The sequence below is a fragment of the Hyperoodon ampullatus genome (genome assembly GCF_949752795.1).
Source record: "Hyperoodon ampullatus genome assembly, chromosome: 14".
NCBI classification, from domain to species: domain Eukaryota; kingdom Metazoa; phylum Chordata; class Mammalia; order Artiodactyla; family Ziphiidae; genus Hyperoodon; species Hyperoodon ampullatus.
This window is the reverse complement of record NC_136927.1, coordinates 38,566,186-38,710,364: the sequence shown is the minus strand read 5'-3', so window position 1 is coordinate 38,710,364 and position 144,179 is coordinate 38,566,186. Positions and strand designations below refer to the sequence as shown.

Below are 144,179 nucleotides of genomic sequence, written 5' to 3'. Positions count from 1 at the left end.
GGTATCCTCCCCACGACTCCCAGGCCCTGCCATAGTGCCAGCTTCAGAGACAACCTCCAGGCACTGCTTTTGAGCAAAGCTCTCTGAAGACCCAGATAACTGAGATCTGACAGCCTAAGGAGCAATACTTCGGAGGTATCATGGGTTTGGTCCAGACTGCCACAATAAAGCAGATATCTCAATAAAGCGAGTCACACAATGTTTTTTGTTTCCCAGTGCATATAAAAGTTATGTTTATACTATACTGAAGTCCATTAAGTGTGCAATAGCATTAGTCTAAAGAAACAATGTACATACCTAAAGTTAAAATGCTTTATTGGCTCTAGACTCCCAGCTTTGGGAAATTTTCACATCGATGACCATTTTAAAATTAAATAAAACTATTTTACCGGTATAGCCTTAAAAAATGCTTTATTTCTAAAAATGCTAACCATCATCTGAGCCTTCTGCAAATTGGGGTCACTGATCATAGATTACCATGACAAACATAATAATAATGAAAAAGCTTCAAATTTTGAGGGAATTACCAAAATGTGACACAGAGACACAGAGTGAGCAAATGTGTTGGGAAGATGGTGTCAATAGACCTGCTCAACACAGGGTCGCCACAAACCTTCAATTTGCAAAAAATGCACTATCTGCAGAGTGCAATAAAGCGAAGCACAATAAAATGAGGTCTGCCTGTATAAACTTAAACTTTAAGGACACAAAGACCCACTTATCCTCCAGGGCAAGAGAAGAAAAAAAATCCCAACCTTTTCTGATGAACCCACAGGTGAGAAAAGAAGACACAATTCATTCTTGGATAGGCTATTCTGCCATATTAAATTCCTAATGAATTGCTCCGCTGCACCTACATCATCTCATTTAATCCTCACACCAGCTCCAGGGAGGTTTTTCTTTGGAGGTCTGAGTAGGCGCACACCACTTTACTACACTCCATCCAAGTGGGCTCCTCCTCAGGGTGGGAATCAGTGTGGGAAGGTCATCAGCTAGGGGCAGATACAACTTTAAGAGGAAAATACATACAAGAGAGAAGAAGGAAGGGGAGTCTTACCCCAGCACCATCCAGATCTGCCTAAACCCCCCAGGTTATCAGGGGTGGTGAGAGGCCTCACATCTTAGGTAGGAGCTATGGTCACTGTGAATATTTATTAAGCACCTATTATATCCAGGTAAATGTGCTAAACCCCTTAAGCACACTATTCCATTCCTTCTCACAACAACCAAGAAATAGAAGTCTTGTTATCCCACTTTTGCAAGTAAGAAAACTAAAGCTAACAGACATTGTGGGGGGTTTTTTCCCAAAAAATCAGAGCCAGCAAGTGCTAGGGGTAAGATTTGAACCCAGGCAATCAGATTCCAGAGACTGTACTAGCTCTCATAGCACCTTTACAACTAAATCCACGAGGCAGCTGTTATTACCCTCTTTTTACAGCTGAGCAAGCAAAGAGTTGAAAAGGTGAAATAATATCCTCAAATTAGTAGGCAACAGAAGCAGAATCTCACCCTTTACCAAGGTCAGCTTGCTAGAATCTCTGCCCACACCAAAGGAAAGTACTTGAAAAGCTAAAGAAAACATGCAAACCTAAACCTCATTTTTCTCCAAAATTTGAGTTTATCCTCACCCCTAGGGTAGGGTTAGTAAGTCTTTCCTTAGGCTGTTGTATCACGGGATCTGGAAAGAAAGAAAGGCTTGGGGTTCCTCAGAGGGCTCCACTCATACACCCTTTGATGTTTGCTAGAAAATTTTGTAAAAACCTATGAAAAAGTAATAGCAAAGTTTTATGTGGTGCTTACTATGTGCCAGGCCCTGTTCGAAGCAATTATAAACATATTAACTATTTAATCCTCCAAACAACTTGATTAGGTCAATACTAGTGGTGTGCTCTGAAAAGTTTAATAACCAGCTCCCGGGGGAACATTTGCCCACATCCTCGGTATAAACATTCCCACTATGGCCAGTTTCAGGATACCGGTGTGATGTCGTGGACCTCAGCGTTGGGAAGAGGTGCTCAGTAGCACATCCTATCATTGCCACCAATCAAATGAGACACACAGAAATAGCCTCAAGAGCATACATAACAGTAAAATGGAGTCAAATGATTAGGAATTGATGAGTTTTAAGGACTTATTACTTTGGTTTTAATATGTTGTTTTTTTTGTTTTGTTTTTTTTTTGCCGTACGCGGGCTTCTCACTGCTGTGGCCTCTCCCGCTGCGGAACACAGGCTCCGGACGCGCAGGCTCAGCGGCCATGGCTCACGGGCCCAGCCGCTCCGCGGCATGTGGGTCTTCCCAGACCGGGGCACGAACCCGTGTCCCCTGCATCGGCAGGCGGACTCTCAACCACTGCGCCACCAGGGAACCCCAATATAAGTTATTTAACTACAAGTTTATAAAATTTAATTTTTAACAGTGGCTGTTTTTAACAACCAGCTCACAACGTTCCTGATAATTAAACAGTTGGCTTTCATAAGATTGCTTTGGCTTCAGCATGTATCTGGTCAGTATTATTACCGCCATTTTGGAGGAAGAGGCACAGAAAGGCTGGGTAGTTTACAGAAGGGCGCACAGCTTGGAAATGCCAAAGCCAGAATTCAAACGCGGGCAGTCTGCCTTCAGTATCTGGGCCCTTCCCCTTCTCACCTACTGCTTCTCTTGCAAAACTGGGTGTCTTTCTGTCCAGACCATCAGCCCACAGGCCTTCTTTTCTGCTTCTCAGTACAAACGTCCACTGCATTTAGCCGGCGACTCACAGAAGGGTTCTGGGTTGAAGTGCAGCTTCCTCCCAGCACCTCGGAAAAGAGCTAAGGCCTCCCTCTGCCTCCGCGGCGAAGGGTTTCGGGCGCGGCGATTGGCTGCGCAGGACCACACCTGGCTGTGCTCGGCGTCCCGCCGGGTGAGGCCCTGCCCTCGAGGCCCGACCGCGCCTGCGTCCAACCGCACATCCATTAAGGAAAGGAGGGTCTCTTAACGTAGCGCAAATTATAGCTGGAACACAAGCAAATTGCCGGCTTTTACAAGCGCATAAACTGAGCGGAACCTTTGAGTCGGACCCGCATAACCCTAAACGGCATCCATAATTCATAGCTGCAGTAGAAATGCTTCCCAATCGGAGGGCCGGAGCCGATCTATTATTGATGGGCGCCTTAGAAGGCCGCAACAGAGCTTTTCTCCTGCCCCAGCCATCTTAACGGCGGGGTCAATTCCTCAGGCGGCGGCAGCACATTTATTCATCAGAATCAACTCCCAATTAGTTTCCTAGCAGGACCCCGGGGGAGGGGGCGGGGTTTATTTGAGGAATCAAAGTGAGTGTTTCTAGAACAGTACCCCCATTCCGACCCCTGCGACGCTGATCAATACATACACAACCAACGAGCAGCAGGCAAGCTTTCGTTTTCACTCAGAAATGCTGCTGCCTTTGGAAATCACGGGGAGCAACACTAAGAAGCAATATTCCTTCCTCCTCGCGGAGGGATTGGATGGCTATGGGCTTCTTGCCGTCTATAGGAAGGTCCCTAGATTGTCAGAGCGTAGATATCTGGGTGATTTTTCCGTCACTCGGGCTATGAAGTGCCAATTATATTCTAGCCTCTTTGTAAAAGGCCTTGTAACAACTCCATGAGATGGGTATTTATCCCCCCCTCCCATTTTATTATAGACGGGGAAATTGAGGTCAAATAACTCGCCCAAGGTAAAGCAGCTAGTAAGTGGCAGTGCCAGGATTTGAGTCCAGAAAATCTGATTCCAAAATCCATAGGTTTAACCACTACTCCATGCTGCCACCTAGAGGAAGAGGGAAGGGAGCCCACAAGCTGTTTCCTGTGGGTCACAAATCCCTAGTGAAACTTGGACATTTAGCTACAGTAACACTACAATAGGCTCACAGAAACCAATCAACCAGTTGAGTAAGTAAATGCTGGAGTTTTTTATGTTCCTGCTATTTCATGATGTGATTTATTGTTTTATTGAATGCCTGACTAATTTTTAAATGGCTAAATGAATTAATGGCTATTAATAAATAGATGGTTTAAAAAGACTAAATCTTTTAAGTGAGGATTGGGGAGGGGGTATGGAGGATGATCATGAAAGGGATACCCAGAATATAAAAGGTTGAGATCCACTGGACAAAGATAAAACCATCAGGGTTTAGAGCTGAAAGGAAATATTTATCGAATACTCAGATCCGTTAAACACCTGCCCAGGTACCAGGCTCTGTGTCTGGCTCTGGGGACACAAGAATCAATAAGATGTATATTCTAATGTCCCCAACAGACTAGTCAGATAGAGAGACAAGTAAATACCTGTAACATGTGGCAGAATAACACAGGGCTGGATATAAACAAGTCTCCCCACAACCGTGCCTTCTCCTTCCCTCCCCAGGGCAGGCTGAGCGTGGTGGAGGAAATCACACCACAGTGTGGACTGCTGAGACTCTATGTGCAAACCCTCCAACCTCTGCATGGCTCTCACCCTGCTAGGCTATCCTTTTAATTGTCCCTGATCAGCTCCCTCTTCTACATCTTCAAGGCCAGTTCCTAAAAACCCATGTCTTCCTTCTAGAAAATTGTGGCCAGCAGTAGGAAGAGCTTAAAGCATCTACCACTCCACCAGCAAACATCTCTACATCTGTATCTCCCAACCTTTATGTCTCATCTCCATCCCTCTCCAAGATGGGCAAAACCACAGAGACAGTCCAGTTGGCGTAAGGTCCATGATGGGCCCAAGGCCACAGAGCTGCCCCTGAATAGAAACCAAGATGGCGTGCAGAGCTGAGAGTGGAAAGGGGAGAATGTGGAGCCAATAGGAAGCTTTGCATAACTAAGGGAGATCAACTGCAAGGTCCAAATCAGTTGCCCAAATGACAAGGCCTCCCAGCATATGGAACCAGGGGGGAAAACCAAAGACAGGGGAGCAGGATGGTGGGTCAAGCAGGCTAGTGACTGATTAGAATACTTCAGTGCCCCTATCTCCCATGACCTATAGGAGAAAGCCCAAAATGGGAAAGAATGTTATGAAGGTGGGGACATAGAAAATGTTGGAAATATCCCAAGACCCCAAATATATATCCCTATATATTTCCCCACTGCTTTTTAACTGCTAGATAAATTATAAATAGCAGTGACTGCAGATGGTGAGAGGCAGTGAGAGTGAGGTGCTGCCATGTTGACTGTGTCTGGCCCAGCCTGCTCAGGAGGCCAGCACCCCATCATTCCCCAACAAATCCGTAGGTCATTTTTCACTGAGCTGAAGCTCAATACTCCCATCGTTTTCTCTCCTAACCAGCCCCAAGATTGCTCTGTGCTCTTTATTACCTTTCAATGACTTAAGCCCCTGAACTGAATAACTTCATCAAGGTGTCAACCTAAACAGATTTTCCCCATAATGGCCTAACTCTCACAGGTTCTTAATGAAAAATATTGATTCCCAAGGATTAGTTGCAGATTTATGTTTTGGGATGCTGATCTCTCTATCACCTGGCACCTTATCAGTAGATGAAAGGACCTAGTTTCCCTTCGTGGTTTTAAAAAAGCAATCACTGGCTATGTCAAGGGGCAGCTTAGGTCCAGAAAAACAAATAAAATTCTGTGTCTGGATCCCATGGAATACTTAACAGATAGTGAAGGGAGCGGGAGAGGGTGATGCCGACTCACCTGTCTGTTTTTCCTCATTTAGCATCTTCACTGGTTGGGTTCTGGGGAGACCAGGCACACAGAAGCTGGGAGCAACTGTGACAAGCAGCCCTCCTGGTCTGACCGATCTCTGGGGACACAGTCTGGAGAAAAGCATGCTGTGTACACCCTGTCTGGGTCTGGAGACACCAACTGGAAGGAATTCAGCAGCTGCTGGTGCTGACTGAAGTGGCATTCAATCAACACCAACCAGCCTAAGTTGGCTCTGCCAACTCACTCTGTTAAATACGGTTCTCGAGGGATGAAGTTGAGACTCTAGCACCTAAAACCTCAATGGGCTGCAGAGCAGAATCTCTCCCATCACCCAGAGGTGGCTGGGATGGAATAAGATTCATTCTTTATCTATCTGATAACTATGCATTGAGGATCTGCTATGTGCCAGGCATGCAAGGCACTGGGGACATTGGTCAGTGAGGTCAGATATGGGGTCCTCCTCTCGTGGAAAAGGCAGACCCCACCAAAAAAACCCTCACACAAATAGATGTAGAACTGCAGCTGTGACAGACAAGGTGCCACAGGGCGGTGGGGACAGGGCTGCAGGAGCCGGTTAATGAGGGGATCTACCTAGTGAGAGAGGTCAAGGGAGATTCTCCGAGGAAGTGATGGTCAAGGTAACACCAGAAGAATGGGGAGTGTTTTGGAAAAGTAGGGAGCACTTGGGCAGAGAAGTAGTGTCCGCAAAACCCGTGTTTTGGAGGGAGCACAGCTCCCCCTGTGTGGCCACAGTGCAGAGAGAGATGGGGAGCCGGGCTCCAGAGGGCTCCAGAGAGGCAGGCAGAGGCCAGACTGTGGATTTGGGTATTATCCTAAGAACGACAGGAAGCCATTGCAGGATTTTAAGCAGGAGGGTGACCTGATCGGATCTTCACTTTACAAAGATCGCTTTGGCTGCTCTGTGATGAACAGATGGAAGCAGCTTTGGAGCAAAAACAGGAAGAAGATGAAGGCTTAGGAGGGTGGTCCAGGCAAGAGATGAAGCAATGATGCTGCTGGAGATGGAGAGAGTGGACAGAATGGAGGAGAAGTCAACAGGCGTGATGCTGAATTGAATGTGGGGGGGGGGAGGGGGTAGGCTGAGGGGAAGGGGGGACAAGGATGATTCCCACACTTCCTGACTGAGCCGCTGCTTTTCTGAAGTGATGGCCTCTCACTGGGGGCACCACGGGGTTCCCTCACCACTGGGAAGCACTGCAGGGCAGCATGCTCATGACCTTTTCAGCTCCTAGATCAGGGCTGGCAAAAGTCTTCTGTAAAGAGCTAGATAGAAAATATGTGTGGCTTTGAAAGCAATCCTGTCTACTCAACTCCGCTGTTGTAAAGCAAAAGCAGCCACAGACAATATGTAACAAACGGGTGTGGCTATGTCCCAATACAAAAACAAATGACCAATAGGATTGGCCCTTCAGGCTGTAGTTTGCTGACCCCTGCCCAAGAGAACCTAGAGGAATGTGAAAACTAGACTGACCTCCTGGATTCCCCAGTCCCAGTGAGCTGGAGTATTCCGTTGAAACAAGATGTTCTGGTCAGGGGGAGACTCCCAGAGCTGAAGCTGGGCTGATAAAATAGACCTCCAGCTTCCCCAGGCCTCCTCAGGGCCCCGAACACCTTCCAGAAAGGAAACCTGGACAAGACCTTCCTATACATATTCATCTGTATTTGTAGCAGAATTTTTTAAAAAACACCAAAAAGGTACACAAGAAACTAGTAAGTGCTATCTATAGGCCTGGGAGTGGGAATGAGACTTTCACATGTATACATTTTTATATCACTTTGGGTTTTGAACCATAGGAATATATTACTCAAGTATTAGCTACTTGAAAAAATTAGTAAATATATTACTTCATAAAGCACCCTCTGTTTCTCTAGGGATAGAAATGTATCTAGTTGCCTTCCATTAGGATTTTTTTTTTTACTACTGAAAAGTACCGATATTTATCCTAAAATCACAACCTAAAATCAGGCATGGGAGAGATTTTAAGCACAGCTCCATTGCACAGAGAACTGCAGATTTATCTGGTGAAAAGTTCACAGAAGTACCCTTTCCTGGTTTGGTTCTCAGGCCTGCTCTCAGTCTGCTTCCAACTTCTCCTCTGGTGTTTTCAACAACTCCCCATCTTCAGGTAACAGCACCCACTTTTATTTGGGGACCCTCTCCTGGTGCATTGGAGACCGTCGACTGGGACTGTCAATCGAGAGGTCCCGTCCCACCATGTGTTTGTCATGTGACCCAGGCTAAGCCAATCAGATTACTCCTCTCCGGAATGCCGCAGGAGGGGGACCTGCAGACAAGGAAAAATAGTGAAGGTTCCTTGATCGGGTTTTCTGTTAGTACCTGTTGTCTAGCTCTTTGGGGCAATTCTTTCAAAGGTATGATTATTTGACCTCTGTTTCGATTTTTTTTTTTTTTTTTTTTTTTTGCGGTACGCGGGCCTCTCTCACTGTTGTGGCCTCTCCCGTTGCGGAGCACAGGCTCCGGACGCGCAGGCTCAGCGGCCATGGCTCACGGGCCCAGCCGCTCCGCGGCATGTGGGATCCTCCTGGACCGGGGCATAAACCCATGTCCCCTGCATCGGCAGGCAGACTCTCAACCACTGTGCCACCAGGTAAGCCCCTCTGTTTCGATTTTAATTGATTTTTTTTAGCCTAAGTTGTCCAGAATCCACTTTTGTGACTTGATACTGATGAAGGGATCCTGCTTAAAAATCTCCACTATCTCCCTGTGGCCTACAATACAAAGAGAAGACAGGACATATAAGTCCCAACAACCTCTAGGCCGGCACCCACTCACTCCCACCCTTCGTCCCCACCAGGCACCCTCTGCTTCAGCACCGCTAGAATTTCTGCTCTTTCTCCAAATGCATCCGTATACACCTCTGTGCTGTGTTCCCACTATGTCACCTGAAAAAGTCCCTACTGATCATTTGGGGCAGTAGATAGTGGCAGATCAGGGTGCCAGTCCTGGTAAAGACAGGCTTGTTACCCAGCAGTTGCTTTTTGATAAACCCTGCTCTCCAAGTGTGAGATTAGCCAGGCTGTCTTCCCTCGAGAAACACACCAGAATCTACCACAACTCTGGGATCCCCTGAGCCCATTTCAAAGATCCAAAATGATAGTGTTGTGGCTAGGACAGCACTGAATTAAAGCGTTTCTGCCAGCTGACCTCTATTCCTTCAAGGTCTTGATTTTCTCATCTGTAAAGTGAGGATATGAATTCTACCAACATCACAAGGAGGATTTATTCATATATTTAACAAACACTCTAGACTGGACACTGTTCTAAATGCTTTACATATATTAATTCATTTAATTCTCATAACAACACTATAAGGCAAGTACTATTATTATCATCCCCATTTTGCAGATGAAGAAACTGAGGCACAGAGAGGTTAAGTTAGTCATCCAAGGTTGAAATAGTATGGGGATGAAATGAAAGATTACATGGGAGTTACTTAGCACAGGGCCCAGGAGATAATACATGTTTCATAAAATGGTAGCTATTTGTTATGGACTGAATTGTGCCCCCCCACAAATTCATATGTTGAAATCTTAGCCCCCAATGTGATTGTATCAATATTTGGAGATAGGGCCTTAAAGAGGTAACTAAGGTTAACTGAGGTCATAAAGGAGGGGTCCTAATCCAATATGACTGGTATTCTTATAAGGAGAAAGAGAGACACCAGGGATGGGCACACTCAGAAAAAAGGCCAGGTGAGGGCACAGCAGGGTGGTCACCTGCAATCCAAGGAGAGAGACCTCAGGAGAAACCAAACCTGTCAACAACTTGATCTTGGACTTCCAGTCTCCAGAACTGTGAGAGGTATATTTCTGTTGTTTAAGCCACCTCATCTGTCGTATTTTGTTATGGGAGACCTAGTGGATGAATACACTATTGAAGAAGACCCCACCTTGTGGTGGAAATCATAGCTGATTTTTCAGTACTCATGTGACAACATCACCCCAGGATGTAATCTCCTTCAGGGAGTCCCTCTCCCATTAGGATAGAGCCAAACATCCTTTGCAAGGTATATTGGGCCCTCCAAAATAACACTCCAAATTCATCTTCTGTCACTCCATCCACTCTCACCCTCTGTCCAACCACAACAAACTTCACACTTCCCTAAACATGCCAGGCCTTTGTATATACTATTGCCACCTCTTATGTCCTCCTTCTGCCATGCTTTCACCCATCCCACTTTGCTGGTGAACTCCTCTGCATGCTGCAAGACCCAGCCTCGGTATTTCCTCTGAAGCTTTCATTGAACTGCCCAGGCAGAGTTGGATATTTCCTTCCCTGTGCCACTACCACACCTTGTACACAGTTCTGTTATATTACATTCTGATTGTTTGCCCTCATGTCTCTCTCATTAGAATTTCAAACTCCTTGAGGTCAGACTATGTGCCTAATTTACTTAGGGGTCTCTAGCATAGTACCTGACACAGGGTAGATGTTCAGTGGATGTTTAATGATGCAGTAAGTGAAAGAGCACGTGAATCCAGGTTAGTTTATCCTCCCTCCCATGAAAAACTGTAAAGCCAATTTTTTTTTTTTTTTTTCTGTACGCGGGCCTCTCACTGTTGTGGCCTCTCCCGTTGTGGAGCACAGGCTCCAGACGCGCAGGCTCAGTGGCCATGGCTCACGGGCCCAGCCGCTCCGCGGCATGTGGAATCTTCCCGGACTGGGGCACGAACCTGCATCTCCTGCATCGGCAGGCGGACTCTCAACCACTGCGCCACCAGGGAAGCCCTATAAAGCCAATCTTGATCCATCTCAAATAAGATTACTGCTGGGAAGGCTCTAAGAAATTCTGCCAGATTAAAGAGAGTAGACATCTCTCTAAGGAATTCTACTCAAACTAATTCTCAAGCTCTTTCTTTTGGCTTCCTTGGGTGGTACATTCTCACCTAACTCTGGTTCCCGCAAGGCTGTCACTATGGCATATACAGCCTCTAAGAGAGCCCGCAGTGTTCCCCCCTCCCAGTAGTCATGACCTCCTTTAATCCCTTCCCTTTGAGTGTGGGCTGTATTTACTGATTCACTTCTTACGAACAGAATTGCATAGGTGATGCCACGCTTCTGAGATTAAGTTATAGAAAGACTGAGGTTTCTATCTTGGGCACTCCCTCTTGCTCTCTCTTGGATCATTTGTCCTGGGGAAAGCCAGCTGCCATGTCACACAGCATTCTGTGGAAAAGCCCATGTGCCAAGGGCCTAAGGCTTGCCAACAGCCACATTAGTGAGTTTGGAAGCAGATCCATATTCCCTCCCAGTCTAGCCTTTAGATGAGACCAAAGCCCAAGTCAACAGTTTGACTTCAGGCTCATGAGAGACCTTGAGGCAGAGGCACCTACCCAAGCTGCACATGGATTCCTGACCCACAGATGCTGTGAGATAGATGTTTGTTCTGTTAAGTTGATAATTTGGGGGATAATTTGTTGTGCACCAATAGATAATGAATACAGCCACCAAATGGACCCTCCCACAAGGGCAAGTGCAAGTTAGACATCCTCTCTCTTGCTTTTCAGCCCTGGATTTGGATCCCTAGGCTTAGGGCTTGGTAAGACAGATTTCTATAGACATCATTTTCTCCATCATCATTGCCATCTTCATCATCATCATCTCTAAGATCTATTGATGTGCTATGTCCTAGGTACTGCACTTAGTGATTGACATGCATCATCTTCCTTAGATCCTCACAATGACCTTGTGAATTGAACTTATAAGGAAGGGTACTTTGGTTGCAAGAAACAAAAACTGACTGTAGGTAACTTAAGCCACAGGGAATTTCCTGGAAGTAAATGGGGACCAGACCCTCTAAGGTAGACTCCAGACTATAACTAGGGCTGGAATTAGGCAGGGACCAAGGTACCCCCACAGTCTAGGAAAGAAGAAGCACAACTAAGATAGTATATAGCCTGATGTTTAAAAGCATGGGCTCTGGAATCAGACTCACTGGGTTCAAATCATAGCCCTGCTGCTTACTAGTTTTGAGTTTGGGCAATTTACTTAGAGTCTGCATGCTTCGGTTTTCCTACCTGTAAAATGAGGATAATAATAGTATGTGTCTGATGGCTTTGTTGTATGTATTATATGAGTTTATATAATTAGTGTTTAGCACAGTGCTGGGCACTTAGTAAGTGCTACGTGGGTGTTAGTTCTTATTATTGAGAGTCTTGTGGAGTGAGTCTGGGTAGGAAACCACCGTTATAACTAAATCTAACTCCACCCATTATCAGTCACTTTGTCTTGCTGCTCAGGATTCAAATCCTAGGTAGAAGGCATCAGAAGACCCCAGCTTGTTTCCTGTGCCCACTCTATTACTGTCCCATGAATATGCATCAAATGAGAGAAAGGTTAGTCCTCAAAAGAAAACTAAGAGAGTCTAGAAATAAATCCACATATAAATAGTCAAATGATTTTCAACAAGGGGCCAAAGTAATTCAATGAGGATAGGATAATTTTCCAATAAATGGTGCAAGAACAACTGGATAGCCTCGTGTAAAAAAATGAACTTAGACCCTTACCTCACACCACACACAAACATTAACTCCAAATGGATCATGAGCTAAAATTTCTAGAAGAAAACATAAGAGATAGCTTTTGTGACCTTGGGTTAGGCAAACATTTCTTAGATATGACATTAAAAGTACAATCCATAAAAAAATTAACTAATTAGACTTCGTCAACATTTTAAACTTTTGCTCTTTAAAAGACACCACTATGAAAAATGAAAAGGTAAGCCACAGACTGGAAGAAAATATTTGCAAAACACATATCTGATAAAGGACCTGTATCCAGAATAATGAATGCCTATAACTCAGTAGGAAGAAGACAAGCCAATTTTTTTAATTGGCAAAAGATCTGAATAAACACTTCACAAAAAAAAGATATACCAATGGATAATCAGAGTATGAAAAGGTGCTCAACACCTTTAGCCATAACAGAGATGCAAATTTAAACCACAACATACCCTTTAGAATGGCTAAATTAAAAAGTCTGACAAATCAAGTGTTAGTAAGAATATAAAGCAATTGCAATCCACATGTTGATGGTGGGAATGTAAAATGGTACAACCACTTTGGAAAATGATTTGGCAATTTCTTAAAAAGTTACTTACCATACAACCCAGCAATTCCACTCCTAGATATCTATTCAAGAGAAATGAAAATATGTGTCCACACAAAGACATCCACACAATTGCTCACAGCAGTTCATAACAGCCCAAAACTAGACAATCCAAATTACTTATGAATCGGTAAACAAAATGTGCTATTTCCATACCAGCAATAAAAGGGAACAAACTATTGCTACATGCAACGACATAGATCTCAAAAAAGAGTATGCTAAGTGAAAGAAGTCAGACATGTAGACTACATACTATATGATTCTATTTACATGAAATTGCTAGAATAGGCAAACCATAGAGGTGGAAAACACGTCGGTGGTTGCTAGAGCTGTAGGTAGCAACTGGGATCGACTATAAATGGGAATGAGGAAACTTAGGGGAGTGATGGAAGTATTCTGAAACCAGCTTGTGGAGATAATAGTGCAGTTATATAAATTTGCTAAAAACTCATTGAACTGTACATTTAAATGGGTGAATTTTAATATACGTAAATCGTACCTCAATAAAGCCTTTAAAAAATTAGTGATAAACTCTGAAAAAAAGAAAGAAGATAAAACCAATGTGGGAAGAGAAGGACGCTTGGCTGGGAGAGAAAAACACACATGTATTATCCCATTAGGAAAATTAGGAACAGCAACTTGCCTGATGTCATACAGCTAGTAAGTGGCAGAACCAACATGCAAACCTCAACTCTTTGACCCCAAACCCATGCTCCTTACCCCTCCACTAAGCCAACCTTCTCGCCTTATCACACAACCTGTCTCCAGTCAGCACCCACTCACATCCCCACGTGACCAGAATATTCGTCCAACTAGTGTGTAAGCAAGAGGCACTCCAAGGTCTGATGTCCTCAGACAGTTCATTTAAGTTGCAGTTGTTACTTTTCCATGAGCTTGGAGTGCTAGGGTTGATTTGGTGCTTTTTGTATATTGCTCATCTGGCAGAGAATTACTACTCTGCTCTACAAGTTCCCACAGATGGCTTTATTTTCCATTGCTATTAAATTGGTTTTGAACAAGACATAATTCTTCAAGTGCCTAGTGAGCTCTCTGGGTTTGCTCAGGCAAGATTCCATAAAAATGTAAATAATCAGAACACTTCTGGGATTATTTATCACAACTGCCTCGTGGCTGTAAATTTATGTATTAATTTCAGCTGTGAGCTTCAGTGGGGAAAAGATGAAGAGCTGAAAATAGACTCTCCCACCTAACACCCTCTTTATGTCCCCATTTCCCTTTGGTTCCCAGGGAACATACTGTAGAATGGGCCACAGATCTGAGTCTGAAAGATATTGGACAGAACTGCAAAGAAACCAGGCGGGAAAGAATCATCCATAGGCCACAGGCTCGTCTCTTACCACTCTCCCCCTTGCTCTTGGAACTCTTGCCACACTAGACTTTTTTCAGTTCCTCCTGCTGATTCCTGCCTCAGGACCCTTGCACATGCTCCCTTGGCTTACAATATTCTTTCCTCCCTTTTTTGCCTGGTTCAATCTTATCATCCTTCAGCTCTTAGCTTAGCATAACTTGTTCAGACAAGCCTTCCATGCCCACCCATTCACCAGACTTAAAGTCTGTCTCACCTACTCGATGGTAAACTTCTATAAACTTCATGAGGGTTGGGACCATGTCTTTATCACCTGCATCCCCAGAGTCTGGCCCAGAGTGGAAGATGGATGAATATGTGTTGAATGAACTAATGGGTCCACTTGGAGTGGGGGAACATAGCAGTGCTCTCAGTGCCCTGCCCACATGCCCTCAGATCCCTTTGCCATTTCTGCACATAAGCACAAGTGTGCAGCCCCAGATCCCTTCACCACTGTCTGCACACAAGCACAGCTATGCAGCCCCAGGTGTGCTTTCACTCAGTCAGGACCTGCATCTCATTGTCAAGGACTGGTCTCACTTTGTTTGTGTGTGCCAAGAGCTTGCAGTGCCTAGGAATTTATGTTCCTTTTAGGGGAAAGCCCTTAACCAATTAGTGATGGGTACAGGCTTATAAACTTGCCTGCTCTCTTGTCTTAATGGGAAAACCATGAGGGGTAATCTTGCTGCCCCCAGGGCTCCCCTGTGGGACAGAGCCACACTGACCTTCCATGGGTCCTGGCTTGATGACACCACACTCTCCTGGCCTCTGCCTGTCCCCACCCCACTTACTCACTCTTACCAGTGTTCCCTGAGAACTCCTCCTAATAAATCACTTTTACACACAGCCTCATCTCAGGGTCTGCTTCTGGGAAACCCACCCTAAAACAGAGACCCTTCTGCTGGAAAAGGTTCTCGCTGAGCTGTGATTAATATCTTAAATTTTAGTGCATGAAGCACTCCAAGCAGCCAGACCATTTGCTGATTCACATGAGGATAGGTCTTGCCAATAACTCTCTAACTGGCGAGGGGGAGTCATGTCCATAGAGGGGGGAATGCTAACCCCCTTCACGTTTGAATCTTCACCCCCATAACCCAGTGCCCCATTGAAAAGGGATCAGGAAGCTGGACTCCTGCATCCCAACCAATCTGGGCATGGGAGCCTGTTGGCTAGACTGATTTGTGGGGAAGCAAGATCATCTCTACCCGCTCCTTCTCCAGGATTTCAGCTGAGGCCAAGGCAGGGGAAAACCAGGCTTATATATGGGGAGAAGGGGGGCCCCTCTGGCTAGAGGATCTTAGGGGGACACGGGTACAGGCTGTTAAGGTCTATGCAGTAAGAATGCCTTCAGCTTTAAGGAACAGAATATCCAATTAAACGAGGCTTCAAAAATAGGGGCATATTTATTGAGGAATTTGCTACAAAGAGAAGTAAGAGGGTGTTATGAGAGAGAAAATTTGAGGAAACCTATATAGATGGGGTGGGCATAAAGGCCTCTCTGAGGAGGTACATTAAATTCAAGGCCAGAGATGGAAAGGAATCATCTCCATCAGGAGGAGTAGCATGGTTGGCAAGATATAACAAAGATGTCCATGTCCTAATCCCCGGACCCTATAAATCTGTTACCTTGCATGGCAGAAGGCAGTTGTGATTAAGACCAGGACAGTGAAGTGGGGAGATTATCCCACACATTCACTGGACCCACTGTAACCACAGTCCTTATAAGGGAAAGTGGGAGGCAGGAGAACCAGAGAAGATGTGACAATGGAAGCAGACGTCAGAGTGATCAGACCATGAGCCAAGGAATGCAGGCAGCCTCTACTTCTGGAAAAGGCAAGGAAACAGATTCTCCCCTGGAGACTCCAGAAGGAATATACCTTGATTTTAGTCCCGTGAGACCTATTTTGGACTCATGGCCTCCAGAACTGTTAGATAAGAGATGTGTGTCGTTTTAAGCCACTAAGTTTGTATAATTTGTTACAGCAGCAAGAGGAAACTAATACAGACAGTGTCATAGAGGGAAGTTGTATACAAAATCCTGAGGCAGGAGAGATTTTAGTGTATTTGAGAAATATGAAGGTGACCAGTGTGGCTGGGCCCTGTGATAAGGTGAGAGAGGTGAGTGGAGCCTTGTAGACCACCAGAAGTTTAGATTTTATTCTAAGATTGATGGGAAGCCATTAAAAAGTTTTATTATAATCTACTCTCCATTTTTCCATGATCACTCTGGCTGATGAGTGTAGAAACAGATGGGGGTGCTGCGGTGAGGACTGGTAAGAGCAGAAGCATGGAGACCAGTCAGGAAGCGGTCCCGTAATCCAGGAGTGAGATGGTGATGGCCTCCACCATGGCAGTGGGGATGCAGACAGGAGCTGGCTACAAGATATATTTCAGACACTGATTTATTGGCTCTAAAAAAATCAAATAAAATAATTTGGACATCTTAATGCCAGAGGTCCTTTGATCAAATTAAAGCCAGCTTTTCAGAGACCACATGTTGCCTCCTGACAGTGACAAAACAATGTCGCCACAGAAGTAGTCCCCAGAGGAGGGACTCGGGGATGCTCTGATACAGCAGAGTGGGTAGAAAGAAAATGCATGTCTTCCTAAATGTCCAGAGCAACAAATGACTACCTACCAAGAAAGAAATTTAGCCAAAGTGCAGAAGGATGGTCTGGCCACATTATGGACACTTGCAAAGTCAGAATTCTATTCATGGGGACAACGACTTATTCTCCTAAACAATGAAAAAGTCCTGACCTGTCTGAGTTCCATGAAAACCTCCAGCTCACCTCCAATTTGAAGCTACAAAAATGAGCATGGATCCTTCAGGAATTCAGATTTGATGTGAAGTATTATATATCCAAAGACCTGCCAACAGATGTCACAGAGTTTTGGAAATGTTAAAGACTCAAGCCTACTGACAGAAGTGTTAAGTAGAATCGGAGATCTGATTTTATTTTTAAGCCAGGAGGGAGAGAGTGTTGTCCCGGGGTGACCTTCCTGAGTGACTTTTTCTCCTCACAAGAAACAATATTTATAATGATGACTCTAACAACAAAGCAACAAGAAAGCTCACATTTCTGGGCTTCCCTGGTGGCGCAGTGGTTGGGAATCCACCTGCCAATGCAGGGGACACGGGTTCAAGCCCTGGCCCGGGAAGATCCCACATGCCGCGGAGCAACAAAGCCCGTGCACCACAACTACTGAGGCTGCGCTCTAGAGCCCATGAGTCACAACTACTGAGCCCGCATGCTGCAACTACTGAAGCCCACGGACCTAGAGCCCGTGCTCCACAACGAGAAGCCACCACAGTGAGAAACCCGTGCACCGCAAGAAAGAGTAGCCCCTGCTCGCTGCAACTAGAGAAAGCCTGCGCGCAGCAACGAAGACCCAACGCAGCCAAAAATAAATAAATAAAAAAAAATATTTTTAAAAGAAAGCTCACATTTCTTGAGCACTTACTATGTACAACAATCCTAGAGACCTATTATTACCCCCATGTTAGACATCAGGAAACAATCTTAAGAAGTAACATAATTTGCCAATGTCATGCAAGGAGGCTGTGGAGATGGGTTTAACTACAAAATCAAGTTCTAAATCAGGGATCTGTGAACCAAGGCCTAAGGGCCAAATCTCACCTGCCACTTGTTTTTGTAAATTAAGTTTTATTAGAACACACCCACACCCATTTGCTTCCCTATGGCTGCTCTTGCAGTCCAAAGGCAGAGCTGAGTAGTTGCAACCACATGTCCCATAGAGCCTAAAATATTCACTATCTGTCCCCTTACAGAAAAAATTTTCCAGTCCCTATTCTAGATCGTGCATTACACTGGGAGCATTTCCTCATAACTCATCCTCCTACCCTTCCTGCCTCTTCCACACCATCCACCCCACTCACAAGCTAGAGGCTGTTTCAGATCATGGAATGAGGCAACCAGCATCCTTCCACTTCCCAGCTGCCTCCCACTCCCACAGTTAGCCTGGTAAAACCCCTGCCATCCCTCCTCCTCAACCTGCTCCGTGGTTTAAAGGAGAGGAGAAGAGGTGGGGTGAGTGCCCTGCACCTCCGAGGCCAGTGCTACACCTGAGAGAATGAGCCAGAGACTCACTTGGGGGAACACACCCCCCAGGCGTGATTTACTCTTCCAGCCAACCATAAAGACCTGACCCGAGTGAGTTGGGTGAAACACTCATCCCAAGCATGATTTCTATTACATGAAGCCTTTCCACTGGGGCGTCCTCATAGAAACTCCACACAGCCAGGGGGATGGGGAAACAAGGACAGGGTGACTAGCGTGATTCTGACCATCTTGCAGCCCTGCCCCAAAGCCAACAGGAATAGATGCAAAGGAAAGATGGCGGTCAGAGTCAGGCAACTGTACTCACGCCCTGTTCTTGCCTTACTTGCTCTACGTTGTTCCTTTACTCCAGCTTCCACTACTCTTTGATTTTTTAAAAGATTATTTTTGCATCATTTGTTTTCCACTTACCACTTTTGCTGACTGTTAAAGTTGTACATGGTTAAGTATCTGATCCACTTACCTGGTTCTGAATTCTTGTTCTGTTTTGTCCTGGTTTTGGTTTTTTGGGCCGCGCAGTGTGGCATGCAGGATCTTAGCTCCCCAACCAGGGATTGAACCCATGCCCCCTTCAGTGGAAGTGCAGAATCTTAACCACTGGACCGCCAGGGAAGTCCACCGGTTCTGAATTCTTGAGTCATGAAATCCTGGTTCATTACTAGGACTTTGTAATAAGTTATTATATCTGGCATTTCAAGTCCCCTGTTATGACTCTTTTCTCACACTGTCCTAATTGAACCATAGAATTATTTTATTAAGCTACTAAAAAATGTAAACTCCAGGGATTAAGTCTGTAAGCTAATTTTGGAGGAATTTAAATCTTTAAATGCTTTAGGTTCTCATTCAAGGAATTAATACAATTCTTTATTTTAACCATCTGTATTGCTCAGTAAATTTTTACAGTTTTCTTCATGCCCATCTCCGGTTACAAACAGTTTGGTTATTTTATATTTTGTTGCTACTGCAAGTAAGACATTTAATGATAGTTTTCTTACTGGTTATTGAGTTTTAGATGTTTATATGATATCAACTACGCTCCTAAACTGTCCTATTGAAGTTGTTATAGTTCTTATCTTATATCACTTATAAATGGTACATTGGTCTCTTTCTTTCTCATAGCTGTGTCTCTTATTTCTCTGTACACCATATGGTCATTGGTCAAGTATGTCACAACACACTTGACCAATGTAAAGGTGAGTGTATTCGTTTGCTAGGACTGCCATAACAAAGTACCACAGACAGGGTGGCTTAAACAATAGAAATTTATTTTCTAACAATTCTGGAGGCTACGAGTCCAAGATCAAGGTGTTGGCAGGGTTGGTTTCTTCTGAGGTCTCTCTCCTTGGCTTGTAGATGGCTGTCTTCTCCCTGTGTCTTCACATGGTCATCCCTCTGTGTCCTAATTTCCCCTTCTTATAAGAACATCAGTCATATTGGATTAGAGCCCATCCTAGTGACCTTATTTTAACTTAATTACCTCTTTAAAGACTGTATCTCCAGATACAGTCACATTCTGAGGTAATGGGGCTTAGGATGTCAACATATGAATTTGGGGGATGCAATTCACCCCATAACAGTGAGCAACCTTATCTCTAATGGGAATGCATCTGATGTTTCAACAGCAAGTCTGATGTGCACCTTGTTTAAAACAGATACTTTTATCATGCTTTTATTCCTAAGTTTTCAAAGAGCTTTTTATCCAGAATGAATCTCAAATTCTATTGAAAATGTCTTTTTGGTATCTATTGACATGGGGTATTTTTGACCTATTTCTGTGATGTAATGTGTTAATAGATTTCCTGTTATGAAATAGTTCTTGATCAGCATTCAGAATATATAAAGAAATCCTACAGGTCAGTAGGAAAAGGATTCTTTAAATCTAGTATAAATTAGATAAAAGCATATAAACAGACAATTCAGAAAAAAGAATACACTTCTGATCAATGAACATTGAAACAATCTCCACCTCGCTAGTAATCAGGGAGATGCAAATTCAAAAGGGAATGAAATCCCATTCCACACAAGGGTTAGCAAGAATGCAGAAGACAGAACTCACACCCTGCTGATAGGAGAGGAGACTGCTACAACAAGCAAGCGGCGAAAGGTACACAATGTTTGCTGTAATACCGTTTATAATAACCACTAAAAAGAAGGAAATAACCTGAATGTCCATGTGTAAAAAATAACAGATAAATAAAATATGGTGTGTTTATACAATGAATGAGCTAGATCTGCTTGTATCAACGTGAATAATTCTTAAGAAAGTAATGCCAAGACTTCTGGAAGGACAAGTTCTGGAAGGACACATTTAGAATAAAAGCAGTTATGGAATTTTGAGGACATACAAAATAATGTGTAGCTAAATATTTATGGACACATAAAAGTTGTAGAGATACCAGACTCAGATTAGGAGGATAAATACCAACTTCAAAATAGTTGTTATCACTGGTGTTTGCAAGGGGTGAGGAGGGACTCAAGAAGGACGGGAGGAAGGGAGGGAGAGGATGGAGTCCAGAAGCACAAAAAGAGCACCTCAACTAATCTATATGATTTTATTTTATTTCTTTTTAAATAAAATGATCTGAAAAACAAAAGTCTGGGGGCTTCCCTGGTGGCGCAGTGATTGGAAGTCCGCCTGCCGATGCAGGGGACATGGGTTCGTGCCCAGGTCCGGGAGGATCCCGCGTGCCGCGGAGCGGCTGGGCCCGTAAGCCATGGCCGCTGGGCCTGCGCGTCTGGAGCCTGTGCTCCGCGATGAAAAAAAAGTCTGTGCATTCTAGCTGAATCCAACTTGGTCATGGTGAATGATTCTATTAATGTATTATTGAATTCTGTTTGCTATTATTTTGTTTATAGTTTTTCGTCTAGTTCCTTGGTCTGCTGTTCTCTCCTTTTTTTCTACTATATTCTTCAAGATTGGATGTCAGGGTTGTTTTATCCTCATAAAATGAATTAGAGAGTTTTCCATGCTTTTTTATAATCTGGAACCATTTGTCAAGTGTAGGTATAATCTGTTACTGGAAAATGTGAGAAAAACACATTAGAAAAATTTCTGTTCAAGGAGGTTATTTTAGAGCTAGCATTTACTAACACTTTAATTTTTTAATTTTTATATGGTTATTTTTCTCTTTGGGCTTATTACTTTTTCATGAGTCAATTTTTGTAATTTGTATTGCACAAAAGAATCTGTATCACTGAGATTTTTTTCATTTCTTTACAAAGAGTTGTACATAGTAATATCTTGGTTTTTTAAATCTCTCACATGCCTTCCTGAGTTCCTCATCATTTTAAATTTTATTTGTTTTGGTTTTTTTCCCCTCTTCAGTCAGTTTGCCAGAGGTTTATCCATATTATTGGTTTTCTTCCAAGAGTCACCTCTTGGATGCATTTATCATAGCTTGAGCTTGTTTGTTTTCAAATCCATGGATTTCTGCTTTGTTCTTGAAAAGATTTATTTTTCTTTACTTCCTTAAGATTTTTTTGCCAATTTTCATACTTCTTGATTTTAAAGCTAACTTTATTCATTTTTATTTTCAACAATAAAAGCAAATTAAGGGCTTTGGTTATATCCTATAAGTTTTCATATGTGTTATTCACATTCTCAATATTCTCTAAATGGTCTTTGATTGTATATTTTATTTCTCCTTTGACTCAATAATTACCTAGGAGATTGTTCTTATTTTCCACATTGTCATATAGTAATAGCTGTTCAGTATTAATGTGAAAAACACAGATCACAAGGCCAGTGATGAGCCTGGCGCAGTGCCCAACATGCCGGGAATATTTGCTAGATGGATGTGCTGACTGATCATGACACAAACATAAATCCCCAAAATAATGTCAACTCCCTAGTTATGTCTCAAAATGTTGCTGTTATATTATTATATCAATAATAACAATGAAGCGAAAGGGAAAATAAGCAGAGTCAAAAGTCCTCTGCCCTTTAGTCCATTACACAGTTTGAATATTGGGCCTCCATGCATGATCTATAGACAACATTAACCAACAATAGGAGGCTTCACACAACCAAATGAAACCACAAGGCTCAAACCTAATGGACAACAAAGACCTTTTGGCAACCAGGGCCTGACCTCAGGCTCTACAGCTCTGCAAGAGAACCTACGAATTGCAGGCATGGCATATATCACATTTGCTGAAATGTAAGATGCAGGCCCCCCATGCATCCAATGTGTCCATTCTTCAGACGGAAGGTCCAGCATGACCAAGGTCAATGGATGACACACCCATAGCCAAGACTGGCCAACTTTCCGTGAAAAGACCCTTGACAAGACATGCATATGCCCATATGCCCACCCTGAGATTTAATGCCACTCTGTACCTGTCCTTTGTTGTAATGTGTTTCAGGGACATGGGAACACTTTGTCCTTTTTTGTATACACTTTAATGATTTTTTCAAACTACAATAGTAATATATGCTCACAAGACCCCTTCCCTTCAAAGTAACTAATGTCAACTATTTGGTATGTATCTTTCCATATTTTTCCTGAGCTCATACAAACATTCATACGTAAAAAGTCACTGGAATGGATTTTCTTCTTTTTTTTTTTTTCAAAAATGGGATCATACCCTACCAATTTGCTGTTTTTACTTAAAAAGAGATTATAGGTGTATCTCCATATACTGTTTTTTAATAGCTGCATAAAACTCCAAAATATGAAATAATATAATTTATTCAATAATTCCCTATTTTTGGATATTCAGATTGCTTCCAGATTTTTACAAGTATCAGATATGTTGTAATAAACATTTTTCTACTGATCTGGTATTTTTATTTCTGTTTACCCAAGTTAAATGGCTGGGTAAAAGAGTATGTATATTTTAAATTTCAGTAGCTCCTTCCAGATTTCTTTTTTGAATGATTAAAGCAATCTTACTCATTCTAGCAAAGTATGAGAGCCCTTATTTATCCCACACAATCACAAGCCATGGATTATGAATCATAAGTCAAACTGATGAATTTCTAACATGACCTTATTGTCATTTTTATTTACATTTTCCTTCCCCCATAAGAATGAGCATAATTTAGTTTGCTTATTAGCCATCTGCATTTCCTCGTCTGAAAATTGCCTAATCCTATCCTTTGCCTATTTCTTTATTGGATTTTAAAACTCTTTTCAATTTGGAGAAGTTCTTTGTAGATTAGAAAAGTTAACCCCAGAGCCCTCCTCAGTACCTTTCATGGAACTATCGAAAAAGAGGCACAGTATTTTTGCTGGGATCATTGTCACAAGAGAAATGAAAGTCTAGGAGTGCTGATGCCATCTTTGTCACTACGTGAAAGAGTGATGAAAAGAAAATAAATACAGAGAAAGTAAGTCAGAGTGGGGCATGAGAAAGAGAGAGTGACATCATTTGAACACCCAGATACAGCCATACTTGAAGCTGGAGCATTTGGCCACTGCAACTTCTCAGTGAAGAGAGCCAGTAACATTCCTTTTTGGTTTGTGCTGGGTTTCTGTCGCTTTCAGCCAAAACATTCCTGACTGTAGTGAGTTTGCACACACTGGGACCACAGTCTGATTCTGGAACAAGAACTTACCATCCAAAAGAACTGAACATTCTAAATTCTGGGTCCAGGTAATATTTGAACTGGTCTGATCATTGTTCCCAGGTGTCCCTCAGGTTTCCTACTACATGGCAACCTATAAAGGTTTTCTGGAACAATAGCATACCAAGCCCATGGGAAGAGTTCACAGTGCACACCTGTTTATTGGTTACCAATGGAATTCAAGTCTCTTGGTTTATATCTGTACATAGATTGGACACACTTAAATGAGACCCAGGCCAGAAAAGGTGCAGAAGAAATCACTAGTTACTCTTAGAACTGCTGGATATTTGTGGAAAAGGAGTCCTTGAATCAACAGATGTGTCAGAAGGCCTATGCAGGCTAGGTCTCCAGCTGCTCACTGAAAACACAGTGCCTCCCTAAATGGGCTGTCATCATAAGGTTGATTTTTTTTGTCCTTTCTTAAACTATATATTGTGAGATTACTAGACAGTGATGTAGGGAGAAGAGGAAGTAAATAGGACCATGCCTTATAAGACTTTCTCTACTCTGGAAACCATTTTAACAGAGGGGAATCAAGGGTGCCTGATGTGGGAATTCTGATTAGGTGGGAGGACAAGATACCAAAATGCTAATAATTTAAATAAACTTTGAACATACTATCACAGTATCACAAATGGGGTCATTTAGGCATAATATATAGGCATCCCCAATTATAACAACAATAATAGCAAACAGTGGGAAGCAGCTGCATTACACAGGGAGATCAGCTTGGTGCTTTGTGTCCCCCTAGAGGGTTGGGATGGGGGGGAGGGAGGGAGACACAAGAAGGAGGGGATATGGGGATATATGTATACATATAGCTGATTCACTTTGTTATACAGCAGAAACTAACACACAACTGTAAAGCAATTATACTCCAATAAAGATGTTAAAAATAATAATAATAGCAAGCACTAACATTTTTTAAGTACCTGCTGTGTGCCAGACATTGAGTGAAACACTTGTTGTGAATTACTCCATTTTTCCCCCATATAACAACCCAATGAGGTAGGCACCAAAGCTTAGAAGAAATCAAATCTTAGAGAGAGTCTATCGGGCATGTTCAGCTAAAGCAGCGAAACTCATTCTCAGTGGTTTAACAAAATAAAAGTTTACTTATTGCTCCTGCTACGTAACCAACGCAGGTTAGCAGGGAAGACTCTGCCCATCTTAGGCTGGTGGATGCTCTATCTGAACCATGTTTCCATGATTACTACAGCAGGAGGCAGAAACCATGGCGAATTGTGTGCTACCTCTTACACGGAACAGATACCCATCACTTCTCCTTGCATTTCATTGACCAAACAAGTCTCACGCCCTTATCCAAGGTGGAGGGAGAGGTGGAGTGCAATCCTACTTGTGCTCAGAAAGAAGAGAACTTGGGGCTTCCCTGGTGGCGCAGTGGTTGAGAGTCCGCCTGCCAATGCAGGGGACGCGGGTTCGTACCCTGGTCCGGGAAGATCCCACATGCTGCAGAGTGGCTGGGCCCGTGAGCCATGGCCGCTGAGCCTGCATGTCCGGAGACTGTGTTCCACAAGGGGAGAGGCCACAACAGTGAAAGGCCCGGGTACCGGAAAAAAAAAAAAAAAAAAGAAAGAAAATAACTTGAAATATATTATACTGCTTTGAACTGGTCTCACCGAATACAACCACAGAGCACGGCTGGTCTGGCCTCTTCCAGGAGCAGAGATGTTTCAATAACTGTGACGCCCACTCCTTTCTTCTCTCTCTGCGACTGCTCCAGGTTAACAATGTAAAGCTGAAAGTCTCTACTTCGACCACACACACCTGACTACATCTCTATTGCTTTTGTTGTTCTCATAGTTAATGGCACTTAGATAAATCTACATCCAGCCAGAGTTTCAGAAGGAAAATGTTTTGATGTGCTCCCACCAAGTATAAGCATTCTACCAGTGCAGGTCCTTTGCACCTACTTGGGGAGGAGTTTTGTAGAACTCATGGTTAGGGGTGGGAGAATGGATTATGCTTTAGATTGCCTGGTGTCTGAAGGACTCCTGGAGCTACAGCAAAATGTCTATTAGTAACAAAATGTTGTGATTCATGGGGCTATGTGTTCGCATATTTTCTAAAAGTGTGAAAATAGAAAATGCAAGTTTCTTGAAACTCCTCCCAGATGTCAGCTTTATTCACAGTTTGGGCTACCTCTCTTTCCCCTCACGACTCCCATTTTCTGTCTATAACACCTTTCTACAGAAATTCTCATCCTTTCATTTTATTTTAATAGAACTCTTAGCCGCTTGGGCATAAAACTTTTTAAAGTGCATATTTGGTTCAGCAGGATTGTGGGGTTTTTTTTTCCAAAGGAAGTTTAAAAAACTTCATTTTGTATTCACGAATAAATGAGAAGTGGTGTTATTTATAATTGGCTCCCTCTAATTCAGACTAAATGTAGATTAATCCTAATTGATAACACATAAAATTTAATTAAACCTTAATAAAGAACCTGGGAAAGAGTTCTCAGTAGATGATATCAATGGTAATGTTGCATGTCACTGCAGTCCTTGAGAGAAAAACACAATTTGTAGAAGTATTTTCGGGACTTTGTGCAAGTCCAGATACAGGTCATTATTCAAACACGACATTCATTAAAGTTGTTGATAAATCTGAGAGATGGAGTACTCCCTACAGCTCACTGATAAGAAATTTGGACCACAAGAGCTCCCAGTGATCTCTTCAACCCTCCTTCCTTTCCCCAGCCTGTTGGTCAGATGGCTGCCCAGTTCCCTGACCATGAAGCCACCCCAAGTCATTGCCAGGAGCTGCTGTCACAACCCACATTTCATCAGATAGACCCCAACAAACAGAACATCTCACTGTAGAAATCCAATTAACAATGCTACATAAACATCACCCTTTTGATCGATGCTCCCAGCACAGTAACAGTTTTATTTCATGTCCTCACGATATTTTTTTAAGATTTATTATTGATTTACTTATTTATTTTATTTATTTTTGGCTGCATTGGGTCTTAGCTGTGGCACGCAGGATCTTCATTGAGGCACGCAAGATCATTGGTTGCAGTGCGCAGGCTTCTCTCTAGTTGTGGCAAGCAGGTTTTCTCTTCTCTAGTTATGGTGCGCAGGTTCCAGGACACATGGGCTCTGTAGTTTGCAGCACGTGGGCTCTAGTGGAGGTGCACGAGCTCAGTAGTTGTGGCACGCGGGTTTAGTTGCCCCGCCGCATGTGGAATCTTAGTTTTCTGACCAGGGATCAAACCCGCATCCCCTGCATTGTAAGTGGATTCTTTACCACTGGACCACCAGGGAAGTCCCTTCATGAATATTTTATGTGTTCAGGAGTGATTGAGAATTTGATCCAAGTGTTTAACAATTGAGGCTGTTAAGTCTGACCATACATCATTGTGACAGAATGTGGGCTTTTTCAAGGGTGAAAATACAAGTCTTAATCACAGTGTAACTTACAGTCTCCTTAAAAAAAAAAAAAAAAGTAAACCTGGCAGCTATGGAATACACTATGTGCATTTATAATAGCTATTTTATCTATTGTAGTGTCAACATTTTTAAACTAAATGTTTTACATTCACATGTGGTAGGGAGTCTTGTCATTAAGGTGTGTGTGATATAGAGTCCGGTTGGTTTTCTCCTAACTAGACTGCACTTGTTTTTCATACGTAGTAAAATGTTTTGCACATTATACCTTGCATAAGTCCTCATTCTACCACATGTTAACTAACCCTCTAGCTGATATTGCAGACAGTTAACAGGGGGATTTATTTATAAGCGCTCTAGAATATAATACAAGTCATACACACCAGCATCATCTGTTATTAATATAGTAGTTAGTGCAGCTTTTCTTTGTGTTGTGGTTGGTCTCATAACTAAGTTGAGTTTTTCTCTACCAAGAGGGAACAATACCGAACTTCTTTTCCTTGTGGAGTTTGTATTATAATAACCCTTAGGGTAAATTTGTTATGGGGGAGGGACACAGCTTCAGCTCACGGAACCTCTGACGGTTAAAATGGTGTCATCTGGTATAAGGTCCTGGGAAAAATCACTTCATAGAGATGGCTTTCCAAGTGGTTTTAAAATGTATCCTTCTATTGAAGTTTTTAGGTCAACTATGTATGTTGACTAAATTTACAAATAAACTTGTTTATCCAACTAAGTGTCAAAAACCTAAAAAAAAGCATAAGACAGTCTTTGCACTTAGGGTTGGGACTCCCCTGGGAAGATGATGGGTTAGTCACTGTCAGTTAATGCCATTATGTCTCGGGATGTGCGTTCCTTCGGCAGGCAGTCCCCCTTCCTCTACCCACTCCCCAGTGTGCAGGGGACTCACTCCATGCCACACTCTTACTAGACACTGAGGATAGAAAACTGGACCAGAGGAAGCTCCTACAAAATCATCCATGGGTGGGCTTCCCTGGTGGTGCAGTGGTTGAGAGTCCGCCTGCCGATGCAGGGGACACGGGTTCGTGCCCCGGTCCGGGAAGATCCCACATGCCACGGAGCGGCTGGGCCCGTGAGCCATGGCCGCTGAGCCTGCGCGTCTGGAGCCTGTGCTCCACAAAGGGAGAGGCCACAACAGTGAGAGGCCCGCGTACCACAAAAAAAAAAAAAAAAAAATCATCCATGGGCAATTAAGAATTTTTGAGGCATCTGTATTTCTGTAAATGATTTACAAGGCTTATTTAAATGCATCATAACTGCCACTGAGCCGACTGTCTATTCCCAAATCTTTTCCTTAAATGTTAAAGTCGAAAGATGGCACTCACCATCTGCTGTAGCTCGAGATCTTCTCCTTCTCCCAAGGTCTCCTGACATGGCAGCCCCATCTGACACAGCCTACCAGCAACATCTAGAAGCAGTCAGAACATCTGCTGGCCTTTCCTTTGCAATATACAGCTGTTGTAGACTTGTCACTGTTGCCTCTTAGGTCACTTCAGCCTGTGGACAATCAGGATCCTGAGTCCTAGGACATTCAGCTCAGTTTTCATCCAGTCTGGGTCCTTTTCCTCCTGGTTGTTTATTCAGATGTTTACTAAGCACCTGCCATGTGCCAGGTGTGGTTATGGTGATACCATGGAGAACACGAAAGATGCAGCTTCTCCCCTGTGAAATAAAATCTATAAGGGAAACAAACTTTTAGTAAGTTCACTGGATATTGGGAAGATGTACAGAGTACTTCGGGAACATAAATAGGTAGATCCGCTCCCTTTACACACAACGTGGAACCCAAACAGCGCAATCTTGAATTTAAAGTTTTCTACCCACCATCTGACTCCTGGGTGAAAGGCCACGAGAGTGGCTTATGGAGAAAGAGGGGCAGGAGATCCAGGAGGATCTTTCCAGCATCTGACAGGGTACTGAGGAAAGAACACTAGGACAAGAAAAGTATGAAGGGAGAGAAAAGTACAAGAAACTGACTAAGAAATTAGGACACACAATGGATCCTTCCAAAGACTAAAGTTCACTTAGGAGGTTAAGATAAGAGCCCTGCATTGTATGGAATAAGAGAGATTAGAAAACAACCGGGGAAGATAATGGGAGGAAAGCAGCTGCAGGAGGGGACCCTTGCTATGGCTTCCCGCAACACCGCACCAAGAACAACACACACATAAAATGCTGCATGAGTGTGAGGCTGCGGCTTGGGAGGGCCTCAAAACACTTCAAGAATGGTATTGATTTAGGTCCACAACTTCTCATCAGGAGATAAAGAAAAAGCAAGAACATAGGTAATTCTTCATGTGATCACACAACATAGTGCTCACGATATATTCTTTTTTTTAAATTTATTTATTTTATTATTTGTTTTTATTTTTGGGTGTGTTGGGTCTTTGTTGCTGCATGTGGGGTTTTCTCTAGTTGCAGCCAGCGGGGGCTATTCTTCGGTGCGGTGCGTGGGCTTCTCATTGTGGCGGCTTCTCTTGTTGTGGAGCACAGGCTCCAGTAGTTGTGGCACACAGGCTCAGTAGTTGTGGCTCGTGGGCGCTAGAGTGCAGGCTCAGTAGTTGTGGTGCATGGGCTCAGCTGCTCTGCAGCATGCGGGATCTTCCCGGACCAGGGCTCAAACCCGTGTCCCCTGCATTGGCAGGTGGATTCCCAAAAACTGCGCCACCTGGGAAGCCCTATATTCTTTTTTTGAGAGGGGAGAAAAGAACAGCTTGTGGTACAGAATGCATAGTACGATGTTGTTTGTGTGTGCACAGAAAACTTTTTAAGTCTGGAAGGATATACCCTAAATTGTTAGCGGTAATCATCTCTGAGAGGTGGGAATGGAGTGAGATTCTTTGTCAGCAGTGTTTTCATTTTTTATAATGATTCTATATTGGGTTGATGTTCGTCCAGTATGCATAAGTGCAACTGTGAGGATTGTTAAAATAATAAAATACTTCCATATTGGTTTAAAAAAGCCACTCTCCCAAGCACTCCCTCCCCCAGGAATCTTCCTCAATCTACCAATAATCCAGCAGGTGAAAGGTTAATACCACGTATAGTTTGGAGCTTCCAGGTCCCCTCTAAGGCCCATGTCCATTCTGACTGGTCAGTTTGCAAGCTGGGCACATTGTTAATTTTTAAAATATCTAGTTTACCAAAAAATTTATATTCCTTTTTTTTAAAGCATGGCTTTGGCTCCAATCAGAATTGCATAATGACTCTCCTGCAGGAAGAATATTAGGACACTGGTTTGCAGTTTTTATTGTGGTCACTACTCACATGTCAAATGACATTTAATAAAGGACTCACTTTTATAGGCTTACCCAAATTCTAAAAATTATTTTTAAAAGTTTAAAGCAAATGGTGCTTCAGAGACCTTGTTTATTCTTATTTGCATTTCACCCAGATGTAAGCTGCCAAAATGAGATTCCTACCCAGGACTCTCTGCCTGATGCTATGTCCCACGCCCAAGTGTGGTCGCTTCCTCCTGAAGGCCTGTGTCAGCTTCCTTCTTACCACTACTTTTATACTTGGCCTTTGTTCCTTAATATTTCTTATTAGTATGTTCTGTCAGCCTAACTGCTTTGTAAGCACTCTAAAGACATAGAATTTGGCAGACTTTTTTTTTTTTTTTGTTCTCACTCTACCTAACCTACTGCCTAGTTTGTGGAGACTTTCAAAGATATTTGTTGCTATTGGTACTGAAACATGTTATTTGCAAAGTGATCCTCTTCCCTGGTTACTGCCAGAACTGTCTCTGCAGGGTTAGTGCAGTGGAAGATACAAAGCCTATTATCAGAGGTTTAAAACAGGATGAGGGTAGGAAACATTTTTCCATCTTAAGGGGCAAAAATCTTTCATCTGCCTGCCTGTCTCAATGGGTATCACTTTTACAGTTTTCTTTCATCCTTAATATCTTTTTCTATTCATACCATTATCTGGTAACAAATATTCTCTTTTCTCTTAGAATGGTTGTCACAGAATAAAAATTCTTTACTGATCTCAGATGTTCCATGCTGGACATTAGAAGGAGTCATTGCTCTTATCAGCATTCCTGTGTCGGGAGGTCAAAGTGCCTTAAACTAGATGAAGGTCTTCAGCACCCTGCTGATCAGTATAGTTAATGAGCAAACCTCAAACTCCAGTAGTTCAGCATACTGAGAACTTACTTCTCATTCACATGAAAGCCCAGTGATGGTATTTCTAGTCAGCAGGTGACTTTCTTCCATGCAGTGATTCAGGGATCGAGCCTCTTTCCATGTTATGATTCCACTTCCCCCAAAGACTTTGGAATTATCTGCACCCTGTGGGTAGAGAAAGAGAAATGGAAAAGGTGCCCACTTCTTTTTTTTTTTTTTTAAAGTGACACACATCACTTCTGCTCATATCCATTGGTCAGAACTAAACAGAGGACCACACACTGATGCACAGGGCGCTGCGTCATGTGGTCCCTGGATGCGAAGTTGCCTCCCGGTAAAACTTCTTGCTACAGAAAGGGGATCATGAGGTTCGGGTGGATAGCCGGCCATCTGCCATAACAAATGAATTTCAAAGGCTTAGAAGGTCATCTAACGAGACTCTTAAAAAAAACCGTCTCCAAATGGAGGCAAAGGAAACATTTTCAGGTTTATTTTTCCCAAGACTTTTAATAACACTCCTGCTACTTGTCACAGGATGTGGGTTTTTATAGTAATGGGGAAAGGTTTTGAATTGGGAGGGGATTACACAATGTGACAAGGGTACCAGCCACATAAACTCTCAAATGAGGCTTATAGCATTGCATGGCTACTTCCATAAAGCTTGTGGGTGTCAGGAACTCAATAAAACATCCTGTAATTCTTTGAGCCAAATTGGTCTCCATTCTCTATATTACCACTGCCCGCCAGGGCATCCTGGTGCTGGACCCATCCACACTTCCTGTCCTCGAGGCAAGAATCAAGCTTGTGAGGAAAACCTGAAGTAAACTCACAAAATATGTGTCTAATAAAGCTATTTCTTTTAAAAATATAAGCAACTGCTACTGGTCCATATGAGTATTTTTATTTTTAAAGTATTTTCGTTCAGAGGGAAGAAATGTAATTCATTCTTTTCCCCAAAATAATAAAGAAAATTGCTACTGGGAACAGTTTGGCGTTTGAAACCTAGTGGGAGATTTCACCAGCAGATGGTTTAGTGGCAAAAAGCTTTTAAGAATTTCTGACTGCTAGAAAAAAAAATATACGAGAGAGACACAGAGAGAGAGATTGACTTAATGTGATAAAGAAAAGGTGTATCCAAAGAAAGCAATCCTTATTCAAGGTCTGATGACTCAAATGATCCATTCGACTAGATCAAAGATTCCAATATCTGGCTGTGCATCAGAATAGCAAGGAAAGCTTGTTTAAAATACCTATGAAATCAGAATATCTGTGGTTGGTGAACAGACATGCTTATTTTTCAGAGCTCCATAGATGATTCTGTTGAAAACCAGCAGCCTGATTATTTTTTCAATTCTGTAGTAGTTATGGAGCTAGGCAGTATTATTAGCTTAGCAAATATTCTGCGCTCTTGGCCACTTGGCTATCATTTGCTACATGCTCAAGTCCGCCAGCAGCCAGCTTTTCACCAGGCCCCTCATCTTTCCACACAAAGCATTTGGATGATGTTCTTGAGAACCCCACAGGCAAAGATGCCAGTGCATCTGATTATTTTATTTGGAAGCAAGGCAGGCAGAGTTCACAGCCAATCCACCCAGCACTATCTGCAGAGAATCAGAGCTATGTCACAGCCAGTGGCTCTGTTAAATACCATTGGCCACACCCTCTGGGAAGGCAGGGTGGTATCCTGAGAGCAGCACATGCTTTGGCAGATGAGCTTTAACTCCCAGCATGGCCACCTGCCAGCTGGGAGCCCAGGACAAGTCCTTCCAACTCAGTTTGCTTTTTTGTAAAATAAGAATTGATAATCCTGACCTCATATTGTTATTCATTGCAAATGGGGAAAAGGTGGGGGAAAGCATCTGGAAAAGAACCTGCCATAGAAAAGGAGCTTGATTGATGGTACTTTCCTTACCACATTTCTTTTAACCTCCTTCCCCCTGGAAAAATGACCGAAGGCCAACAGAATGCATTCATGTTTTCCCAATACTCTATGAATTGTCTACAGGCGGGTTATCCAAGTTAGAATTGCAGAGGGTTATCCAGGATAGAATGATAGAGGGTTATTCAGGATAGGATCGTAGAGGATTATTCAGGATAGAATTTGGAGACAGGTGTCCGTCTCTACTATTGTTTAAGTGAGGTGGCTACCATTGAACGGGACTCTTACCCCTAGTCCCAGGTGTCACACCAACCAGAAATCATCTCGGAGTACCTGAGGCCAATAGCAGGAAATCCCAGATATGGTTTTTGCAGCTGTAACTTCTGTTATGGGCATGATCTCTGTGAGTCCCACATGGTCAAGTACTAAAGTACATGAGATTCAAATTAATCACACTGTCGTAAAACACCAGACTCTAACTATTATTTACCCAGCACCAAGCAGATGTTTGCTTCCAAAGCTACAATCTCCTCTAATTGGCTGACGCTGTACTGCATAAACTCCAACGCAAGCTTATGTTCTATAATGAATGACAAATGCCTAGAAGAATTCTCTGTGAACTGGCAGCCTCCCCCTCCAGCATGCAAATTACGTCGAAATTCCATCGGCAGACGTAGATAAGCTCATCTGCATGATTGGCAGATGAGTGGATAAACACACCCATGAATTCATTGTCCAAATTCAATTTTGTTGGTTCGTCTCTGTTTTTAGTGATCACTTATCTGTTAATTTATTCATTCAGCCAACTTTTATTGAGCAACTATTCCACAACAGACACTGTCTTAGGCTTCAGGAATAAAAGATGAATGAAGATGTGGTCTCATCCTTCAAGAAGTCCACCACGAAGGAAGGCAGACAAGACTGGGAAAGAAAAAAACATGAACAGTGTGAGAAGTGCAAAAATAGAGATGTGGGCAAGTGTCCAAGAGAGGAAATAATCAACTCTACCACAGGGGTTTATAGCTTCACAGATTTTCAAGTCAAAACTTAGAGGAAGATTTTAGAGTCAGCTAGACTGACAAGGTGTAGAAAGGGAGGTTCCAACAAAGAGAATAGTAAGGACACATGACAAAACATGTCGTGCTCTGGGAACTGCTGGAGCTTAAGGTACAAGCAAGCGTCTGCTCTGTTTTGGCTCCTTCAAAAGGGGCCCAGGTAGACGTGCAAACTGCACAGCCCCTTTAAAGGGCAACATGGCTACATCTATTGACACTTAAAATGTTCATGTCTTGTTGTAGTCACAAAAGAAAGGAAAAAAGTGAGCCTCTATAAGGGACAAGTCAAATAAACTAGGGTACATCAATGGAGAGAAATACTACACAGACCAAATGCTATATTAAAAAAGCATGAGCACACATTCTATATACTGATATGAGAAGATTTACAGTTATGGGAAGATCTCCAGAATATATTGTCAAGCAAAAAAATAGTGAAATAAAGAAGAATATATATAGTATGCTACCTTTTGGGTAAGAAAGAAGAGAAAATAGAAATACATATTCTTCTTTGTTTTGTTTTAATAAAGAAACCCTAAAAGGATGTATAAGAAACTAATATCTATAGGGGTGGCAGATCGTGAAATAGATTAGAAAAGAGGGAGAGGTGAGGCTTTGCAATGTATATCTTGTATATCATTTTTAATTTTTAAATCACGTAAATACATGGCCTATTCAAAAATTAGGACTAAATTTAAAAATGTATCTGCATCATGGCCCAGCAATCCCAGTATTAATCACAGAGAATCGCTCAAACATATGTGTAAGGAGGTGTATATAGGTATTTGTTGTAGCATTGTTTATTGTGGAAAAAACTGGAAACAACCAGAATGTCCATTAATAAAATCATGGAATAAACCCTGGTATGTTCATACTTTGGAATATTATGCAGCAGTTAAAATAATGAACTATGTCTACCAACGTGGACAAATCTCCAAGGCTTGTTGTTGCCTGAAAAAGAAGGTACAGAAAGAGATGATACCATGACTGTAACACACAAACACACACACACACACACACCCCAAATAATACAGTGCTATATATGCAGAAAGAATTCACACCAACTGGTAACAGTGCTTATTTCTGGACATGGTCTACAGCAGTGGTCAGCAGTATTGCTTTGTAAAGGCCAGACAGTTAATATTTTAGGCCTATGAGGTCTTACTAATCAGCTCTTCTTATGGAGTACAAATGCAGACAATATATAAATGAATGAGCTGTGTTCCAATAAAACTTTATTTCAAAAACAGATAGAGAGCCAGACTGGGCCTGTGGGCCATAGTTTGCAACTCCTGGTCTAGAGAATCAAGATGGGAGGTGCTGGTTAAAGACTCTTTAATGTTTAACATTTTTTACAGGGAGAGTGGAAGTATGCCTTACTTATAGAACTAAAATTAACTAAAACAATATGGGTATGTTAGTCTGCTGAGGCTCCATAACAAAATACCATAGACTGGGGGGCTTAAACAACAAACATTTATTTTCTCATGGTTCTGGAGGTTAGAACTCCAAGATCAAGGTGCCAGGGTCAGTTTCTGGTGAGGACTCTCTTCCTGGCTTGCAGACAGCTGCCTCTTGCTCTGTTCTCACATGGCCCTTCCTCCATGGGCATGGAGAGAGAGAGAGAGTTCACTGGTGTCACATTTGAAGGGAAAATGAGGAAAAACTACCATTTATATTTTCTGGTACATGTGTACCTCTAGAAGGAGTCATAAGAGACCAGCAATGATCTCTGATGAAGCAAGGAACTAGGCAGATGCAAGACCAAGAAGGAAGGAAGGAAGAATTTATACTGACTGTTTATACTGTCTCGGTTTTAACTACGAAAATGTAGAACCTGGTCATAAAGACTGTAAAGAACTGAGAAGGGAAGAACAAGTGTTGGGCACCTGGGAAGGTACAGTTTGGAATTATCAGCACACAGCCAGCCACAAGTCAAAGCCACGAAGAAGATGAGGTTGTCCAGGCAGGTGTGGAGAGAAGGAAATGGTGTGGAAGACAGACCCGGGGAACAGGGTGGGCGAAGGGGAGGAGGTGCCGTGCAGTCAGGAAGAGAACAGGGGAGGCCAGTGGCCTCAGAGGGTATATACAGTCTTCCCCACTTGTCTGAAGTTTCACCGTCTGCAGTTTCAGTTACCAGCGATCAACCACAGTCCAAAAATATTAAATGGAAAATTCCAGAAATAAACAATGCATACATTTTAAATTGTGGGCTGTTCTGAGTAGCGTGATGAAATCTCACGCCTTCCGGCTCCATCCCAAGAAACATCCCTTTGCCCGGCGTATCCTGCCCGTTAATCACCTGGAAGCGCTCTTGGTTATCAGATTGCCTGTCTTGGTATCTCAGTGCTTGTGTTCCTGTAACCCTTATTTTACTTAATAATAGCCCCAAAGCACAAGAGTAGTGATGCTGGCAATTCGGATATGCCAAAGGGAACCCATAAAGTGCTCCCTTTAAGTGAAAAGGTGAAAGTTCTTGCCTTAACAAGGAAAAAAAATCATATACTAAGTTTGCTTATGGTAAGAACAAATCTTCTATCCGTGAAACTGTGAGAAAGAAAAAGAAATCCACGCTGGTTTTGCTATTGCACCTCAACAAACTGCAAAAGGTACAGCCACAAATAATGATACGTGCTTAGTTTAAAAAGGCATTAAATTTGTACAGTAAGATATTTTGAGAGAGACCACATTCACATAACTTTTATTATGGTATGTTGTTATAATTGTGTTTTATTATTAGTTATTATTGTTAATCTCTTACTGTGCCTAATTTATAAATTAAAATTTATCATAATACCTATGTATGTATGTATAGGAAAAAACAGTATATAGGGTTGGGTAGTATCCACAGTTTCAGGCATCCACAGGGGGTCTTGGAACATATCCCCTGTGGCTAAGGCGGGACCGCTTTAATGATCTCTCAGCAAGAAATACGAAGTGCAGACTTAAGCTTTCAGCAGTTGGATCATTTCTGGGATGATATATTTAACCAGATAGTCTGTATTGTGTTTGCACTTTCTGTAGGAAATATATCATGTAGTTACATTTCTTCCCTGGAATTCCTTTCGCTCCTTGTCAGTGCAACCTGATTTGAGATGTAAATAAGCAGCAGAGATCATGCCCGGATCTCAGAAGTCTCCAGTTCTGCCACCAGCCCCGGACGAGAGCCATGATGGATGGTGTGAGGACTGCTGCATAATCGCTTCTGTTTTCATGCTCATTATCGTGCCCTTCATCTTCCCACAACTGAGACACAACACATTAAAATCTCTTTGTTCCTTCCACAATGCTTGTATCTCCACTGCATCTCCAGCCTCCTTTAATATTGTTCATTATTGACATGAACACAGAAAACCAATTACCCAGGTGGCAGCAGGAGGTCATGTGCCCACCCAGCCACACTGAGAGCCTGATTCCCTGTTGAGATAAACAAGAATCCCCACCAACTGCCAAGCCCCTCACCTATCCTTGGGCTCCTGGGAGCCACCCGACACAGCCATGGGGCTTTCCACGTGTTCAGCTAATTCAGTGCGTGTTTGTTGTCACCAGATGCTGCAGGTGAGCCGAGTGTCTGAAGTGCCAGGTCGGGCAGCTCTGCAGGCAAAGCAGTTGTTGACACAGTGGTTCAGGGCACATCCTCCCAGAATATCTGAGTTCGAATCCTGGCTCCGCTAATAAAGCTGTGTGACCTCGGATAGATTCTTAATCTCTCAGTACCTTGGACCCCCATATTGTGAAATGGAAATAATAATAGTACCTACCTGTTGTGAGTTGAATTGTATCCCCCAAAGTTGAAGTCCTAACCCCCCAGGGCCTGTGAATGTGACCTTTTTTGGAAATAAGGTCTTTGCAGATGTGATTAAGATGAGGCCCTCCCGGATTAGGGTGGCCCTAAACGCAATGACTGCTGTCCTTATGAGGAGAGAGAGAGAGAGAGAGATTTGGAGCCATGGAGACAGACTCGCAGGGAGGAGTGCCGTGTGAGGACACAGGCAGAAACTGGAGTGATGCAGCTACTAGCCAAGGCAACTACCAGAAGATGAAAGAGGCAAGGAAGGATTCTCCCCTAGAGCCTTCGGAGGGAACATGGCCCAGCTGACATCTTGATTTCAGACTTCTGGCCTCCAGAGCTATGAGAGAGTAAATTTCTGTTGTTTGAAGCCCCCTAGTTTGCAGCAATTTGTTATGGCAGCCCCAGGAAACTAACACACACCCTCAAAGCATCGTTATGGGGATTAATTAAATACACAAGCCATGCAAGGTACTCACAAGAGTGTCTAATGTCTAGCAAGTCATACAGAAGTGTAGCAGCATTCTCATTACTAATTATTATTATTACTATTATCGCTGTGGTTGCTTTTTCCCATAAGCAGGCAAGCGTCCCTCACCATATTTGAGTAACAGCTGACAGACGGACAGACTGGGTACCGCCCATCTTCACAGAACCTGGAGCTTCCGGTTGGTAAGTCCTATGTCCACCTCTGGGGCAGGTGAAGGGACCCAGTACTCCCGTGCACGCTGCCTGAGTCCTCTTTGCAGGGGGATTGTGAGCAGGAGGGCATCAAGGGCATTTGTGTAAGTTGACAACTTTCCAAAGACTGGGCTGGTCTCTGTCACACAGAATCATCCCAAGGGGAGGAACCAATTCTTTCATCTGGGTAATTGGGGCCTGGGTAGCATTGTGGTTAAGCACAAGGGTCTTGGAGTCAGACTGCCTGGTTCAAATCCCACTCCCTCCCCTTACAGCTCTGTGACCTTCAGCAATTCTATAACCTCTCTGAACCTATTTCCTCCTCTGTAAAATGGGCACAGGCTGGCATATATTATTGAATAATGTATGAGGGAATAGTCTGGGGAAGATGAGAAAGGGCAGTTTTTTCGGACCAACACAGCCCCTCTTCTTCCTCCTAAATCACACACACACACACACACACACACACACCCCTAGTGGCACTTCTGAGGTCACTCTCACAGCCTACTGTAACTACCTGTCCTTTTGTCTGTCTCTCTGTGTAGACTAAGCTCTTTAAAGAGAGGGGATGTGTGTCCCCAGCATTCTGAATGGACAGAGTAGTTGTGAAAAAGAACACATATTGAACAAAGTGACAGCTTTAAACCAAAGTGTCTCAGTCTTAAGGCATTTACATTCCAGCTTTATGATTCCTACTGTATCTACTTACTCCCTGAATTCTTGTTTTCATAAAAATTTTCTTCCAATCAGCAGTCAGCGAACAAAGCCTACAGGCCACACCCATTTGTGTACATAATGTCTGTCAGTGGCTGCTTTCAAGCTACAACAGCAGAAATGAATAGTTGCAATGGAGATATTTGCCTGCAAAACTGAAAATATTTACTATTTGGCCCTTTACAGAAAAAGCGTGTTGACTGCTTTCAATCAACTCATTTTTAATCTAAATGCATTTTAAAACAGGAAACGTCATATAATGTAACTGGAAACCAATATTCCTTGCCATAGATGGATGCCAACAATCAAATAAATATGTAACTATTAAAACAAACCACATACCACCTAAAAATACCTACCACGCCTCAGGAAGCCGGGTTGTAGTGGAGAGAGCAGAAGACGAGGTCCAGGTGGAGGTGAAGGATGGTGGAAACTTGGTAGCTGAATTCTCTACAGTAAAAAACGTAGAGGGCTTCCCTGGTGGCGCAGTGGTTGAGAGTCCGCCTGCCGATGCAGGGGGCACGGGTTCGTGCCCCGGTCCGGGAAGATCCCACATGCTGTGGAGCGGCTGGGCCCGTGAGCCATGGCCGCTGAGCCTGCGCATCCGGAGCCTGTGCTCCGCAGCGGGAGAGGCCACAACAGTGAAAGGCCCGCGTACCGCAAAAAAAAAAAAAAAAAAAAGTAGAGAGATTAAAGCAGAAGGGTTAGTACCTTGAAGGATACCCATGTAATCCTGTGGAAGGAAGAAGAACACGCCAGTAAATGAGTCAAAGCAGACACACTTTGGGCAGAAGGAGAACCAGCATTTGTAAGAGCAGAGGCTCAGAGGGGACACAGGCAGAGGGACCACTGAGAAATGTAGGGACATCTCCTCACGAATGAACAGAATAAGTTAAAGGCATAAAGGAAAAAGGACACTGGGAACCAAAAAAATTCTTTTCTTTTCGACACCTCAAAGTAATGAGCATAACTTATAAACTAGATTAGAAAACGTCTCAGCGCTTTTATAATGAGAACAGTTGATGTTAATGAGAGCGATAACATTTAAATAGAAATCTGTTTACCTTTGGGAAATTCATGCATAACTTCAGTGATGTACTGATTGATTTAAGGACCACGAACCCGGACCCGACTGATTAACCTTCCTGGTTTGTTGTTTTTTTTTCTTCTTTGCGGTACGCGGGCCTCTCACTGCCGCGGCCTCTCCCGTCGCGGAGCACAGGCTCCGGACGCGCAGGCCCAGCGGCCACGGCCCCACGGACCCAGCCGCTCCGCGGCATGTGGGATCCTCCCGGACCGGGGAACGAACCCGCGTCCCCTACATCGGCAGGCGGACTCTCAACCACTGCGCCACCAGGGAAGCCCCTCCTGGTTTGTTTTTAAAGGGTAGCTTGGCTGGGGTGCGAAGGCATGCTGAGAACTCAACAGCCTGACCAGAGATTGGGAGTAATTGAAACCAGGTGGAACAGAGGCCAGAGCACCCAACCTGGCCGCATGCTACAGTGCTTTCCTTTCTGAGCATCACAGACTTCTTGGAAAAACCGAAGAAAGCTATGCCCCTCCTTCCCAGAAAAATGCACAGAAATACATACACCAAAACTTTTGCATTTAAATTTTTTCTACATTGGAAATGTATTCCTGCATGTGAAGAGAAGTTAAAAGCAATCTTTAAAAAAAAAAGTCTTGGTCTCTTTTTTTTTATAACTTATTTTAAGATTCAAGGTCTATTTGAGTGGTAGAGGGAATAGATCTAAAATTGCACATAAAACAGAAATTTTCAATTCTCCAAATCACATGTATGAGATTGCTATGATTTCTTGGCTTGAATAAAAAGTTGGAATTGTGGAGTGGTCTTTGGTATCTATTCCAAATCAATTCCAATTTTTCATTTAAGTGGCACCTGAATGATCAAAAATCCTGAAACCAAAAAATCCATAAGAAAAGAAAAGATTAGGGACTTCCCTGGTGGTCCAGTGGTAAAGAATCCGCCTTACAATGCAAGGGACTCCGGTTCAAACCCTGGTCAGGGAAATGATTCCACATGCTGCAGGGCAACTAAGCCCATGTGCCACAACTACTGAGCTCGCCCACCTCAACTAGAGCCCGCGTGCTGCAAACTACAGAGCCCACATGCCCTGGAACCCCCACGCCACAAGTAGAGAGAGAAAACCCACACTCCACGACTAAAGAGAAGCCCGCATGCCTCAACAAATATCCCGCGTGCCGCAACTAAGACCCAATGTTGCCAAAAAATATATATATATATATATATAAATAATAAATAAATCTAAAAAAAAAAGAAAAGCTTAATATTTCTAAATGTTTCTTTGAGTTTTGTGAGCCGCTCCAGCAAATTAATCCAACCCAAGGAGGGGGTCGTGGGAACCTCTGATTTATAGCCAGTCAGTTAGAAGCCTGGTGACAACCTGGACTTGCCACTGGCATCTGAAGTGACTGGGTGGGGAGCAGTCTTGCAGGACTGAGCCCTTACCTGGTGGAATCTGATACTGTCTCCAGGTGGATAGTGTCAGAATTCAGTTAATTGTAGGACAGCCAGCTGGTGTCTGTAGAATTGCGTTTTGATGTGGGAAACACCCCCTCCACATTGGAATTGGTACCAGAGTGTATTTAGTTCCTCCACGTCTTCAGGTTTTAACACACCAAGAAATGGATAAGGCTCTATCATTCTCAACTCCAGTCTGCAGAAGTTTCTTTCAACTTTGTTAAGTTTGGAGAGTTGTCCACCTGCAGGGTAACTGACCAAAGAGCTCAGGGTTTTTCTGCAACATCCATCATGGTAGGACCTTGAATGGAAACATCTGCTTCATTCAGATGGCTAATAAGTTCCTCCAAGCAAGCCCAGTGGTGAAAGACTTTGCTGCCAAATTATTTTGCAAGGGGGCTTTTCCTTCCCTTTTAAAAGTGAAAATTCTGTCCAGTGTTCAATCAAGAGCTTGAGGATTTGTTTTCTGGAAAGGCCACACATTCGTGTTTGAATAACAACGTAATATTATGCATCCATATTGTGACAAAAACTCCTTCAAAGACCAGTTTTATGCCACTGGACAAGACTCCTTTAAAGATTTTGTTGGAGTCTTTGATGTCAACATAGACAGCAATGAAGCATGCAGCATCTCCACCCAAGCAAGGAAGCCACGGGTTGTCAAGCATGCCAGATGCTCCCTTCCATGCCCAGATGTTTTTTCCAGTTAAAGTCGCGCCAGAAAAAAATAGTTTTCAGCCATTAATGTTTCCAAAGGGACCCATTAAAAGAAACCCTTTCTTCTGATTACACTAGTATACACATAATGAAAGAAGAATCATAGATCCACACTGAAAAGTACAGGCAGTTTCGATCAATTGCAGGCTGAAGGGAAGAGGAATAATTTTAATTCCTGCTGCAAGACATCAGGAAGTAGTGTTCATCTATTAGAGTAGGTGAGGTTATTTGATAGAGGCATTTGATTGGCATCTCTGCTCCAAGTCATAATGCAGCCTGGTCGTTGCTAGGGCACAGGTCTTCTCTAAGACATCCCTTATTGCACAGATGCTCTGTTGTTTGGCAATGTGGGAGATAAAGTTGTGGGGTGTTCCAAGATACAACTTCAGGGCAGAGGAAAAGGCACATACAGGTGAAGTTCCATCCTTTCCAAATCTAACCTTCTCCTCAGGAAACACACCTGTACTGCAGGATGCTATGTGGGAATGCTGGGCTGGAAGGTGCTCCTTCAGCGTTGTGTGTTTTATGGGCCCCTTGACAAGAAATTCACATTCCAAGACACATTGTGGCTTTGGTGACCCATTATGTTCAGTAATGAAAGTGAAACCGAGGTATACATAAATTTCTCTGTGCTTTTATTTCTCAAAACTTCCCAAACTAGCTAAGCTGAAGATTTCCTTAAGCATTATAACAAGGTGTACCTTCTTTAATTTCTATCAATGAGAAATTAATCCAGACATTGACATGTAACAAACATAAACTTTGCATATTGTCTTAGGAAGCAAGCAATCCCATTCCACAGCACAATTGTTTGGAATGGAACAGCAACTAAATTCGACAGCAAATATTTTTTCAGAGATGTCTTCTATTACTTCAAAGTAACAGAAAGAAAGCTGGGAGAAAAGCATTGCGTGCATATGTGCGTGCATGCGTGTGTGTGTGTATGTGTGTGTGTCTCATTCATCGAACACTTAACACTCATCCACTGGCCCCATATCTGTCCCCCTTCCCCACACCAGGTTAAGAAGCTCTGCAGTTAACATTGACTAATCCACTTATGCTTGTACAGTCTATGGGGACATGCACTTCAAGTGGGGATAATCAAATGGAATTGCGGTGAGCTGTTCTGGGCAACCAGACTGAGGGATGGACATCTACAGTCGACATATATTTCAAGCCCAAATTGGCCCATATGTCCCACCATTTTATACTCTAGTATTGTCCAACTCCCTATTTATAGGTTTCTCCACTGATAACTGCGATTCCCTTTGGGACACTGAGGAGTCCAGGTTGTTAGAGCTGGGCTCTTCCCTTTCCTCCTGAGAGGCAGTGTTGCCTCATGGCCAAGTGAACAGCTTTGGAAGTCAGATGGGCTTGGGTTTGACTCCCATCTCCACTATTTATTTTATCTCTTTAATAGTTATATGGCCTATTTAGTCCTTCTAAGGCTGTTACCTCATCTGCAAAATGGGAACTAAAGGAGACAATATATCTGTAATAAAGAGTCTGACTCCATTTTTTAGTTTTGACCACAAACAGCTTTCAAGCCCCACTCCTTCCCCTCTTCCTTTGGCCCCACAGCTGAGCAAGCTGATAAGAAAGCCTGGGTGTTCTTTCTTTTGGTGATAGTAAGAAGTTGAAACCACACCAGCCCTGACATATGGACAGGAACACTTACCCCAGCCCTACCCTCAAGCTACCATAAAAGCCAAAGCAGTCTCCTTTTCTTGCTGTCAAGGATCTCTTTGGGAAGGCTGCCCCTCTCCCCAGAAAGCCTCATCATGTGAGTAATAAACCTGTCAGACCTCTTGAGGTGTGTGTGGCATATGAACCAAATTTGGGGTGATGGAGCTCATCCCACTTCTTCAGGGTGACACAGGATGTCTAGGCAATGACCACCACTGCAGACACCACCAAAGCAGGGTCTATCTTCACCTGCTTTGGCTTGCTCACTGGCTTGGCTGCCGGCTGGAAGGCATGCTTTATGAACTGTTCCTGGCTAGCATGCTCCTGAGTTGTCCTGCTGCCTACTGGCTAGCTCGTACTTGGAGCTGAGCTGCTTTGTGCCTCTTCGCTGAGTTCTTTCAAGCCTCTGTTATATTTAACCAACCTAAATCTGAAATTTCATTGGCATTTAGGAACAGGAGTATGGCATTGGGGCCCTTCCTAAAGCAGCCCTGGGTCATGTATCTTGGCCTGGACCCATCTGCGTGTCTCAGATTGAATTGTGTGTCTCAATCCCAGCATAAAACATGACTGCCACTAGGCTGCAAGGAATGGCTCTTACCCTGTGACCGTTGTATATGTCTCCACCAGGCTTTAGTTCCCATTTAATGGAAGGCTCAGGGGAAAGATTGATACCCTATGCAATGTGTATGCTCGTAGGGTGATCACTCATATGGTGTTACGGTCATACTCCTAAAAGTAAACAGCCCACTAGGACCCTCAAAATGCCTTTGCTGCTGTCTATGCCTTCATCATAACAAAAATTTTTACCCTCATGGTTATAGGAAAAAACACTCATGGCTCCCCATGCCACAGCCAAAGGGTTAATTCAAACATGACTTACGCCATGGACCGTAAAACCCAATAAAGCAACCATTTCCATGGGGGAGACCCCTAAACCTGATGATATTAATTTGAGATTCTCTGGAGGAAGAAATTTCTAAATATGAGCAGGATAGAGAGGACCCCCTCCCAAAGTAGATCTAGTAGCCACCACCAAATAATAATAACAATACCACCTGGAGAGGAGGGAACAAAGAAACTGAAACAGAGATCCACAGTTTGGCTCAATTGGAATTCCAAAATTCACTACAAGAATTTGTACAATGAAAAGATAAACGTGGGCAGATTGGCTTTTGCAGCCCTACAGCATAGGTTCTGAATGAACTATAACACCTACTGAGATGTGCTGGTCGGCAAACCTTCATGGCCTTAATCCATACTGAGACTCAAATTATAGTTATACCTGGGAATCCCACTTAATTTAAACAAGGTACCCCTATAATCTTAGGGTAGTTACTGAACATAAAATAGAAGACAAAATGGTGTGCCTCTCCTTAACCCATCAGAAATACTGCCTTGCCTAATTTCCTAATAAGCAAAGTGCCATCGCCCTAAAATATCCCATAGTGGACATGGACGCTCTGACTCAATGTGTGATAAAGTTAAACTAAGTCTTAAGCATACAATCAGCTTAACAAAAATGGGACCCCATGGACCTCTCTGCACCTGGTTAAAATATTAATAAGACCCAGTATATATCAAAACAGGGCATTTGAGATTGAAACCCATTATACAAGACCTATTTAGAGAAGGGGGTGATTATCCCCACTACTGCTCCATTTAATAGCCCAATTTGGCTTTTTCTTAACCCAGGAAGGAATGCGTGGCACTTCACCATGGATACTGCAATCTTAATGCCATGATCCTACCCATTGAGGCCCCTACACCCAGTATTATTTCAATTACTGACTTCGTCCAATCAGCAGCTGGTAAATACTTTGCAGTCATAGATTTGGCTAAACCTCTTCCATTCAGTGCCTGTTTTAACAGCCTCTCAGTCACAGTTTGTCAGCACCATCAAAGGAACGCAATACAGCTTTACCTGTCTACGCATGGGATATCACAAAGCCCCGTCATTGTGCACAATCTTTGCAGGCAAGGTCATAATCACATGTGTGATGGAACATGCTAGAAAGCTGCTGGTCTCCATCCCTAACCAGGATATCCCTGAAAAAGGATGGGACCCAAGGGTCAGTACAACTGGTTGAACTTCAGCACTGGAAGCCCCATCTGCACACTTCTACAGACTCGTGGACCACTGCCAATGGTCTGGCCATCTGGTCTTACCGATGGCAGAAACAATGATTCCTTATCCATATCTGCCCCCTTTGGGGTAAAAAAACTCCATAAATCTCTTGCCTCACAGATCCCCAAAATATAAGTCCCATATGTCTGTGTACCTACTAAAGCCAGAGTACAAGGCCTCATCAAGAAACTTAGTTCCTTCAGAATTTGACCAAAACTCTCATTCCATTTCTCAACATACACAATGCTGGGCTCTTGAATGAGTCATTCAATGTAAGTTTCATCTCCCTTACTGATCTCAAGATACAGGCTCATAGACAACCACAATCGCTGAATTAAACAAGTTCAAATTCAATTAAATGAAATATAACACATTTCAGTCATTAGTCAAACATCAAGGATGAACTGTAATAAAGAATCTGCCTCCATTTTTGATGTTTGATTGCTGACGTCTTCCCAACCCACCCCTCCTTCCCCTTCTGCCCCATATCTGAGCAGGCTGATAAGAAAGCCTCGATGCTCTCTCCTTTGGAGCCAGCACATAGTTCACAGCCTCAGCCCTCACACAAGATCCCTCGCTCCAGTCCCAGCCCTGAACCACCATAAACACTGTCAGTCTCCTTTCCTTGCTCTCAAGCCTTTTTTGAACCTGCTTGGGAGTCTGCCCTGCTCTCCCTAGAAAGCTTCATTCTGTGTGAGCAATAAACCTTTTTCATCAATCTTGATATCTGAACTAAATTGGGGGTGGGGGGGAGTCCCTGTCCTCTTTACAGAGTGACCACAATAGTACCTGGCACATTATGTCTTTAGTAAATGGAAATTAGTTACTTTTATTTCCCCATTTAAATTGATGGATATATGTAAACCTGATAGTTATCATATTTACGCTTGGATACAAGAGAGGCAGTTTTTAATCTAAGTGTTATCCTTGATGCCAAAGATGTTAGAGACTTCCTGTGCCAATGGCAGACACTTCATGTCACAGGATCCTGAGAACCCACAAAAAAAAACACTGAATGAAAACTTAAAGGATAAACATCTCCAGATTGAGGGAAAAGGCTGCACATATTGGGTGTTCAATAAACATTTGTTGAATGAATGGATGGCCCCAGTATGTGGGATTTGAGAACTGATTAGACATCAGGCAGAGAAAAGGAACAAGTCAAAAATATTTCAGAAATCAGGAATGAGAAAGTTGCCCTGATATGCTTTGTCCCTGCACTTGGCAAACTTTAGTGATTAAGAGAACAATGCTTTTTAAAAAAGTTTTGGTAGTGAGACATTCAGAAAAACCTATCAATAAATAGCAAGCCTGATCCTTTTTAAGACACTGTGTCTTAAAATGTGTAGAAATAATTCCAAAAAGATTAAAAGCAGCGCAGAAACCAAGGAACCATTTTTTCCTGTATCATATTGATCATTCCACGTGGAACTGGTAGCTATCTTAGAAAAATTGTGGTTCTGAATTGCTTTTACCTCTAACTCTGGACCTCTACTCCTAAAGGATTGTTTCCTAAAGGAAAACATTCAACCAGAAAATTTTAGGACATCAGAATCCCTCTAAAGATTAAGAAGTCTCTGGAAAGTCCTGAATGTCTAAATTGAAAAGTTTTTGCTGTCACATTCGGGTATAAGTGAAATAGTTCTTCATATCCCTTTCCTTTTCTGTCTGTAGTTCACCTATGACAACTATTCTCTCAGAAGTGAAATAAAATTAAAGTCCATGACACTGAGTATCAGTCATGAAGGGACATGTGCCCAAGTCTGCCTTTGCTGAAGTGTTTCCAGAGACACCTGTCTGATGTCAAGCCTCCACTGCGCTTCTTTTCTACTCACTTTCACATAATCCAAAAGTCACATTTCAGATACACAGTTTCCACTGTGGTGACCTCATTAGGCCTAGCCACCTCTGTAATTCATTGAGAAGTCTCTTATTTAAAGGTTTATTCCCCCTCTCCAGACTGTGTGGGTTGAGTTTCTCCCCATCTGGGTTGCTTGGAACAAAAATAACTACCTCAACTCCTTGTCACTGAAGCAAGAGGAGATGGCATCAATTTCTCAGAACAGGATGTCATTCCCTTGTTAGCTACAGGTAGGACACTGGAGTGGCCCTCCTTCTGCTGACCTTGCTACACAGTGTTCCCACATCTGGCATTTGACCTCCAGAATGCCAACAGAAATGGGACTCTGAGTCCAGCAACTTCATGATGCTAGAACACAGGAATCTGAGGCCCCAGCTTAAATGATTCCATTGGTTTGTTTAGTGCAGGTCTGCTTCCACATAACCAAGGGATGGCCTTTCAAACTGTCAGCCAAACTTCTCAATCATTGGTTGATCTGAATATGTAAACCTCATCCTCTAGATCCAACAAAAAGTCACCTATTGGCTGTACTTCAAGGGAAAGGTCAAGTTTGGCTGCTACCATTGGAACCCAGCACACATGGGACTGTTAAGAGATGCAGGAAATCTGACCTTATGGCTTTTCTAATCTTCCCTCTATCTTGATTCTTCTTTGGCACCAAGGTAATTTTCCTGCTTAAAGAGTTATTTTATTAGGGCAATGGGCAAGGTGCTCGTTCCTTAACTCAGTGCTTTGAAACTTCCATTAAACCACCTTCACTATTTTGACTAGGCATCATTTACTCTATTATTTTCTTAGCCTTGTTTCTTAAGTCATTTGTAACTTATATTTTTAATCTTAAGCAATAATATCTAAGAGCTAATGAGTCTGGTGTGTTATATATTTCTTTTCCTAATATACAGTATACTAAATACCCATTCAAATATTTTTTAAATGTTCAACTTAGTACCATTTAAGATAATCTTACATACCATATGTAACAGTCAAGATTCAGGCAGGACAACAAAAACTGAACAAGTTTATTTTATCAGAATTTTTTAAGCAGAGAACTAAAAATGCAAAAAGGGAACACTTGAGTTAACACAGAAATAGTAACTGCATGAAGTAACTACCATCCCAAAGGAACAGAGGGAAGTGTATGGGGTTATTAGTACCTAGAAGCTTGAGGGGCTTCCCTGGTGGTCCAGTGGCTAAGACTCTGCACTCCCAATGCAGGGGGCCTGGGTTCCATCCCTAGGCAAGGAACTAGATCCCACATGCCACAACTAAGAGTTCTCATGCTGCAACTAAAAGATCCCACCAGCCGCAACTAAAAGATCCTGCATGCCAGAACTAAGACCTGGCACAGCCAAATAAATTAATTAATTAAATTCAAAAAAAAAGAGAAGAACCTAGAAGCTTGGGAGCAGAGACCCTGGGAGCTGAGACTCAGACCTCTGAGAAGGAGTTGATGCCCAGACTGTGCTGGTGTCTGTGAAGGGCCTCCCGAGGCTGGTTCTGGGAGTGTGGGCGACGAAACTGGAAACTGCAACACCTGCTAGTGTAATCAACTGCCTCTGCCAAGGTATAGAATCATTACTGGAGCGATACTGGCGGGAAAAGAAAACAAATAAGAAGGAAGGCATCCCTTCTCCTTCCTCCTTCCTCCTTCCTTCCAGTTTCCCTATTCACAGAGCATCCAGCTGGCAAAGGAGAAATGCGGTTCCCAGATCCCCAGCCTCAGAACCGCTGAGTGGAGTCTAGAAGGAAGGGTTAATGGAGAGACAATAGCTTCACAACCAACACGCCACACTTGGCAAAATAAAATACTTCCATAACAAATGCTCAGAAGATAAATGCCTGTTTGGGCAAATATGCTCGTGTGTTGTGAGAGAGAGAAGTTGGAACACGCTTTCCAGACCCCTTCAAGGCCCAACAAACAAATTATAATTTAGACAAGTCTGGGATTCTTCGCAGCTCAGCTTGTGGTGAGGGTATTAGCTTTGCAACTCCAAACAAGCTAAGCTGTCTGTACAAAACCTGGCAGCACCTCGCTGGAAAGCCTGGAGCTGCTGAGAACACAAAGCTTTTTATTCCTATTTCCAGCCACAGGGGTTGAGCTGGCAGATGGGTGCTGTGTCTAGCCCTGGGAAAGGATACCACAGACCTTGCCTCCAAAGAACCCACCACCAATATGGTGAGGCAAGACAAACTCTCAAAAGTTTCCACAGTGCAGCACAAATTACCTTGGCCATGTGCCCTGTTATTGCTAGCTCCTGCTTTGAAATCTCCTGTGCCTTCCAATCACACAAATACCTTACTTTGTTTGCAAATATGCCCTTAATTGTGCACCCCACCCTGTATCCCACCCTTTACAGTGTGGCTTTGCAGCTCCTCCCATCAAGAGTCGATTTCCTCAGCCCTTGTTTGGGGTGGCTGTGTGACTTGCTTTGGCCAATAGAATGTGGCAGAAATGATGGAGTGCCCGTTCTGAACATGGGTCTCAAGAGGTCTTGCATGCTTCCACTTTCTCTTAGAACCCTGCCACCATGTGAACAAGCCTGCCCGAGTTAGCCCAGTGCAAGATGAGAGACCAGATAGAGGAAAGCCCAGGTGTCCCAGGCAACAGCCAACCTACCCCTAGAAGCAGAGGCACCTACTGATACACAGCTGACCTCAGATGCAAAAGGGACCTCAGCCTAGATCACAAAAACTACCCAGGTGAGTCCAGCCTAAATTTCCAAGCTGCTGAATCATGAACCATAAATTACTGCCATTTCAAGCCACTACACTGTGGAGTAGTTTGATATGCAGCATACGGCGACACGTGGCCAACAAAGCCGTAGGAGAACTTTCTCTGCTCTCTCTCCAGCCACATATTTCATTTCTCTCCCCCTCATTCACTATTCTAATCCCTCTACCTGATCACTGTTTCCCCTCCCTCATCCACCAGCCAACTCTAACACTATTTTTAGGTCTCAGCTTAAATACTCCTTCCGCCAAGACCTCCCTCAATCTTTAATATAAATTAGATCCATATCTTATACTCTTGCACAGAATATTCTACTTTTTCCTTCAAGGAATGCATCATAATCTGTAATTATACATCTACCTGTGGGATTCTTTGTTTAATGTCTACATCCTCCAGTCTCCAGGAAGCTCCATGAGGACCTCTCTGTACCCAGCACCTAGGCAATGCCTGGCACATAGCAGGTGCTCCATGAATTATCTGATGAATGACTGATGGCTTCCAAGTTAGACAACTGGGCATCCTTAATACCAGATCCTTAAGGAAAGAAATAAAAGCCTATTTGAAGGATCAAAGGAGAAAGTGGTGCCTCCTCCTCTTCCTTACTATTTTACCCATTCCTGGCACCAGTTCAGTATGCTTGGAATGGATGTGACTGATGACAGATACAGAATTATTGCCTTGCCTGGACCATGATTCTGCCAGGCTCTGAACCCATGTAGCAGAGGAAGCTAATTGTCCACAAACATCTATCCCTCCTTCTTCCTTTTATATTCCCCCATGGGGTTTTAACAGGGTACATGGCCACCCTATTGGAATCTCACTTCTCAGCAGCTGGGTATGACCACATGACTAAATTCTCACCAAGGAAATGTGAGTGCAAATGATGTACCAGCATCTTCATCGCTTTCCTTAAAAGGAAATTACTGGTCCTCAGTTTCCTCTCACCTTTCCTATGAGCTGGAACTAAGATGCGGTGCTGGTGAGTCAACTTTAATCACAAGGATAAAGGTGAACCCCCAGGGGGTGAAGAACAATAAGACAGAAGGAACTTGAGACCCTGGATGAGTTCATGGAACCAAGCTGCCTACTCAACCCTGGACCAACCTCCACCTGAACATGGAAAACAAATAAGCTTTAATCATGTTTTTGAGGCATTGTATTTTAGGGCTTCTTTGTTACAGCAGCTCAGCCTGTGGTCTAACCAATACACCTCGCCAAGTCTCCTGTTCCTGGGGGAGTCAGGAAAGAGATGGATATAGAACATCAACTCCACCAGTCTTGGTCAGTGACCAGAGCGCAGAATCTTACAATGTTCCTTCTCCACATCCCCCCACCTTGTTCCTGTCATCAGACGACAAATTTCCAGTGGTTCTTTTCCCTTGCAGCTTTTACATTAGAATGAGAGCTTACCGCCCTGGGTCCTCCTAAGACTCACTCAGGAAAGTAGGACACATAATCATTTTTGGTTTAACCCTTTATCTTGCTGAGGCTGACAGAGTTTAACAGTGGTAGGAATTAGAACATTCTAATCACCAACTCATGATGACTCATGCCAAAAAAATATTTAACTCATTATACATTTTAAATTGAAACATACTTAATGTCTTAACCCAAACAGAGTCTGTACCCAGGAGATTCCTTACACAGGTGGACAGCTGGTCTCCTGAACTTTAAGAAAAGCTCTTTTTACACCAACGTGCAGAATTTCTCAAACTTTTCTATCACAGTTTCCTTAACTGGGCAGGAAAGAAAATTTGTACCCAAAGATGTTTAGGGATTTAACACAAAGTAGCCCTCCACAAGCAGGGCATTTCTTTAAAGTGTTATATTTTATCTGTAAAATTCCAATGCAAATTGTTTACATAGTCTGCTTGTTTTAATATGAAATAATGTTTACATTTCTTTGCCATAATTTTTAAGTCATTAAAATATGTTCGACCTCACTCATAAGAAGAAGAAAAGCAAATCAAAACTACGATGACATAATATTTTTCACCTATAAAATAGGGAACATTTTTAAACGTGATCCTACACTCTGTTAACAAGGGTATGAGAAAACAATTCTCTCCTCCCCGCCTGGTGGGACTGTAAGCTGGCACAGCCTGGTGGGAGGAGAGGGTGGTTAGACAATAGGTATCGAAAGTTTAAATGCAAAATATAAATTCAACCTCTGGGAATTCGTTCTCCAGATATCCCTGGACATCCGTACAAAGACACGTGTGCAAGGACTGCATTCAGTGCTACCTGTAATAGCAAATGACTGGAAGCAGCCTCTGTGTCAATCAATAGAAGACTGGATACATGAGATGCAGTGGGTTGTTATGTGGCAGTAGGTTCTGGGTGGGTTCTCTGAGAAGCAGATGCCAGGCAGAGTGTAAAAGGTTTATTGGGGAGTAACAGTTGTGAAGCAAAAGGAAAGGAAATAAGAGTGAGCATGTGGGTGAGGGAAGGGTGCCATTAGAGCCCAATTTAGGTCCCCACCAGCCCAGAGGGAAGCCAAGATTGCCTGTTAGAGAAACAGCCAGGCCCTTGTACCACCACCTTGCTCAGTCCTGGGTAGGAGGCTGCCCCGAGAAGAGTGTGACCCCAACTCGACACTAAGGGGGGACCCTGAAAAAGGCCCAGCTTAAGGCTGTCAGCTCCCCACTCCTTGCAGCTGGGCAGCCAGCCCTTTCTCAAAGGCAGGTCTGGCGCAAGAGTCACCCATATAACAAAGAAGAAAGAGATCAACTTGCACTTCCTAGCATGGAACAGTCTCCAGGATGTATTGTTAAGTGAGAAATAATAAAGAGCGAAAGAGAACACAATGTTTTGGAACTAGACAGAGGCCTTGGTTGCACACCAATGTTGTCACTGAATTGTATACTTTAAAAGGGTTAATTCTGTTATGTGAATTTCACCTCAATGTTTTTTTAAAAAGAGAGAGAACGCAGTGTGATACTATTGTGTTAATAAAAAGGGAAATGCATTTGTGTGCGCAGATAGGTGTGGACAATCTCTGGAAAGAGCTGCAAAACACTGGTGCTGAGAAGAGAGACTTAACTGTCACTGAACACCCTTGATACTGCTTAATTTTTTTGCCATGTGCGTGTAATTACACCGCCTCTAAAAAGAACAGCATTAAAGAGGTTGTTTAATTGTTCTGATGAATGAATAAATTACTTGCCATCAGGAAAAAACAATTAAAAATTCTCCAGAAGATTATTATTAGCAAGACACCATTACACTGATCCTTCCATTTCAGAAAATGCGGCCTCTGTCCAGGTGCAGGGCCATCACAGGTTCAGTGCTGTCCTTTCTCTCAGGGTCAGAGGACTCCAGAAACACAGACACAGTACATTTCTGAACTACATGGCAAGTATCGATACTTGCTAGAAAAGGAGAAAAATTCTATCTTGATGAAAAGTGTTCACCAGCTGCTATCCCATTCAGCCTGAGCAAATTAGCATGTCGTCATGGACTTCATTATTTTAGATGGTGAAACGGCCAAGCCACTGACATTTCCCCTTTAATCACCATGTAAAGGACTGGCTGCCCCTGGGTCTCTCCACCAATTGCCCAAGTGTGTCTTTTGAACCCATTTGATGGTGTCACTCAATAAGGGCACTTTTTTCATCTTGCCTGCCTCTTTTTGACCCAAAATAATTTCAACCATTTCTACAGCTCCAGGCTCCACTAGGTTTTCTATTATCACATGTACCTTTCACATTTCAGTTAGCGATTCTAAACTGACCTTGAATGAAGAGACAATTTTTTTATCTGTTTGTTTGATTGTATTCCTCATTGTAATGTTCCAAGCCAAGACTTTTCTTTTCAGTTATAAAAAACACGAGTGCTTGCTTTGCATCCAAAGTCACACAATTAGTTTTTCAATGTCTCTGCTAGCGTTTTGTTTCATGCAATCAGTCCTCAGACATTTCTCGATGGAGACATATGGTTTGGGCCCATTTTAGCAACTCCATAATATAACCAATTATAAAAATAAGCATCTAAGAATATCTCATGTTTCTAAGATTGACACCAGCGCCCACTACTCGATTGCTGATTGTGGCTGGCAGTGCACTCAGCGTCTTTGTGGTCAAGTTCACTAGCAAACTCAGAGGCAAAGTCATATCCCAGGTGAGAAACAAACTTTGGGTTGTGTGGACATGCATCCTTCCATGTTACAAGTCACTGATTTTGAGATTTTGCTTCAAACTCTTATACCTTCTAGCTGAAAGTATAACTTTAAAATATTGCTGTTTAAGAAAGTAAATGAAAAATGATACTGAAATCCAAAAGCTAGAATTGTCAGCAATCCTACATATCTTTGTTCATTCATTCATTCATTTATTCAACAAATATTTATCGAGTGCCTCTTTACATGCCAGGCACTGCCTGGGGCCCTGGAAATAAAGTCAATGCTGGGCAATAAGAACAAGGCCCTGATCCTATGGAGCTTATGACCTAATAGGGAGATACAGATGTTAAACAAATCATCACAAAAAACAAATAATTACATATTGTGAAAAGTGTTCTGAGAAAAATATATCACTCTTACAAGAGAATAGGAGGCCTGCTTTAATTTGGGAAGTTAGAGAAGTGATATTTTAAGGTGAGAGTGAGACCATGTCTTAGTCTGTTTGGGTTGATAAAATACCAGACATTGGCTTATAAACAACAGAAATTTATTTCCCATAGTTCTGGAGGCTGGAAATCCAAGATCAGGGTACCAGCATGGTTGAATTCTCATGAGGGTCCTCTTCTGGGTTATGGATGGCTGACTTCTCGTTGTGTCCTCACACGGCAGAGAGCAGGGAGAGAGAGCAAGCTCTCTTGCGACACTTATAGGGCACTAATGCCATTCATGATGACTCCACCCTCCTGACCTCATCTAATTCTAGTTACCTCCCAAAGGCCCCACCTCCTTATATCCTCACATTGGAGGGTAAGGTCTCATATGAATTTGGGGGGGACACAGACATTTAGTCCACAACAGACTTGAAAGATAAGTCATTTCACTGGTCCAAAGTGGAAGGAAAAGTGTTGAAGCAGAAGGAAACACTTTTGGAAACACATGGTTGGCAGGGACCAGACCATGCTGGGCTTTACAGGCCACGATTAGAGTTTGGGATTTTATGGTAACGTTAAGGGAGGCTTTGATGGTTAAAATGAAGGGAATCACCTTAGCAGATATGTATTTGTTTGAGGTTTCTCTGGCTTTTGTTGAAAGAACAGCCCAGGCAGGAGACAAAATAGAAAGTGAAGGGATCAGGTGAGAGGTTGCTGCCATGGACAGTTGAGACATGATGGTAGCCTGGAGTGATGACAGAGGAGACAGAAAGAAGTGGGTGAATTAAAGGTAGGTTTTGAAGGGACAATAGACAATACTTGGAAAGACAGCGTCTGTTCAGAAGCAGAGGAGTGAGAGAGGCAGAGTGTCGTGGGTAACAGCAGAGCATATGACGCATCCCCTTTGGAAACCAGTCTTCCAGACCCTCTCCAACATCATATCCAAGCCTCAGTTTCCTCCTCTATGAAACGAGGACACCACTACTTACCTCTTCAGGTGGTCGTGCTGATTGAAGAGGATAATGCATGGAGAGCATCAATGGGCAATGCTCGAAAATGGTCTTCTTATGATTATCCCCTTTTTGCCCCATATCGTCAACTTTGCCCTTTGTAATATTGCTATTCTTCAAGTGAGCTAGATTTTGTCCTCTCTTTGCCCGTCCACTCACCTCCACCCAAACCTCCTCTCTATATTCCATTTGTGCAATAATGAGGTTACCCCTTCTCGGTCCATAAGTGCCCCCATCATCAACGTCCACGTCCAAGGCAATTTCTTCTGGGATGCTGAGCAAAGAGCTGGGTTCTCCTCTACCATCAGCAGGTCCTTTAGGTTCTATGATCTATTTAACAGTCCCTCATCTTTCATTATTTTTTACGGCAAGTGGGTCAGCTAGATTTGTCCCATCATGGTTGCTAGGGCATTTACTCAAGAAAATGAAGAATAAAATATCCTCCAACAAGGTATTCTGGATATGCTCATGGCCCACACACAGTTCTCAAGGAAGAGTCCTCTCTTCCTCTTGATGAGGAAAATCATATTGGCTCCCTCACAACAAGGGGATGTCATCACAGAAATTTCTAACATGTAAGTTGTTGGCTGTTCTCATAGAGCTTAATTGCAACTCCTTGGGCCAGGAGTTACAGAGTTTGTGGTAGCTGCTTCTGGACAATACCCCAATTAAGTCAATTAAGTAATTAATAAATAAATAAAGCTTAAAATCAATTGGAATAGTATTATGCCAACATCAGTTTCTTGTTTTTGACAATGTAATCAGATTACATAAATATCTCTGGGGAAGCTGGCTGACGAGTATTCAGCACATCTGTAACTCTTGTACATCTTACATTATTTTAAAAGAAGAGGTTATAATTTTAAAAATCAAATGCAACTTAAAAAATTAATTATGGCAATCTGGTTTTGAAACACTCTGTCATTTTACTTCTGCATGCTCTGAGGAGGAACAAAATACATCACAGATCATCAAAGTTGCAAAAGCAGAATGGAAAGTCACATTAAAAAATCAGGCAGACACAAGGCAACAAAAATACCTCATTGACAGAGTCTGAGTTTCAAGCCGATTCTCACAGAAGCCTGAGTGGTAGCAGCGGTCCCCAGGTCTTGTGGCAAAGTTTATCTCCTATCCTGGGGCTCTCAGGACCCCAACGCAAGAGCCCTCCACCAAGCCAGCCAGCCCCAGGGCCGTCCCCACCTTCCTCAGCCTAAATCCTGAGAAGTTCACTGGGCTGAAATGTCCACCACAAATTCGTTCTCCCATAACCCTTGGTACAAATGTCCCCAAATACGCCCGGTAAACTCACATGCGGGACTGAGAATAACAGTAGCTAACACTGGGCACATCCATCATCTTAATTCCCATAACACAACCAAGAGTTAGATAAAAGAATCCACTGTTAAACCAGCAATCCTAAACCAGTGGCTCTTCCACATGGTTTCCAACACCCTTGGTAATTAGGGCCTGTCTCCCCACCCCACCTTCATTTCTAACCCTTCTGGAAACCTTTGCCTCCTCCTCTGAGGTCAGAGAACTTGTAAGTAAAAAAGCCCCATCTTTTGAGATGTGGAGGGAGGGGAACAATCACTCTTGCCTTAAACCAAGATTATGAAAAATAAACTCGAGAGAAATTTTAAATGCCTTTGAAAAGATTTATAAATTAGATAGCATTTGTCCATCTCTCTGCTCTTTAAAATTATCACTCATGCACCTGAAGTTTAAGCAAAGAAATCCATTAAACAAACAAGCCCAAAATCATACAACACAGATTTAGAGGTGTATCCCTTCACTCTAATGAATGTCCAATTCAGAAAACCATTTTGTCTTCAAACAGCCCTGAAGGTTCTTATCTTTGCTATCTTTCTGTATTGTTAGCAGAAATACTACATCTTTGAAAAGAAGAAAAACCTTATTCCCAGAGCTAAAACAGAAAAAGCTTTGAACTATTTAGGGATAAATCAACTCATAGTTACCAATAAGCTGAAAAGAATGAAAGAGACTATTTCAAACCAAGTAGGCCTCTCTTACATATACAGTATTCAAGTGTTAATTTCCAAATCAGCCTTAGAATATGCACATATACATTCAAATTCTGCTGAAATGTCACACAAGCCCTGGTTCAATCAGATAAACAATTTAATTCTTTCTCTAAGGAAGGAAAACTCAAGTAAATCTTCTAGACCCTGATTCAGGTAGATATTACCAATCTCATCTAACCTCGTTCACCAGGATGGCATTCCTTATAACTTATACACAAATTTACCTTAACTTCATTTAAATTTTAAAATGCTTCTCTCAGCTGAGTGGCTGAGTTTTGTAGTGAGGAGGAATAGGAGGTACCCGCAAGGCCTTCAAGCACAGTTGGACTGTGTGTGCACTTCACAAAGGCACCTGACCAAGGTGATGAATGAGGTCAGAAATCAAGTCCTCCCTCGGATCACTTGTTAAGCCATCTGGCTTGGTCCAAAGAGTTTCAGCCAAAGGAAGGGATGCCTTTTGGTAATTGGTCCACTATACCCAGAGAAGGAACTACTTTTAATTCACCTGTACAGAAGTGGCACCTCTTTGTAATTCACCTAAAGAAACATAGGTGTCAGCTGTGGCCCTGGACTCCACACACCTGTAGTCTGCCACCCCCAGGTGATGCACATTCCACTGTAGGGAGAACCAGGCTTTTGTCCACAGCCCTCCCCAGATCCAGCCCTTCCCTGCTACTGTCTCTCAGCCTTCACCCTTATTTTCAACTTTGAACTTCCAGTTCCATGTATTTCAAGACCCATTCTTTCTGATTCTTATTTTACCTAGAAATTCAAGTACAGATATTTCCTGGAATACTCAGCCCTTGACATGTACAGACACATACAGTAAAGCGCACCATACAATTATTTCAGAGATGAAGAAAATATCACATTATAGATGAACACACAGAGTAGTCTGCTGCCCAGATGAACACCAAAGAACCTCAGTATCTGGAATTTAAGTTTCTGTCTTATAGGATCATATGAAAATAGCTGGACAGATTGCCAGCAAAGTTAGGGGCTATGTTTGTGATAGGTTCGATCTAAAATATAGGACACAGGGCACATGGGGAATTCACCTCAGGGGCTGCTGGAGAATCTCAAAGAGATAGATTGCTATGCTCTAGAGTTTTATGACAGGCCTCTCTGATCAGGAGACACATGCATATACATGAAGATGCTGTCAATACAGAAAATCAGCAGGGTTTCAAATAGAAGCCCCAATCTGTTGACTAGTCAGCCACTCTTTTTTTTTTTTCCTTTTTTTGTAAAATTTTTTTCCAGCTTCTTTAGGGTATAAATGGCAAATAAAAATTGTATGTATTTAAGGTGTACAATGTGATGTTTTCATAGATGTATACACTGTGAAATGGTTACCACAATCAAGCTAGTTAACATATCCAGCTCCTCATATAGTCATATTTTCTGTAGTGAAAACACTCAAGATCTACTCTCAGCAAATTTCAAATACACAATATAGTATTATTAACTGCAGCCACCATGCTGTCCATTAGATCCCCAGGACTTACTCATTGTACATAACTGAAACTGTGAACACTTTGACTAACACCTCCCCATTTTCCCCAACCCTTAGCCCCTGGAAAACACATTTCTACTCTCTGGTTCTGTAAGTTCAACTTTTTCAGATTCCACATATGTGAGATCATACAGTATTTGTCTTTCTGTGTTTGGTTTACTTTACTTAGCATAATACCCTCCAGGTTCATCCATGTTGTTGCAAACAGCAGGAATTCCTTTATTTTTTAAATTGAATAATATTCCGTTGTATGTATATATCATATTTTCTTTTTTTTTACTTATTTATTTTTGGCTACGTTGGGTCTTTGTTGAGGTGTGCGGGCTTCTCATTGTGGTGGCTTCTCTTGTCGTGGAGCACGGGCTCTAGACACACGGGCTTCAGTAGTCATGGCATGCGGGCTCAGTAGTTGTGGTTCTAGAGCGCAGGCTCAGTAGCTGTGGCACATGAGCTTAGTTGCTCCGTGGCATGTGGGATCTTCCCAGACCAGGGCTCGAACCTGTGTCCCCTGCATTGGCAGGCAGATACTTAACCACTGTGCCACCAGGGAAGCCCCAAAAGCATAGAATTTAAAAGATTTTTCTCCAGTGGCATGTACTTCTCCTTAACATGCAACATGAGAATGTGATTCGAACACTGTCATAAGGCCATTTTCTTTCTTAGATGAAAATTTTGTTTGCATGCATTTTTCAATAGCTTTAAGCTGTTGAATAGCAATATATGCAAGAAAGAGCTGAGAGACTTATGTAACAGATATTTTCTAGATCTATAACCTGCACTGCTCCCCAAGAAAGATGGGCTGTGTTGACAGAGAGGACAGTGTTCTGCTGGACACCTGGAGGAGTTTGTCAACGAGTATGGGAGTAGACGTTAGTAAGAACTAAAAGTCTCTGCAAAGTGGACAGAGAAAGAATTGAAAATCCTAAGGAAGATAATAGTCAACGAAGCTGGACACTGCCAAGTTGAAGAGTGCTATCAAGAGAGAGGAAGAGGGCTTCCCTGGTGGCGCAGTGGTTGAGAGCTCGCCTGCCGATGCAGGGGACACGGGTTCGTGCCCCTGTCCAGGAAGATCCCACATGCCACAGAGTGGCTAGGCCCATGAGCCATGGCCGCTGAGCCTGCGCATCCAGAGCCTGTGCTCCGCAACGGGAGAGGCCACAACAGTGAGAGGCCCGCATACTGCAAAAAAAAAAAAAAAAAAAAAGAGAGAGAGAGAGAGCAAGACAGAGGATTCCGCAGCACTGATGGGCCTGAGGATGCAGAGAAATGCCTGCTGGAGGGGTTAGTTAGTCATTCATTGCGAGATGTGCAATACAAATCCGACTTTGGTCTCTCCATTGCAATCATCAGTAAAGTTTAGATTACTGTATTAGCTACATATCACTGCATAACAAATCACCCGAAGACTTAATAGCTTAAGACAACACATCTTTATTATCTCACAGTTTCTGTGGGTCAGGAATTTGAGCCTGGCTTAACGGGGCCCTCCGCTTCAGGCTCTCTCACATGTTGCAATAAAGGTGTCAGCCAGGTTTCATCTTAAGGCTACACTGGGGAACACGTTGTTGGCTGAATGCAGCTTCTCATGAGCTGTTGGCAGAGGCTGCCCTCAGATCCTTGCCGTGGGGCCTCTCCCTAGGGCCACTTACTACATGGCGGCTGGATGTATCAGAATGAGCAAGAGAGAGCGTGTCAGAAAGAAGGAAGCCCCAGTCTTTTGTAACTTTATCTCAGGGACAACATCTGGCTACATTCTACTGATTAAAAACAAGTCATTGGACCCAGCCCACACTCAGGGAAGGGTGTTACACAGGGGTATGAACACCAGGAGGCAGGGACCATTAGGGGCCACCCTAGAAGATGCCCACCACATTTACCCACTAGCGCTTTTGTGTGAATGGGTTATTATTTGAGATGATTCACACCTGGGGCAATGAGGTGCATAAATAGTATACAATTAGGAGGATCCCAGAGGCAGTGATTCACCAGGAATTCACAGAAACCCAGGTGGGGCTTTGGTTTTTCCTTGGTCATGAAATTGGGGGGCTCCTATAGCTGATTCATGTTGTTATAAAGCAGAAACTAACACATCATTGTAAAGCAATTATACTCCAATAAAGATGTTTAAAACAATTTTTTAACCAAAAAAAAAAAGTAACTGGGGGGCTCCTCACAGGCTGGATAGATTCAGCTGACCCCAGATTAATTTGAGAATTGTATCCAGGGTCATTAACCACAGGTGCAGTGCCCAGCTAGCTATTCCTGAGCCAGAAGTAAAAGGAATGCATCTTCATGACATCAATAACAAACTTCATCAGATAAAATAGGGCAGTATTAATTGACCTGATTCATCCATGCTGGAGGTGGACAACCACCCCAAATCAGAGGGACATTGGAGAAACTTCTTTGGGACTCCCTTTGCAGCCTTTGGAGAGTGCATTCTTTGGCACTGGTTGTTCTAAATGGATCAGTCTTGTCCTGGCAGGAAAAGGATGGCACACTCAAATGAGGTATTTGAAGAGAGTTTAATGAAAAGAGTATTGCAGAGGTACAGGCAGGGTTAAGAGAAAATAAGGAATGTGAATTACCCTGGAATGGTCAGCAGTGGCAAGCCCTTACCCCCAGGCTAAAAGAGAAAGGGATAGAGAGGCTTCTGGAACCCAGAGCGCATTGTAGCTGTCAGACAGAGCAGCCCAAAGGAACTGTGGCCTTCACGGAGGACGCGACCCTCAGGCTGGCAGAAAGGGAGTCAGGACCTTCCAATCTCCTGCTTGGCCCCACTGCCCAATCCCAGCTGCAAGCCAGAGGCAATGATATAAGTGGAGAGTGGATCTGGAGGTACACACAGAAAAATATCCAAACATAAACAAAACACCTGACAGCTTGATCTGAGCTTCTAAAAAGTGCAGAAGTCATAGCAATTCTCCTAGGAAAGAGCAGACATCGGTAAGCGCTCCAAAGCTGCCATTCCAACCAGCATGGAGAAACACAAAATAGCTTTTAAAATAAAGCTACGACTGCCCAGGACTAGAGGCTTTACTGGGAAGTGTAATACAGGTTTTTGAGCCTGCCTCGGGATGCTGTAAGACTGTCAGTTCTTGCGGAGGGTGGGAAATGAAGAACCATAATATCGTATTCACAGAGATCCAGGCAGCATTCTTGCATATCAAGCTCCATTCTTTCATTGCTTTAGCCAAGTACTTGACAAGACTGGTATGGGTGTCTGACTATGGGAACAGTCATGAACTATACACAACAAAGAGAAAAGCTCCCCACCTCTTCTGTGCAGAGACCAGGGAGGCCTTTACCAGAAGTCATACGACAAGATGCTGCTGGCTGCCAGTTAGAAAATCGGACTTGCTAAGAGCAGGCTGCTGTGCCAGCAGACCCAGGCTATACAGGAGAACTAAAGGCCCCTGTCCTGCACCCCAGAATTCGTGCCCTGCATGATGCTAAATCAGGAGGGAAAAAAGCAGGAGATGGTATTGGCTGCCCTGGGGGGGACAGGAGGCACCACCCCATTGGACAAGCAGATCCAAACTTGAGTACTTGGAGTCAGCCGGATATGACTAAGCCACCTGAGGCCAAATTCCCAACTAGGAAGGCCCCCGGAGGGTGAGAGGAGCAAATCTCCCACCTCAGATGAGTGTCATCTCCAGAATAAGCCTAGGGCTCAAGGCAAAAACCTTGACCATTAAATGGCTATTTCATCATCTATGTAAAGATAGTTTTTAAAACCAGGGTCCCTGTAACCCATCAGACACTCAGGTGCATCTGAGCCACATTCAGGCAAAAACAGTGTTGTTAGGGGCCCTGGGAAACTATTTGTTATAGAGAAAATGACACTTTGTGATCAGCTGCACCCACAATAAAAAACAATCTGCAGACATCCAAAAATTAAGAAAAAGCAAGGCAAGAGAAGCCATTCCAATCAGTTGTAAGCATCAGAAAATCCAACCCAATTTTGTTCATGTAACTGAATGATCCACAGGCAGATTCGCAGGTATGGTTTGATCCAGGCTCCAAAAACTATTACTAGAACCTGGGTTTTCTCACATCATCCCTTAACTCCATTCTTCTCATTCCATTTCTTAATTCCATTCCTTCATACAACTTCTCACAATTTCAAGATGGCTGAACAGTTCAAGTTCAGAAGGAAAGAGAAGCTTTCTCTCTTGCTCTCACTCTCTCTTGTGCACGTTCTCTCTCTCTCTCTCTCGCTCTCGCTCTCGCTCTCGCTCTCGCTCTGTCTCTCTCTCTCACTCTCCCCCCTGCCCAACAGTTGAATAAAAATCCCAGGCCTGGCTCTCATTGGCCCATCCCTGATCAATCACTGTAGACAGGGGAAGCTGACTGGTTTCAGTGAATCAGAGCCCAGCACTGGAGCTGAAGGTGGGATTGATCCCACCTAATCCACGTGAGCAAAAGTCCCAGAGGAATGTTCCCAAAGGAAATTCACAGTATTGTGGGGAAGGAGGAACTGATGCTAAGTCACTCTAAATGACAAATGCAAAAGATAAATAAACATACCAGGCCTCCCTCCTGCCAAGAAGCAAAAGATCCTAGAGGGAGAGACAGAAAAGGAGTAGGATGCCCACCCAAGGAAACTCTGGTGGGGTGGAGGGAGGCGGCAGGGGGTGCTCATGCTCATGGACAGGTTTCCAGGCTAAGCTTAAATTCCAGAGCGAGTCTATTTCAACCAAAAATGGCCACCCAGCTCTCAGCTCCGTGTACACCTCAGTCACTGCCTCCCCTGCATTTGTTGCCCCTTATTCTGTGTCTTAGTTTTCTATTGCTGCATAACAAATGGACAGAAACGTAGCAGCTTAAATAACACACATTTATTATCTCACAGTTCTGTAGGTCAGAAGGCTCAGCATGGCTCAACTGGGTTCTCTGCTCAGAATTTCACTGGGCTGAAATCATGGTGTCACTGGAGCTGGGGTCTCATCCGGGGCTGGGGTCCTCCTCCAGGATGGCTGGTTGTTTGCAGACTTCAGTTCCTTCTGATTGTATGGCCGAGGTCTCTGTTTTCTTGCTGGTCATCAGCCAGGGACCTCCCTCTCCTCCTAAAGTCCACCCTGGGTCCTTGCCATGTGGCCCCCCCGTAGGCTGTCACATTCTGAACAGTTCTGTCATCAGGAAGGTCCTGGCTCCTTTTAAGGGTGCACCTGATCAAGTCAGGCACACCCAGACAATTGCCCTTTTGATTAACTCAAAGTCAATTGATTAGCAACCCAGTCATGGGAGTGACATCCCCTCACATGCACAGGTTCTGCCTGCCCTTGTGGGGAAGAGGTTACACGGGCCGTGCACACCAGGGAGTTTGGGGCCAGCTTAGAATTCTGTCTACACAGTTTGGTAATTGAACTCTTCTGGAATCAGCCCTTTCTTGTTCAGTCAGTGTGATTTGGGGTAGGATTTGGGGTAATCTCCTAACCTAGCCTCAGCCAACTGGTGTACTCCACCATCCCAGCCACAGTGGTCAGTTCAGAGATGTCACCTGCCCCAAGCAGGCCCAATCAAAGTGAATCCAGGGACTTTTGCTGACATGACCAGGAAGGACCAAGTTCTCTCTCTCTCTCTCAATAATGCTAAAGTATTAGGCTATGAGTCTAAAGCTGATGGTGGCCACCATGAAAGTAAAGCCTGCCTAGGAAAGAAGCCAAATCTAAAGTCAGAGTCAAAAGATAGCAAGAGGGAAGCCATCTCCTGGGGATGTTGTTGGAGCTCCTGGATCCAGCTAGGCCTGAATCCAGACCCTTTCCCAGCTCTCAGCAGGGATATAAGTCAAGAGGTTCCAGATACACCACCTACAGGTGACGTGGAGGGGCTCCTGCTAGGCTGACTGCTCACCCAGCTGTGTGGGGAGGAGGAGATGCCATCAGGAATCAGCAGCATGGAGGTGATGGTAAGTTCTCCCCCCATGTGTGAGATACAGGGAGGGGCCTGGAAACAAAACCCTAAGTTAAATCTTCTAAGATAATGTTTGCCTGATCAAAGGTCCTACTGAGTTCAGTTTGGTGTGAGGAGGAAAATGAAACATTTACATATTCAACAAATATGTCATGAACACCAACCATGACCCAGCCTACTGGGGACTACTGAACAGGAGGAATATGGCAGTGAACAAGACAGTCAAGGTTTCTGCCCACAGGGGCTAAATGCTGGTGAGTTATCATGCCCATTCCTCCAATCCCAAATCCTTCCTGGTATGAGAGGTCCTGGAGCTGACTGGACACTAATGGGAACCCGCCAGCCTGCCCATCAGTCTCAGGTTCCCTGACCCAAGATGTCATGGTGGAGAGTGGGGTCTCAATGGGCCTGACATGACAAGGAGCAGATGAAGATGATGGGGGAGATCTGCAAGGGAGGGTAGCTCAAGGCCAGACTTGTTGACCTCAGTCACTTCAAAGTGTCTTCCAGCTTCCGGTGTGAATGGAGGAGATGACACACACCTGGGAAAGAGCCAGATGGCTTCTTCAACTGGGGCATTCTCCCCTGAGGATGGGCCTGTGCACCTATGCCATGTGCTATTACTTGACCTGAAAATTCTTCTGGGAGACTCCAGCTTACAGAGTCTTGACAGTACCAGGGAGTGTAGCTAAGCTGTAGGTTGGAGGGAATGATGTTGGATCAGTGAGTGCTCAAGGGGAAATAGTTCAATAAGTCATTAGATATGAAAGCTGCATGGCAGAGCAGGTAGAACAACCATGTTATGGGCATAAGCTCTGACCCCTGAGCATCTGGGACCTGATTTCTATGACCCCTGATCTTGAAAATGGGAAATAAGTGGAAGTTAGGGGCCATGACGATGTATCAAGTAGCACAGCACTTGACAAAGAGCTTCACAAATGGGCATGGGTACATGGTAAATGATGGGAATGTGAAGAAAGGGATAGAGTGCATCACCTTCCTATCCCCAGCATGGGACCAGCACTGTGCAAGGAAGGCATGTTGATGACATGGAGTATAAGTCAGCTTTGGCTGCAGTAACAAATAACCCCCAAATCTCGATGGCTTCCCTTAACAAATATTTATTTCTTGCATATGAGTATTCATGTTGGCTGTGGCTCTCCTGGGCTTGGCTGAGCTCACCTGGGTTCTGCTGATCTCAGCTTGGCTCCAAGCTGTGGGTTGGGCTCAGGTCTGCTCCTCATGTCTCCTCACCCACAGGTCTCCTCACATGAGGAAGCAATTGCCAAGAGGTCAAGCCAAATCATGCAAGCACGGGTAAGACTGCTGCTGGTGGACTGTGTCATGTCTGTTCAACGGCCAAAGCCCAAAGTTAGCAGGTAGGGAATTAGACTCTACCTATTGAATTGCATGACAAAGCCACACAGCAAAGGCTTGGATGTTCCACCCTAACAGAGGGAGTGAGCAGAAGATTTGAGAACAATCGTCTAGTCCTCCCACCCACCCACCCTGCATCCAACAGGAGTGTTCTGGAGGGTCTCAGAGACTGGAAGGAATTCCTCAGGGCCAGAGTTCTCCTGGGAAAGGACAGCCCCTCGCTCCAGATTTCATCAGCATGTATCTGATCTGGCTCATAAAAAGTGAAGGCAAACAAGGTAGGTTGCAGATGTCTCCAAGGATCAGACAAGTTATGTCCCTTTCTAAAACAATCAGTACCTGGGGCAGTGGAGGTCAAGAAGTGTAAAATGACCCTCCTGTGGTGGCTGAGAATCCCAAGAATTGCTGGACATCCTGGATGGATTTGCAGAGAGGACACTCACTTCTAGAAGGCTTCAAGACATGCACTTTGTAGACGTCCCACTTAAGACACTGTGTGGTCTGGAATTCTGCCGGGCTTAACTGTTTATTATATACATGTTTTATAGGGAGGCAATATAGATGTTTTAAAGGACCTCAGGAGGCAAGGGTGGGCAAAGAAATTTTAAGGACAAATAAATAGGGAATATTTAATATTCAGTTGTTTACTGTCTCTTCCATGACAGCATTTCTTCAGTAAAGCCAGGTAAACACACACGCACACACACATTTGCACACGCACCCACACACACAGCCACCTCTCCTTGGCAGTGGAGCCCATCCCAGCAGCTGTGGCTGAAGCCCTGGGTTCCAGGACTAGAGAGAATAGCTTAATTCTCAGCCCCACTGGATGGCAGGCTGAAGTTGCAGAAAGACTCCCACTCCCGTCAAGCCTGAAGGTGGGGTTCTGTAAAAGGATATAGCTGAGAGATATTCAAACATTTTAATAACCAGTACAGCACAGGTCCTGACCGATCAGAGCCATGGCCAGCACACTGTGACCTGCATGCCAGTGTCCGTGATCTCTGCAAACAGCTGGGAGAAGTTGCAGAAGGTGGAGGCTGGGAATCCAACGGTACGGCTGACATTGAAAGGTGAACGGGAGTGGCACCTGCGCTGTGACCCGCTGCTTTCCTGTGTGCAGAGGACTGAGCATTTCAACCGTAGACCCCAGGGGTCCTGCAGGGCATAAGCTGGATTTGTCTTCCTGCCTGAGGCAATCACCAATTATATGTGCTGTGAGGCAAGTTGGCCTCCCGCCAGAGGAGGAGAGGACGGGATCTACAGAAGCTCTCTCTGATCTAACTCATTAGAGAAGTTCAAGAGTACCCATCCAGGAGGCAGCACAGGGCGAGATAAAAAGTCAGGATTTAAATCCTCCCTACCTGAGAGGCCTCAGACAAGGGTTTCTTACCTCTCTCGGGCTCTCTCCCCTCATCTGGAAAAAGGGAACCAACAGCATCCACCTGGCAGGATCATGATGACGATGACATGAGCTAATGACACAGCTAAAGCCCTCAGATGCAGACTTAGCCTCCCAAACAGGAGCTGTTATTGTCATCCACGATGGGAGGAGCAATCCAGGAATTAAACCAAAAACAAATGATCAGAAGGGAAAGTGAGACACAAAGACTACATGATATTGGCAGTGTGAAGTCCAACTCCAACGAGATTGTTGTTATTGTTCCTGCCCAGGATAATCCAAGGCTGGAAGAAAGTGGGAATACTGAGCGAGGTCCAAGGCCCCTCTGATGGGAATCTGGGCAGACACATTCTCACCCAGCGTCCCTCTCCAAGCAGCTGGTCCAGCCCAGCTAAACTGGGGCTCGAGTTTGTAACAAGACAAACGATCTGTGCTAGAGAAGCAGCACTAGTTGCCACTTCCCTGCTAGGATGAAAGAAAACCAGATCAGACCCCAAGTAACACCCGCAGAGCCACACTCTCCACACCCCGGTCTTTTAATTTTCTGTAATAATCACATGTGACATCTGAAAACACACCAGCCTCTATAACATCTACCTAGGATGCTGTTTAAGACCCACCCACCTCTGATGGAACACCAGGGATTTTTGGAAACTCAAGCAGGCTCTTCCTGTCTCCAGATGAGACGTCTACTGTGGATGTGACCAGGAAAAGGGCCCAGAACGTGCTGATGGCTACACAGAAGTACTCAGGATGCCTAAATTGCCACCTAAGTGATGTGGTGCGAAACAACTTGGTTGGCTGAATTTGAGAAGGCATAACACCTGGGAGGCGGCAAAGCACCCCTTCCTGAGCTCTGCCTTCCTGAGCCAAAGGCCAAGAGCATCCTGCGAATTTCCAGAGGTAACTCCATCCCGGCCTCCAAAAGGATTGGGCCGGTGGGTGCGTTTGTTTTGCTGTGCCATAATCACAGGAGTGACTGGCTTACACAGTTTTTTTTCTTTTATTTCAACCCATCCCCAAAGCCCAGAGCAACTTAAAACAAGAAGAGCCACCACCTCCATCAAGAAAGGAATATTTTGAAAGTTTAACTGATAATTCCACAGCCATTCATTCAGCTGCCTCCCAAGGAAATGGAAGGCATCTGGAAAATGTATTTTAAAACTGATTTAACGTTGAGCCATGTTAACTGTTTTAATTTCCAAGCAATGCAATGCCCACCAAAACATCAATTAATCCCAGCAATCAGGCAGGAATATTGGCGTCTGTTGCGGGATTCATTTATTTCAGCTCTGCGAAGTATCCAAGAAGGAGAAATCCAATGCATCCCATAGCTCCAAGGAGGGGAAATTAAGCCAGAATTGAAGCCGTATCAGGCCCTGGCAAAAACAGCGCCTTTGCCTGCACCCACTGCTCTCCGGCATCTCCCTCTGGAGGGAGGGCAGTAACTTGTACTAAGGTCTTCATGCTTTGACAGGAAACACCCCTCCCTCCCCAGCTTCTCTGTCTGCAAGCTGGAAAACTAGGGAGACTGAAATGAGGCTGAGAATGCCTCCCTGCTGAGGACACAAGCCAGGTTAAGAACGTGCGAGATCATTTTCAACAATTATTCTTCCTTTTAGCGCTTCTTCAATTCCAAGGCCCCGGGGTCTCTCTGCCCCCACTGAGGCTCTGAGTCGGGGTGCGGGACTCCCACCGTCTGCAGCGCCCTCGGTCTCCACGTGCCCTGGGCAGCTGCCTGGGCCCCAGGGCAATGCGCAAATGCCACTCACCACACGAGCCTGGGCATCAGGACCAGCAGAGGGCAGCCCAGCCCAAGACCCTGGGAGACCCAGGCTCCTAAAAGGAAACAAGACAAGACAAGAGTGCACAGGAGGTCTCAGCAGCCCGCGGAGGGTGGATGCACCACGCCAGCTCCCTGGGCCTCTCCCTGAACCACTCACTAGATCTCGCCCAACCTTGGTTTGCTCAACTCCTAAACAGGAATAATGACCCCAAATTGCAGGGGACGGAAAGGCGAATTAACTGAGATTGTGTGAATCAGCGACTACCAGAGCTGCCTTAATCATAAGAGTCACCTGGGGAGAATGCTAAAAACGCAAATTCTGGGATCCTCCCTGGCAAATTCTGATTCAGCAAGTCTGGTACCAGGCCCAGGAATTTGGATTTTTAAGTATCACTCCCAGATGATTCAGATAATGAAGCAAATTTACAAAACAAGAGATTAAGTGCCTGGCCCACTGGAAGGGTTCACCCAGCTGCCAGCACCAGCTCAGGCCTGTGGGGTGAAAGGAAGGAGGAGGAATCTAGGCTTCTCCTGCCTGGCTGAGCATCCATCAAAATTACAAATGCACAAACCTTCTGACCCAGCAATCCCACTTGGAAGAGTTTACCCTGCAGATATACTTGAACAGATGCTAAAGTATATAAGGTCATCCGCCGCAGCATTGTTCACAACAATATAAAAATAGAAACAACTGAATTGTCGTCTACAGCGATCTAGTTAACTACAGTTATGCCGTAGCCAGAAAAATAACAATTGCACGGCTCCTAGGTACGGATATGGAGCTACCTCCGAGGTATATTGTCAGGTGAAAAATGCAAGGCACAGAACAAAGTGTATAACAAGTTTTGTAAAAGTGCAGGGATAAACTATGGATATGCATAGAGTATCTCTGGACAGATACACAAGCTGGTGACATTGGTTGCCTCTGGGGAGGGGAACTGGGCGACTAAGGAACAGGGGACGGGGGAGATAGCTCACTGCACACCTTTTCAGACCTTTCGTATTTTAAACCAGGTGCATTGCCTACTGTGTGCATTATATAACATACACAAAACACTGTAACATTTTAAAATAACTTTTAAATGTATGCGTATTATATTTCAATGAAAAGGCTTTAAGATAATAGTAAGTCAAAGGGCGTGGCTCTGGTTTGCAGGTGCCATGTCTGGCCACTTGTGGCTGCAGAAATTGGGAATTCCCCAGTTTGCTATCCCCAAGGGAGGCTGGGGCAGACCTGGAGACGGCGAAGCACCAAGCTTCACTCTCTGGGTTTTTGCACTCACTCTTCCCTCTACCTGGGACACTCTCCACCTGGCTGCGTCCATCTTCTCTTCTCTTGGTCTGCAGCTTAGGAATCACTGTCTTCTGGAGGTTTCCACGGCCGCTCCCCGCTTTCCCAAGCCTAGGTAGCTGCCTCTCCCGAGCATTCCCTGGGGGCCTGTGTCCCCCCCTCACAGCACCCCTCATACTGCCTCATGGTCGCTGGGGTGCAGCAGTTTCCCTCACCCCACGCTGGACTGGGAGTTCAGAGAGGCCAGAGGACACGCCTGGCTGGTTCACAGTCGCCTCCCCAGAGCCCGGCACCAGCTCAGTCCAAAGGCGGTGCTCGCTAAAGACAGAGGAGTCACAAAGAAGTGGGAGAGTGAGGGGAGGGGGAGAGTAAGACAGGCAGGGAGGAAAGACGGGAAGGAAAGCCACACCCCCGGGCCCTCGGTCTCAGCTCAGCCCTTAGTCACCACCGCCACCCTCTGCTGCTTTCCTCCCCTGGTCTTACCAGATTTGAAATCTTCTTTATTTATGAGAGAGCCTTACCTGCCTTACTCACCTTTGTATTCCCTGCTCCTACCGCAGGCTTGGCACATAGTATTAACAGGTGCCCAGTATACGTCAATTGAATGTATTAATTAATACTGAACGGTGAGGAGGGAGGAGTAAAGGAACCACTGACAGGACTTAAGTCCTAAGAAATTCTGATTCAGTGGGTTCTGGGTGGGGTCCACGGGACTGGCAGTTTTTAAAAGCTCCCCGGCGGGGCTTCCCTGGTGGCGCAGTGGTTAAGAATCCGCCTGCCAATGCAGGCGACATGGGTTCGAGCCTTGGTCCGGGAAGATCCCACAGGCAGCGGAGCAACTAAGCCCGAGCGCCACAACTACTGAAGCCCGCACTGTAGAGCCCGCGAGCCACAACTACTGAGCCCACGTGCCACAACTACGGAAGCCCGCGCGCCTAGAGCCCGTGCTCCGCAACAAGAGAAGCCACCGCAATGAGAAGCCTGCGCACGGCAACAAAGAGTAGCCTCGCTCGCCGCGACTAGCGAAAGCCCATGCGCAACAACGAAGACCCAACGCAGCCAAAAATAAATAAGTTTTTTTTTAAAAAAAAGGCTCCCCCCGTGATTTTAAAGTGCTCTGGAGTTGAGAATCATTTACATGTGCTCGGCAGGGACTTTGGATTTTTCTGGGAATGCAGGATCTCCAAGGACTGTCAGAGAGCCCACCCTGAATTTTAGGAACCTTCCCTCCGCCCCAGATCTGGAAGGGCGGACCAAGAGACTAGGAAAGGGATTAGGAGTGGGGGACCGGTCTGGGTCTGTCCGGCTCACCTGGAGGAGAAAGAGAGGAGGGGGTCCGGGTGGGGCTGGCGCTCGGAGGCGCGTCCAGCCAGGAGCGTGTCTTGGCGCCATCTAGCGCCCGCTGGAGGCTCTGCAGCTGCAACATGCTGAGCTGCCGGCGCTGGGCTGGGGTCACGGCCGCAGCGTTTTCCGGGCCCAGGAAGGCGATCTGCTCCGCGGACAGCTCCTGCAGGGGAGAGGGGGCAGCGCCCTCAGAGGCGCCCCTCCGCGGCTTTCCCAAACCTCGGCCATCCGCCCAGGACCCGCACATCTGCGTCGTACCCATGTACCATTTGTGCTCCTCTTTAGGATTTTTACTTAAAATCAGATCACTCTTTCACTACTAAAATAAGCTTATTTTAAAATGAAAAAAATTTAATGGAAATTTCCAAAAATGGAAAATTGGAATGACTCGCAATAAGTACTCATTTAAGATATGTCATAATAAATAAAACGACACTGTTGAATTGTAGCTATATGTGTTGGCCAACAATGTCTGAACCTGAGGCCTCTTTAAAAACAGAAAAAGAGGGGATTTTAAGTGTTATAGAGGTGTTAAATACATTTTAGCTCCAAATCGAGACTTCCTCCTTCAAGTAATCAGTAGTAAAGGAGAGATGAAAAGGTGACAGTGCTGTTTAATGCAGTGCAAGATTCCACCCCACCCCACCCCCAATGCTTCAAGTCCTCCACCTGAGAAACACTGATGTGGAGGAGAAAACACACACCTAAAAGGCAAAGACCTGAATCTGTGTCCCAGCTCTGTCACATAACAGCTGTGTGACCTTGGGCAAGTTTCATAGCCTCTCTGGGCTTTTGGACTAGATGTGGGATGGCACAGGTAACTCGTCTCCTAAGTGGTTCTAACCCTTGCTGCTGAGCCCTGTGAGGGCTCAGCGAAGGGAAAGTACAGTAATCCGTTAGTGATGTCTGCCATGGACACCGGAAATGGGAAATCCTGCCGAGAGCAGAAGTCCTTTGAGGGCCCTGAACAAGATGTTTTCTGAAGTCACTTCCATCCTAGAGAGGACTTGGTGACTAGTTCCAGTAGGTGTGGAATGAGATGGGATGGCAGGGGCCTCTAAAGTCATCCTGCTTATTTTCTAAGGGCCCCAAAGATTCTGAGAAAGGGGGTTCTTCTCCTTCACCCCATCTTCTTCTCTCCTTCACCTTCTTCTTTCCCGTCCAGGTTGATGCTTCTCTGGAATCATGTCATGCCCCTGCTTAGAAACCTTCCCTGCCACCTCTCCAGGCCACAGCTCAAGCTCCTGAACATGGTAATGAGGGCTTCAAGCTCTGGATCCTGCCCACCTCTCCAGCGTCCTCTGCGCTGGCACACTTCACTCCTGGAGAATGGAGGTCCATGTCTGCAGCCCCCAGAAGGCAGCACTTCTTTCTGCCTGGAACACTGTTCCTCCCTCTCCACCTAGCTAACCCGTCCTGCAAAATTCAGCATCACCTCCCCCCCACCACCACAAACACACACACACATGCACACATACACACACACACACACACAGAGGACATGCTCTTCTGGCTTACACCTTACATCTACCATTAATATAGAGTCTGCATTATAAAAATTATCTATTTTTCCAATGTTGCTGCTTGCAACCCACAGGCCAGATTGAATCTCTAGGCCTATTGCACTGTGTTTTAAAATATAGATTCAAAGTGGTTGCCAACATTTAATTATCAGGAGATTTCACATGAAAATGAGATTTCTGGATTCTGATAAAAAAGGAAGACCCAGCAATACTTGGCCCACATTGTCACACTGCATCAATGTGCCAGAGATGACAAGCAGCTTCCCCAGATTTAGACAGGGCTCTCCAGTTCACTTCAGTCCCTACCCAGGCCACTGCACTCCCTTATGTTACTTTTCAAGCCCCTGGAGGCACTGTGTTTTACCCCTTCACCAGGGCATCCCAGGTGCACCAGCCTGGAGCCTACATCCTAGTGCCTAGGCTGGAGCCTACCACAATGTAAGTGGCCACTAGGAATTTTTGGAGTAGGTAAGCTACAGACTGCATTCCAAACAAGACCAGGAGAAAGTGCTCAGCAACATGCCAGCATCAAGAACCAAGCTGCCTACCCCATGCAGAGCCCCCAGAGGAGAAGCTCAATGGCGTTAAGGACTATGACTTACTTATTTCCCCTAAACAGCTATCACACCTGTTCTGTGCTGGGAACTGTCCTTGGTGCTGAAGTGGTTCAAGGTCCGCTCTCTTTCTTAAAATGAACCAATGATGTTGCATCATGGGAGTTTGTCTAGCCTCCTGTGTGTGCCTTATCCAGTTTTTATGGACAGAATGTGTTTCCAAGTTACACAGCGGGCAAGAACACCAGCGTCACTCCTCATCAGAGCAGACTGTCCCCACCAAACCCTCTCCTAATCTTGTACATGTACAGGAAGGAAGGACCTCTCACTGGATACCCTGCTTCCCTAACCTCAGTTGATCCAATTCAACCCCCTCAATTTTTTCCATAGCTGTTTGTCACCTGTCCTACTGTGGCTTCCTTAACCCTTTTCTTAAAATCAATTAAAATATTTTACTTAAATTTATTTTAAAAGGAAATGTTATACAGGAAATGTTATCCCTCATCTGCAATTCTGAAGTCCAAAAAAGTCAGAAAACAAAGTTTTTTCCAAAGTTTAAGACAAACTTACTTGCCAGCAAAATCTGACCTAAATTGATGGGAGACCATTTATAGTCTCTATTTATTCCAATTAGTGTGATTGTCACAGATTTCTTCACAGAAATATTAATGCATTTGCTTACAAGGTGCTTCCCCAGACACTGCTGAAGGTATTAAGTTACAATACTGTTGATTCACAGAGTGATCTTCCTAAAATCTGGAAAATTCCAAATTCTGAAATATATATATGTCCCCAAGGGTGTTGGATAAGGGAATATGCACCTGTCATACCATAATAAATAGAAAATCAGTACCAGTGGCTACGAAGAGAAGGAAACCATAAAAATAGATACAATTAAAAGATACATTTAAATTGAAGAAAAAAATACTTAAAAAACAAAAACACCTAAAATTCTCTTGTGATCCATCCGCTGTTGGCACACAGCTCTCCTCTGGCCCTATTAGCAGAAGGCTGGTTGCAGGTCCCTAGAATCCAAGGCCCACCATCTGCCTCCCTGTGTGATTTGAAGTAGGGTCAAGCTCCCATTCTCCTTGAGGAACTGAGTACCTACTTTGAATATCTCATCAGGAAGGCATTTGATTGCTGATGGCTGGAAATAAGGCATCAAATCCTTGTCAAGCATTCGGAGCTCTTCCTTACTTAATCCAGCTGGGGAGAAAAAGGAATCATGAGGGTTTAGTTCAAGCCATCAGAACTCCATTTGTTTTATTAATGGTGCTGCATAATGTACAGATCTGCGTGTTCTAGGCAAACATCTTTCCTTACAAAAGTCCCTGAAAATCACACCAGTGAATCAGGTTCCTTAATCAACTCAGGAAAAAAAATGTGGGTCACGTTAACCCTGATTGGTCTCCTACAAGGAGAAGTATGCCCAGAAGGAGCTTCACTTTACACAAATTTCGAATTGTGTATAAATCTATTTTGGAGCCAATTAAATAACATTCTAAACCACTTTAGCTAACAAAAATTACCGAGAGCTTGTTTAAAAAGCAGACTTGCAGACCCCACCCTTTGCAACTTCAAGTCATGAAATCTAGGTTCTACCATAACTCTATAGATAGTCACTACATGTGGTCAAGGATTCTTTTTTTTTTCAACACTATATTATTTAACCTTTATTTTTTTTAAATATCTTTATTGGAGAATAATTGCTTTACAATGGTGTGTTAGTTTCTGCTGTATAACAAAGTGAATCAGCTATACATATACATATATCCCCATATCTCCTCCCTCTGCGTCTCCCTCCCACCCTCCCCATCCCACCCCTCTAGGTGGTCACAAAGCACCGAGCTGATCTCCCTGTGCTATGCAGCTGCTTCCCACTAGCTATCAGTTTTACATTTGGTAGTGTATATATGTCCATGCCAGTCTCTCACTTCGTCCCAGCTTACCCTTCCCCCTCCCCGTGTCCTCAAGTCCATTCTCTACGTCTGCATCTTTATTTCTGTCCTGATTCTTTCATTATTTTGTTTGTTTTTGTCCCCAGATTTAAGGTTGGAAAGGGAGAGAAAGGCATGCTCAAGGTGTCTCTTACCTGCAATGGTCCCAAGCTCCTGCAGGACAGAGCTGGACCACTCGGTGGGCCCCCCAAACACAACTTCTGCCTTCCTCTTAAACTCTGCCAAGACGTGGGTGCTGCAGAGCAGGGTCCCAATTCTGGCCACCACCACCCTGGTTATGAGGGAGGATGTAGTGTGAGCCTGGGAGACTCTCCAGCCAAAAAAAGATATGCAGAAGGTTTCAGCACCAAAAACATGATCCAGCTAATCTCACTCCCTATTTTAGCCCAGAAAGGTTGCAAAGCATGAGGAAGCAGAGAACATCTTGCTGAATCAATGAACGAACGAACCAATCAATCATTGGCTATTTTGCACACTAGTGTTTTGGTTACCTGAATTCTGAGATCTTTATAAGTGAGATTTCGGTGATGTTCATGGCACACAGGGCTGCACCAAGTCCTACTAAGTGGAAGCTCTTCAGATCCTGGACACTATAGCCTGAATCCTCCAGGAACCCTTGCAGAATGGATTTAGCCTATAAAAATGTGGGAGGATAGGAAATGAACTATCCAGGGATGATCAAGACCCCAAGGTCTGAGGGGATAACGGAGCCAGCCTCCTGACTGATCGCCCACCCTACTCCTCCGAACATACCCCCCGCTCCAAATCATCCCAGCCGCTCATCCAGGTTAGCCTCCTGAAGGTCCTGCTTCTACAGAGTATGTTCCCTGATCTATGGAGGCATCTTTAGGCTGTGAAGCTCTTGTATCCTTCACCAATATTAAAGACACCTATACCTTGTGTCTGTATCTGCTGGCTTATTCCCTTCATCACTCATGACCTTCACATAGTTTGGTCATTTAAGTTCTTCTGCATCAGGATCCAGACTTTTCCAGCAACTGTTTTCACAGCTTTCTGACAAAACCTTGTCATTTTCTGCCTTTGCACCTTTACTCAAGTCAGTGCCTCCGTCTGAAATGCCCTTCCTGCATTCCCAACTGTTAAAATCCGACCATCCTTTTATTTGGGAGTTCAAGTCAAATGTTACCTTCGTGAAATCTACCCTGAAAGAGGTTTGCCTCTCACTCTTCAATGCCAGGGAGTAGTATGTTAACTCCTTTGGCGTTAAAAAACCACACAGGAATCTCTTCAACGAGCTTTGATTTAGGGGCTGATGTGTAGTGTAGGGTCCCTGTAATTTTAGTATAGTGACCATTCATTATTCACGACTTTCCCTGGAGAGCCAGACCGCCTACTCTCTCACTTCATGTGGTTCAATTGGAGCTAACTGCAATCTGAGTTCCAGAGGTGATGCTATGGCCTAGTCCTGGTCAGTCAGTTTGTCTCCTAGCCTGGCTGCAGTGACTGGTTCTAGATTAGGCATGTGATCCAGTCAAAACCAACCAGGACTTTGGTTGGAGCAATTAGAAGAGAAGAGCTTTCTTTACTGTGGACTGGACCTTGGAAGGACAAACACCTGAATCTGCTAGAACTCAACACATGGAAAGAAACTGCCTCTGGGGACTTCCCTGGTTGCACAGTGGTTAAGAATCTGCCTGCTAATGCAGGGGATGCAGGTTCAATCCCTGGTCCGGGAAGATCCCACATGCCACGGAGCAACTAAGCCTGTGCACCACAACTACTGAGCCCGCGTGCCACAACTACTGAAGCCCGTGTGCCTAGAGGCCGTGCTCCGCAAGAAGAGAAGCCACCACAATGAGAAGCCACCACAATGAGAAGCCCGTGCACCGCAATGAAGAGGAGCCCCCCCTCACTGCAACTAGAGAAAGCCCACGCACAGCAACGAAGACCGAATGCAGCCAAAAATAAAATAAATAAATAAATTTATTTTTTAAAAAAAGAAAAGAAAGAAAGAAACTGCCTCTGAACAAAGCCCACACAAAGGAAAGCAGGGTCAAAAATTGGTGTGAGATCGATTCCTGACAGTAGTGTTGAAGCCCCTGGATCCAGCCATACCTTAATTCCACCCTTGACCTTCTCAGTTATGGGAGTCAATTCCATTCTTGTTCAAGACACTTTTAGTTGGGTTTTCTGTCACTTGTAACTGGATTAACCCTGATTAATTTGATCCAGATATGTTGGACCTGAGGAAGGACCCAAGTCAATCTCTTGAAGATGAGCTATATAATTGTCTGGCTCCTCAGGGCTCATGGAGGCAGATGCAGAAGATTACAAAAGAGCCAGAGCTCACAAGGCAAAGATAGGGAAGAGACCTCCAAGGACGAACATCTCCTGAATGGAAGTGAGGGTCACAGGGATACAGTGAATCTTCCCATCTCCCTTTAATGTCAGTCCATCCCATCACACACTATAGATCACTCCAGTGTTAAGAAAAAGTATTGGCAAAGATTGTGAAATGCTGCAATGGGATTCCACTTTTCATGTGGCTGTTGTCTCTCTATCCCTCAGGTCTGTTTAAATGCTACCTGCTCAGAGAAGACTTCCTGGGTTCCCCCATCCCAAGCAGCTTCCCTCCCCACTATTTCCATTAGCACCTTGTCCATTTTCTGCTTATCACTTATCAAAATTTATTAAATGTTTCACCTTGGTCACTCAACTTTTCATCTGTATCACCCAGTAGAATCTCCAAAGACAAAGACCATATCCAGCTAGTTCACTCCTGCATCCCTAGTACCTGATACAATGCCTGGCCCATATCAGGGTACTTTGGGAATAATAAGTACTTTTTGAATTAATGAATGAACATCTGAATGAGTGAGCTATAGAAGTTGTAGGCAATATATACTCCTTCGAAATGGCATCAGATTATTGCCATCATGTGACGGACTGGCTTCAGAGAGATTTCCCATGTCTCTGCAAACTGGACTGGTCAGTGTCTTCATGAAGTTTCCCCTCAATGATTACAAAGCTCCCAGGTACTGTAAGTGAATTTCAGTAACACAATGTTTAGATTTAAATGTCTTTGAATGGCAATGTGCATCTAAAATAATAATAGCTAATATTTATTGAATGCTTACTGTATGCCAACACTGTTTTGACCATTTACACATACTGCCTCATCTAATCCTCACAAACACCCCTAGGAAGTAAATATTAATATTATCTCTATTTCACAGATGAGGAAACTGAGGCACAGAGAGGTTAAGTAACTATGCCAAGGTTACACAGCAGTAGATAATGGTTCTAGGATTACAACCTGGGCAGTCTGACTTCAGGGCCAGTGAAGATGTTTGGGGATCAAGGAAAGATGGAGATTCAAGTTAGCTTTTGAACTTTTCTTATTAAGTCTTCATAATCAGGTTTCACTCATTGACTCATAGCAATCTGTGCCCCCCAACCATCAGGCATGCCCATTTTAAAATGAAAGTACAAAAATACAATTCAAATAAAATTACTTTGAAGATGTGATATTAAATTGTCCTCACCACTGGAACCTGGAAAATGCAAGCTCAGCCTGCAAGGTGATAAGCTAAAATATATTTCCTTGAGTGACTGGAGCACTTTATCTGTAATGATTCCAAGACAATTAATACCAACACTTTTAGGCAATATTAACCACTGAAAAGTGAAGAGCTGTAAGATTTCAATCTCTCTGTTCATCCCTCTGGCTTCTGTAATAGTTTTTTTCCCTTTATATTGGTTTTTAAGCTGAACTATCTGTTAATGTAGTTCCGCCAGGTCTGACTATTAATCTAGAAACATGCATTTAAGCGTTTGATGGGGAGCTAAAGTTGAGGAACTGACTGCAGATGATATTTGCAAATGTTGGTTTTCATATCCTCTTCAAACATATTGATAAATCTCACTGCCATCCATGGGAATTGAAAATTGGTAAAAAGGGAAAGAGATACTCTAGTTTCTAAGTTGGATATATTTTTCTGTTTTCTCCCAGACTGCAAATAGAATGATTTTAATATTGGAAGTGTGATGTGGCACTTCTCAAACCAGTCAAAACCAGTTTTAGTGTCCCGGAACCCCAGGATTGTAGAATGTCAGGGTAGAAGGAACTGCAGACTTGGGGGTCCAACCCCCTCACCTTGCAAGTGAGGAAGGTGTTAAACTGCCAGAGAGGGAGTGTGACGATGACAATATGCTGATGACAACAATGAAGACAACTAATTTTTGTTGACTACTATGTCGCAGGCACTGTTCACCATATTTAACATGTATTAACTCAATCCTTATGGCCAGGACCTCCATGGTACCTAACTCCAGGGGGGCACAATTCACACCATGTTCTATTTGAATAGTGCCACCCAGAGTCATGTGACATGGCAATCCTGATTACAAAAAGCTCATGAGAGTAGGGGACATGCCTTGGTTTTGCTTGCCCAGCATCCATTCTCCCTTTGATAACACCATGCTTTTCCTTTGGTGAACCACCTGTGCTCATTTCCTCTTGCTGCTGTAACAAATTACCACAAACTTAGTGGCCTGAAACAACACGGATATATTCTTTTACAGTTCTGGGGGTCTTAAGTCCTAAAATGGGTCAGCAAGATGTGTTCGTTCCGGAGGCTCTAGAGAGAATTCATTTCCCTGTCTGTTTTAGCTTCTAGAGGCTGACTGAACTCCTTGACTCAGAGTCCCATCTTCCATCTTCAAAACCAGCAGCACTGCACCTTCAAATCTCTCAGTGTGTCCCTTGTCCCTCTGCTTCCACTGTCACATCACCTTCTGTACCTGTGGTCCTTTCTAAGGACCCTTGTGATTATGTTGGGCCCACCAGGATCATCTCCCATCTCAAGACCCTTAACCTAATCACATCTGCAAAGTCCCTTTTGCCACATAAGGTAACATAGGCACAGGCTCCAGGGATGAGGATGTGGACATCTTTGGGGATCGTTACGACACACGTGTTCCCCGTCCTCAGTTCATATGGTCCTGGTGAGATGGATTCCACTCCCTGGTGCATGCCAGGCCAACCCACATATTCTAATCCTGACCAGATAGTTTAGGGCTGGGCAATTGCATGATTGGAGTCAATGCTGGGACTGTTTCAAAAATTAATGAGAAAGGGGCACTTTTTTCTGGGGTTGCTAATTACATGATACATAAGCCTAGTGCTGAAAACAACAGCTGAGGGAGGGCTGCCTGAGAATGAAGTCAACACAGAGCAACTAAGACTCCCCTTTCTAGCAATACAGTGGATTAACTTCCCTCCCAGTTGAAACAACTAAATTCTGGACAGAACTTCTTCTTTAGCCCGTGAAGAAATAACTGACACAGGAATCACCCTCTCACCATGAAGTGAACAAAGTATATGAAACAACTGTATTTAGACACTGGACAACAGGGAGCACAGGCCTATAATCCTGCAAGAAGGAAGACAAATCAGGTGAGCCCCACAATTGCCCTTGCTCTCTGCCCAGAGGCAGCTTCCAGGCTATGGAGCAGGAAAGGGAACCCCAAAAAGCCCAGCGGTCAGGCTGAGTTGAGGATACAGAGATCCAAGTTCAGAGAGGCCAGGGATCCTATAACGTGTTGGGCAAAGTACTGGAGAGGAAGAAACTGCACGGGGAGAGAGAGAGCGAGCTCCAGAAATCTGCAAAGAGGTCTTCTCAAGTCTGGCTGAGTGCTGATCACATGCAAGGAATGAAACTCCACATAAATATCAAAAAAGGCATCAGAAAGCAATTCTCAGAGCTCACGTGGAGCTGGAAAGAGTTCACATTCCCACCAGCCAGAAAGAAGAAGTCTTGAAATACACGGAGCATTGGATAGAGTCCTCAGAAGAATCATGTCTCAGTGATGGGGATAAATTAACCACAGAATAAAGCTCAGTCTAGACTCACCCTTATAATGCTCAAAGGGAAGCCTCAAAATGATCATACTGATCTAAAAGTAATTTAAGTGTATGCCAGAACAAAGCCCAGTACTCTTTAAAGGAGTACCACTAAATTGGGTGGGTGCTCAAAGATGTAAAATTTACAATGCCCATCAGCCCGTCAAAATTACTAGACTTGCAAATAAGAAAATACGACCCATAACTACGGGAAAAATTAACTAACAGAAAGAGTCTCAGAAATGACAATTATGATGGAATTAGCAGGAAAGGTTTTTAAAGCTACTATTATAAATACTATTAAGTATGTTCTAGGATGTAAAGGAAAATATACACAAAATTAAGACAGAAGTAGAATATTTGAAAGATCCAGCAACATCTACTTACCTGCCCTGGGGTCCACTCTGTCTGCTGGCTGAGGGAAGCCACAGTGTCGATGGAGCTGAGATCCAACTGCTTGAGCTCGCTCTCAGTAAGAGCCAGAACAATGCGCCCCAGGGAGACGAGATGGTACTCTCTCCAGTACGAAGGTATGTCCCAAACCTTCAGGTGAAAAAAAAAAGCCAGATTAGACTGACCATTACTGACAGTAGTTGAAACAGACACAGGGTAAATTTCTTTAATATATAAACTTCTCTTAGAAACCAAGAAGAAAACGATGACTACATCTATTATTTTTTTAACAGACAAAAGACATGAACAGGAAATTCACAAAAGAAGAAATAAACATATGGGAAAAGTTCAGTCTCAGGCACAATTAAAGAAATGTATGTTAACAACAATCAAAGAATACTAAATTGGCTGAGCATATGGACAGGGAGTAAAGAGAATTGGAAAGATATGGGGTACAGGATACCCTCATTTGCTGGTGTTGAGAATGTAAATCAGTACATGCTTTTTAGAGGGGAATCTGGCTACGTGTGTCAAAAGCTTTTAAAATATTTAAACTCTTTGACTCAGAAATTCCATCTCTGGGAATCTAGCCTAAGTAAATAATAAGACAAGTGGCCAAAGAAATATGTATAAATATGCACCTTGAGGCCTTAAAAAAATAAACAATCTAAAAGTCTACCAACTGGTTAAATAAATAAAAACCAGCCATAAAGTGAAGTATTATATAGCTATTTAAAATACTGATATAGATTTATATTTCTGATATATAAAAATATGCACTATACACTGTTGGTGTGGACAGCAAGCTATTGAATAGGAGGTGACTGTGATGCTATATTTTGTAGCATATATACGTATGTATGAAATATATAAATATATTTTACACACATACACAGAAGTCTGGGAAGCTTCAGATGAACATACCAAAATATTAACAAGCGCTTACCTCTGGGTAAAAGATTATGACTGATTTTCTTCTTTATTATTTTCTGACTTTTCTACAATAAACTTGGATTACTCATAAAAAATTATCAGTTTAAGGAATTTAATGTCTTAACCCCACAAGGGTAACTATACAGTCCACAACCATCCTAATAGCTGAGAGAAGCCACTCAAAGTGATCTTTATAAAGATGGCAAATTACTTCTAGTCCTCTTTTTATTCATTTCTGCTCTGTTTTCAGGTGACTCTGCAACAGATTCTGAGAAAACCTCCTGCAAGCAGCAGTGGGGTTCTCCGAGTGGAGAAAGAAAAGGCACAATTCCTGGAAACCACCTCAGTCAGAGGCACCAGAGCATCCACGGAATTTGATTTACTGAGCGTACCTTAGATGCCAAGACACATCTCATTCCCGGCCAGAGCCCTAAGAGGGAGGAGCTAGAAATCTCTCCGGTGCGGAGATCACAGCTATGGCTCTGAACGGATGCAGTGAGATTTCAACAAGATGACCCGGGCTTCCCTGGTGGCGCAGTGGTTGAGAGTCCGCCTGCCAGTGCAGGGGATACAGGTTCGAGCCCTGCTCTGGGAAGATCCCGCATGCCGCGGAGCGGCTGGGCCCGTGAGCCATGGCCGCTGGGCCTGTGCGTCCGGAGCCTGTGCTCGGCAGCAGGAGAGGCCACAACAGTGAGAGGCCCGCGTAACGCAAAAAAATAAAAATAAATTAAAAAAAAGATGACCCAAGTGAAAGTGAAAGAGAGGGGTCTGTGCACAGCAGGGCTGGGACCCTGTGTTGGGTTTCCCTCTGTGAGTGCTTCCTCCCTGAGATGGGCTTCACCTGTACTGCCTTCTCCTTCAGGGTCCTCAGCTGAGCTGGGCTGAAGCTCCTGACGGCCCCCAGCAGCTCCACGCTCCTGAGGAACGCATCGTCCCCCAGGCAGATCAGGCCCTCGGGGGCCCAGCAGGCGTTGGCTTCGGCCAGCTTGATGATGTCACTGGAGGAGGGAGCCGAGACTCCATGGCAACCTGAGGAATGGGCGACATGGGGAAGGAACAGAGGAAAGAGAATTTCCGGAAATGTGAGTCTGTTTCTTTATTGAAATGAGTAATGTTGTTCTCCAATCGGATTGATCCATGAGAAATAGTGTAGGGTAGAAACTGAGCTCAGGGACTCAGGGACCAGTTTGAATCCCACTTGTGCCATTTCTTCCTAGTGAAATCATGGAAATGCCAACTTTTTGCAAAGCCACAAGCACACACACAGTAGGAGCTTTGCATTATTATGACTGGACTGCTAATTGCCTTGAGAGCAATAGGAGGTGGTGGTGAACAGTTCTGGCTTTAGATTCAAATTCAAAGCTATTTAACCCCTCTGTGCCTCAGATTCCTAGTCTCAGATTCCTAGTCTATAAAATGAGTATAAAATTACCTCATAGAATTTTTGTGAGGACTAAATGTGTTATTATTTATAAAGCACTTAGAACAGTGCCAGGTATACAGTAAGTACTCAATACGTGTTAGCCATTTTTATTATATGGGCTACCTGCCATAGCCACCCCATGCATTTGAGTTTGCAACCCAGACTTAAGGCTTCCAGAATTATAAGGAAGGGGCGCTCCTATCTAAGTGTGGAAAGGGAAGATGATTTGCCCTCCATAAAAATCTTGGTGGAGGCTATGGCCTTCCCATCCCAGGACAGAGGAGAAATGGGTCTCTTACATTTTCCTTGGCAACAGGAGAAACCCATCCATATCAGTCCTGGGTAAGCTGAACCATACCTAGTCAAACCACTTTCTCAGCAACACACAAATGAGATATTGTCTTTGCTGGCCCAGATGTGCCCAACCTGAGAGAAAACCTTTGCCTTAAGAGCAATCCTGGGTTTCTTATCTTAGGAGCTGACAACCCCTGATGCTGACAGACTCACCAGAGCCACCCGGGGCTGGGCACTTCCCAAGCCTGTGGCCACGCCCCTTTCACTGCATCTTAAATGGAAATTCACTGGACTCTAATCAAGAGGCAGAACTGGACCAGGTCAAAGGTACATGTCTGGTCCTCAAACATCTCTATCACAAACCACTTGGAGGAGACAAAAGACCCACCTCTCCTAGACTCCCTTTGCCCCACTTTCCAATGAAAGCAGGATTCAGTGAAAGTACAGAATTAGAGAACAGAATGGTTTAAAAGTACAGCAGGGGGACTTCCCTAGTGGCGCGGTGGTTGAGAGTCCGCCTGCCGATGTAGGGGACACGGGTTCGTGCCCCGGTCTGGGAAGATCCCACGTGCCGCGGAGCGGCTGGGCCCGTGAGCCATGGCCGCTGAGCCTGCGCGTCCGGAGCCTGTGCTCCGCAACGGGAGAGGCCCGCGTACCGCAAAAAAAAAAAAAAAAAAAAAAAAAAAGTACAGCAGGGACTTGGTCTTATCACTCTGTATTCCTGGGGCTTAGAATAGGGCCTGACACATAGTAGGTATTCAGGAAATATTCATTGAATGAATCAACGCACACAAAAATTAACTAAAATGAAAATGAAACCAAGTAGTAATTCTGCTAATGACTATAAGCACAGCAGTAATTAATACCCAGAACCAACTAAAGAAAACTCCAATTAAGCACTGGAGCTAAGCGCATCCTCCCCCAAGGGCGGAAAGTCTTACTTTCACGTATCCCCAGGCAGAGAGTAGGAGCGCAGCGATATGACAACCGGACTGCTAGGCAGCAAGGACCGTACCGGCTAGTGGTGAACATCACCTTCTTTGGGTTCAATTCCAAGAGCTTCCATTGACTAACTCTGAGACTTTGGCCAAATCTCTTAATCTCTCTAAACCTCATTCTCCTTTGTTAAATGGGAGAAAGCATACTGCCCACCCCATAGACAGAGGTGAGGACGAGACAATGCACAGAGAGGCGACGACCCAAGGTGAACATCAGTCCGATCATGACATTTCCGTGCTCGATGCCACCATGAAACCCCACCTTCGGGTCTCCTCTACAAGGAGATAAGACCCCACTCCAGCCACACTGCCCCTCATTCCTCCTTCCTCCCCCACTCCTGTCACACTCCTTCTGCCCAGAAGACTCTACCTTCAGGTCCCCACTGGGCCCACTCCCACACTGCCTTGGGTCTTTTCTTAAACATCACCTTAGTGAGCCCTTCCTTAACTGTGTTCTCCTTTCAAATGACAGCCCCACATCCCAAACTCCCTGACTCCTGTCCTTTGCTTTATTTTCCTTCTTGATACTCATCACACAACATACTACGTACTTCACTTATGTCTGTAATTTATGGTCTGGCTACCCCCAACCCCATCTGAAAGTAAGCTCTATGAGGGCAGGGGTTTTTGTTTTGTTCACACAGTCAGTGCTCAAAAATTATTTGTTGCAGGAAAGAAAGTAAGCACAGATTACTTTTATTATTACAATTATTCTTGGGTCTGGTTAACTTTGTCCCCTCCTGCCTGGCACAAGTCTGCACTCAGTAGGTGCACAATAATACTTGTAATCATATCTAATACTTACTGAGCATTTCCTACATGCCAGGCACTGTTGTGTACATGTTTATAAGTTTAAAACCCACCAACCTGCACGATAATCTAATGAGGTAGGGATTTTCATTATCCCCATTTTACGGAGGATAAAACCCAAGGCACAGAGAGGTTAAAGAGCTTACCCAAAGTCACACAGCCCATAAGTGGCAGCCCTGGGATCCAAATCCAGTCAGCCTGGCCCCAGCACGGCAATTCACAGCCACACAGCCATTTTGGTCCTTAAATCAATTGTTTTGAAATGTTTGTTGCTCATGTTCACCCATTAAACCTACTGGCCTGGGTAAGGAGTGCAAGATGTGATTCCAAATCACTTTACAAAGATGTAATTCTGGGCTTCCCTGGTGGCTCAGGGGTTAAGAATCTGCCTGCCAATGTAGGGGACATGGGTTCAATCCCTGGCCCGGGAAGATCCCACATGCCCAGGAGCAACTAAGCCCATGAGCCACAACTACTGAGCCTGGGCTCTAGAGCCCGTGCTCTGCAGCAAGAGAAGCCACGACAATGAGAAGCCCGCGCACCACAAGAAGAGTAGCCCCTGCTTGCCTCAACTAGAGAAAGCCCATGCGCGGCAATGAAGACCCAACACAGCCAAAAAAAAAAAGAATAAATAAATTTATTTTTTTAAAAAAGATGTAATTCTATGTCCTGTGGATTTTTGCTACTCTACTGCTTTGCAAACATTGCATCCAGTCCCCTGGACAAGGAGTCCTCTTGAAGCCAGGGACTTAACCAAAACACTGCTGCCATGACACGGCCTCAGATACCCCCAGAAACACTCACCAGGGCTGCGGTCAGAGCTGGGGCTCTCCTCACTGCTGTTCCGAACAGATTCAAAGACAGCCTGGAGGAATTCTTTGGGGGGCAAAGTCCCAGCCATCTTGGAAGCTGTTTGTTGAAGGATGTCAGGAAACTGTGCAGGGCAGCGAAGATGAAAGAGGAGGAATGAATAATAATTAAAGCACATGAAACAGAGACTTAAATCAGAATGTAAACTGGAACACTGCTTCACTGCCTCCATTGCTTTTTTTCTTTATACAGGCATATGTCGTTTCATTGCACTTCGCTTTACTGCGCTTGCAGATACTGCATTTTTTATATATTGAAGGTTTGTGGCAACTCTGTGATAAGCAAATCTATTGGCACCATTTTGCCAACATTTGCTCATTTCATGTCTCTGTGTCACATTTTGGTAATTCTCACAATATTTCAAACTTTTTCATTATTACTATATTTGTTATGGTGATCTGTGATCTGTGATCCTTGACATTACAATTGTAATTGGGGCACCACAAACCGTGCCCATATAAGACAGTGAACTTGATCAATAAATGTAGTGTGTGTTCTGACTGCTCTACCAATAGGCTGTTCCCATCTCTCTCCCTCTCCTCATGGCTCACTATTCCAAGACATAACTATATTAAAATTAGGTCATTAATAACCCTACAATGGCCTTTAAAAGTTCAAGTGAAAGGAAGAGTCACAAGGCTCCCATTTTAAATTAAAATTAAAATGATTAGGCTTAGTGAGGAAAGCTTGTCACAAGCTGAGACAGGCTGAAAGCTAGGCCTCTTGCACCAAACAGTTAGCCAAACTGTGCATGCAAATGAAAAGTTCTTGAAGGAAATTAAAAGTGCTACTCCAGTGAACACACAAATGATAAGAAAGCGAAACAGCCTTATTGATGATATGGAGAAAGCTTTAGTGGTATGGATAGAAGATCAAACCAATCACAACCTTCCCTTAAGCCAAAGCCTAATCCAGAGCAAAACCCAACTCTCTGCAATTCTATGAAGGCTGAGAGAGATGAGAAAGCTTCAGGAAAAAAGTTTGAAGCTAGCAGGAGTTGTTTCGTGAGGCTTAAGAAAAGCAGCCATCTCTATAACATGAAAGTTCAAGATGAAGCAGCAAGTGCTGATGTAGAAGCTGCAGCAAGTCATCCAGAAGATATAACTCAGATAATTAACAAAGATGGCTACAGTAAACAGCCTTATATTGGAAAAAGATACCATCTAGGACTTTCATAGCTAGAAAGGAGAAGTCAATGCCTGGCTTCAAAGCTTCAAAGGACTGGTTGATTCTTTCATTAGGGGCTAATTTAGTTGGTGATTTTAAGTTGAAGCCAATGCTCATTTACCATCCCCAAAATCCTAGGGCCCTTAAGAATTATGCTAAATCTACTCTGCCTGTCCTCTATAACTGGAACAGTAAAGCCTGGATGATAGCACATCTGTTTACAACATGGTTTACTGAATATTTTAAGCCCACAATTGAGACCTACTGCTCAGAAAAAAAAGATTCTTTTCAAAATATTACTGCTCATTGACAATGCACCTGGTCACCCAAGAGCTCTGATGGAGATGTCCAATGAGATTGATGTTGTTTTCACGGCTTCTAACGCAATATCCATTCTCTGTAGCCCATGGATCAAGGAATAATTTTCACTTTCAAGTATTATTATTTAAGAAATACATTTCTTGGGCTTCCCTGGTGGCACAGTGGTTGAGAGTCTGCCTGCCAATGCAGGGGACACAGGTTCGAGCCCTGGTCTGGGAAGATCCCACATGCCACGGAACAACTAGGCCCGTGAGCCACAACTACTGAGCCTGCACGTCTGGAGCTTGTGCTCCTCAACAAGAGAGGCCACGACAGTGAGAGGCCCGCGCACCGCGATGAAGAGTGGCCCCTGCTTGCTGCAACTAGAGAAAGCCCATGCACAGAAACAAAGACCCAACACAGCCATAAATAAATAAATAAACACACAAATTAATTAATTAATTAATTTTAAAAAAAAGAAATACATTTCTTAAGACTATAGCTTCCATAGATAATGATTCCTCTGATGGATCTGGGCAAAGTAAATTGAAAACCTCTTGGGAAGGATTAACCATTCTAGATGCCATTAAGAACATCTGTGATTTATGGGAAGAGGTCAAAACATCAATATTAACAGAAGTTTGGAAGAAGTTGATTTCAACCCCCATGGATGACTTTGAGGGGTTCAAGACATCAGTGGAGGAAGTAACTGCAGATGTGGTGGAAATAGCAAGAGAACTAGAAACAGAAGTGAAGCCTAAAGATGTGACTGAATTTCTGCAATCTCATAAAACTTTAATGGGTAAGGAGTTGCTTCTTATGGATGAGCAAAGAAAGTGGTTTCTTGAGATGGAACTACTCCTGGTGAAGATTGTTGAAATGAGAACAAATGATTTAGAATATTACATAATCATAACTTAGTTGATAAAGCAGCAGCAGGGCTTGAGAGCATTGACTCCAGTTGTGAAAGCAGTTCTACTGTGGGTAAAATGCTATCAGACAGCATTGCATGCTGCAGAGGAATCATTAGTGAAAGGAAGGGTCACTTGATGCATCAAACTTCACTGTCCTATCTTAGGAAATTGCCACAGCCACCCCAGCAAGCACCACCCTGATCAGACAGCAGCCATCAACATCGAGACAAGAGCCTCCACTGGCAAAAGATTACACCTCACTGAAGGCTCAGATGATGGTTAGCATTTTTTTGGCAATAAAGTATTTTTTAATTAATGTGTTTACATTGGTTTTTTAGACATAATGCTATTGCACACTAATAGACTACAGTATAGTGTAAACATAACTTTCATATGCACTTGGAAACCAAAAAAACTCATGTGACTTGATTTATTGCAATATTCACTTTATTGCAGTGGTCGGTAACCCAACCCATAATATCTCCGAGGTATGCTTGTAGCAGCTTCTCATATAAATTTAATCCCTAGCCCAACTAGTCTCTACAAAGAATCATATAAAATAATACCCAATCTCAGTACTAATCCAATACGTGTTCAATAACATAAGTATATATTGTTTTTCACCCATCAGATTGTCAATAATAAAATAAAGTGATAATACCTAATGCTGGCCAAGATGTAGGAAATATGCATACTTATTTCTCTGTGGGACTGTTAGATGGTGCATCATTACCATCTGATAATATCTATAAAATGTATGTATGCCTATGTCTTTTGGGGTTGGTACGGTTTGTTAATTTTTGTTAAAATTTATATGTATAAAAGGAGGAGGAAAGAGTTATCTCTGAGTTCTAGGTGAAGACTAGCAACGAGGGGGCCTCTGGTTGCCCTGGAGAAGGTGCCATTTCTCATCTAGAGCTGATGCACTTTGTCAAGCTCAGGATACTATTGGTAATCTATCCAAGAGTCTAGAGAATTCATCAAACGCTTCCCTATAGCTGTGTGTCTCTGTGTCCCAGTCACCAAAAGAGTGTGCCCCAAAAGTCGCTGGGTTTTGTAGTTCCTGCTTCTATTCTAATCTTCAGAATCAGAGTCACAGTCTAAGCCAGTAGTTCCCAACCCAGGCTGTAGGTGAGAAGCACCTGAGAAATCCACAGACACCTGGGCCCTGCCCTAGGGATTCTGAGACCATTGGTCTGGGGTGGGGTCCCTGTGTCTGTCCCTTTTAGAATTTCCCTGGTTATTCCCATGTGCAGCTAAGGTCACGAGCAAAACTGCTCTAAGATAAATAGTTAACTTCTAAAGAGCAAATTGCACATCAGAGTAGTTTCCATTTTGTATTTTTAAAGGGAGAACATGTAAAGGCAGGAGGAAGATTTTCCAGAAAGGATGCAGAAGAATCTGGGAACAGCAACTGCTGCTGAGGAGAGAAGCTAGGAACCTAGAAATGTGGGGTGAGAAACTTCTCATCCTATAGCCTTTGATATAGTTGGGATTTTCTAACCAGGGGCATGTATTACTTGTTCTATTAAACATTTCAGGCATTAAAACAAAAAGTAGAGAGAATAATACAACAAAGCACCCATGTGCCCAGAACCCAGCTTAAGAAATAAAACATCACAAATATAACTGATAACTCCCTCCCTCACCCTTGGCCTCCCTCCTTCCCCAGAAGTAACTGTCACCCTAAATTTGATATTTGATAATTAACCATTCTCATGTACTTTTAAAACTCTCTTACATATGGCATTGTTTTGCATGTGTTTAAAATTAACTAGTATTTATTTATTTACTTCGTATCCTACTGTACATATTTTTTTGCAACTTCTGTACACTGTGTTTCTGAGATTTAACCATGTCGATACAAGACTTTTTCCATTTCAAAAGCTGATTTTTTTAAAAAGATTAGATAAGCATTTAAGATATATGCAGCTGTTGCTTATGACTCCAGGTTTGGACACCCCAGGAGATGATTTTACCATGACCAGACACTGGAATGTTGCTGTGCATGTGTGAACCTGGGTGACGTGCCAGGTGTTCAGGCCCCCTGAGCGTGTATGACAACGTACATCTTACGTGTGTGAGTACAGGGGTGAGGGTGTATGGATGTGCTTTGTGGTTGATATAACTCTTGTTCAGCAAACGTCCCCTCCTACCCCACCCTCCACCTGCATGGAGGAGACTTCCTGCCCCACTGAGGTGGGCTTGCTCATGTGACTTGCTTTGGCCGACAGAAAGTGACAGCCAGCCATTTTCCAGCCCAGGCCTTAAGGAGAACTGCACTTTGCACTCCCTTTTCTAGAGTTTCAGACTTTCACTGTGAGAAGAATAAGCTCCAGGTTGCCTAGCCCTAGAGGCAAACTCAGTGTCCCAGATCCACAGACCAGTCAGCAAGAAATAAATGCTTCTTGTTGCATGCTGGTGAGATTGTGTGGCTTTGTTACGCAGCAGAAGCTGACTAGTACTTGCTCATCTGGCATGCCTCTTGGCCTTGTCTAACTCTTGGAAAGTTACTCCAAGTAGAGTGTTACCCCCAAAGGCAGTGCTCAAAAAAGATTTGGTTTTGGATTAAATATGTTTGCCCATGTGATTGCACACACTGGACACACATATGCATGTGCATATGGCACTGGTGGGTGTAAGCCCTCGAACAGGCGTGCATGTGGGAAGCACACAGATAGCAGAGTGGCAGCTAAATGACAGCTCCCAGCCTGTGCACATCTGCCTGGAGGTCAAGTGAAAGACCCTGAGCTCGTTTAGCAGCTGCCTCACTCCCTTTGCCTGAACCTTGGGCATCCTGGAGTGGAGCTGGAAACACCTGAGCTCTTTGAGGCAGGCAGGAAGTTTCCAGAAAAACAAACTGGCAGCAAACCCAAGGGAATATAACTAACCACACTTTCTCTCCCCTTCAAACTCCCTCAGCCTTCTAAAGATAGAACACAGAGGTACCTTTGTGGCAACAGAGCTTAATTCATCTCCTGAGAAAAGTACTAGAAAGGGTCCCAAATCCTTTGTAGTCTCAGCTGTCCAGTTCTGGGGGAGTCTAAGGAGACATAATAAGCAGTAAATGGAAACATCACACTCTTGTCCTTGTCCCCCAGCATCTTTTTCTTTTAGGAAAAGATTATCTTTATACCTGGAGAGGCTGTCAATCACTTGGTCCCACATCCCTAATCAAGAAAACAGACATGTGATGCAAGCAGACCAATCAGAGTCATCCCTGGCAATTGTGATGGAACTACTAGAGAAGCTCTCTCTTTCTTCTGGCATCTCTAGCAGTAAAAAGGATATTGGAGACCATTCCTCTCACCAAATAGAGAAAATAAAGGCCACAACCAAGAATACAGAGCTGAGAGATGGGAGGAACATACTCCTGATGACATCATATGAGCCCCTGGATCCAGCCATGCCTGAAGTCCCATCCATTTCTAAACTCAGTAAGCTCCCATGTTTTAGTGTGAATTGAGCTACTGAATTTCTGTCATTTGCGTCAGAGTGTTTCTTTCCTCCCTTTTCTCAACAGAACAGTAAAGATATATTTGCTCCTTTTAAATTACCATAATGGTTTCCTCCTATAGCAAGATGAAATTTCCTCTCGAGCCTGGCAGAATAATAACAGCACTGACACAGGATCCACTGTTGTTCTTATGAAGACCTCAAATGTCTACAGGGAAGTCCCTCACACTAGGATATCTCTAAAGGAGGTCTGCCCAATTAGCAATGATAACTCTTCTCCTAGGACCAAGGCAAACCACCCCTGGCCAAAAAGCTTCCCCTTAACTCTTTGATTAACGATATTATCCCAATAGACTGTAAGTTCCATGAGGGCAGGAACCACACTTAATAATAACCAATGTATCTTCATTCCTAGTCAAAATGCTGTTGTCACATACTCAGTACTACATGCCAGGCACTGTTGTAAGTGCTTTAACACTTAATGCATTAACTCAGCTAATCATCACAACAGCCCTATAGGGACTCTCACTGTCCCCATCCTACAGATGCAAAAATAAAGTGCAAAAGACTGAGTATCTTTTCCCAGATCACACAGACAGTAGATGGTAGAAAAATTTAACCCAAGGAGTCAAGCTCCCAAGTCCCAGCTCTTAAACTCTATATAATAGTAAGTGTCTGGGACACAGTAATTACTCCAAAAACATTTGTTGTCTAACCGTTGACCGATATCTAGGCCCTACTCAAATATCTGACCTAACTTCAGAAAACTCTGCATGGGAAAGAACAGCTCTGTTTACCCCCAGGGGCTTCTCACTCACCCAGAGCTGACAGTGCCTCGATTATTTGCATTAGTATTATTGGTGGTGTTGTTTCACAACAAAAATAATAATAACACCCCCATGCATTTGTAAAGTGCCATCTTTTTGAAACTCTTTCCCTTTCCACAAGCCAAGATGTATTGGTAACAACCATATGAGGCCTGTAGAACAGCTATCATTCTCACTTTACAGGGAATCTGAGGCCAAAAGAAAAAAGGTCATGTTTCCAGAATAAATCTAAGTGTCTAACCTCGTCCTAAGTTAGAGACTCTGCTCTGAGGCAGGACAGCCAGGGCTGGGTGCCCCTTCGCCAGCACCCCTACCCCAGCCCTGGAGCCGAGCCCGGGCCCTCCTCACCCGTGCTCTTCCAAGAGCCTGAGCCTCACCGCCACCTTCTGCTGGGGGCTGAGGTCCAGGCAGTCTCTGAGGCTGTGCAGGGCAGTGGTCCAGGCCCTGGGGGACACCCCACGGTGGATGACGGCCGCTGGCAAGTGACAGAGCAAGTTTCCCAGGATGTCCACGATGTACTCATCAGCAACGGAGTCATTCTGAAACCAACAAGCAGAGCTGGTGAAAAGGTCCAGTGGGGCTCAAAATCGTGATCCTGTAAAACACTTCCTGACCCCAAACCTTGTAAAGGTTCCAGGATCTGAATCGCCTACCCTGCCATGGACTTGTAGAGAAGGCACGGGGCCTAGTTTTACCCCAGGGGTGCCGGCCTCAGAAGTCTGGGGGACCCCACGGGGGGCAGGTGTGGATGGAAGACTTGTACATCGTGAGCATTCACCCAGTGAGGCTGTGGTCAGCGTCACTGTGATTGCTCTGAGGATACCTCACAGTTCAGTAACCATTATAATGATAGTACTGCAATAATAAAAACAGCACTTCAAAGTTTGTACGGCCCTTGAAAGCCTCCAGAGCTCTTTCTCAAAATGACAAAAATAGCTAACATTTATCGAGTGCTTACTATGTGCCAGGCACTGTTCTAAGTATTTCCATGCCTTAATCCATTCATCTTCAAAGTAACCTTAAGAGGTAAGTACTAAAAAAAAAAAAAAAAGAGGTAAGTACTAATATCATCCACTTTTTCAAGATCAAGAAACTGTCACCTCTGCCCTTTGGGCCTTTGCATTAAACAATATATTACCTATTTCATGTCCTCAATACTCCATGAACAAAGTGCTATAGCACCCATCTTACAGATGAGGAGACCGAGGCTCAGGAAGGGGAAGTGACCTGTCCAAAGCCACCTAACCAAGCAGTGGCAGAGGTGTGTCTAGAACCCAAACTCTGTGTACTGTGCTCCTTCCAGTCCTCCAGAGCGGCTTCCCAACATTCAGGCCCCAGAATGGCAGTCCCCAGAACCAGTAGCCAAGAGTGTTCCACCCAGTGGTTTCAGAGCCAGCTTTAAGACCCACAAGTCAGACTTCTGGTCATTACATCAGACTTGAGAGCCCAGCCAGATCCCCTAAGGGCTCCCCAGGATGGTCACAGACACCTGGAGGGGAAGGGACACCAGTGAAAGTGTCACCCAGGAAGAGTTTCCTTACCAGGCACTGCTGTACTTTCTTGAGGACTGAATTCTTTTTGTGGGAATCTAAAACCAAGGAGTCCAACTGACTCTTCCCCAGGCTGATCAGAAAGGGCACACACTGGGAGGCTGGGACAGAAGCCAGGTAGCGAGCCCTGGAGAGAGATGGAGAGAATGAGGGAAGGAAAACAGTGGCTGCTCTGTATTTGCCCCTGAAACCAGGGTCTGTATGCCCAAGAGCTTATCACAGGGGTGTTCCTTAAATGCTGGTTCTCCCCAGAGATGTTCTGTCTCCTTTGGGCAGGTAGCAAGCCTCCCACCCATCATTTTCCTAACTTGTGGGTGGGAAACAAACTTTGCGTAACGCTCTTCTCCTACAGGTGGGAAACAAGTTTCCCATCATGCTCTTCTTCCATGACCCAGCAGCACTGATCAGAGAACAGGATCTCCATAAACAGAGGTCGGCTGGTGGACTGGTTGAGGGGAGATGAGGAGAAAGGAAATGAAAAGGTAGAAGAAGAAAGAGACAAAGAGAAGAGAGAATAAAACAGAAAGTGGAGGGGAAAAGACGAGACGGAGAGAGTGGAGAAAGTAAGAGAAACGACTCCCAGTTCTGTCAATCCCAGTCCAGAACTCTCCTCCAAGCTCCTGACCATATATTCTCAACAGGAGCGATATCACCCCCGTGGGGAGAAACTGGTTCAGGGAGAGGGAGGGATGGGGGCAGGGAATCTTACTTATTACAATGATTTGTGATCCGCCAAAGCTCAACCCTACTCAACAAAATCTTACTCCTTGTAATTTCTCTCATTAGGGAGAAATTAAGTTTTTCTCCTTTGGGAGGCAATAATGAAATAAAAGTTGAGAAAGACTGCTCCGGACCCATGTGGCATCATGGCCACCTGACTGTTCCCAAAGCAAATTCAACCTCCTCCCCCAAACATGTTCTGCCTCCTCTCTGCCATCCCAGACTCCTTTGTCCCTTAGTCCCCAAATCTGTCCTTGCTAGCATCTTAATATTACTCAAATCTGTTCTCATCTCTCCAGTACTAGTATCACCATCTTATTTACTTCTTCACTCATTCATTCGGCAGACATATACAGAGCATCTGCTGCATGCTAACCACTGTGCTGGGCACCAGCTACCACCATGAACAAGACATGAGGGGAAGGTCCCTACCCTTGGGATGCTGTAGGGGGAAGAAACACAGAAACCAGTTAATAAAACAGATCATTTCAGCTAGTGATGAATGTAAGGAAGACAATTAAATGGCTCTGTAATGGAGAATGATATGGGAACAGCCAGGAGAGCCCCTCTGAAGGCAGTACTATTTGAGCTGAGACATGGATGTGTGGAAGAAGACAGCCATGCCAAGGTCAAGTTTACAGAAATAAGCTTCCACTGTCTCTCTCCTTCCAGCCAGGCCCCCTGCACTCCATCTTCTATATGGACAGTGGTGATGATCTCTCCCAGAATACAAGTAAAACACCCCAAGGCGTCACACAAGCCCTCCCTGACCTTTCTGCCCTTCTCATTTGAGCCCCTGGATCCAGCCATGCCTGAAGTCCATCCCTGGACTTTCCTGAATCCAAAATTACCTTTTATTGCCTAAGCCAGTTTGAGTCAAGGTTCTGTCACTTTCAACCAAATATCAACTTGATATTACAATTGGCTTCATGCTTGTCTGTTTTTCCTCCATGAGACTGTAAGCTCTTTTAAGGGGAAAATTTACGTATCTCTGACAGCTTAGTATGTAGTAAGCACTCAATAAATATTTTTAATTCAATGAAGACAATGGCAGCAAGAGAAGGGAGAGGGAAATAAAGAGAAAAAGAGAGAAACAGTGTCCAGACCATATTTAAAAAGCAGGGCTGCCCCCCATGCCTGAACACCCACATATACCAGGAGAAATCCCCACTGCTCCCATCAGCCCTGATTCCCCTGGAGCCTGGACACAGCTGTGAGGCCAGCCCAGATGTGACCTGCTTCACTGGCACTCACTCATTCGGGCTCGGGTTGCTTTGGCTTTGGTTTTTAAATAACAAGAAAAAGCAGGACCGAGCTGATCTCCCTGTGCTATGCTCGGTGCTTTGTAACCGCCTGGAGGAAAAAAAAAAAGAAAAAGCAGGAGAGTCTGTCTAAAATATCAACGTGAGGCTCACCAACACCCAGGGAGAGAGAATCACTTTGGCTTTGGTGACACCTGCCAATCTTACTGAGCCAGAAAGGGAGACAGATGTTCACTTACGGGAGTGTAGCCAAGAGGAAGGGTGGCATAGAGGACCTGGAAACTTCCCAATATTTCCACGCCAAACAATTAATCTAAAAGATTAAAGCAGTTCCAGGAATTTAGTCCAATAATAACAAGGGCAAACACAGATTGTGCTTTCGGTGTGTCAGGCACTGTTCTAAGTGCTTTACATACGTTCACTTATTAAACAGAACACCCTACAGTGTAGGTAACACTACTGCACCCAATTTATGGATGAGGAAACTGAGGCAATAATAAGATGCACACAAAAATTTAAGTCTGAGAATTCTCACCACAGTTTTATTTATAACTGCAAGCAAATGAGATGTAACCTTAATATACATCAGTAGGGGACTAGTTAAGTAAATTATGGTATAGCCATACAATGGAATACTATACAACTACTTTGTTTCCATACGGTAGATTTATGTGTGGGTGTGTGTGGGTGTGTGTGGATGTGTGCACGCACACGCACGTGCGTGTTATATACATTTAAACAGAACATTGTGTGTGTTATGAGCTCATTTGTGTGTCTTAAATTACATGTAGATATATTCTATATATATGAAAAATTCTCCAAGTTAATAGCAAACTTTCTCTGTAGTTACTTCTGGAGCAGGGATTCTCTGCCTCAGCACTACTGACATTTTGGACAGGATAACTCTGCATTGCAGGAGCAGTCCTCTGCATTATGGGATGTTAAGTAGCATCCCTGGCCTCTACTTGCTAGGTGCCAGTAGCATCTCCCCCAAGTGTGACAACCAAAGGTGTCTCCAGATATGGCCAAATGGTCCCCTGTTGAAAACCATGCTCTAGGAGAAACTTTACTTTCTCTCTATTGTTTTGTTTTATAATAATGTGCTTTCAGCAAAAAGATAAACAATAAAGGCAAATTTTCTAATTAACTGGTATTTGAAGGTTCTGAGAACTGGGCAAAATCAGGTAAGGAGCTTTATTGGGACAACTCTTCCTGTTTGAACATGTAGGTCTTCCTCAAAGCTGGCCTGAACTCCATCCATTGCATCAGTTTGATGAGTGGAAGGAGACAGCCACGCCAAGGTCAAGGTTTCAGAAATAACCTGCTTCCCACCCTACCTGGGCAAGGCTTTTAATATAGTTCAGTGGTTCTCACCAGGGAACCATTAGAAATGAAAAGTATCAGGCTTCACCCCAGAAACCCCAGGGAAACTCTGCAAGTGGAGATCTGCAATCTCTGTTTTTTTAACAGTTTTATTGAGGTATAATCAATATACAAAGAACTGCACATATTTAATGCATACACTTTGATGAGTTGGGCATATGCAAACATCCATGATACCACCACCACAATCAAGGTAATAGGCATGGCCAACAGCTCCCAACGGGTCCTCCTGTCCCTTTGTTTTGGTTTTCGTGGACAGAGCACATAACTTGAGAGCAACCCTCTTGGCGAATTGTGAAATGCAGATACCATATTGTTAACTGCAGGTGTTGTGTTGTACAGCACATCTCCACAACTTATTCATCCACCAAAACTGAAACGTTATACCCAGTGGACAAGCCTTCCAGGCAATGCTGATGCAAGCTCGAGTTTGAGAACCACTGACAGAATGAACAATCTGAGGGAATGACAGGCTTTATTAAAAATTTGCATGTTCCTCTAATGATCTCAAAGGATTATACACCCGGCTTTTCCCTTCCTGGCTCTCGGGAAGAAAAGTCATTGTTTGGAAACTTTTCATTCAGATCTGAAATGCACCAGGCCACCTGCTCACCCTCTCAGACTCTGTACAGCCGACCGTCTGCACTCCAAGTCCAAAGCTGCCCCCAAGGCCCGCTTTTACTTGCTTAGATACAGTGAAAGTCAGTCACTGCCTCTGGTTTCCCCAAAGGGTTAAAGAGTCTCCTTAACTATTTGGAAAATGAAGTTTTAAATGAAAAATTAAATTCTCCTAGAGGACTATTTCCATTCTAGGCTACCTCTGGAAAGGGTATGAAAGTTAGATGAGGGTATGACCTGCAGGCCCAGGAAAGCATAATTGTGAACATGCAGAATGGTATCCCTTCCAACTGAATTTTGGGGTTCAAATCTGGGTATAGAATAGCCAATCTACTGAAACTCTGGCTGTAGAGACATAGGTATGTGGAGCTTTTAAAAAAGAAATTGGAGAAAACTTGGCTCAGTATTTGGCCCCATATCATCACTTGCATCAGTATGATCCTGGCACAAGTATCTTAAGACACCACAGTTAATCCACCCAGCGACTGGGTAGGGAGAGAGAATTAGAAATAAGGAAGTGCTTCGAGGGTACCTGATACGGTGAAAGCAGAGAGAAGTTGTTCTCAAAATACTGGAAATGAGCCAGAAAGGAGTCCACGCTCATGGCCTCAATGTGGGAGCACATCACACCTTTGACCAGCTGCCCTGCGCTACAGAACAAAACAGGGACCCAGGAGAAAAGGGGAGTAGGGTAGAGGAAAGAAGGAGCAAGCAAAGGCAGATCTGATCTGACACCAGCTGTAGACAGGACTGTCCAACTCTCCCTCCTGGGAAATAGGCTCCGCGGGAGGGAGACTCCAGAGGGCTCGTCAGCCCCAGGCTTACCTCAAGAGCTCCTCAGGCCTCCTGGTTGTCTTTGACAGAAGCTCAAACAGGAACAAGGCCTGAGGGAAGAGAATGATTGCCACAGGTATGGAGCACTCACCTACCGTGACGAGTCCTATGCTCCCATTTTACAGATGGGAAAATGGAGGCATTGTTACTTACTCAGAACCACACAATTGCTAAGTGGCAGAGCTGGGACTTGAGCTGGTGTCAGGTAATTGCAGAGTCCATGCTCTCACACCCCAGGTGACCCGGTGCTCCAGGAGGTGAATGAGGAGCAAAGCCAGGGCAGCGAGCCTGGAAGTTTACTTCCTATGCTCTAAGAAGCTGCTGCCCAGTTGAGGACCCCCTAGAGCCCCTATTTTCATGCCCACCTCCTGTTTCTGAACACACGGCATCCCAGGAAACAAAACGGATGGATGAATAGACCAGGATGGGCTAGAAAGTTCCATCAGTAAAGTAAGTCCTGCTCACAACAGCGCTCCCCTCAAGCCCTCCCAGGTGGGCCCCCAGGAGAGCAAGGCCTAGTAGGCAGGGGGGTCATTTGTTTCAAGGAACGTAATTTTACAGAACACCTAACGTGCATATACGATCAAATACGATATTCATCTATTTTATAGACTCTGAAACTTTGAACATAATTCCCTAAACAGAATAAATCATGAGCTGGCATTAGGCGGAGGCATCGGTGACATGACCGCTGAGCCCAGGAGAAAGGAGCAGCAGAGGAGGTAGGTTCCAGGCACTCTGTGTGGCCCCAGAGATTTCCTCAGGCACGGGATCAAGTTCCAGGGTCCCCCCATCATCTCCGCCATCTCAGGAAATGGCACCTCCATCACCTCAGTTGCTGAGACAAAAATGTCTTGAAAGCATACGTGGCAGGACATATTTTCCGAAGTGATCCATATTTTCTGCCTAATATGCTCTTCTAGAAGCTTCTGGAGCCACTCCCCCATCAAGAGATGGAGTCTGCTTGTAGCTGGAGGTGGGTGGCATGGTGGGGGGCTGTGCGACAGCCTCAACAGACAGAACACAGAAGAAGTGATGCTATTTGACTTCCAAGGTCGCCAAAGATGACAGCTTCTCCCAGCTCTCTCTTGGGACACACACCTTGGGAGCCCTGAACCACCCCTATAAAGCCAGTTGCCCAAAGCCACCATTCTGGACAGTATTCGACACCTAGAAAGGCCGTAACAAATTACCACAAACCTGGTGGCCTAAAACAATAGAAATTTATTCTCTGGAGGCCAGAGGTCCAAAATCAAGGTGTTGGCAGACTAGGTTTCTTCTGAAGGCTCTTGGGGAGAATCTTCCCCCACCTCTTCCAGCTTCTGGTGGCTTCTGCTTGGCTTGTGGCTGCACACCTCCAGTCTCTGACTCTGTCTTCACGTGGCCTTCTCCTCTGTGTGTTTCAAGTCTGTCTTCTCTTCTGCTGTCTGCGTTTTCCGCTCTTATAAGGACACTTGTCGTTGGATGTAGGGCCCATTCAGATAATCAAGGAGGATCTCATCTTGAGACCTTAATTAAATCTTCAAAGACTCTTTTTTCCAAATAAGGTCACATTCCCACCCACAGGTTTTGGGTGGACATAACTTTTGCGGGGTACCGTTCAACCCACTACATGGAGAGACCACACCCAAACAGACAGAGACACCCCCAGCTGTCTGAGTCTCCCCAGCCCAGATGTCAGACACGTGAATGAGACGCCAGGCCCAGCCACCAGCTGAATCCAACTTTGTGAACAACCCTAAGCAAGAGCCTTGGGAACCATGGGAGTAAATAATAAAATAACTGCTACCCCACTGAACTTGGAGCTGGTGGGTAACCAGCAACAGATCATGAGCACATAAGGCCTGATGCCTCCCCTCTGTCACACCTGCACCCAATCTGACAGCCAGTTCTGTCACTGTTAACTTTCAAACTACCCAGAATCTGGGCCTCCCTGGTGGCGCAGTGGTTGAGAGTCCGCCTGGTGATACAGGGGACACGGGTTCGTGCCCCGGTCCGGGAGGATCCCACATGCCGCGGAGCGGCTGGGCCCGTGAGCCATGGCTGCTGAGCCTGCGCGTCCGGAGCCTGTGCTCCGCAGCGGGAGAGGCCACAACAGTGAGAGGCCCGCGTACCGCAAAAAAAAAAAAAAAAAAAAAAACTACCCAGAATCTGACCATTGGTCACCACCTGCATTGCCAACACCTGGCCCAGGCCACTGTATGCAGTAGCCCGTACGCAGGCACTCTGTCTAGTGCTTCACTGGCAATAAAATCCATCAGGTCTGCTCAGCAACCCAAGGAGGTGGAGATGATCCTTATCCCCATTTTACAGGTAAGAAAACCGAAGCTTAACGAGTAAGGTTGAAAGTCGATACATGAGATTTAAGCCCAAAGTAGCCTGGTCCCTTTGTTTCCTCCCTGCTCTCCTCAACTCAGTCCCCAAGCAGCAGCCAGAGTGATTCTTGGAAAACCAAAGTCCAATCCTGTCCCTTCTTAGACGCCCTTCAGCTCCCTTTCTTGCCCAGGGTAGAAGGCAGTCCTCACAGCGGCCACTCCACAACCTCTCTGAGCTCAGCGAGGTCACCTGTCTAACAAACAGCTCACTCCCCACCCCCTAAAAGGCCTGGCCCTCCCCCTGGTTTACTTCCACCTTAGTGCTCATCAGCATCATCTATCACCTAACAGGGCACACGTTGAATTGCTGACCTTCCGCACTGTCTCCCTCGCTAGGATGGAAGCCCCCTGCAGGCAGGGATTTCCCTCTGTTTTGTTCGCTTCTGTGTCCCCAGCACCACGCACGGTGCCTGGCACCTGGGGGGCAGGGGCTCCACAAACACTGACGAGTGAGGGAACGAAAAGCAAGTCAGGGGAAGTTCCGAGGCCGCAAGTCGGCCTCCAGGGCACAACCCTCCCCAGGAGGCCCCCGTGATAAATGCTCTTACGTACAGTGCACTGCCCAGCATGATTCTCATGAGAAATGATCCCCGTTTTGCACATGAGAAAACTGAGGTCGTGGGAGGAGAAGCAGTGACCCCAAAGTTAATAAACAGCAGCCCCGGAATTCACACTCGGGTCTCGTCTAACTTAACACTACGCTATTCTATCTCCTGAGTTTAATCACAAGAAATAAGTCTCTTTAACCAAATTAACCTTAGAACAGACCTTTCCCACAAGACAGTCAGAAACCCAGGCACCACCTCTGGGAGTCACAGTCTTACCTGACTCCGCCGGAGCTCCTTCTCTTTCAGGACTGTGGAGTTGAATCCAGGTTCCCTCCATAAATCAAAGAGAGACACTTCCTTAAAGAAAGCCCCTTGTATTTCCACAATGCCCGAGGCGGTATCTCCTGCTTCCATCACCTGTCAAAAGTAAGAAGAAACATAATAACGACCTTGCAGAAGGTACATGGAGCATTGGGTGAGGGCCAGGCACTCTGTCTAGTGCTTCACTGGCAATAAAATCCATCAGGTCTGCTCAGCAACCCAAGGAAGTGGAGATGATCCTTATCCCCATTTTACAGGTAAGAAAACCGAGGCTTAACGAGTAAGGCTGAAAGTCGATACATGAGATTTAAGCCCAAGTCTGTCTTATTCCAAAACCCACCCTCTTTAATTTAACCATAGGCGTGACAGCTATCTGCAAGGTGTTGGTTAAAATTAGGCTGAACCCTTTAGGTTGGTTTCTTAACAGATTGTACAGTAGGACCTGGCAGGTCTGATAGAATAGGATGCCCAGAAGACCCACTGCAGGTGAGAAAGAGGAATATGGACATGGCTTCAGAGCATGAAAGGAGGGGCGTTCAGAAGCAGTAGGAGGATTCAGGATTCATTTTCACATTTGAAAACCAAACTCCTGGGCTTCCCTGGTGGCGCAGTGGTTGAGAGTCCGCCTGCCCATGCAGGGGGCACGGGTTCGTGCCCCGGTCCGGGAGGATCCCATGTGCTGTGGAGCGGCTGGGCCCGTGAGCCATGGCCGCTGAGCCTGCGCGTCCGGAGCCTGTGCTCCGCAACAGGAGAGGCCACAGCAGTGAGAGGCCCGCGTACCGCAAAAAGAAAAAAAACAAAACAAAACTCTTAAAACATTATTACAGCAAGCAATCTAATTAAAGAAAAGTCTTCCAGATTCGACTGGCTGGGGAGAGCACCAGGGTCTGGAGAGAATGAGGCACAACCCCCAGAGGCTCCTTCTGGAAAGGAGAGGTGGGCATCAGGAGAAGGCATTCTCCAGGTTCAGAACAACCCCACCTAAAGACACAGCCCACTCACAAAGCCCCAAAACCACACACTCTGTGAGCCCCGGGGCTGCGGACCAGACATTTTCCTCTTACCTTGCTCAAGACACCGTGCTGCTGGGCAGGTGACAAGTCAGACACGTGCAGGGGGATGGCGCTTCTCAGGAGCTGCACGAGGTCCCTGCGGTCCATGGCATGGAAGGCCTGGGTGCCCACCCCAGCCAGCAGCACGCCCATCTGGCTGACGTTGTAGAAGGACAGCACCTGGGGGCACCGGCCAGGGAGGATGAGGCCCAGCTCCGGGCCTCCACCACTCGGACGTTTACTAGGCCCTACAGCAGGCCAAGTATCCAGATGGGTGCTGGGGCATCACCGTGACCAAGACACAAACTGCCCTCCCAGATCCTCCTTCCTTCCATCAGGAAAGAGAGTTAAGTATCAAAACACAAGACACCAGTAACTGTACCACTGGGGGAATTACTATGCCACCTGAGGCCACAGCACAACTAGCAATGTGCCATCCATGTGCCACAGCTGATCAGGCAATGGGCTTTTCTGTGTGTAATCTGAACTAGCTGACAAGATTTAAATATTGGAGGAATCTTATAAAAATCCATATTAGGGTTTCTGCTTTATTAAAAAAAAATCTGAACATCAGGCGATACTGGGCCCATGTTGGCAACAGTGGGCAAGAACCTTCGGGTAGGTCGTGGGGCTCTTAGTTTACCCAGCCCACCCCCTCTCATGGGACCTTGAGAAAGCCCACTGGCCTCAGTATTGGCCTCAGTATGTCACCGGCAGGCATCTGACACGGCAAAGCCCCACGCTCATCTACCTTCATGTGGAAGCTTTGAGTTGAAGTAAAGAAGTGTTTCAGGACATGAGTCTGATATTTTATGACAAATACCACTATAGCTGGCCACTCTAACAGGAATCACGCTTGGTTTTTCCCCCACTCCTTTGGAGTGAAGACGCTAGATGTAATATAATCAGAGACGTTCCTTGGTTCTGCAAAAAACCGTTGAGTGGTTTCCTGTAGTTATTCCCTGTAGAATGGACAGTCTCTTACTGTCCCCAAAGAAGTCAAGACCTTTTGAGCTCTTGGCTTCTTAGCAAAAGTCACTTCACCCCTCTGGAGGAAGAGTTGGACACAGGAATGAGACAAGCCTCTTGGTCCAGGGCTGTGAGGAACAAGACAAGCCTCCCTCAACTCTCTAAAATCAAATTCACAGAGTGGACCCATGTGGCCCCAGTCAAAACAGAAGGTCTGCAAAGCCTTCAAACGAAAGTCACCAGAAGTCCTGGAGGGACAAGATGAATAGTCTATTCTTGGTCTTGAGTCAGAAAGTAAGAATGGGTGGGCATTGGTCATGGTGCCATGATGGAAGTAGTTAGCATGGGAGTGAAGCAAGCAGGATGTGAAGCCAGATGCCCTGGGTTCAGTCCCAGCTCTGTTCCTTTCATGTGGCCTTGGCAATTCCCTTTTACACTCTGTGCCTCGTGTGAATGACCTGGAGAATGGAAGTTATAACACTACTGACCTCAGATGTTGTTGGGAAGCTTAAATGATTAACTTAGAGATAGCTAACACTCATTGAGCTCATACTCTAGGTCATGTGTTGTTCTAGTCTCTTCCTGTATGCTGACTCACATAATCCTATGGAACAGGTGCTATTGTATCCCCATCTTACAAATTGGGACACTGAGGCCAAGAGAAGTTAAGCCAATTCTCCAGTGTCACACAGCTAATAAGTGGCAGACCAAGGATTCGAACCCAGGTAGTCCCCCTTGGCACCATCTTCTTACTGATTGGCTGCCCCTGTTGTGTGTGTATAACTGGCCCTTGGGTCTCAGGGCATTAAAATAGAGTTCAAGCTCCAACTGACCTTCTCATGGGCCAGGTATTTGGCAGACAAGATGATGACCTGGCTCTTGGCCCAGCCCGAGACCTGGTTGAGGGTCGAGATGGCACCGTGCACAGCCTCAGGGCAGAGGGATTCCAGCTGATTGTGAGTCAAGCCCACGACTGCATCCGACAAAGAGCCCAGGTTCTCATTGAGGGTCTGGTTCTCTGTGGCAATTTCCAGGAGGTCGGCTTTGAGCTAGAAGAGGAGCAAGCTGGGATGAGGGTCGATAGCAAGCAAGATGGTGGTTCCTTCTGACTACACCCTGGGATGCAACCTCAACCCACCCTGCTCTGTCAAAAGGAGAGGGACTACTGCTAAGCCCAGACCATGAGTTGCCCCACTGAGAACACCACCTCCTCTGGCCTTGACTTTCGTATGCCACAAATTCACTTTATGCTTCATTTAAATATTAATTTGTTATTAAATCAACCTTAAAGCATGGCAGAAGGAAATTTTGTTCACTTCACCCGTAACTCAGCCACACTCCCGTAGCAACTATTTTATTTTTATGACCTTGAAAACTCTATATCCTGTCTATATGGTTGCTTTTCTGTCATGAAATAGCTGGGGGGGTGTTCATAATAATATATAATCTATGTAAAAATAATTCTCAACACTAACAAGAAAGTGAAAGTCTCCTGAAAATCTTACCTCAAAAAAAATTACTATGATTAGCAACTGGGTGTATATGTTTCCAAAACTTCTTATGCCTTTATAAATAAGCTGTGGCATGTAGTCTTTACATAGTTGTAACATGAACACAAGTGCAGTTTTCTGCTCTATATTTTTCATTTAAAATTATGTGTTACAGGTTTTCATATTTCTGTGATCGCCTTCATTATTTTTTGTAACATGCCTGTCTAGTTATAGTCAAGTGTGTTTCCCAACTGCTTCCGGTACAGAAGGTGATAAATTCATCTATTGCAACGTGACCTCTGTACAAAAAAAATGAGAACGGTTCACGTTTTAACACCTGAACTTGCCTGAACCATATCTTCATGTCAGACGAATGTACGCAAGTGTTCTAGATGGCCACTTGGGGGCAGCAGAGTAAAGTGAAAGAAACAGCTGTCACGGTTCCTGGCTTTCTCCAAATTCAGCAGCTCCCCTTCCCTAAAGCTCGGCTCCCACATCTGCAAAAAGCCTAAAGCAGTGGTTCTCAAAGTGTGGTCCTTGACCAGTAGTATCAGCATCACCTGGGAAGTTGTTAGAAATGCAGGTTCTCAGGCTCCGCCCCAGACCTCCTGAATCAGAGGCTCTGGATGTGGGTATGTTTTCAAGCTGTTTTTAACAAGCCCTCCAGGTGATTCTGATGCATCCTCAGGTTTGAGTACTGACCTAGATGATCCAAAGGGTTCTCTCATATCTCATTGTATCTGACTTTCTTCTTGGTCACAGCTACCCCTGTGACCTTAAAATACATTTATTTTCTTATTTTTGCTCAAGCTTGCTTGGGAAGGATGCTCTTCCTGGAAAACAAAAATATGCACTGACCAAGACAATGCCTACTATGTAAAATGCCAAATGGGACCGAGGGTTTTGTGATGTGTGAGAAACTGCTGTGAAATTATTGACGATGTTATCAAATTTTCTTGAATACTGCTCTCATGTCATCTTTTCAATTAAAACAATGAGAAAGACAAAAAGAAGTGAGAGAAGCCGGGCAGAATTAAGACTTTAAGGGAAGAAAGGAGAGAGAGATGGAGTGAGGAGGGAAATGAGACCGTCCCCATGTGCCTATTGGTCCAAAACCTTGGTCTAGGAACTCAGCAAATACATTCCATTCCAGTGCTCTCCACCCTGGCTGCATCTGAGGCCACAGCCCAGACCAATGACACAAGAATCTCTGGGGGGTACAGCCTGGGGGAGGGGCGTGCCACTAACATAGAACCAGGTTCAAGAACCACTGCTGTATCTCCCCGCTACGCCACTCATGGTCACCAGCCCAGCAGCTTCAGCATCGCCTGGAAGCTTGTTAGAAATGCAGAGTCTCGGGCCCCACCCAGACCTTAAATCTGCGTTTAAGATCCCCAAGCAATCTTACACACATTTACATTTGAAGTGGCCGCTCTGATTGAATTTTGATCTATTCAAGCTTTTCCTACCGTTTTTTGTTGTTTCTTCCCATTTTAAGCTCATCCCAGTGTTTGAGATGCCACCTGCGAGACTGGACCTAGATCTTGATAAACCCTACATGTTTTCTCTCAGAGGCCAGGCAAGACTGTTCTTCCCATTTCTCTGGCTAGTGAAACTGATGCTGAGGCTCCAGGGCCCTGTAGCCCTCCTGCACCTTCTGAACACCAGCCTGGAAGCCCCTCAGGTGGCTGCACTTGATCATCTGGTGAAGGAGGACTTGGGCCACAGCGGCGTCCAGCAGCTCCAGGTCATCGTAGAAACAAACCAGCAGCCCCAGCCTGTGTGAGAGGACAAGGGATGCTGGTGGAGGGCGCAGAGCTGCGGGCCGCAGCCGCAGCCCCACCCCAGTTAGAACCGAGAGGTCACGATCACAGCAGCTGCCGCGTACCAGGTACTGTGCTGAGCCCTTTACCTGGATTATCTCATCACAGCCCTGCAGGGTAGGTGCTCTCATTAGCCCCATTTCACAGAAGGGTCAACTGAGACTCAAAGAGATCAAGTGACTTGCCCAAGGCAAGTAGTGGTGCCGGGCCTTAAATCTAGATCCATCCAGCTCTGCCATCTCTCCTCCTGAGGCAATAAGGGGCACAAGGAAAGCATGTGCTCAATTAGCCACAGAAAACCCCCAGCTTTCCACTCAGAGATAAGGGGTTTGTCCACCCTGAGGGATTCTCTGAGGCAGAGGTTTATTTCCAGGGTGCTTTATAACCAACATCACCAGATGATGGTGACTTCAAAAGGGAAAAAACACAAGAGGCACTTTGTTATAAAGCAGAAACACACCACTGTAAAGCAATTATACTCCAATAAAGATGTTAAAAAAAACTTTTTTAATAAATAAATAAACTTCTTAATGAAAAAAATCTATTGAATTGAATAAAATAATTTAATCTTTAAAAAAAAACACAAGGGGCTTCCCTGGTGGCGCAGTGGTTGAGAGTCCGCCTGCCGATGCAGGGGACATGGGTTCGTGCCCCGGTCCAGGAAGATCCCACATACCGTGGAGCGACTGGGCCCATAAGCCATGGCCGCTGAGCCTGCATGTCTGGAGCCTGTGCTCCGCAACGGGAGAGGCCACAGCAGCGAGAGGCCCGCGTACCGCAAAAAAAAAAAAAAAACACAAGAGGCAGAACAACGTAGGAGCAGAGACGGGATTTGACTCCTGGTCTCACGGGGAGCACTGCATCTAGTGGTTAAGAACATAGCTTCAGGCCAACTGGAGCTTGAAGCCCAGCTCTACGAGACATCTGACCTGTAGCAAGTTGCTTAACTTCTCTGAAAGCCTGCAGCACATGGTTGTGCAGTGCATACTCTGTACTACTGTACAGGGTAGCCCTGCCTCCCTAAGCTTTTAATGGGGAGGTTTCCTTAAATATGATGAATGAAGGAATGAGGAATACTGTGAGAGTTAAATGAGAAAAGGCATACCAACTAATTAGCATACTTCCTGGTGGAAACTAAGCACTTCATCAGTGGATGCTCTTAGCATTCATATGAAATCTATTTAACTTAGCATGGCTGGACCACCTGGTCGATCATGATCAGACACTGACACTCTCAGACATGTCCACCGGAAAGCAACCAGGCCAAGGAAAGGATCTGAAAGTGTGTCTGATGAAAAAAGAGGACTCAGAAGAAGTGAAGACTGAATATTAATAACCATGTTAAGGATAACTAATATTTCTTGACCACTTACTATTTGCAGATGTTCTCTTTTTTTTAACATCTTTATTGGCATAAAAGTGCTTTACAATGGTGTGTTAGTTTCTGCTGTATAACAAAGTGAATCAGCTATACATATACATATATCCCCATATTGTGCAGATGTTCTTAATCTTTACAAGGGTCTTAATGAGGTAGGCAGCTTAGTAGCTCCCATTTTACAGATGGGAAAATGGAGGCACAGAGAGGTGCAGTAACATGGCCAAGATCACACAACTTGTATGTGGCAGAGCCAGGATTAAACCCAGGAAGTCTGGTTCCAGGTCCCATATTCTTAATCGCTAAGCTATTTTTGGTGTAACTATAAAAAAAAATGGGAGCCATGCTAATGGTGAAAATTACTAAGGACAGGGCAAGAAGGTATAAGAATTTTATATGAGAACATTCTCTGCAAGTGCTTTGAAAAATGTAAGGTCACGTGGTAATGTCAGAGGAAGCACTGTGACAGTAAGGCCCTGGGAGATGGAGAGAAGATGGGTGAACAGTGCCCGTCACCCCTCCCCACTGCACACCCCCACAACGTTCAAACCCTTTCTGGGGTCACCAGGTGTGCAGCTCCTGGTCCTCCCCTGCTGGAAATGGTTCTGGGGGATCATGTTACAATCACTAAATTCTAGAGCTGATCTCATCCCAGGGCTCCCCACCTGAGAGTCTGGATAACAAGGGGTTCACAAATATGGGGACCCATGAGCTATTTCCAATACTCAATCCAACCTCTTGGAGATTACACATTTACCTTGGAATGGATGGAGTACTATTTAAAATGTTCCATTTTCGTGCCCAGAGCTGGAATCTTAGCACTTGATAAGGTTGTATAAAATGTCTGGCACATAGGAGATGCTTAAAAAGCATTTGTTTTCCTCCCCACTTCACAACCTCTTGAAAGGGGTCTCTTTGGGGAAAACACCTCCCTCACATGCACAAAGACATGGAACCATCCAGAGACATGGACCAGCCACCTCCCTTTCCTCCCCGGGTCTTTTGCTGCTCAGAGGAAGCTGATGCTTAGATGGCATCTTGGGAAACAGCTCCAAGGGCCCAACGCCCATGCCCCTTGCCTGTGGATCGTAGAGGTATTCCTCACATCAAAGTTGGAGGAGCTGATTCTCTCCAGAAATGCCTGGGCCAGTTCAGGTGTGATGTCATAAACCGTGTCCAGCTGCTTGGTGGCGTTGTCATAGCTGATAAACAGCCCAATCTGGTGGACAAGGACAGGAAGATCAGTGTGGAGGGATGAAGTGGCCCTGTGCAGCCCCGCCCTGGTGGTCTGTGCTGTGCCCTACTCTTGGCACTTGGAGGTGCCCATTTCTCATTTTCATTGATTTCTCTTTTTCCCTATAATAGTTTATTACAAGACATTGAATACAGTTCCCTGTATATATAGTAACTTGTATCTGCTAATCCCAAACTCCTAATTTATGCCTCCCACCCCCTCTCGCCTTTGGTAACCATAAGTGTCATTGATTTCTTAATGGTCTGTAACTGCTGCTTTAGTTTCCTCTTCAATCCAACTGTTATTTAGGAAAGTTTTTTGTTTGTTTGTTTGTTTTTACTATCTGAGCAGTTGAACTTTTTTAAAGCTAATATTTGCACATTTATTTCTAGATTTGCTTTATTGAGGTCAGAGAATATGGTCCATAAATTGTTTGCTTTGGGGAATCGGAGTTTTTTTAATAGATGAGTCAGTTTATAAATGACCCTCAGGTGATAAAAAAGAGTGTGTGTTCTCTTTGTAAGATACAAAGTTGAATATATGTATATAATATATATGTAAATGTATGTTTACATAATATATAACACACCTATATTATGCAAATATATATAACATATTCAACTTTATTAAATATGCTACTCAGATTCTTTCTATTCTTGTTCACTTTTTTGCACTGAAGTCTCCAATATTTCAACGCATGGTTATTCTGCGCTTAAAGGTCTCACAAAGTTGTCTCTCCCTCAAGAATTGTACTCTTCGTCCATATGAAATTCCCTCTTAGCATTGGCACTCTGTGGCTTCACCTCCCTTCTCTACATTTTTAGAAGATGAAGAAATGGTGCAAATGGCATCTGGATCTCAGAAATTCCCTGCTAGGGGCCCAGTTTCCTAAGAATTTAACCTCTATCGACTTCCTGAAATTCACTCAACTTCTTTTGGAGAGTAAAATTGAAGTTTAATCCATTTTATAACTGGGAATTATAAAATTGAGAGACATTTGAAACATTTCCAGCCTCCCAGGTAAAAAGAGAAACCTCTTTCTGCCTCTGGTTTCACAATAACCAGATATTGTTGGGTCAATCGGTCCTTGAACAAGCCAGTCATTTGATGCAAACACTTATCTCACTGGCCAGCAGAAAGTTAGGGCACACAGGATAAAAACTGGTGGCAAGCCCCAAACTGCTTACGAATGCCTCCCTGTTGGCAGCGTTCTTTGGAGGCTGCATTCTAAAATCATGCTACCCCAGGGATTTTAGTGTCATCGGGCCAACATCAGAAGGAGAAAGACACCTGACCGGTGAGTTAAGTAACCTCGAATATGTGTATTTCTCCACTGTAAACTCTAGAGTTAAAATCCAAATATGTATATTTCTCCACTGTAAACTCTAGAGTTAAAATCCAATCATCACACATGCTGAAGTAGCTATCAACAGAAGTAACCATAAATAGAAGTAGCTATTAATCCACGTCGCTTTTCATTTGCATTCGTGCTTCCAAGAACCGAAACTATACAGTTATTGTCCTTGGCCTTCCTTGAGTACAAAAATACCCTTAAATGATTTTTGGTTCATAGCCAACATTTATAGATCATGTTTTTTCACATCAGAGCTATCTTAATTGTCCACAATTCTTTTTCTTTTCTTAGCTTTTCTACACTAGAACACAATCCAGTAATTGACTGCTTGAGGTCTTATTCCAGGAATTTTCTTTAGATGCTCAAGTTATGTTGAGCTGAGGTGGGTGTTCATTTCCCAGGGCACCTTGACTGGCTGGCTGAACGTGAGAGGTTTAGAATACACCTTACCCCAGAAGTATTAGTGATGGGAACATGTAAATGCACTTTTCCAACTTACTTCTATAGGACTAATTTTCATAATTTCTTCAAAGGATAGGTGAACCATATATCTGCCCAAAATCCATAAGTTTTCTGCACTGACCCATGAAACAGAGTCATCTGCAAAAAATAAATAAGTGGACAAATAAGTAAAAATTAATAAAAGACTGTGCACTGGTATATGATAGTCAAAAGATATTTGATGTCAGGACCTCCTCTTTGCATTTATTAATTCATTCCACAACCATCTTTTGAGAGCCCCCTACTTATGAGATGCTACACTACACACAGGCAATGACAGATGTCCACCACTTCGTTACTCAATAGAGCGGCCCTTAAACCAGCAGCCTCAGTATCACCTGGGAACTTGTTAGAAATGCAGATTATTTTTTTAATACTTAAGACCACAAAATACAGTTTTATCTTTAGTTAGTTACTAACTTGAAATATATTTGACTCTCTTATTACTACCAGTAACAATCCTTATCTTCCTTATTGATTATTGCCATGTACATGAAACCTTCCTCATATGCACCCCAAATGGTCTCCAAATCTTTACTCTCTTGGGCCCTTCTCATCAGCTAGAATGCCTTTCCCCTAACTCTTCAGCCTCCAAATCCAAACCCTGCCTTAGAAAACAAGCTCAAGTGTTTCCTTTCTTAAAGCCTTCTCTCATCTCCTCAGCCAACAGCAGTGTTCTCCCTTCTCTCAATTCCCAGAGGACTCTATCATTCCATTCAGGCATTTGAAATTCCCCATCAGCAAATGTCAGTGGGGCTTTAAGAATAATCGTGGCCAGGATCCAACTGCAAGTTTCAGTGAACTAGAATTGGCTGCCATTGCCCCTAATCCTCCAGTAAAAGATTTACACAGAACACCATTGCGTTGGTAGCATTTCAGGGAAATGAAAAAAGCAGAGGAACCGTTATAGGGTGCAGTGAATCAGTCACCAAGAACTGTTGCAGCAAGCCGTGGGCAATGGCTGATGCCCAGAGGAGACGGTGAAGTCAGCTGATGCCTGGGCTAAGTCACAGGGACAAGAGGGTGTCCTCCCCCAGCCCAGGAATCAGAGCTGTTGTGGTGAGCACAGGTAAACACCTGTGATCCTCTCCATGTGGACTCTGGACACTTGACTTGGTTATTAGAAGAAAGGGTGGCCCTGGAAGGCTAGAGAATTCTGGGGGGAAACCACTAAATTCACCAAGAACCAAGCTGAGTTGTTCATTTCTAATTAATTTTTTTTTTTTTGGTCTGCGTTGGGTCTTCATTGCCACACGCGGGCTTTCTCTAGTTGCGGCAAGCAGGGGCTACTCTTTGTTGCGGTGCACAGGCTTCTCATTGCGATGGCTTCTCTCGTTGCAGAGTACAGGCTCTAGGCTCATGGGCTTCAGTAGTTGTGGCTCGTGGGCTCAGTAGTTGCGGCACGCGGGCTCAGTAGCTCCGCGGCACGTGGGATCTTCCCGGACCGGGGCTCGAACCCATGTCCCCTGCATTGGCAGGCGGATTCTTAACCACTGTGCCACCAGAGAAGTCCCTCTAATTAATTATTAAGCATGAACTGTATTTCTGCAGACCAATGATCCCCAAATTTGGGATAGTTTTGACACCCAAAGTATTTCCAGTTACCTCAAGGAACTTCATGAAAAAAAAAGTTTAAAGTCCAAATAGAATTCATTTCAATTCACTTAGTTTAATAATGAAACGTGTCATATAGGAATCTTAGGAGAGTCTGTCTCCAACTAAGTTCTGGCAACAAGGACTTAAGGGAAGTCTAGAGTCTGGAGGGTGAGTTGAGTGAATTTCTCAGGGTCACTTAGTGTGAGATTCAGTTTTCTGGAGGCTACCACTATGCATCAGGCAGAGGGAATTCTGCTGCTCATGGAAGACATTGATTATTCCATTGTTTAATGCTTCTTATGTACAAATTTCAGAGCTGAATTCCAGGAAAAGGATTGATTGGCACTCCCTACACTTCATCGCCACTGGCTTTCTCTGTTTCCCACACACCCGCAGCTCATTCCCACCTCGGGGCCTTTGTATTTGCTGCTTCCCCTGCCTGGAATGCTCTTCCTCCAGAGCCTCGCATGTCTGATCCCATTTCTCATTTTGGTCTCAATCCAAAGGTCACCTTCCCAGAGAGCTCTGCTCTGCCTCCTTAGTCAGCAATCAGAAACTACGGCCCGTGGACCAAACCCAGCCCAACACCTGATTTTGTACAGCCTTCAAGCTTGGTTTTTACATTTTTAAAAAATATTTATTTTATTTATTTATTTGGCTGTGCCGGGTCTTAGTTGCAGTTCGTGGGCTCCTTAGTTGAGGCTTGCCAGCTCCTCAGTTGCAGCATTCAAACTCCTAGCTGTGGCATGCATGTGGGATCCAGTTCCCCGATCAGGGATCGAACCCGGGCCCCCTGCATTGGGAGCGCGGAGCCCCAACCACTGTGCCACCAGGGAAGTTCCCGGTTTTTACATTTTTCAATGATTGAGGGAAAATCAAAAGAAGACGAATATTTTCTGACACATGAAAATCACATGAAATTCAAATGTCAGTGTCCATAAATAAGGTTTTCTTGGGACATAGCCATGCCTATTTATCTGCTGTCTAGAGCTGCTTTTGTGCTACAACATCAGAGTCGGATAGTTGAGACAGAGACTGTAGGGCCACAAAGCCTATAAATTTACTCTGGCCCTTTACAGAAAACACTTGCCAAGGCCTGTTCTAGGCTAAAGCAGTAACCCTTTCCATGGCATTTATCCCTTTTATTTTCTGCAGAGCAGTTACCGGTATTTGTGTCCTCTCTCTCTCTCTATCTCTCTTTATTTACTTGCTTACAAGTTTTCTCCACCTACTCTCCCACAATAAAATTATAGCTCCATGAGAACAAAGACTTGGTCTTCTTTTCCTTTGTATCTCCAGTGGCTGACACATAGTAGGCTCTTTTTAGGTGTTTTAAAAGTTTATTCTCTTTACATCACTAACATTAAAGATTCAACAAGTTGGGGCTTCCCTGGTGGCGCAGTGGTTGAGAGTCCGCCTGATGATGCAGGGGACGCGGGTTCATGCCCCGGTCTGGGAAGATCCCACGTGCCGCGGAGCGGCTGGGCCTGTGAGCCATGGCCGCTGAGCCTGCGCGTCCGGAGCCTGTGCTCCGCGACGGGAGAGGCCACAACAGTGAGAGGCCCGCGTACCGCAAAAAAAAAAAAAAAAAAAAAAAAGATTTAACAAGTTGAAGCTACCTGTGAAATTGTTTGCATTACTAATCTACATAGCCATTCTCCCTCCTTTTTTTTTACAATTGTAAAATACACATAACATAAAATTTACCGTCTTAACTACTTTTAAGTATACAGTTCGGTGGCATTAAGTACATTCACTTTGCTGTGCAACCAGCACCACCATCCATTTCCAGAACTTTTTCATCTTGCAAAACTGGAATTCTGTACTCATTAAATAGTAATTCCCCACTCCTTCCTCCCTCTGGCCCCTGGCGACCACCACTCTACTTTCTGTCTCTATGAATTTCACTACTCTAGAAAATAGTAGGTTTTTAACAAACATCTGCCAAATAAATTACTCCTGACCTATTGCTGCTTCGGTTGCAGGAAGCTTAGCACTACATTTCTGTGCTTTATTGCCTATATTTTCTTTTAAAAAAACTATTTTGTCCCACTTTGATACAGATTTTTAACACAGATTTTGAACTTGTAACCTGATTCTAAACGTTTCCATTGAGGGACTTTCCTGGCGGTCCAGTGGTTAAGACTCCTCGCTTCCACTACAGGGTTCGATCCCTGGGAACTAAGATCCCGCATGCTGCGCAGTGCAGCAAGTTTTCATGGAATCTAAGGTGCCATCATTATTTACGTTCCACTAAGAAACTAAACTTGGACACGGCGTTGATTGTAAGGCACAAATGATGTTGACTTCAGAGACTTCAGCATGTGAAAAATGCACTGATGAAATGGGGTATGTGGTTTTTCCATAAACCACATCAAGCACTTTTTGGAAGCTGAGGGAGCTAAAAATCTTAAGTGGCAACGAAATCAAATCCCTATCTTCAGAGATGAAGCATCACTTTTAAGGATGGACTCCCCCTAAAAAGTGTTCCCACCTCAAAGCCTGGGCTCACCAGTGCCATTGGAGGATGTCTGCAAAATCCCAGTCATCCAGGAGTAGAGAGCCCTCTGGGAATGGGCCGAGGTTTGGTCGTAGAGATCTTTGAACACCACAGACCTGCATGACATAAACATGGGTGTCAATTAAGGAACAAATATGAAGGCCTTCAGGCAGGGTCCAAACAACAAAAGTATGCAAAGCTATCTTTGGTTAAAAGCCCTTCCCACTCCCTTGCTATATATGTAGCTATTTTCCTGTTTCTCCTCTTCCCATCACAATTAAATACCTTCCAAAGACTGTTCTCCACTTCCTCACCACCAGGTCCTTTTTTTTTTTGGTAACAGTTTTATTCAGATATAACTTATACCACACAAAGTATACAACTCAATGATTTTCAGTATATTCACAGACTTGTACAACCATCACCACAATCAATTTTAGAATCCTTCAAGTACCTCAAAAAGAAACCTCCTACCTTTTAACTATCACCTCAGAACTTCTAGTCATCCCAACTCCTAGAAACTACTAATCTACTTTCTATCTTTATAGATATACTTCTTCTGGATATTTCGGATAAATGCAATCACATAATATGTCACTTTTGTGTCTGGCCTCTTTCACTTGGCATGATGATTTCAAGCTTCAAGCATGTTGGAACATGTATCAGTAATTCATTTTTTATGGCCAAATTCTATTCCGTTGTACAAATATACCACAGTTTGTTTATCTGTTCATCAGTTGATGGACGCTTGGGTTGTTTCCCCCTTTTGTCTATTATAAATAATGCTGCTGTAAACATTCATGTGTAAGTGTTTGTGTGACGCATTTCATGTTTCTTGGGAATAGACCCAGGAGTGGAATTGCTGGGTTAGATGGCAACTCTATGCTTAGCCTTTTGAGGAACTCCAGACTATTTTCCAAAGTAGCCGTACCACTTTACTTTCTCACCAACAGTGTGTGAGGGTTCTGATTTCTCCACATCATTGTCAACACTTGTTATTATCTGACATTTTGATTACAGATATCCTGATGGGTGTAAAGTGTCTTGGTCACTTTTTAAGCCACTGACATCTGGTTTCTTCATCACCACACCACTCCTTGTGGCCCAAGTCCTGAACGACCTCCTTGTCACCATACCCAGCAGTCCCATTTGGTCCAAATATGACTTGACCTTTCACAGCATTTCACACTGATCACCCCTCCAGTTCATACCTGCAAAATAGCTGAGTCTCCTCATCCTGGAAGACCTCCCTCACCTCCACCCACCACCACTGAAAATCAATTCACCAAATGACCCATCTGCCCTTTTCTAAGCTTAAAGTTTATCCTCACCACTCTCCCAGTCATTTCATATGTGAAGAGGCAAACTTTCCCTTAAATCTATCTTAATATCTTCTTGCCGCGTATCTTTCTTTTCTTCTTCTTCTCCTCTCTTCCTCCTTCTCCTCGGTTGTTTTTTTTTTTTTCCCTCTTTCTCCTCTTCTCCTGGTTCTTATTCTTCCTCTTTTTCTTTCTCTCTCTTTCTCTCTCTCTGTCTTTTTTGGGTTGTTGTTTTGTTTTTCAGAACAGCACAGTACGTGAAAGGGACAGGAGATAGATATAATTCTGAAAAAACGATGTTTACATTATTTAAGGGAAAGCTTGCCCATTTGTAAAAATGCTGTCTCTATCATTCCCTAGCAGTCTGACCTAGGGCAAGTTATACAATCTCTCTGTGCCTCAGTTTCCTCATTTGAAGAATGGGGGGTGGGCTTAATGACATCATCCTCACAAGGAGAAGGGGACGGGAGGGTAGAGTAGGAAAAGGTCAAAACAGGTTCAGGGCTTCCCTGGTGGCGCAGTGGTTGAGAGTCCGCCTGCCGATGCAGGGGACACGGGTTCCTGCCCTGGTCCAGGAAGATCCCACATGTCGCGGAGTGGCTGGGCCCGTGAGCCATGGCCGCTGAGCCTGCGCATCCGGAGCCTGTGCTCCGCAACGGGAGAGGCCACAACAGTGAGAGGCCCGCGTACCGCAAAAAAAAAAACAAAAAAACCTGAGATTCAGAAGAACTGGCTTGAGTTCAAATTAGGTTGTTACAAAATATTGAGTATAGTACCCTGAGCTATACAGTAAGTCCTTGTTGGTTATCTTTTTTATATACAGTAGTGTGTATCATATTTACTTTTTTTAAAAAAAATTCATTTATTTATTTTTGGCTACATTGGGTCTTCATTGCTGTGTGCGGGCTTTCTCTAGTTGTGGTGAGCAGGGGCTACTCCTTGCTGCAGTGCACAGGATTCTCATTGCAGTGGCTTCTCTTGTTGCAGAGCACAGGCATGCGGGCTTCAGTAGTTGCAGCACGTGGGCTCAGTAGTTGTGGCTCGTGGGCTCTAGAGCACAGGCCCAGTAGTTGTGGGATACAGGCTTAGCTGCTCTGCGGCATGTGGGATCTTCCCGGACCAGGGATCGGACCCATGTCCCCTGCATTGGCAAGCGGATTCTTAACCACTGCGCCACCAGGGAAGTCCCATATTTACTTTTAAAATAGATATTTTAAAGTAAATAGAATGAATCTATTTTTAAAAAACACAAACTAATAATAATACAGGTGGTATATAGGTATGGAAAAATTGTGAGGATGATACCAGAATGACTAAAATTTGGGAGACTCTGTTTTTTTTGTTCGTTTTTTTTGTGTGATATGCGGGCCTCTCACTGTTGTGGCCTCTCCCGTTGCGGAGCACAGGCTCTGGACGCGCAGGCCCAGCAGCCATGGCTCACGGGCCCAGCCGCTCCGCAGCGTGTGGGATCTTCCCAGACTGGGGAACGAACCCGGTCCCCTGCATTGGCAGGCAGACTCTCAACCACTGTGCCACCAGGGAAGGCCGGGAGACCCTGTTTTAATCAAACCATCTCTAAACTGACCTCGAACATTAACCTGTCCCCACCTGCCTTCTCCCCTCCCTCATGCGTTACCTCCTTGACTTCTCAGGACAGACTCTGGGGGGCAGGGGGACACTCACAAGTTCTTGAAGGCATCTTCACGCAGGTCCCGGGGGAGCTTCTCCGTGATATCCGGCTGGAGAAAGTGGCCTGCAGAGCCCCTTAGCACCCTGCCCAGGATCTCCACACACTCCAGGGGGTTCAGAATCTGGAAACATCTCTCCAGTGTGATGAGAAATAGGCTGCGGTTCATGCCCGGGCTCTGCAAGGCTTGTTTCCGAATCTCTCCCAAGTCCACAGTGATGTCATCCAGCTCCTACAGGAATGATAGAAGTTAGGCTTGTCTTGAGAGCTGCCTCTTGAGTTGGAAACATTGGGAGAGACCACACTTAGCAGCAGTGGTGAAATTCAGGACCACTATTAAACACCATGCTGCTATGTCAAACCTTCTAGACCTTTCCATCACCTAAAGAACAAAGTCAAGGCCTTCACCTGCTTCACTCACACTAGGCACCTTGTCATTCTCCAGATACACCATGACTGTCACACCTCAGGCCCTTGCTCTAACTGGCATCCCCTCTCCACCTCCTTCTCCCAGAGAAATCCAGCTGGTCCTTTGAAGCCAAGCTCAGCTGTCATTTCATTGGTGAAGTCTTCTCTGATGTCCCACTTAAGTCAAGTCAAATCTCCCTCCACTCTGGGCTCCAAACAGCATCTTGAACCAAACTCCATGATGCATTGGAGATGCTTATGGGCCTAACTTTCCTCCAAGCCAGTGGATCTCAATCTTGGCTGCACACCAGAATCACTAGGGAGGTGATCCCCAGCACCACTGTATAGAGTCTGGTTTAACTGGTCTCTGGTGGAGCCCTGGCAACTGATTCCAGTGTGTAGCTGAGGTTGAGCCAGGAAAGTGCTGGGGCCCAAGCCATGTGCCTAGTGGGATGTCTGGTACCTAGAAGACATTGAGAAATAGCCTGTTAGAATGAACGAATGAATGAATCTTTTGAACCACAGACCCCAGGAATGCTGACAGGGTGTAAGTACAATCAGACTGGACACGACTCTGTCCTTCACCCAACACACCCTCCAAAAATAACAACCACAATGCTTCCCTGGTGGCGCAGTGGTTGAGAGTCCGCCTGCCGATACGGGGGACGCGGGTTCGTGCCCCGGTTCGGGAAGATCCCACATGCCACGGAGCAGCTGGGCCCATGAGCCATGGCCGCTGGGTCTGCACGTCCGGAGCCTGTGCTCCGCAGCAGGAGAGGCCACAGCAGTGAGAGGCCCGCGTACCACAAAAAATAAAAAAATAAAAATAATAAATAATAAAAAAATAAAATAACAACCACAATTTACTGCCTATGGACTACACTCCAGGCACTGTGTCAAGCACGGAGCAAGCATGCATCACCTCCTGTAATTCTCACAACAGTCCTATAGGTTAAGCCCCATAGATCTGCGGGTCAGACATTCCTAGGTTCAAATGCCAGGCCCTCCACTTACATGTGTGTGTCCTTGAGCAAATCACTTATCTTTTTTAAGTCTCAGTTTCTTCCTCTTGAATGAAGATAAAATCAGTGCCTACCTCCTAGATTTATATAAGAATTGAAGGAGATAAGGAAGGGAGGGTGCCTGCTACCTAGCAAACACTCAGCGAACATTACATGCTATAATTAATTCAATATTAGAGGTGATGAGAACAAAAGAGAGACTAGTTAACCAGGCCAAACCTGCACGGAGCTGGGATCTGAAACAAGTGTACTGAGTCCAAGCCCACACCTCTCACCACGCCCATGTGTTTCCTAACTTCCATCTTTCCCGGCTGGGGCCAAACAGTGCAGCGGCTAAGAGTGTAACTTAGGGGTTATTGGGCAGGGGTCTGCGGATAGTATTAGGGCACCTGTGAACACTGGGGGGAAACTGCATCCTCCTTTTCACTGCCATGGAATTGGTCCCTGGCATCTCCTTCAGGGAGGAACGCAGGCAGCAAGCCAGCAAGGTGGCAGGAGAACCTTTGATGTGTCATCACCAGAAATCACAAATACTTTCATAACTCACTGCCATTGTTGCAAATGTCTTGAAATCTCGCTTACACTCAACACTGCCTCAAAACTACAGAAACTATTAGACCCGCCACTAAATCTTGTTATTGGATGTGTTAAAGAAGCACATAAATTACTGTACCTTTAACTTTGTCTTATGTATTTTGATAAATGTATTTCAATAGAATCGGCTTCCTTTGTCATCCATTGTATTTCAGTTTATACATTTTAACACATTATTCCGAGATGGAGCCCACGGGCTTCACCAGATGCCAGAGGGCTCACAGCTAGAGTCAGGAGCCCAGGTTCCCACCTCAGATTTGCCACTTTCAAGCTGTGTAACCCGAGATTACTTAACTCAACCTCTCCAAGCCTGTTTCCTCATCTGAATATTGAAATGGTAAGAGTCTATTTATCCTAATTTCAGAAGGTCCTGGAGACAATTCAATAGGTCCAGGTTTGTTAAACCCTTAGAATGGTGTTGGCAAATATGGCCCACAGGTCAAATCTGACCCACTGGCTGTTTTTGCAAATAAAGTTTAATTGGAACACATCCACACCCATGCATTGACCTGCCATCTACGGCTGCTTTGATGTAACAACGGCAGAGGTGAGTAGTTGTGACAGAGATTGTATGGCCTGCAAAGCCTAAAATATTTACTATCCGGCCCTTTACAGAAACAGGTGCTGATCATTCCCTCAAAATAATACCCAACACACAGTAAACATTGATCAGTATCATTTTCAAAGACCACCATCCTCATTTTTGCCATATCTTTGCATTGCCTTTACTATTATTTAGTTCATATTTTTACTTTAAACTGACTCTTTTTAAAACTTAAATTCATTTCTAAAGGAAACATTGCATCTCCACCAAACTCACAGTTTTTTTGTGTTGTTTTTTTTTTTGTGGTACGTGGGCCTCTCACTGCTGTGGCCTCTCCCGTTGCGGAGCACAGGCTCCAGACGCGCAGGCTCAGCAGCCATGGCTCGTGGGCCCAGCCACTCCGCGGCATGTGGGATCTTCCCAGACCGGGGCACAAACCCGTGTCCCCTGCATTGGCAGGCGGACTCTCAACCACTGCGCCACCAGGGAAGCCCAACTCAGTTTTGATGTGCATTTTAATAACAGACATTAAAATAAGTTTATGATTATTAAAATGTTTAAATTCCCTTTGGAAAACACTGCTCCACACTCAACTGTCTCTGGAAAAAAAAAACACCTCTACACCTCACCTTTCTGATTCCAAGGGTTCTCTGGGTCTCAGAGGCCTTTTCTTTGCTCTTACATTACCAACCTCATTTTGTGGAAATTTTCTGTTCCTGTTTTTTGTCTCCCTGGACCATAAGCTCCTTGAGGGCTGAGACAGTCTTTCATCTCTGAATCCAGTGTCCCCTGGTACACAGTAATCATTCACGGATGTTTATGAAGCCAAACTACTGGGACTCCTCAGTACCCCTCATTTCTTAGTACTCATAAGCATAGGGCTCATAAGGCTCTTCATCTGAACTTTGGAGAAAGTAAGAGAGGAAACCTAGGTCCCAGGGAGTTTGCAGAAGGAGAAGGAGGGAGGAAGAGATAAAGAAGGGCCCAGGCCTGAGTGAGGCTCAATTCCATTCAACTCGACAAACACCAACTGGCCCTGGACGTCCTCTGCTCCCAGGATGCCAAGGGAGCCTCACCAAGCGGTCCTTCTTGTCTTCTAAGAGACATTTCATGGCAGTGTGGAATTGCTGAGCATCAGTTCCCCTCAGGTCCTCCAGCAGTTTCCAGGGCTGGTACAAATATTGTTCCAGGTGGTTTTCCATGACTGCCTGGATACGGAACATTAGGAGGGTCAGTGAGGACAGGACAGGAGCACATGGTCAGCACCACGGCCAGCAGCCCAGCCAGGCCACCTAATTCCCTGCAGAGACCGCAAGCTGGCAGCCTGCACACGTTTGGTTGAATTGGCTCCAAAATTTTTTATGAGCTGCTAACATTTAAAATTCATGGAATGCCTCACAAAAATCCAAATTTCCAGCTTCTCTTGGAAACCACAAAGATGTGGCAACGCTGGGCATACATCCCCTTCTGTGTAATAATCAACAGGCAGAGGGACAGCTGCTCACTGTAATTACTCTTCCGGCTCACCACCCTCTAGGCAGCTGATTTCCCCATGGCCTGCCTGGTCCCTGCAGGTGATTGAGGTTTCAAGTCCAGGGCAGCTGGCCTCTACCCAGAAAGTTTTCTACTTCCACATGGGCACTGCTCAAACCCTCTCTCATGCTCCAAGCCCTCCAGCACAGGAGCAAACTTCAGGCAGCATGAACTCCCCGTGGCACCCCCTCCAGGGTGAGGGGCAGAGGCCAGCAGCCTCTCCTGAAAGAGATTTCCTCTGCTATCTGGGGAATTCTTTTCTAAATCTTCCTTAAATAGAGGTGCTCTAGAAAGGCAGCATAGTGTGACATCATGGACAAAAGGTGAGCTCTAGCACCAGATAACCTGTGTGCAAATCCCCACCTTGTCACTTACTAGTTGTACGGCCTCGGGCAAGTTCCTTAACTAGGATGGTTAGATGAAATACAAGATGCCCAGTTAAATTTGACTTGCAGATAAACGAATAATTTTTAGCATAAGTATATCCCAAATATTGCATGGGACATACTTACACTAAAAATGTATTCGTTGATCATCTGCAAGTCATATTTAACTGGGAAACCTGTATTCTTATTTGATAAATGGGCAACAGTATCTCTGGGTCTCAGTTTTCTCAGCTGAAAGGTAGGGACAATAGTCAAACTTACTATGTAAGTAAGAATTAATCCTAGGTCATGAGGAGTAAGTGATTATGTAAAGTGTTCTCAATAAGTGCCAGCCATTATTCTCTGCCCTGAATGAGTTGAATAATTGTTTACTCAATGTCTCTCCCCTTAGAATGAAAGGCCCACGTGGGTAGAAATGTGACTGCCTGTTCTTCTGAGTCTCCAGTGTCTAGAACTGTGCCTGGCAGAGAATAGAGGCTGGATAAGTAGACACTAAATGAATAAATGAATATACAAATAGGAAGAGAGATAGTATAGCTCCTAATCAGGTTAAAATATACACATTTTATGAGAAATCCTACTGCTAGAGAGAAAGGGGCAGGCATCACTTCTCTTTAGATTGCACAGATGAACAGGGCGAAGAAAGCAGATGCCATGAGGCCACCAGCCACCTCCACCTAGTGGGTGTCCTGGTAAATGGATAACAACCAGGCTTCTGAGTGTCGTTCTCACATGAATCTTGGTTGACACTTTCATCTTCACTATAAGGTAAGTAAAAACCGAAACAACAAAGACGTATGTCAGAACTTCATTCGTCAATGACATGACTTCTTTGACTTCTTTGCTGAATCAAATAATAGTCTTTGAAATCTGAAAGAATGTTGTCTCAATTTTCTGTGCTATTCACAGTGTATTGGTAAAGGCAAAACAAAATGCCCTGGGCTACTGATTATGCTAATGAGGCACGTGCTGGCCAATTCACCGCAGTCCCCACCATGCCCTATTGTTCCCCAAGGCAAATATCCACTGCCATCCATTTACATGTTTGTGCTACTGTTTTTCTTCTAGTAGAGTTAAAAGGGAAGAAAAATATTTCTTGGACCCATGATTGAGAGACTGATAATTATACCCAAAGGTCCACTCTCTTGTAATTATTTTAGGAACAGAATCCCATAAGTTTTAGCTGGGTACATGGTCTCTCATCTTGCTCCTCTGCAGTAAGATGTGACTGTGGACTGTGAGCCAATGAAACGTGAGCAGGAAGAAGTATGCAACTTGCAGGTCACATCCTTAAAGAGAAGCTGTTCAGCTTTCACTTCCTCTTTCCCACCACACCCTCTCTGGGTTGGAGAATGGATGTGCTGTTTCAATCATGTGGGCAGCCACTCCCTAGATGATGACAAAGCAACAAGACAGAAGGAACCCAGGCCCCTTGATGGCCTTTTGAAGTAGAGCTGTCGCTCCTTTCTGGACCTCCCACCTAGCCCTGGACTATTATATGAGATAGAAATAAACTAAGTTGTTTGAGCTGCTGTAATCTATGGTCTCTTTGTTAGAGTAGCTCAGCCTGTACTCTAATACCAGTCCATGACCTTGGACCACTACCGATCTGTGGCCCCACAGGAACAAAGTCGCACAGCAGGAGGTGAGCGGCGGGTCAAGCATGCAAAGCTTCACCTGTATTTACAGCCGCTCCCCATCACTCGCATTACCGCCTGAGCTCCGCCTCCTGTCAGCATTATGGTGAGTTCTATACTTACTTCATTATATATTACAACGTAATAATAACAGAAATAAAGTGCACGATAAATGTAATACACTTGAATCATCCCGAAACCATCCCCCCGATCCCAATCCATGGAAAAACTGTCTTCCGTGAAACCGGTCCCTGGTGCCAAAAAGGTTGGGGACCGCTGCTCTAATACACCACATCTCCATCAAAAGTGGAAAAATGAAAGAGAGACAAAGGAGTTTATATCATGTTTCCAAAAACACTGGAGAGAACACATTTCTTTGTGGAAGTGAAGACTAGCTCTCCACCTAGCCCACTTCACTGACTTACCTGGCCCCTGAGTTTGCAACCCCTGAGCACTGAGAGGGGAACATAGGGATGGGTCTCAGATACACACCTGCAGGCTGGGGATGGTGAAGGCAACGTTCCGTGAATTCAGATAGGCCAGGACTCTGTGGGACAGGTCTGCCGTCCACTCATGGGAGCTTCAGTTGAAGACAGACAGGAGAAGGTCATGGTGACAGGCTCGCCTAGGATGAGCAGTTCCTCTACTAGCTGAGTGCTCAGGGGACCGAGGTTCAGAAAGCACAATGAAGATGGGCCGGGATGCTAGGAACTCTGTGCTTAGAGGTAGGAGATGTGTTTCCTTGGCACAGTGAGAGGGAGTTTCCAATTCTAAGAATCAGCCTGCATACCAGTCTCTAAAAGACAATGATCAATCTGCAGCTGTGTGCTATATTCTAAATCCCATAACAATCCACTCAGATTAATAATCCAAACAGATTGACTTGGAAAGGTGTCCTGACTATATCAAGTTTAAAAAACAGATGCTTTGTATACCATGAGAGGCTGGAATGGCATAGTTAGGACGGTAGGCTCGAAACCTGGGTTTGAATCCTGGCTCTACCACTGAACTGTATGGCCTTAGGCAGTTTACTGAATTTTCCTGTGCCTCGGTTTCCCTTTCTATGTAATACAGCTAACAGCTGTGAGAATTAAATTTGTTCACACTTGTAAAGTGCTTAAAACATTGCCCAACACATAGAAAATGCACACCTTCATTCATAACAGCCAAAAGTTGGAAACAACTCAAATATCCAACAACAGGTGAAATGTTAAACAGATGGTATACCCATTCAATGGAATGCCACTCATCCAGACAAAGGGAATGAGTTGGACCTTTGCTTTCAGCTGTGATGGAATAATTGGCAGTAGATAAATCTTCCTGCCTTAAACAATTAGAAGGCCTTTTATAATCACATTTTTTATAGATACATAGACAGATGGATAGACAGATAGATAGATAAAAAATTTTAGCCTGAAAGAATATATCCAAAACTATCAACTGGAGTTACCTTAGGGAGAAGACTGTTTATGGGGATCTTTTACTTTAATATAATTGAGTCCTCCTGTCATGGGGCCCCAAGGCTCCCATTTCTCCTTCATAGTACTTGTTATATCAGAATTATCTGTTAATATTTGTCTTTCCACAAGACTATCTAGTGACCTGCTCCACACCCCTGGTATCTAACACCAGCCTGTACACAGAATATAAAGTGACAGTGAGAGCAAAGTAACAGTGAGTCCTGGAGCCAGGCTGCTGGATACACACCCCAGCTCCACCATTTCCCAGCTGTGTGACCTTAAGTCACCTCCCTGGGCCTCAGTTTCATTATTCTGTCCAGTGGGGTAACAATAGGGCCTACTTGGGTGGGAGGAGGGGGAGGCTTGGGAAGATTACATGTGTTTTTATGCATAAAAGCACTTAGAATAGTACCTGCTACATAGTAAGCGGTCAGTAAATGTTAGCTCTTGTGCTAGAGCAGAGGGGGCCAAAATTGTGTTGAACAAATGTATCTATTCTAAAACACCTGTGCATTGGGTGATATTTTTTGTAATCAGTACATTTTACGTTTTATAGTTAAGAGACTTCCATTAAGAATTTTTATTAAAGATCTATTCCATCCCTTCCCCTCCCCTTTAGGATGAGTTACCTTTGAAACTGTATGAGATCCAGCAATGCTACAATGGAAATAAAATGAAAAGACAACTTAAAAAGGAATCATTCCAGAGAGATCACAGGCGCATTCTGTTTGAAATTCTTAGAAGCAACAAGCAGGGACAGCGGGGCCATTACCATTCAGGTAGCTTCCATCTATTATTTCTTCCTAAAAGGCAAAGAGATAACGTCGAGTATAACATCCAAAAGTTGGCAGCTCCAGTACAGAGGATGTTGCTGAAAATAAAATGGATACTCACCGCCATTTTTTGCAACAAAGGAGGCAAATCTGCAACAAAGCCATTGAAAGTATAAATAGAATTGAACTGGATGACCCTCAAAAATACAAATATGTATTAAGAAAAGAGCCCCCGAAAAGGTTACTCGTGAAGGAAATTTTTAGTGAATTTTAATTATACTTGTGAGCATATGTGCCAGTGTGAAAAAACCTTGGTTTGAAAAACTCTTTCAGAATGATCCTGAAAATTCTACACTTATGTGGGTACACACACACACAGGCACGCACACATCCCAAAACACTTTGCGGCATCATGTACCGAAATTGATCTAACCCCACTCCATTCCCTAAGATGTGTGGAAACCATGACAGATGATTCCTCCCTCAGGACTTACCCTGCCGGGAATCTGGAACTCCATGACTTGCCACTCCATGGCTCAGAAAAAGGAACAGCAAAAGAGAGTATGTCCTAGGTTCCTGAGACATTCTCCTGTAGTTAATTCAAGCAAAGAAAAATTCAGGTTTGATTCAGGTTGTATCTGTAAATATTTTTAGGAACATTCAGAAGACAAAAGGGGAAAAAGTAGACCCAGAATTCCTTGAGGTGTTTTTTTTTAAATTTTAAATTCCATCTACTTTGCTCCATCTAAACCCTATGCTAGTATAAGACACAATCATCTCTCTCCTCAGTCCACAATGGCCTGTTTATATTCTGACATCTACCTCTCATTCCCCTCAATCAAACAAACTGCAGCAGTTAAAAGTATGGATTCTGTTATATCTGACAAAGGACTTATATCTAGAATATTGAAAGAACTCTAACAATTCAGTAAGTAGAAGATAAACAAGCCAATAGGGAAAAAATATAAACTTAAACTTCATTTAAAAAAGTACATTTATGGCCAATAAGCACATAAAAGCTTATCAACATCATTAGTTACCAGGAACATGCAAACTGAACCCTTAGGAGGTACTGTAACTGAGCCATACCGTATGGAGCCTTCCCAAAACAGACCCACACTCCCCTCTGCCTGCCTCTTGTCTATACAAAGACTTTAGCCTCCTAGGCCTCCCCCAAGTTCCAAAGAATAAATTTAACCAGGGAAGTGAGAAAACACATAAAAAGGAAAAGAGTCAAGCAAGACAAAATAATAATACTTTAGCCATTAAAGTCAAGGACCTTTAGCTCCTCCTCCAGGACTGTGGATAATATTCTGAGCCACGTCCTTTGGGCTGTTTTGCAGATACTGAAACCCCCACCAGGTGGAAGAAGTAAACTTATGCTGCCCACAAGCACGTAGGCCACAGACTGGTTATAACCAGAAGGTTAATGATGTCATCTCCCAATTACCACCAACGAATCAGAAGAATGTCCATGAGCTGATCACACACCCCAAACCCCCCTCCTTTACCCTGTCTTGAAAAAACTTTCCCTGAAAGACTTTGGGGATTGGGGGGCCTTTTGAGCACTAGCTCCCTGGACTCCTTGCTTGGTGCCCTGCAATAAATGCTGCACTTTCCTTCACCAAAACCCAGGGTCAATAGATTGGCTTTACTGTGTGCGGGCAAGCAGACCCCAGTTTGATGTGGTAACAAATTCACTACATACACACTAGAATGGCTAAAAGTTAAAAAGACTAACACCACCAAGTGTTGAGGATGATGGGGAGCTGCATGAACTCTTATACACTGCTGATACGGCCACTCTGGAAAACCATTTGGCCGTGTCTTATAAAGTTAAGTATACAATACTCTATGATCCAGGAATTCTGCCCCTAGGCATTTACCCAAGAGAAGTTAAAACATACGTCCATACAAAGATTTGTAGAGTTCCATTCCAAAAATTGGAAACAACTCAAATGTTCAACAATAGATGAAAAGTTAAAATATGGTATATCCATTTAGTGGAATACCACTCATCAATAAACAAGGAATGAGTTGGACTTCTGTTTCCAGCTATGATGGAGTAATTGGCAGTAGATAAACTCTCTTGCCTTAAACAATTAGAAAACAAACAAAACATGAAACAAAGGTTTTCAGACATTGGACAACAGGTAGGACAAGACTGAGATCCCTGAGAGAAGGGAAACTGTGAGATAATAGAAAATATATATTGGTTTCTGCCCCCAGTTCCTGGAACAGGGACCCTAAGTCCCTTGTAATTTCCTAAATGAGAAGAGCACTAGGAGGATCTCTTGTTCTAATATTTGGGTTTTGACCCATCCCTGACACAGGGCTCCTAAACCCTTGTAAATTCTTAAGTGATAAGAGCACTAGGAGCGGTACAGCCACTCTGGAGAACAGTATGAAGCTTCCTTAAAAAATTAAAAATAGAGCTACTATATGATCCAGCAATCCCACTCCTGGGCATATATCCAGAGAAAACCATAATTTGAAAATATACATGCACCCCAATGTTCCTAGCAGCACTCTTCACAATAGCCAGGACATGGATGCAACCTAAATGTCCATCAACAGAGAAAAGGATAGAGAAGATGTGGTACATACATACAATGGAATATTACTCAGCCATAAAAAAGAATGAAATAATGCCATTTGGAGCAACATGGATGGACCTAGAGATTGTCATACTGAGTGAAGTAAGTCAGAGAGAGAAAGACAAATATCATATGATATCGCTTATATGTGGACTCTAAAAAAAATGATTACAAACTAACTTATCTACAAAACAGAAATAGAGGGACTTCCCTGGTGGCACAGGGGTTAAGAATCTGCCTGCCAACACAGGGGACACGGGTTCGAGCCCTGGTCCAGGAAGATCCCATATGCCGCGGAGCAACTAAGCCCGTGAGCCACAACTACTGAGCCTGTCCTCTACAGCCCATGAGCCACAACGACTGAGCCCACATGCCACAACTACTGAAGCCCGCGCACCTAGAGCCCGTGCTCCACAGCAAGAGAAGCCACCGCAATGAGAAGCCCACGCACCGCAACAAAGAGTGGCTACTGCTCACCACAACTAGAGAAAGCCCGCGCGCAGCAACGAAGACCCAATGCAGCCAAAAATAAATAAAATAAACAAATTTTAAAAAAACAAAACAGAAATAGAGTTACAGATGTAGAGCATAAACTTATGGTCACCAGGGGATAAGGTGAGGGAGGGATAAATTGGAAGACTGGGACTGACATGTACACACTACTATACATAAAATAGATAACTAATAAGGGCCTAATGTATAGCACAGGGAATTCTACTCAATACTCTGTAATGGCCTACATGGGAAAAGAATCTAAAAAAGAGTGGATATATGTATATGTATAACAGATTCACTTTGCTATACACCTGAAACTAACACAACATTATAAATCAACTATACCCCAATAAAAATTTTTTTTAAAAAGAGCACTAGGGGCTTCCCTGGTGGCTCTGTGGTTAAGAGTCCGCCTGCCGATGCAGGGGACACAGGTTCATGCCCCAGTCCAGAAAGATCCCACATGCCGCAGAGCGGCTGGGCCCGTGAGCCATGGCCGCTGAGCCTGCGCATCCGGAGCCTGTGCTCCGCAACGGGAGAGGCCACAACAGTGAGAGGCCCGTGTACCGAAAAAAAAAAAAAAGCACTAGGAGTATCTCTTGTTCTAATGAGGCAACTCTGGGTGGGCTCTTGGATGGAGACTGGTCACCAGAGAGACCAAGCCATGATTAGAAGCTTGGGATTTTCAGCCCCACCCTCCCATCTTCCAGAGAGGGGAGAGGGTTGAAAATTGAGTTAATAACTAATTATGCCTATGTGAGGAAGCCTCCAATAATAGGGGCTTCAGAGTGCTTCCAGGTTGACGAACACATTCACATCAGGGGGGTGACACACCCCAACTCCTTGGGGACAGATGCTCCTGAGACCTGAGACCCTCCCAGACCTCATCTTATGTGTCTCCTCATCTGGCTATTCATCTGCATCTTTTATCATATCCTTTAATAAACTGGTAAATGTAAGTAAGTGTTTCCCTGAGTTCTGTGAGGTGCTCTAGCAAATTAATTGAACCTGAGGAGGTGGTCATGGGAACCTCTGATTTGTAGCCAAATCAGACTGAAGTTGTGGGTAACTTGGAGACCTGCTACTTGAGATTGGTGTCTGAAGTGGGATAGGAGAAGTCTTGAGGGACTGAGCCCTTAACCTGTGGGACCTGAGGCTACCTCCAGGTAGACAGTGTCAGAGTTAAGTTGAATTGTAGGACACCCAGCTGGTGTCACAGAATCACTTGGTGTAAGGAAAATCCTCCACACGTTTGGTGACCAGGAGGGTCTGAAGTGATGTGTTCTGTGTTGAGTGTCTTGAGTGAGTAGTAAAGGAGACACACAGGTAAAAGGCTCATAGAAAGAGAACAAAGAAGGAGGGGGAGAACTGGGGTTTTCCTTACTTAGGAGGGAAAGCTGAGGTTTTTCTGTAAGTGCCCCTGCTTGCTGCCTGGGGTCTCTAGACCACAGCACCAGAAGGAGAATCCCAACAGAGCTGAGGAGACAGAGTAGAAGTTTAGGGAAATCAAGGCAACTAGAATCCACAGGGAAGACTACTTGAGGAGGGAGTTGCACAGAGAGAAAGTTCTAGAGATTTGAACAAGGGTCCCTTGAGTCTTTGGCTGAATATTGGTCTGTCTGCGCCTATACATGTAAGAAACCACCTGAAGCTGAAGAAAGAACCACCAGTAATAAGCAGAGCAACCTCTGGAGTTCACACAGGGTGGAGAATAATTCCCAACTACCAGTGGAAAACCTCCAAATACGTGGAGCATTAAGGACAGTTCTCAGTGAAGTACTGCCTCAGTAATAGGCTGAATTAGCCCTGGACCTACCCTAACAAAGCTTAAAAGCAAGCCTTGAAAGAATCAAGTTGATTCTAAATAACTAGACTGTATCCTAGAACAAAACCCAACAATATTTAAAGGAGTGTCACAAAATCCAGAAATGTAAATCCAAAATGTCCAGCATCCAATTAAAATTGAATATATGGCTCGTTACCATAGAAAAAAACTCAGTCCACAGAAAGAGATACAGAAATGACACAGAAGGTCAAATTAGTAGACGGGATGACTATTATAAATATATTCTGTAAGTTCAGGAAGGTAGAGAAAAGTATAAACATGTAAAGGAGAGACATGGAAGATAAAAAAAATACTCAGGAAAAGGAATAAACTGATTTATGCAACAACATGGATGAACCTCAAAAACATTATGCCAAACAAAAGAAGCCAATCACAAAAGAGTACATATTGCATGATTTCATTTATATGAAACTCCATGATAGGCAAAATAATCTACAGTGACAGAAAACAAATAAGTTGCCTGGGACTCTACTGGGTGCAGCGGGAGGAATTTATTGCAAAATAACACAAGGGAACTTTGGGGGCGACATTTCTATACCTTGATTTTGGTAGTTGTTACACAGGTACATACGTTTATTGAATCTCATCAAACTCTACGCTTTAAATGGATGCATTTTATTGTAATATAAATTATACCTCACAGAAGTTGATTTCAAAAGAGAAAGGAAAAGCATGGACTGTGGAGTGGGACTGCCTGGATTGAATCTCATCTCTGCTACTTAGTAGCTGTGTGATGTTGGACAAGTTACTGAACCTCTCTGTGCTTCCATTTCCTCGTCTGTAAGATGCGGTTAATAAGTGGTACCTACCTCATAGTGTCATATGAGGATAAAATGAGTTAATGAAGTAAATCATTTAGAACAATGCTTGGCGTGAAGAAAGCTCTACATATGGGTTTATTAAATAAACAAATAAGCCAGACTGATGTTTTCAAAATTCAACTCATGGGAAAGTCTGGAGAAAGAATGTTCCAGAAAAAGGGAATCAGAAGTGCAAAGGCCTTGACATTAGGAATGCAATTTTACATATGCAGTAAATCAGATGAGGATGAGAGCAGTAGGTGAGGTTAGGTCATCATTAGCAACTTGACTTTTACTTGGAGGGAGATGCGAGCCACTGAAGTGATATTAGCACAAGAGTAAGAGCCGTGCTCTGACTTTTAAAAAACTGGCTCCATAACACCAATTGCTGTGTTGAGAATAACCTGAAGGGGGGCAATGGCTAAAGCAGAGAGAGCAGTAAGAGATGATAATGATGGCTTAGTCACTGACGGCAGTGAGGGTGGTGAGATGTGGTTGGGGGTTATTTTGAAGGTGCAGCCGATAGACCGAATGTGAGGAATACAAGAAAGAGAAGTCACAGACACCTCCAAGGATTTGGGCCTGAGCATCTAGAGAGGTGGGAAATGGGAAAAACCGTAGGAGTTGCAGGTTTGGGGGAGAGGCCCTGGAGCTCAGATGTGGACAAGCTAAGCTTGAGAAGACTATTAATTGTCCAAGTGGAGAAAGCAAGTAGGCAGTTTGGTGTTTGAGCCTGCAGTTAGGGGAGAGCTCCAGACTGGAGCTATCTATGCAGAGCAGTCAGCATATACTTGAACCCAGGACACTGGATGAGATCACCAAGAAAGTGAGCATAGGGCGAACGTGGGTAAGTTTTAAGGACTGAGACCCAAGCATTCCTTTGTTAAAATGTTAGGTAGACCAGGTGCAACCAGCAAACTCAAGACTGTAGGAAACTCTGCAGAACAAACAACCTAGTTTCTTCAGCAAATATACTGCAAAGACACAGACAGAAATAGACACAGACACACACATACGGAGGAACTTAAAAAACTTAAGAGATATAACAATTACTTGTAACATACAGACTTTATTTGGATCTTGATTCAAGCAAACCGTAAAAAACAAAGACTGTGGGACAACTGGGGAAATTTGCACCTCGACTGATTATCTGAAGATTTTAAAGAAATACTGTTGATAACAGAAATGTGATTACATTTTTAAAGGAATACTTATCTTTTAAAGGAGAGATGTTGGTTCACAAACTGGCCCCCATACAGGGAGGGTAAGGGGAGACTGAAGCAGATTGGTAGGGGACAGGTGTAATAAGCAAGGAAACCTACTTACAATGCCTGTCTTTGTTGTTGTGACATATTTTAATGAGGGATTTTTTGTTTTGTTTTGTTAATTTAATTTTTTATTTTATATTGTAGAGTTGATTTACAATGTTGTGTTAGTTTCAGGTGTACAGCAAAGTGATTCAGTTATACATACACATATATCCACTCTTTTTCAGATTCTTTTCTCATAAAGGTTATTACAGAATACTGAGTAGAGTTCCCTGTGCTATACAGTAAGCTTGTCATGAGGGGCCGCAAGATCTCCACTCCCGCCCCCCAGAATCTAGGAAGTTTATAGAGGCCTTAATGGAGCTCAGTCATGTATTCTGTCCAGACGACCTCAACAACACACTGCTCTCTCAAGGCTGCCTCCTTGAAAACGCTCCCACTGTGAGAATAGTGGGCAGAATGTACGTTCCAAGGACGGGGGAGGGGTGACGAGGCTCTGATTCCCAAGTCCAGCTCCAGGGTCAACAGGCAGTCACGTCCTCTCAATGACCTCCTACAAGGGGCTCGCAAACTACAACCCAAGGGCCAAATTCAAAGATACCTGGTTTTGTGTGGCTCCTGAGCTAAAAATGGTTTTTACTTTTTTTTTTTTTTTTTTTTTTTTGCGGTACGCGGGCCTCTCACTGCTGTGGCCTCTCCCGTTGCGGAGCACAGGCTCCAGACGCGCAGGCTCAGCGGCCATGGCTCACGGGCCCAGCCGCTCCGCGGCATGTGGGATCCTCCCGGACCGGGGCACGAACCTGCGTCCCCTGCATCGGCAGGCGGACTCCCAACCACTGCGCCACCAGGGAAGCCCGGTTTTTACATTTTTAAACAGTTTCAAAAAATCAAAAGAACGGTATTTCTTGACACGTGAAAATTTCATGTTTGAAATTTAAACGTTAGTGTCCATAAATACAGTTTTATTGGACTACAGCCATTTCATTCATTTAAGTATCATCTATGGCTGCTTGCACACTACAATGGCAGAGCTGGGAAGTTGCAACAGAGGCTGTGTGGCCCACAAAGCCGAAAATAGTTACTCTGTTCCTTTACTGAATAAGTTTGCCAAGCCCACTTTTAGAGCTACACTCTTATATATTTACAGAAGAAATGTGATGTTTGAGATGGCTTCAAAATAATACAGGAGAGAGGAAATAGGGATGGATGAAACAAGTTGACAACTGAAGCTGGCTGATGGGTACATGAGGCCCATTATATTCTTGTGTCTACCTTTGTATGGGTTTGAAATTTTCCACATAAATGACTTTTTGAAAGAAAAAGCAAAACAAAAAAGACTGTGTTTTTTTTGGCTTCCCTGGTGACGCAGTGGTTAAGAATCCGCCTGCCAGTGCCAGGGACACGGGTTCGAGCCCTGGTCCGGGAAGATCCCACATGCTGCGGAGCAACTAAGCCCATGCACAACTACTGAGCCTACGCTCTAGAACCTGCAAGCCACAACTACTGAGCCCAAGTGCTGCAACTACTGAAGCCTGTGTGCCTACAGCCCGTGCTCCGCAACAAGAGAAGCCACCGCAATGCGAAGCCCGCACACTGCAACGAAGAGTAGCCCCCGCTCGCCGCAACTAGAGAAAGCCCGCGCGCGGCAATGAAGACCCAACACAGCCAAAAATAAATAAATAAATAAAATTTTAAAATTAAAAAAAAGAGAGAGAGATTGTGTTTTTTCATAAAAGAAAGTGGAGAGATAAGGAGGAACTGGGAAAGGGGGCTGAGAGGAGTGGCCAGAGGACTGGTAGGAAAACAGGTGAGGATGGTGCCTGACTCCCAGGCTCACTTCAGTCACAGGATGCCACCCTCTTGGGAACTTGCACCATAATGCACACCCATGGTTTCTTGAGATTATAGGTGCCCCAACACCCTCTAATACAGATTCCCCTGCTATTGCCTGGCTTGTTATGCAAATAGATTCTTTATCCCCCAAGGGGACTTTCCAACCAACTTTGGAAACAGGTATGCTCATTTGACCGCCCAGGGCAAAAACAAACTGAAACTTTTGAAACCTCCAGACACCAAAAGCAGCGCATTCTAACAGGTTTTGAGCGAACCTGATCCCAAAGCACTTTGTAGACACATTCTGCTCCATCAATCCCACCCCGCAGGCTGGTATGTTCAACTCTCATAATAACTCTTACTGGTTTGGGGGCTTTGGGGAACCTTTGGCCCTTTTTTCTCCCTTCCCTTTGGTCAACTGCCCTGGGGCATTGGCCTCATTCACAATTCTCCAGTTTCCCAGACAATGAGGCTTCTTGTGCTTATTGCTACAGTCTCCCTATTAACTATACAAGGGGTTTACAATTACTGAAACAGATGCCCCACTTTCTGCTGCACATAAAGTCTTCGTTCCAACGAAACCCCAGCCCATTGCCAGGATGGGATTTGGTTTTAATTAAAAGCCCTTCGGGTCACTCTCTTTCAGGAGCTCGGCCAAGAGGATTAAAAGGACTGAGCTCTCAGGGCAATGGCGATTTGGGGGTCGATAGTTTTCTCCACGCACCCCGCCCCTCTTCCCACCTAAAGGCCGTCTCCCAGCAGATGGGTGAAAATCAGGCAACCAAGGACTGCTTTGAAGGAACTCAAAATGAAACCAGCAACAATAACCACAAACCTGAAATGAACATGACTTCCTAAAAAACTTCGTGCTCTTGGATGAGCAGGGAGGATTCAGCTTTAAAACCCAGAAAGGTGCAGGCAAAGCAGGATGAGCTGGTCACCCAAGGGATGAGAGACATGTCATCTTCCACGAAATTGCAAAGATGCTGGGAGGTTCCCCCAATGCTGGGGCATCCCATCCCAGACACAAACCAACAATTCAAAATTACATGAAATTTTACTGTCTGCAAAGCAGCTCCATTTAAGGTCTGTATCACGGACACATACATACGGGCCTACAGACACTATCTTGGAGATTTTCTCCCAAAAACAATATCAAAAAAAACACAAGGGCTTCCCTGGTGGCGCAGTGGTTGAGAGTCCGCCTGCCGATGCAGGGGACACGGGTTCGTGCCCCGGTCCGGGAAGATCCCATATGCTGCGGAGCGGCTGGGCCCGTGAGCCATGGCCGCTGAGCCTGTGCGTCCAGAGCCTGTGCTCCGCAACGGGAGAGGCCACAACAGTGAGAGGCCTGCGTACCGCAAAAAAAATAATAATAATAAAACAAACAAACAAAAAAACACAAGACTATTTTCATTACTATGAATGCAAAGTGGGCTAACTTGTCTGGATTGTAGAATACCAGGCTATTTGAACTGGACTTGGATTTTATTTCAAACCATGGCATTAGAACTGCCCAAGGGTTGTAGAACTCAAGGGAATAGGAGCTCTCTGGACTAGAGGCATCAGGCCTAAGTGCCGGTCCCAGCTCTGTCCCTGATAGCGAGACTCTGGACAGTCATTCCCCTTCCTCTCTTTTAGTCTCAGGAGAGCAAAATGAACGGCTTGGGATTCTGTGATAAAAGAAGAGACAGGAGGATGCTGGTCTCACTGGGCATCTTCCATCTGCCGGACCAATTCATTTACTCAATCCACCAGCCCTGAAGGTTTACTTTACTTGGTCTCATAGATGAGCTCAGTGGACATGCAGAGGTCACAGAGCAAGCAAATGGCAGGACGCCCTAGTAATCATAATTGTAGCAACCACTGAATGAGAGAGAACAGAGCACGTGCCCCTCTATACACATTGCCTCTCTTAGTCCTTGCAGAATCTTTGAGGCAAATATTACTGTTATTTCTATTTCACAGACGAGGAAACGGGTTCTAAAAGGTCCAGTGACCTGCCCGAAGTCACACAGCTAGTAGGTGGCAGGGCCAGGTCCCAAACCCAGAGCTAAATGATTCCAAACACATACTAGCTCTGCTCTCCAGCCTCTGCTCAGTGACCCTGAACCTAAAACTCCAGGTGGCAGGTGCCACCTCAGGGATAGAAGTCCCCGTTTTCATTTAAACCACCCATTACTAGCTGTGTGCTCTTCAACAAGTTCCTTGACCTCTCTGAGCTTGCATTTCCTCCTCTGTCCCATCGGGATGCCAATAGTACCTGCCTCCGAAAGACTGTATAAACATTTTTTTTGTGTGTGTGTGGTACGCGGCCGTCTCACTGTTGTGGCCTCTCCCATTGCGGAGCACAGGCTCCGGACACGCAGGCTCAGCGGCTATGGCTCACGGGCCCAGCCGCTCCGCGGCATGTGGGATCTTCCCGGACCGGGGCACGAACCCGCATCCCCTGCATGGGCAGGCGGACTCCCAACCACTGCGCCACCAGGGAAGCCCTAAACATTTTTAAAGTTCATCAATTTATGCAATGCAGAGTCGGTACTATGCTCTTCCTGAACACTCATTTCTTGCTCGCAACAGCCATGAGATAAAATATGTAAACTATTCAAAGAACTTTCCTTATATGTAAAATATGTTAAAAAAAAAAACAAAAAAACAAAACCTGAGCCCAGCGTGGGACATATAAACACTCGATGAATAGTAGCTATTATTATTACTGATGCTATTGTTGTTGCTCCTGGTATTATCATGACAAACTTGTTGCCGTCACTGCTGTTCTTTTTTCTTCTTCTTCTTCTTCTTCTTCTTACTATTATTAAGTGGCTTCGGATCCCTCTCTTGGAAATTTCTTCCCCACCCCCTCCCATGACGCCCTCGCCCCCGCGAGCCCTTAAAGCCGCTGAACCCGCCATTTGTCCCCTCTCCTTTGTCTGTCACCCACCGCCCCACGCACACCTTGTGCCCCTTCCCTGCACCAGCCCCGCGGCGAGCTCCTGGCCCCCGCGCGACCCCAGCGCCTGAGCTGCGCCCGCCCGCGTCCCTGCGCCTGGCCCCGCGGGGTCCTCCCCGGCCGCCCGCGCCTCACCTGCGGTGCCCGGCTCGGCTGCTCTGAGTCCAGCGCGCGGGCGGTGGGAACCGCGCCCACCTCCCGGCGGCGGCGGCCCGAGTGGAAACCCCGGGCACCGAGCGCAGCGGGGGTCACAATCCCGAAGCGTGCAAGACGCAGGCGAAAACGCGCTCTCCCTCGCCCCTCTCCGAGACAGCAGCGAGCAAAGAGGCTGAAGGGCTCTCCAAACACATCCACCAATTACAATGTAGCGACTTTATTTGGATCTGAATTCAAACAAACTATTTTAAAAATGATAGGACAACTGGAGCAATGTAGTCGCTGGATGTTTAATGGTTAGGTTTTTAGGTGTGACAATTGCAGTATGGCTCTTTTTAAAGAGTCCTTATCTTTTGCAGATATATATTTGCAAACCTGAAATATGATGTCTGGGATTTACGTGGAAATAACGGGGACCAAGGAGTGGCAGGAATCTGGGTGAAACAAACTGGTCATGTGTTGATACTTGCTGCAGCCTGAGCAGGGGTTATTATTATCTGTTTTCTTCTTTTTCGTGAGCTTGGAATTTTCTGTCATAAAAAGGTTTTTAAAAGAAGAAGAGGAAGGGAAAGGGGAAGACGAACTGTAGAGATATTCAGACCCCTAGATCAGTAAACGTGGCCAAATTTATATAAGGAGAAAAAAATCCTCAGAAGTAAAAAAGTTTGTGCACCAAAATATTTACTGCAGCAGCATTACATATAAATACAGAAAGAAGGGGTGGGGGGCGGTAGGAAAAGATCCAACTTGAGCTCACCATTAAGGAAATGGTTATGTGAACTATGCTACATCAATTTCGTGGGTTATACAGCTATTTAAATGGGTATTAATAAAGACTGTACAACAGAAACACAAGGAAATCATTTTATATCAAAAAAAAAGCCAAATATGAAGTAATATATGTATATGCACTTGTATTAAAACAGAAGGGAAATACATTGAAGTGTTAGGTTTTCATGGTGAAATTATGAATAACTGTCTTTTCTAATGAAAATATAATTGTGAGCTCTAGAGATTTCCTTGCAATCCTTTACATTTAATGAAATACATCTCAATGCCTGAAATTTTTTTTTAAAAATAACTTTTTTTAAATGTGTAATGCAAATTACTTTGTGTAATGCAAAATTACTTTGTCAGTGGAAAACTTAGACATTCTCTTCAGAAATGGCCAACTGTACTGCTCTGTTGCTCATCTGATGGTTTTAATGTAATATTTATATTATTTATAAATAGTTTTGGGACTTCTCTGGTGGCACAGTGATTAAGAATCTGCCTGCCAATGCAGGCGACACAGGTTCGATCCCTGATCGGGGAAGATCGCACATGCCGTGGAGCAACTAAGCCCGTGCGCCACAACTACTGAGCCTGCGCTCTAGATCCAGAGAGCCACAACTACTGAAGCCTGCGTGCCTAGAGCCCGTGCTCCGCAACAAGAGAAGCCACTGCCATGAGAAGCCCGCACACCGAGACGAAGAGTAGACCCCGCTTGCCGCAACTAGAGAAAGCCCGCGCACAGCAATGGAGACTCAAGGCAGCCAAAAATTATAAAATAAATAAATTTATTTTAAAAATAGTTATAATATTTATCAGCACCCTCAAAAACATCCTTTTACCCCAGGCTCCCGGTTTAATCCTTTAAACAAGAATCTTACTCTCAAGCACTAAATGATAGAAAATGTCTTCCATCCTTTGTCAATTTTT

At 44.4% G+C, this 144,179-nt stretch overlaps 1 protein-coding gene across 1 annotated transcript; it reads right to left on the bottom strand.

Annotated features, from left to right (window-relative positions):
* Nucleotides 1-70,720: 70,720 nt before the first annotated feature.
* OTOA (otoancorin) lies at nt 70,721-131,118 on the bottom strand (the record flags this gene model as incomplete). The annotated part of the gene is made up of 28 exons (XM_079720128.1): nt 70,721-70,791; nt 73,341-73,536; nt 76,562-76,659; nt 77,546-77,682; nt 77,903-78,045; nt 83,665-83,820; nt 85,445-85,632; nt 88,933-89,062; nt 94,329-94,422; nt 96,011-96,201; nt 97,204-97,339; nt 99,434-99,507; nt 101,728-101,845; nt 102,021-102,079; nt 105,229-105,369; nt 106,338-106,505; nt 108,128-108,343; nt 110,439-110,562; nt 113,065-113,204; nt 115,073-115,173; nt 119,183-119,286; nt 122,173-122,408; nt 125,821-125,952; nt 128,793-128,880; nt 130,390-130,417; nt 130,533-130,563; nt 130,655-130,683; nt 131,028-131,118. 28 exons carry the CDS (start codon nt 131,116-131,118, stop codon nt 70,721-70,723), a joined length of 3,420 nt encoding a protein of 1,139 aa, XP_079576254.1.
* Between the last annotated feature and the right edge of the window lie 13,061 nt (nt 131,119-144,179).